The sequence below is a fragment of the Alnus glutinosa genome, chromosome 3 (genome assembly GCF_958979055.1).
Source record: "Alnus glutinosa chromosome 3, dhAlnGlut1.1, whole genome shotgun sequence".
Taxonomy (NCBI): domain Eukaryota; kingdom Viridiplantae; phylum Streptophyta; class Magnoliopsida; order Fagales; family Betulaceae; genus Alnus; species Alnus glutinosa.
Genome location: NC_084888.1, coordinates 22,222,749 through 22,366,927, shown reverse-complemented (window position 1 = coordinate 22,366,927; position 144,179 = coordinate 22,222,749). Strand labels below are relative to the sequence as shown.

The following is a 144,179-nucleotide window of genomic DNA, read 5'->3' as shown; positions in this document are numbered from 1 at the left end:
ACTTTTTTGCCGTGCTAATCTACGAGAATGGGAACATATTCACATGTTACTTTGTACTTATGAAGTAGCATCGGGATTGTAGCTGCACCACGAAAAGACAGCACTATTTTTTAGTCGAAATACCTCTCCACAAGACAAAGCAATTCTTGTACAAGGTACGGGTGTTAGTTCTGCCTTTCATTATGAAAAGTATTTGGGTCTCCCTGCTCTAATAGGGAGATCCCGAGTTTCAACTTTTAATGGTATTAAGGGTCGTATATGGAATCGGATTAATGGATGGAAGGAGAAATTTCTTTCTCATGCCAGGAAGGAAATTCTTCTAAAATCTGTCATTCAGGCAATACCAACTTATACTATGAGTGTCTTTCGTCTTCCAAAGACTCTTTCCTGAGAGATAAACTCAATGATGGGAAAATTTTGGTGGGGTTTTAAGGATAATCATTCTAAGATTCCTTGGATGTCTTGGAGTGGATTAGGAAGGAAGAAATCGGTTGGTGGTTTGGGGTATTGAGACTTGGAAAGTTTTAATACAGCTCTTCTTGCAAAACAAGGTTGTAGACTAACAAAGTTTCCAACAACCCTAGCAACCAAAGTATTTAAGGAAAAGTACTTTTCGAAGGGGGATTTTTTTGAGTTCTAATTTGGGTTCTAGACCTTCTTATGCATGGAGAAGTATGTGGGGCTCTAAACCTTTGCTTAAGGAAGGGCTTTTATGGAGAATTGGAGATGGTTCAAACATCAATATTTTGGGGGATAAATGGATTCCTACTACCCATTCACATGAAATTCAGGTTCATTCACAGGAGATACAACCAACAGCAACAGTAAGTGAATTGATTAACATGGATAGTAATTGGTGGAACATACCTCTCATTAAGCAACTGTTTCCACTTGATATTGTTGAACATATATGCAATATTGCTATCAGTCCAAGAACCATGCATGATAGGTTGATTTGGGGAGGTACTACTAATGGGCAGTTTGCAGTCAGAAGTGATTACGACATGGAGATTGAGCTCCGAGAGAGTCTCACTGGTAGCAGTTCAGATTCAGGTGTCCATTCACCTCTGTGGAATTCCCTTTGGCAGCTTTAAATCCCACTGACAACCATCATTTTCTATGGAGAGCATGCAACAAGATACTGCCAACTAAGGTTAATCTTTGTCGGCGTCATGTAGTTGAAGATCCTTTTTGTTCGATGTGTGGATTGGAGGCTGAAACAACAGTTCTCACTATCTGGAATTGCACAGCTGCACATGCGGTTTGGATTGAATGTCCTGCTCGGGTATACAAATGTAGTGTAAGGGAGGGGGTTTTCTTGTATTATTTGGGTTTTTGAGTTCCAGGTTGATAAAGGAAGAACTTGAGTTGCTAGTAATGGTGGCTTAGAGAGTATGGTTCAGTTGGAACAAGAAGGTTTTTGAAGGTGAGCTAGTACCCCCCAGCTGTTCGGTGAAATGTGCAAAAGAATGTCTTGATGATTTCTGAAAGTTTAATTCCCCTTCAGTACCAATTTCACGTCCTATCTCATCTCCTGCCCAGTGGATACGTCCGCCTTTGGGAGTTATTAAATTAAATTGGGATTCGGCTTTAGACCATGGAAAGCATTTGATGGGAGTGGGAGTAATAGCTCTAGATTCAGAAGGTCAAGTAGTGGCGTCTATATGCTCAGTTCAACACCATGTTTTTGATTCAGCAATTGCGGAAGCTTATGGGGCATGTCAAGCACTTGAGTTTGGTAGGTTTCTGGATTTACAATCAGTTTTTTCTGGAAGGAGACGCGCTTGAGATTAGTACTGCCTTGGGACGTATGGACGATGAATCTGGTAAATATGGTTATTTAATTATGGATGCTAGAAGTTTGTTTAGAGGTTTCCATTTTTGGAATATTACTCATGTTAGGCGAGAAGGCAATATGGTTGCACACTCTCTTGCAAAGTTTGCTGTCTCTTTTGAGCAAACTAGAGTGTGGTTTGATTCTTATCCGACTGTTTGTCAGGTGTTGTAATTTTTTATCGTTCATTGTCAACATTTCAATGATATTACAAGAACTCTTCCCAAAAAAAAAAACTATAACTAGGAGGAGAAACAGGCTTATTTATTATTTCATTACAGGAGGTAGAAGCTCTTGAGCATGATCTTCTATAAGACTGAAAATTTAATCCTATAGTACCATCTTTTCTTTGGGTAACATAATCCAAATCTGTTGCATTATTCTCTACTTTTGGTAATTGAGCTAAATTTTCTAAAGTCCACTTATTTGGTAAGACTATATCATCCCAACAAATATTTTTTGGTGTACATATTGTAGAATTTTGTGTGTTACATTGTAATAATAAAGTTTGTCATTTTGGGCTTTCTAATATGCATGAGGTTCTAATGTTATTTTCATAAGTTTATAATAAATTCTATAAACAATAGTTAAAGGTTGTGATCCTTTCATCATATTATAACCATGCATTTTAATATTTAATTCTAAAGCATGTAGAAGAGCAGGGTCAAGTAGGGATAATGAAAAATTCAATTAAAATATACATGGCCTTCATATAAAAATGATTCTATTGATCCTAATAACGAATTTCTAAAATTTAAATGTCTACCATTTCTTAAACATAATAAGAAGCTATTATTTAATTATAATCGTGTTAAAGGTTTAACGGTCACTTGGACAAGTCCTATATGTATAAAAAACTATTTTTGCTTATGCTTTTCAATATTATCTTTTGAAAATAATTTAATAGTTTCATATTCTTTATTTAAAGAAAATGTTCTTTCAACTGTTTTGATGGTATAATCTGAAAGAAAAGATAAATTTGAAAAAGTTGATTGTTTATAAATATTTCTTGTAGTGACCAAAGGTAAATTCCATTCTTGAATATTTCGTTCTTGATTCATAATACTAATTTCTTTATTATTTATGACATTGTCACTATTATCAGAAGAAGAAGGCATATGAGATCTAGAGGAAGAGTTCCTAGAGGTTGAACTCATTGTTTGATTTAAAAATTTAGAATAATTATTAATGCAATAAAACATATAGGATTAAATCTATGTAATGATTTAAGACTAACACACCAACTGAAAAAGGATATGAAATATGCTAAGAAAGAATTAGGATCTTTTTGTGAACAATATGGTTTTCCCCCTTTAATAGCACCATCCACTAAGTATAAACGTAAAAAATATCGTAACAAGAAAATAAAATCATATAAACCATATAAGAAATATTATAGATAAAAAAATTCAAAAAAATTTCGGCCAAATAAATTTAAGCATAATAAGAAACAACCTGTGTGTTATAAATATGGTCAAACTGGTCATTATAAAAATAATTGCAAAGTAAAAGACAAAATTAAAGAACTTAATATTGATGATAAATTAAAATCTCAACTTTTAAATATATTATCTGAATCTGATACAGAATCTGAAGAATTATTACAAATTGATGATAATGATACTACATCCTAAGAAGAAAATTCTGATTCGAGTGAAAAAAACGAAATATGATTTTGTTTCTGGAAAGATAAGGATATGTGCACTTGTAGAAAAGAAATAAATACTTTTGTTTGCAAGGGGTATGAGATAGAAGGACTAATCCATAGTCAACAAGAATAAATTCATAAAATTTTTTATTTTTATTTTAACCTTCTGGCATAAAATCCCATCCAGGTGGGAAAACTTTTGTTACTAATTCCCTAGCATTTTTCATATGTTGATATTCAGGTTCGATAGGAAACAATTTTGGCCGAAATGATTTATACTTATGTAAAATTTGTGAAGGTAAGGAAAAAATAGATATAGTTGGACTAGGAGAAATAGAACTCATACTTTCTGATGTTGGAGAAGAATGTTCTTTTGAATGATCCTTTGAGGAGGAGGATGCAGCTTGGGCAAATGTGGGTAATTTAGAAGGTAAGGGAGAAAAACTTCATAGAACAATAAACTTATTCTGAGTAAGAACATTGCTTAAGAGCTTCTACTTCATATAATGAAATAATAAATAAGCATGTTTCCCCTCCTAGATATAGTTTATGTCAATTATAAACTAATTTACAAGGAATTAATAAGGAAAAATTTATAGATACTCATTTTTATTTTGTAGTCTCAGCAGCCAATGTTAGTGGAATGAATAATCTTTTTAATAATTATAATGAGATAAACAATCCAAATTCTCCAACTCAATCTCAGATGGAAGATCCACAAATCATGATGACAACTCGAGAATATAAAATAAATAAAGAAAAATTACAAAAAGATTTTATGTCTCCTGAATATGAACATAAGAGAACATGGTTTTTTAATACATTTTCACAAATAGAACAAAATCATATAAGAATTAAATGGTATAATCAAATGAATGAAATGAGAATAGATATATATTTATTCCCTTGGTCTGAACATAATTATAAACAAATAAACACTAGAGAAATTAATACTATCAGTAGAGCTAAAAATAGTTAGATAAAATTACAAACTAATGAAATTACTCATGAAGAATATCCTCCTTATGAATCTATAACCCTTACACACAGAGGATCGCAATTAGTTGCTTCTCCTCTTAAAAAAGCAAGTCTTAGTGATTATAATAAAAATATGAATAATATTATACAACAGAATAATTTTACAAATACATATATAAAAGTTCTTGGTGAAAAACTAGAAAGAATTGAAAACCAGATAAATCCATTAACGATTAAAAATCAAGAAAAAGAAATTGAAAAAATTTTATTTATACCATATGAAACCCCTCCAAATTTACAGTTTTCTTTAAAAAATGACAATACAAAATTATTAGAAGAAATTTTTAAAAGATTAGATACTTTAAAAATTAAAAATCATGAAATACTAAATAATATTATGCATCAATCATAATATTTATACACAATAAATATCATACAATAATATTATACCAATAATATTATTACACAAATAATATCATACCAATTAATCTGTTGAAATTAAGCCTGAGGTGCGTTAAAGAAAACTGAAGAGTGTTGAGTAGATCGAGCACCATATCTGTAGATTGATCGCCAACTTAGATCGCGCGCAAGAATTAGTGGATTTATCGCCATCTTGGATTGATCGCTAGAGATAGTGGATTGAGCGCCAACTCTAGACTAGGCGTTTAATTAGTCTTAAATTCTAATTTAAGGTGCTCTATTTTAAAGTTTAAAATCTAAAGCGCTACATTGCAAGTATTGGAAGAAACTCAAAATCTATCAAGTTCCAAGCTTAGAACAAAGTTTGCAAGAAGCTAAAGTTGGTAGAATCATTATTAGAAAGATCTGGATTTGTTTGCTACAGAAAAGGGAAATTGGCAAAATCTGTTATTTTTTTGAAAGATTCCTAAATGAGTACGTCTCTATATTTTAACCTTAACTTTCGGCTCAAGTATTGGATTACGATGAAATTAGCTGAGTTGGATAGCTAATACAAAAGAAAACAAATATGTCTGAAATAGGTTTTTTCTAATTCAGACGTTTATTATGCCAAAATCGTCTTGCAATATAGGACCAAAAATTTGGACAAATTTGGAAAGATTCTAATCATTTTCCTTCTTGGATTGGGTTTCTAGTCTCCTACTTGGACTAGGAAACTAACTCCTGATTTTTCTAGGATTTCTAGAGCTTCTAGGACTCTCCTAATTCCTACAAATAGGCCTCTAAACATTGAAGAAAATACGCAATGCTACCAAGAACTTAAATTTAGTAAAATACTTATTAAAGGCTTGAAGAGTTGAAGAGTTGAAGAGAAGTAATCATAACAGGAGGCCATCTTAGCAGCATCAAGAGCAGATAAAACCCTTTGTTGGGTATTGATGTAGCCCTATCCAAGCACAATGGTTTGATTGTATTTTAATTTAGAGAATTTCATTTTATGCATATTGGTTGTATAATAGTGAGAATTGCTACAATTTGATATTGTTCTTAATATTTTAATGCAATTGTTCTTAAATTCAAAATCAATATTGGTGAAATTCTTCTATTGTCATAAAAAGCTTTTTACCTTTATTAAACTCAAATCATTCTTATTTTCTGTGATTATGAGAATGATGATTATACAATGGGTTTAATTGATATATGATCAAGAGGGTTAGATAGGCCATGCCTAGAGAAGGCGGATTGTACTGCACCTTAGTTTAGTGTAATTTAAGTAGACGGTCCGTGCCAACCAAAAATGGGTTATACTATTCTATTGATTGTATGTATCTTATTAAAGAATTCGATAATCGATACATAAGAAAGACGGGTCGTACCGCATCTTAGTGGTTAGGTGGATGATCCGTGCCAACCGAATATGGATTATACTTATTCTTTAATAAGGTAGTTTCTTGTTTATCTATAACATGCATAGAATGAATTTCTTTGATTAAATATGATTGATCATTGATGTGTGAATAGAGGTGAAGTTAATACTCTACTATCTCTCCCTTTCTCTCTCTTTTATTTCAATTCTCTTTTGCATTTATATTATGCACTTTAGCCAACAACAAAATCAACAATCTTTACTTAAGTTATTTTTAAACTTCATAAACTTGATAACAATACCCATGTAGTCCTTGAGGTTCGACACTCTCTCTATAGCCTTATCCTACAAGGATTTGTCTATTACGAGTGGTAATTTATTATTGATATATTTTTGCTTTAAAAAGACCACATCAATTTTTGGTTCTATCTTTTGGTCTTTCCATCTTATACCCTAAAACCACATTTGGCTTAGGCATTGGAGCTGTCCCTCTCCGGCACATCCCAACAAGCTCTTTGGCCTCATTTCCTTCTATTTTGCATGAATCAGCTTGTGTTTGAAACAACCTATGTGATGCTCCATATAAAAATCAATATTTTTATAAAAGATTAATCCAATCACACAACCATCAAAAATATTCTTACAAAATTGAATGTTTTAAAATTCATTTATTTCCGCCTAAAACACGATCTCCATTATTCTTAAAATGTTTGATGCACTTTCGATGAACGTTTGTCATTCATTCATGAACGATTGAAGAAACCCTAACTGACGTAGCCAGTCATCCTTATCCCTTTTGCGAACATTTGTGGTCCCCACCACAAACGATTGTTGGCGTGTTGTACAATGTGTCATAAGGTACATCCCACGCCTTCAGCATGTGTGTCAGATTGTACCACAAACGATCTCAACCATATGCCGAACGATCGTCTAACCCTAAAATTTACACGAACATTCGTTATTCACTTGATGAACATTCGTCAAATAACAAAATCAGTTGATCCTTATACTCTGCATTCATTGCCTATAAAAACCCCTTACCCTACATCTCTCAGTACAATTTCTTCTGCATACACCTATTCTATCATACTTCTTGATTAGAGGAAAGTTATAGAGTGAGAAGATGAGTTTTGTTGATAATCCACCTTCATTTAAGGTAACCCTTGTTGCCTAACTCTTCTTTCACGTAGTTAATACTATATCCTTACTGGTTCAATATTCATTTTACAATTTTCATTACATACAAGCTTTATAGATTAATTTTCCTTTTCGAAAATGACATTTTCAAAATATAAGCTTTCAACCACTCTTGATTTTCATAAATGGTCATGGTAACATGTTTTATAATGTCCTTATTATGCTATTAGGAGCTTTGTTTAAGAGCTAGCATGTTAGGTTTAGATTATCTTAAAATTTTCTTGCATTCTGGTAATGCCGAACGTTCTCCAAGCCTTGCACGGACGTTTATCACTCGTGAGATGAACGATCGTCTTTGTTGTCGAACGATCGAGGCATGCCAAAAATGCTAAAAGTAGGGTTTTTATCATAGATTAGGAATGTTATTAATCTTAGGTTATGTTTCGCTGTAGCATAGACTCAAAATGTCCCAATTTATGGATGAGCAGATGATGTAAGTATATACTTATAAAACTGAGTTCATAATAGATGCGATATGTCAGCTGGCTGAGCATGATTTATTTTTCTCAAACGATATGTTATAAGCTTGTTAAATTTCCATAAGTATTTGATGACTATTCCAATATGAGTATTACTATTTTATAAAAACAATAAATGAACCATATTATTTTATTGTAGGACATGATACACTGGTACGTGTGGTAGAACAGTATGAGCTTACTATTATACGGGTTATTCTTTACGGTCAAATGTTTACGATGTATTATGATGGCCTTTTGATCTAAAGGTTGTTTGTGACCGGAACACCATGCTTGAATAAGAGTCAGGGTTACGGCTTTTCTAGTTGCGTGGGCCACCCGAGGTTGGACTCAGTCGGACAGCTAGTATATGACGATATACGTACATATCCGAGGCAACGGTATTGTATTATAGGTCCCTTGGTACAGCGCCAACCTTGCCGGGAATGGAATAATATCCTAAGTAGACCATATGAGATGAAATGTGACATATACATATACATATACATATATATTTTAGCATGATTTTCTTTACATAAAACTATAAGTGCTGTCACCGAAATAATGCCTCTATAAATATTTTCAAAACAACTATGACCTTTTAATGAGAGCAGGGTAACGAGGGGAATACTTACCATTTTTGCAAAATACTCATGTTTATCTCGAACACCTCCTCTGTATGTCAATATATATAACATTGGTTAGAGTTGGAAAGTTCGCAAGGATGAAGACGCCAAGTGAACGATCCCTTAGTATCAGGTTTGTTTAGATTGAAATTAATTTTTGATAACTCTCGGTCTATATTGATGTGGTCTTTTGTTTACCAAAATATATCAATAATAATAATTACCACTCACAATAGGACGAATCCTTGTAAGATAGGGCTATAGAGAGGGTGTCGAACCTCAAGGACTGCAGGGGTATGGTTATCAAGCTTTTCGAGATTAAATATAACTTTATTAAAAGATTGTTGAATTTGTAATTAACTAAAGTGCATAAAATAAACGTAAAAGAGAATTGAAATATAAGGGAGAGAGAAAGAGTAGAGTATTGACTTCACCGCTATCCGCACATCAATGGTTAATTATATTTAATTAGAGAAATTCATTCTATGCATGCTATAAATAAACAAGAAGTTACCATATTAAAGAATAAGTATAATCCATCTTCGGTTGGTACGGACCGTCCACCTAACCACTAAGATGCGGTACGACCTGTCTTCCCTAGGCATGGATTAGCTACGTCTTTAATAGGATACATACAATCAATGAAAAAGTATAACCCATCTTCGGTTGGCACGAATCGTCTACCTAAATTACACTAAACTAGGGTGTAGTACGATTCGTCTTCCCTAGGCATGGCCTATCTAATCCTCTTGATCATATATCAATTAAACCCGTTGTATAATCATCATTCTCATAATCACAGAAAATAAGAATGATTTGAGTTCAATAAAGGTAAAAAGCTTTCTAAGACAAGAGAAGAATTCTACCAATATTGATTATGAATTGAAGAACAATTGCATTAAAAGATGAAGAATAATATCAAATTGTAGCAATTCTCATAATTATACAACCAACATGCATAAACCAAAATTCTCTAAATTAAAATACAATCAAACCATTGTGCTTGGATAGGGCTACATCAATACCCTACAAAGGTTTTTAGCCGCTCATGAAGTTGCTGCAATGGCCTCCTGCCATGATTACTTCTCTTCAACTCTTCAAGCCTTCAAGAAGTTTTTCTCTGAATTTGCTCTAGGTAGCAGTGTGTCTTTCTTCAATGTTTAGAGGCCTATTTATAGAGATTAGGAGAGGCCTAGAAGCTCTTGTAATTCTAGAAAAAATCGTCTCTTGAGTCTTCTTGTCCAAGTAGGAGATTGAAACTTCAATCCAAGTAGGAAAATGATTCCAAATTCGGCCAGAATTGCGGTCCTTTATTGCGAGGCAATTTTGATATAGTAAACGTCCGAATTTGGGAAAAGCTATTTCTGATATATTTGTTGGATTTTTTGTTAGCTTTCCAAAGCCATTAATTTCTTCGCAATCCAATATCTGATGCAAAAGTTATGATTAAAACACTGAGACATGTGCAGAATCCAAATTTGAATCCAATCCGATTTTGACTCTTAGTAGAGAAATTCTGATTTAGTCCTTCCTTTGATTTGATTAAACTTAACCACATCACATAGGTATTCTATTATGATTGGTTAAGTTTAAACATATCTTCAAGGTCTTCTCAAAGTGTGCTTTAAGCCCAAAATTAATGGAATTAATTGCATCTTTATTTAAAACCTGAAAACAATAAAACAACACAAAATCAAACAAATAACAATGCTAAGGAATTAACATATATAAGTTAAGGAGCTTGAATGTGCAACATTCGACGCTTATCATATATTTAATGATAGCATTATTTAAGGTTTAATTACTTTCAGATTCTCAAATTTCATATCCTTCCGTTTTTTGCTTTTCTTTCACTTTGATTAGTTTATAAATGGTGGTTCCACTAGGCAAATTACTAGTTAATTGTTCTAGAGGTACTAATAGTAACTTTGCAAGTTAAGTAAAACCATTACCTAATTTTGGGGACATTGTAGCCTAGTCACCAACCAAATACTACCTTAATAGTTTGGCGCCATATGTGGGAACGACTTTATCGCTTATAAACAAAAATAAAAAATGGTGACTACAATATCAAAAAGCCTCCAAGATTCTGATACGGAGATAGAGCAATAGGGAGATGCCCCCCTCATGATAGGGAATCCTAAAAGAGGTGCGGTTAGGCCACCTGCTATAAAAGAAAGAAGAAAAACAAGAAGGTTGTGGGAACCTCCAAAGGCCCAAAGGAGAAGATGAGTCCTTGGAGGATCAGTTACGATGAATGGCTCAGTAAATGCAGGATGAGGGTCTCATCGACCACGAACCTTAGGGAGGAAGAGTAACCTGAACGCAGAAGTTGATGACCTAATGGTCATGTACACGAAGATGGCCCAAAAGATGAAAGGGAAACAGTTGATGGTGGAAGACTTTTTGCAAAACATCGATCTCCCGTTTACTGATCGGGTGATAGAGTTTCCCCTCCCAGAGATATTTATAGTCCTTCTTATCAAGATGTACGATGGGACTTAGGACCCTGCAGAACACTTAGAGACTTATCGAATGGTCATAGGCTATAGAAATTGAAATTCTTCTCAATTACATCTTGCCGATGAGTAACAGATACATGGCTTGAAGATGTGGGCAAAGGTTGCCCAAATTTTAAACAGTTTTGTCTTCATAAGGTGCATGTTTATCTGTTAGTGGGCAGGTCTCTTTTGCTAAAGCTGCAAGGTCACTTAAGAGCCTACAATTGGAGGAGTGCCACATGATTACCCAAGTTGGGTTTTTTGGTGCACTAAACTGTGGTGCAAAATTGAAGGCTTTTGCTATGGTGAAATGCATGGGTATTAAGGATCTCAATATGGGATTGCATATGTCATCTCCTTGCAAACCCTGGGATCATTGTCCATCCATAACTACCCTAGGTTGGTAATGCTAGCCTGGTAGTGTTGGGAAAGTTGTGTCTTTAACTGCAACATTTATACTTGAGTGGGCTTCAAGGAATAATAGATGATGGGTTTCTCCCTTTGCTTGAGAACTTTGAGGTTGGTAACGGCTCCCAATGTACTAGGGAGTTATGGCTACTAGTATGAAACAACTTATAAAAAATGGTGAAGGAGGAATGGCTCTGAGGATAACCGATAACCGAGTAATGGCTTTAAATGAGTGAAGTGAAAGAAAGAAAATAAATAAGGCTTTTCATATAAAACTATCATTATATCATTACTTTATATATATGTAGACATAAGGTCACATCGTTGCATTATGTACTTCTAAATAAATCAATAATCTTTATGTTATTGAAACTGTTGACTCACACAATTACTGTATGGGATTGTGGTGATGTCCACAATCACATAATTATGGATGCAGGTTCAGAAGATGAATGCTTGGATTTCCTTTTGCTAGCTTTAATGATTTTAAGTTAACATTTGTTTAGCTAGTTATATTTATTTGTAATACTTGTGTGTACAGTCATGATTGTATGTAATATGTTTAGAGCAATGTTTGTATTTGGTAGGCTTTGTCTTGTATGTTTATGTGCCGTTTGTGGCACTTTTTTTGAAGTACCTAGTATACTTATCACATGTAAAGAAAACCTAAATAACTCTTAATTAATGTCTTGAGGTAATTCAGTTAGCTCTGATGTGTTATGTTCATATTTTGTATAGACGTTTGATATATGGCTTGTGCCGTAGCTAATGTGGTAAACACATGCACTTGTATGAAGAGAAACTTTATTATTTTACACACACATTATACATATATCAAGTGGCTAAGCCATACTCGTATATGAGTTGTCCAACGTTCGAGAAATACAAGTATATGAGTACGTCTTAAGCAGAAAATGAGTGGCATCATAACTCAGCTATACAAATATTCGAGCATTTCCAAACCTTCGAGAAATACACATATCTAAGCACAATTAAGCATAGTGCCTTATAAAAAATCATATGCACTCTAGCCATAACTATATACATATGTTCTGTTCTATTCAAACTCACACGCATATTGGTACATCTGGCAAATACCATATAAAAATCTATGCAATCTAAGTGTAGCTGTTTACATATGTTATGTTCCATTCAAACTTATAGGCAATCTAGTCATGAAATCATCTTAAAACATGTCACATATCATCATCATGCTATGCATGCTTATCATCTGTTTTCGTCTCATTCTGGTGCCAAGGGGTATGCAGCCCAACGGTCTTTCGTTTCATGATGTCTAGGGGTACGCAGTAACGCAGCCCAAGGATCTTTCGTTTCATGGTGCCAAGGGGTACGCAGCCCAATGGTTTTGTTGCATGGTGCCTAGGGGTACGCAGCCCAAGGGTCTTTAGTTCAGCATTTTGTTCCATGTACATGCTTGGGCTCTCGTGACTTACATCATACGTGTTCATGCTTTCGCACACTTATGCAATTTTCAACATTTCGTGCTTTTCACATGATTCTCATTGTAACATGAAACCTTAACTCATTTGAAATCATCTTAAAACATAACTTAACATAATTGAAAGTATTAAAATCAAGGGTTAACTTCACGAAACGATATCGAACTATCGACGTTTTTGACGGATGGGTACCAAACTAGCAAAGCTCTTGAGTCGGGGAATCCATCTATCAAAAATCCTCACTTAAGGGCATTCTGTCAGGATTCGGTGTTAACTCCTAACGAAGCCCAACTCATGTGCCTAACACGTGCTTCACTTAGCCGCTTCTACCCGTTTTGCCCCTCAATTAGCTAGTACACTCTTCTAGTCAAGTCATTCTTCACAAAGCCACTTTGTGACATTTTTGAAGTTATTCGTTCAGCTCCATCAACGCTTGAATGGTGGGTTTTTTGTTCAGAGCTACTTTCCTCCCAAAGCTTCACTAATTTCGTTCATCAAAAAGACCCAGGTGAGCGTTCAAGGCTACTGTGGTGAAATGGAGCCTATGTCCGACAGTGAATTGAGCTCGGCAAGATCTACTGATCCATTGTGCAAATGTGGATTGAAAACATCATCGTGGACATCCTTCACACTAGAAAATTTTGGTAGGAGGTTTTTTTCTTGTGTAAATTACAAGGTAAGAAGTATTTGTTAATTTCCCATGATTTTTGTTCTTTAGGGTTCTATCTCTAATTGCCCATTATGTGGTTGATTTTATTTCCGATTATGTAGTAACAAGATGTGAAATGTGATTATTTCTTATGGCGTAATCTTGAAATCTACGTGTACAGTCAAAGAGTTGTGTCGAGGTTGAGGAAGTAGCACAAGAGTTTGAAGGCTGAACAGGAAGTGAGTGGAACAAAGATCTCGGATGAAGTGAATAAATACAAGTGTGAAGCTGAAAGGTGCAAGAATGAAGTTGATAAATGCAAGAATGAAGCTGATAAATGTAGGAATGAAGCAAAGAAATGCAAGTCCAAACTAGGTAGACAGAAGATGAAGTTTCGGTTAGTAGAGAGGAAGTATCAATTTGCCTTAGTTTGTTCCTGGGTGATATTTTTGTTGTTGTTGGTATATCCTTCGTCTCACAGAGTGTGCAATGCATCAAGGATTATGCTCCAATGAAACATTATTGAAATTGTATTGTTGTTGACGGTTTAATACCTTGTAATGATGTGACTGTTGGTTGAATTTTGTAATGGAAGAATTTTGTTCATGGGTGATATTTTGTAATGTTGTTGATGTTATGAAACATTTCCTTGATAACTGGCTTGTAATTGTTGTTAACTTTGGTACAACTTTGTAATGCTCTATTTAGTATAACTTTTTAAACTTGTTGGTACCATTTGGTTCCAAAAAACTTATAAATGACCAATTGTTGTTTAGGTGTTCTTGTAAACTTGTTGGTGCCATTTGGTACCAATTGTTGTCTTGGTTCCTAAAAAATTCTCCAATTTTTGTTTAGGTGTTCCTTTGAACTTGTTGGTACCAAATGTACCAAATGTTGTTTAGTTCCTGTAAACTTGTTGGTACCAAATGGACCAATTGAATGGGCAGTAACATCCTGTGAACTTTGGATTTTGGGACTTGTAAACTTTTAGGTAGCAAATGCCATTCGAAAAACCTACAAAAACTATTGTAACACCTGTATTCCTCTTTTATGTGTACTCCATATAGTTGCGTAAATCCAATTACATAATACAAAAGCTAGACTCATCCAAATGCAGCAACATTATTACATATCCTAAACCCTTCACCCTGTATGCATAAACCAAAAAAATTTATCTAAAAGTTACAAAAGTCAAATGACATCAAAACACATCAACACTATCCTTAACCTTTCATCAAAACACTTCAAATGCAGCAACATCATTTCACATCCTAAACCCTTCACCCTGTATGCATAAACCAAACAAATGTCTCCAAAAGTTACAAAAGTCAAATGACATCAAAATACATCAACACTATCCTTAACCTTCCATCAAAACATTTCAAATGCAGCAACATTATTACACATCCTAAATCCTTCACCTTGTATGCATAAACTAGAAGGGTAACATCACAATGAAATCACAAACTAAACAAATTTCTTCGAAAGTTACAAAAGTCAAATGACATCAAAACACATCAAACAGTTGATAACATTCCATCAAAACACTCATTACACATTAAACCCTTCCAAAAAATAATAACATAAGTTAAGTATCATTACACAATTATTACATATTGTGCATGCCCTTCCATTCCAAAATACACATCAAGGGCATGTTGTCCATGCCCTTCCAAAATATACAACACAAATAAAGATCATGACCATGTTGTCCATGCCCTTCCAAAATATACAACAAAAATCCAAAATACAAATCAAACATGCCAAATCTTCTTATTCCCTTTGTCTTTTTTGCTTCCAATGGTATTCCCCTTAGTTATCCTTGCAACTCCTTCAAAACCAGGTGGAGGAATGTTAGTAGATGTTGCTTTTGACTTGCTTATGTCAAAATCAAGAGGAGCAACTTTGAAAGTTATGCCACCTGCACTTCTGGAAGGACCCCATGAGCATGCTGGTCCACTTCCGGGAATTTTGGGTGGTCCAGCAAGGTTCCTAGTGAGATCAACAACAAGCTTTCCTCGGTCGTTTGGGTTACCAGTTTGTATAGCACCTGATCTCAATCTTGCAAATACTCTGGTCCTAGCTGCCAAACTGAGACTGCCCTTCTTCCTACTATTGGGTGTGGTAGTGGCAGTGCTTGCACCTTTTCCGCTTGTGCTCTTTTCACCCCTACCTTGCTCTCAACCTCAAATAAACAATCACCAGCATATGTACACCAACAATGTCCAGCCTCATCTTCCTCTATCTCTAACTTCTCCTTAATTTTTTGCCCTACATTCCCCTCCATTGCCTTTATATCATCTATTTTTTTCCTTTGGTACCTTCTCATTAAATTGCCTCTGATTCCTTCCAACATTGCCAATATGCTCTTATCTCAGAACTTGGTGATCCAAGCATTGAAGCAATCAGCCAAATTGTTGTGTAGTAGGTCACACTTTGCACTTGTGTTGAACCATCCCCTACACCAAGTTCTAGGGTCAACCTTTTCAAGGTACTCGTATGCTTTATGCTTAAGGCCCTTAAGCTCCTCCATTGCAGCATAGAAGTCAGTCTATGTGTAAGATGAAGCAGCTCTCCACAGCATGGACTTCAGTAACATCCCCCGATGACCATTGTTTTTGAAATTGACATACAAGTGCCACACATATATACGATGCTCAGCATAAGGACACACCTCATGTAGGGTTGGTACAAGGCCCTGCACACATGAAAACTAAATACACAAAGTCATTGCATTTAACCTACCAAATCATCTACAAGACATGAAGAGCATAAATAAAAACAATATGGAAATACTTACCTTTTGTCTATCTAAAATGAAAGTCCACCCATGTGGACCACTACGGCCAAGGTTTGCCAATAATGCTTCGAAAAACCATATCCAGCTATCATTGGTCTCTACTTCTACCACCGTTATAGAAATTGGGTACATATTATTATTGGCATTCATTCCAATAGCTGCCATTAACTATCCCTTGTAAACTCTCTTCAAGAAGCAAGCATCAAGGAGCATCACAGGCCTACACCCATCTCTAAATCCATTTCTCATGGCTGCAAATGATAGTACATCCTTTGGAATCTACAAGGTACTTCGGGCATAGGTCTCTCAACCATTAAAAGTACACAACTCCCAATATTTGTGCTTCTAATTGTTGCACAATAGTCCCATAAACGGTAGTATTGCTCACTCAACTTTTCATAAATGGCATCTTGTGCATTCTTCCTACAAGGAACTAGGGTGGATATCAACATTCCACTTCTTCTTCACCTTTTTCTTCAAGACATCTATAGGCATGTTCGGCTAATCCATAAAACTGTCCATACACCACTCGGCTATCCAGTTCAAAGTGATCAAGTGATTCTTGTATTTCCTGGCGCATGTATGTCTAGGCCTAATTGAAATCAGCATAAATGTTGACTCATCTTTCAACTGCCTTCCATAAACTCTGTAATTACAATTCTTGTCTGCATACACTGCAATAAATTTCGTCATTGAATTCTTTTTGTAAGTCAAGCCCTTCCCTTTCAATATATTGGCCAACTTAACGACTTTTCTGAACTAATACACATCGTCAAAAGTGTTATCGGGCTCCAAAATCGGATTTCCCATATCTTCTTTACTAAATGGCACCCTCTTGGTGACGCATGGCCATTCTAAAGACTCAACCTCAACCTCAACCGTAGCCTCTTCATCACTACCACGAGGTGATATCAGTACATTACTTCGTGAAATTTCTGAATCATCCCCATCCCCCTTACCCTCTTCATCTTCATCTTCACCAACTACTGCTTCTACTCCAACCCCTTTATCTACACCATCTTCTGGTTCTACTCCATCTCCTTGATCTACTCCTACTTCTTCTACACCAACATCATCATTATCTAATCTTACTTCTGCATCTCCATACTGTGTGTGATCATCACTATCTAATTCGAAGGCATCAGAGCCATCACTTAGCACCTAATCCTAGAATGAGTCACTTCTATATACAATTTGTCTCTTGTATTCTTCTTCCTCTTTCTCATCAACATTATCCTCTTCTCCTCCTTCTACATCTACATCTACTACACCAAAGACAACCAAATATAACTCTACAAGTCTATGCTCATCATGGTGCTCCTCCATTTCAATGACGTCATGTTCAGAAGACAGAAGTCGTAGCCCTTCATCTAGACTCTTGGTAGGTATATTGTAGTAAATTAGGTTACCAGGATTATACCCATAAGTCTTAACTACTCTCTCTATCTCAATAAATGACAGTTCATCACTGTCATATGGGTCAGGGTAATGTGATACATCCCACCACCTATGTTCCCTATTAAACCGACCACCATGGTGCACCTCAAACATTAGCATTTCTGGATACATTATGTGTCCTACAAATTGACAAAACAATGACAATTCTTAGTGAGCAAACAACTATAAACAAAGTAAAGGCATTGGGTCCACAAACAGAGTAAAGACAATAGCTTTATGTTGTGCAAATATCTACCTAAATAAATAGATAAATATTTGTATGTTTTACTTGCAAGTGCACAAGATCAAAACGATAGTATAGTAGGCAAATACGAGATCATTCCCAGGAGAATTGGTAAATTATGCTTAAAAAGATTTCCTAAATAATTAAGATGAGTGAAAAGAAATAAAAATATTAATAAGATCTAATAAGAGAAGAGACAAAATATTAAGGAAATATAATAGGAGATAAGATATGGCTTCGATATCCACCGTAAATCATATTCAATTAAGATTCACAATGCCAATGCTATAATTATAACTTGATACTTAATGTTTACCAGCTATAAGGGAATGATAACTTCTCCTAAAGCTATTGACTTCCCTAAGCAACGAATTAGGCATGGTATCTACTCTAACTCTTTTCTTCTTTGAAGGATTTAGTATGATATCTACTAAGTTGTTCTTTAAGAAAACATAAATCTATGGAAAGCGATAAACACACTCATATTGGAACATGGTATCTATTCCAGTTGTCTTTATGTTAATTAATCTAAGAACCTGTGATGGGGTTCTTTTGTTACTTTATTATGTCAGGACTCGGTCATCCAAATTGACATAAATAACAAATCTATACCGCATGCATATGATGATCAAGCATAAATATTAGAGGAATTCAAGAAAATAGGAAATAATAAAGTTAAGCATCAATATATGTATTGTAGCAAAGACGCCAATTGAAAACCATAACAAGACATAATTAGGGCTTCAATCGAACCATAACTAAAGTATTAGTTACAACTAATATAGACTAAAATTATATACATACGGAAAATAAATAAAGGAAGAAAAAAAAAAAACCAAAATCCTTCTTGAAGTAGCCTCCAATTCTTCTTCCCAAGCTTGTGTGTTTTTGCTTCAAAGGTTAGAGGCCTATTTATATGGATTAGAGAAGCTCTAGAAGCTCTAGAAATCCTAGAAAAATTGTAAATAGGTCTCCTAGTCCAAATAGAATAAGTACAAGTCTTTACTTTTTCTGAAATTCCAATTCAAGTAAGAAAATGATTCCAAATTCGTACAAATTTGTGGTCCTTTATTGCGGGGAAATTTTAGCATAGTAAAATTCTGAATTAGAAAAAACCTATTTCTGACATATTTATTTCATTTTTTAGTAGCTTTCTAACACCACCAATTTCATTACAATCCAATACTCAAGTCAAAAGTTATGATTAAAATACAGAGACGTGCTCATTTTGGATTCTTTCCAAAAATAACGAATTTTTGCCGACTTCTCTTTCCTTAAATTCAAAATTGATTTGGAGTTGAATCTTTGCAAAAGTGAGTTTGCCGAATTCGTTATAATCTTGGAATTTGATGGATTTTCTTCCAAAACCTGAAAAATACAAGAAAACCAAAAAACAATACAAAACATCAAACTATAATAAAATTAAGAGCTTAACATATGTAAATTAAGGGCTTGAATGTGTAGCATTTAGTACTTATCACTTTACTGCAAGTCAGCAAACAAGTCTAAAATATTCAATAAGGACATTGAGTCCACTTTATTACATTTACAACATGCATAAAGACATCAGACAAAAACAATTACAAAAGACACCCAACACTGGCAAGCTCATCAGGACCCACTAACCACAGCAAATAGTGTTTAAAAAAAAAAAAAAAAAAAAAAGCAAACTTTTCTGCAACCCTAAACAACAAACCTGAAACTGGATAATAACAACAAAATGGGACCACAAACCAAACAAAATGGGGCCACAAACCACACAAAATGGGATAACAAATCATATATAATATACACCCTTTCAGCAACATCAGTAAAACCCAGATATTGTCGAAGATGAAACACACAGTCCCGTAACAACCTAAATCTTAAACAACGGGAAAAGTATGAGAAAACCCAAATAACATCCAGCATTTCGATAAAAACTAAGAATCCATAAAAAAAAAAAAACAAAATAACGGCATACAACACAGATTAGGGTTAAATAACTAAACTTTTACACTGAAAAGAGCAAAATAGTTTGTTACCTTTAGTGAAAATCAGCCTTTGAGTCTTGATTCTTATGTATATTGCCGAAACAAGCAATGGGGAAACAGCACGGTTATGGTTCTTTGCACAACCAAACTAGGTGGACAACTCGGGTTTCCGAAGACTTTGAAAAAAATTTGGGGGAAAATAAATTTCAAATGGGAAACGGCCGAATGTATGTGGAAACCTATTCATTGAAAGTGAGGGGCAAAATGGGTAGAAGCGACTAGGTGAAGCAAGTGTTAGGCACGTGAGTTGGGCTCTGTCAGGAGTTAACATCGAATCCTGACGGAATGCCCTTAAGTGAGGATTTTTGAGAGATGGATACCCTTATTCTAGAGCTTTGCTAGTTTGGTACCCTTCCATAAAAAACGTCGATAGTTCGATAACCTTTCGTGAAGTTAACCCTAAAATCAATCACAAGCATATATCATCTCAAATTATCATTGGCTCGGGTTTAAGCAAATTTAGCATTTTGCATATTATAAAACTACAAAACTTAGTATTTTTTTTCTTAGTGAGTTGAATACTCACATAGGTTGCTTGATAATTGGCTATGAATAAATGCTCATTGTAAGCCACACAATGTATTACTATAACAATACATTGTGATGACAATTAAAACTAGCTCATAATATTTTCTAACTCTAAATTCTCACTTAACTCTTGAATTGTTCATGAACTATGACCCATGGAAAACCTATAAATTTATAGGGCTCTATTTGACAACCCATTAACTAATAACAATAACCCATAAGATTATCTTCAGTTTAGACACACAAATTGCTACTTTTACAACACTTAGAAAAATCTCGGGTTTTTGGTCTTACCTTGATTTCTCACCAAAAGTGAAACCCAATACCATTTGACAACCCATTAACTAAAAATAATAACCTATAAGATTATCTTAGGTTTAGACACACAAATTACTACTTTTACTTACAACACTTAAAAAAAAATCTAAGGTTTTGGGTCTTACCTTGATTTCTTACCAAAAGTGAAATCTCCAATACTTGGAGATTGTGTAGAACACTTCAAAATACAAAATAACTAAAGAAAATTGAGAGATCAAAATCAAACTCTAAAAAATCTACACAAAATCCAGAGGAACTAGGATTTTCGGAGTTACCTCAAAACGATCGGTGAAAACGTAGATCTTGTAGCAATGATCACGTTTTCAGTGTCGAATTTGAGTTTGGAAGCTTCAATCTACCGAAATCTAGGGTTTATTATCAAACCATAGGATAGAGGATGGAGATAACTTGTTTGGGAGGAGAGAAATGAGGAAGAAATGAGCTGAAAATTCACTTTTAACAATTTCTACTGAGGCCTGTCTGGACACATTAGTGGGCTGTACGGACACACGCTGAAAATGCAACTTTTTGCCAAGCCTATCCGAACATGTGCCGAGAAATAAACTTACTGACTAACCCGTCCAGACACACAACCCAGAAACTTAATTCTAAGTGTTTTCTAAGTGTTTTTCTTCATCATTTTACCTAATTAATCACTTAGTTACTCTAATTCATGTTTTTAACACTTAATTAACATCTTGGACATTACATGGGGGATAGCTAGCTAATCATTAAAGCCATGGGAAGACTTCAATTCTTCATGCAAGACAACGATGTGTGAAGTTAGACGATCAGATCAAAGTCTGGCCATTCGATCTTTAAAAAAAAAACAGATTTGACGACAATTGAAAATTTGATAGTCAGATTAAAATTTGTCTGTATATTTTTTAAAAGAATAGTTCAAATGATTGTATTGAAATCCTTTCGTTCGATCTTTAAAATATATATATATATATATATTATGATAATTTGATCTAACAATTGATATAATCTTAAATCATGTAATTTAGTAATTTAGTGATTTATAAGTATTTAATTATAATATTTTGGGGTAATTACCTTTTTCCCCCATGAACTACCAAAAAATGCGCAATGCCCCCATGAACTACCAACTCGACCGAAATAGAGCATTCAACTACTAAAGACAACCATTTTCCCCCCTTCCATCAGTCAAAGGGGTTAAAACAAACGGTCAACGGGTCATGTGCCGTTTTATATGGGGGCATGTTGGAAGATGATGGTAGTTTATGGGGGGAAAAGAGGAAGATTGTGGTAGTTCATAGGGGGAAAAGAGGAAGAAAATGAGGGTAAAACGGCGTGTGACTGACGGAAGGGGGGAAAATAGTTATCTTTGGTAGTTGAATGCTCTATTTTGGTCGAGTTGGTAGTTCATGGGGGTATCGCGCATTTTTTGGTAGTTCATGGGGGGAAAAGGTAATTACCCCTAATATTTAAATCATATGATTATACTCATATGACATAATGATTAAATGATACAATATTATATGGCACAGGGAAAAGATTTTTGCACAATAAAATTGCACAACACTAGACGCATGGGTCACCCATGCGTCTAGTGTTGTGCATGTATTGTGAAATTTTGTTGTGCACCAAGCACAACTCTATGGCACAATGTTAGATCATATAATCACGTGATCTAAATTGAATGACAATTTACGTTATCATATAATCATATGATTTTAATTCCAATGATAATACTTAATTTATAATTGTAACAAACACATTATTGATTCCAATACTGATCGCTTAATTTAGGATTATATGATCATGTGATCTTAAAGAGCTTAGATAATGTGATATAACGATTCATAAGTATCTAATGATAATACTTAGATCATATTATCATACTCATATGATATAATGATTAAATGACCCAATGTTATATCATATGATCATATGATCTAATAATTATATGATCATTTGACACAATGTTAGATCATGTGATCTAAATTCGGATGATAATTCATGGGATTATATAATCTTATTATCTAAATTATTTAAATTCATATTATTATTATTTTTTCTTTTAGTTATGATAATACTTAGATTATATAATCGTATGATTTAAGTATTATCATTAAATACTTATGAATTATTATATCGCATTTCATATGATCTAAGATTTAAGATAATATGAAATGTGAGATCATATAATCATATGATAATACTTACATCATATAATGATTAAATATTAAGTAACCTCTATAAATATAATACATATTACTTAGTTATTAAAATACATACTTTGATACTTAAATTTGGGGTAATTATCTTTTCCCCCTATGAACTACCAAAAAATTAGGGGTGTAAATCCGGAGCGTGTTCCGGGTATTGGGTGAAACCCGGGAACCGGCTCCGGGTCCCCGGGTTTTAGGATTTAAACACCCTGGCCCGGACCCGGGTATCCCAGGTATCCGGGGTGTCCGAGTACCCGGTTTTACCCGGGTATCCGGTCCGGGTTGTATATTAAAAAAAAAAAAAAAAAATTTGCCCAATTGGGTCCGGTTTGATGACCACGGCCTTGCTATCACTGACTGTGGCGGTGCTGGTGATGGTAGTGCGGGCAAAGGGGTACTATCAATTGGGTCCGGTTTGATGACCACGACTTTCTGGTCGGTGATGACTTCGTCGGCGGATTCAAGGACATAAAAGCCATCGGAGTCCTCGACTACTTCGATGTCGGCGAAGAACTCGAAGGTCTTGGACTTGAAAGCCAGGGCGAATTTCTGGAACATTTCAGAGATTTGTGGGGGTTTTGAGGACCCATCTGTGTCCGTCATTTTACCCAATCCTCATACAGAAAACAAATATAGACGGACAGAAGAACCAGCAAACAACCTGTGGTATATATCAAGAACCAAAATCCTCTCAGCAAAACTGGAAAAACAGAGCTACTCACAGTAGCTACAAACTACAGCAAAGACAGAAAGGTAGGATTTGATGAGGAAAAATTCTTAAAACAAGCAAAAGAGAGTAAACAAGCACAGATCGAACAAAACCCATGAGTTCCCTTTCTTTTTGAACTAAACGTAACCGAGAAAGCTTCAGAATTAAGGCTCACCTACCTGAGATCGGTTGGTGGATCGAGCGGACCCAGTCGAAGCCCTAAAGACAAAAATGGATTTGATGAGGAAAAACTTTCTAATAAGCATGTCGTGACCGTGTCGACTATCGAGTGAGAAGTGAGATTGTGAGGAGAACGACGGCTTGGGGGGAAACCAGAAAACGTAGGGCAACAAAAATTTTAAGTAAAAAGACGAAAAAGCCGGATCCTATTTAAGTTCCTAAGCATGTAGTTCAGGGGTAAGTGGGTAAATTTATTTTTTTAATTGCTGAAACTACCCGGATCCGGGTACCCGGGTATACCCGGGGTTTTTGTAAATAAATACCCGGCTCCGGCTCCGGGTACCGGGTTTCCCGGCTCCGGCTCCGGGTACCGGGTTTCCCGGATCCGGGTTCCAACCTGATTTCCCGGTTTCCTGGAGCCGGTTAATGCCCGGAGCCGGTTTCCCGGCCGGATATATCCGGTCCGGATTTACACCCCTACAAAAAATGCGTGATGCCCCCATGAACTACCAACTCGACCAAAATAGAGCATTCAACTACCAAAGATAACCATTTTCCTCCCTTCCGTCAGTTAGAGGGGTTAAAAGAAACAGTCAATGGGTCATTTGCCGTTTTACATGGGGGTATGTTGGACGATAGTGGTAGTTCATGGGGGGGGAAAGAGGAAAATGGTGGTAGTTCATGGGGGAAAAGAGGAAGAAAATGAGGGTAAAACGGCGTGTGACGGTCATGTGACCCATTGACCGTTTGTTTTAACCCCTTTAACTGACGGAAGAGGGGAAAATAGTTGTCTTTGGTAGTTGAATGCTCTATTTTGGTCGAGTTGGTAGTTCATTGGGGCATCGTGCATTTTTTGGTAGTTCATGGGGAGAAAAGGTAACTACCCCTATATTTATATATCCCACTTTTTTATTTATTTATTTATTTTTATTTTTATCAAAGTAATCTATAGTTAATTATGCTTAGTTAGAGTAACTTAATATATATTAACTTAGTTAATATGTTAGTTTATCTACTAACTAGTTACTAGTTAGTATAATAATGCTATTGTATTACACACACACACACACGCATAATATATATATATATATATATAGAGAGAGAGAGAGAGAGAGAAACATCCTTATAGTTAATTATAGTTGCTTAGTATATGTTAATTAACTATATAATATGTTAGTTTATGAACTAAATAGTTAATATGTTAATTAATGCACACACATATAAAAATTAAGTAACATATATAACGTATGTTACTTAATTACTAATATACATACTTAAATTTATATAGTATACCAATATCAATATATCATCATTATCATCTGATCAAGTTGCCGTCTGCTCAATATCTTTATCTTTACTTCATTACTTGTATTTGCTCAAAAAGAGAGGAAAAAAAAAGAAGAAAAGATTTGAAGTCTTTGGAATATTGTGTGTTCATCCAAAAGCATGCAAAAATGTAGAGCATTTAAGACTTGGTTGACTACACTTTGCAGCAGCGTGCCAAACAGCTAGTGTGCCAGAACCAGTACAACAAATCAATTGTACAAATGGCAGTCAACAGAAAAGTACATCACCGGCCGGCACGAGGGAATATTATACAACAGAATAATTTTACTAATACATATATAAAAGTTCTTGGTGAAAAATTAAAAAGAATTGAAAATCAGATAAATCCATTAACGTTAAAAATCAAGAAAAAGAAATTGAAAGATTTTTATTTATACCATATGAAACCTTCCAAATTTACATTTTTCTTTAAAAAAAAGACAACACAGAATTATTAGAAGAAATTTCTAAAAGATTAGATTCTTTAAAAATAAAGAATCATGAAATAAAAAACTATGCATCCACCTTAAATCATAATAAAGAAATTCTGACCATAAAAAAATCACATGAAAAAAAAAAAAAAAAAAAACAGAAGTAGATACAGAATCTTACATGGATAAGTTACAGTCTCAATTTAAAAATTTAGATCTGAATAGAATGACTTCAGGAAATCATAATGATCAAGGAAGAACGCCTAGGATAATTACAAAGGAAAATATACAACGCATACTTCTATAACTCGAAATTGGTATCCTAAACCCACACCTCTAGATATACAATTTGAAGAAAGAGAACTAGGAGTAAGAGCTGCTTACACAGCTAATGCTTTATATGAGTGAAATATAGATGGTTTAACAGAATATGAAATTTTGAATGTCTTATATGAAATCATGATCGTAGCAAATGTTTATAAAGGTGCGAAAAGATCAGATCATCAAGTAGCAAGTAGTTTAATAATAGGTTTTACGGGACAATTAAAAGGATGGTGGGATAATACTTTAACAGAAGAATAAAGATCATATTTAAGAACAGCTTATAAAACTGATATTGCCACGTGTGACTTGCCAAATGACCCTGCTTACAGAACCAATTTTTACTCCCTTGCATATTTAATCAAAGTTCTTTTAACCTTGATAACATGTCAAGGGAGATTTATTATTTAAGATTTGTCTAGACAGACTATACATACCAATTAAGAGTTAAGACATACCTCATGACTCATGACATGAGTCATACCAACTTCTCCAACAAAAAGGGACAAAGGGTATATTAGCTCAGGTTAAACAGATTGTCCAGCAATAGATTGTCCAGCAGGAAGCAGTTCAAGTTTCAAACAATTCAAGTTTAAACAGATTGTCCAGTAGTTCATATTACATACTAAACAAAAAAATAAACATATATAAAGTTAATAATGTCTGAATATCTGAATCAAATCTCAGAAGAATCAAGATGATGGCAATTCAACTTCAATCAGTTTCTACAAAAACAAGCACAAAGTCAGTTAATAAAGTAAGTTTATACCTAAACAAAAATCAGTGATATACACATGTAATTTCATGCAAATTATGTGCTTAAAATGCCACTTATAGTTTAAGAGGTTTTTTTCTTGAGACCATGGATTGCTCTCACCCAATCAAAGCCACACAAAAGCATTTGAACGGTTTCAATTTTTAAGGATGCTCGGTGTGGATCAATTACCCTACCACCTGCACTGAATGAAGATTCAGAAGCAACTGTCGTGATTGGTACGGCTAGAATGCCCTTTGCCATCTTAGACAAAATTCGGTACTTCAAGGCATTCAACTTCCACCATGCCAAAGCCTCGAATTAGTTATCAATATCTTCACCACTGTCATCCTTCTCGCCTATGTACGCATCCTCTTCAAGATAGATATCCAAATCTGATTTAATGGACTGAATGACATCAGTAATTCTAACATGATCCCAATACCTTGATCGAGCTGTGGACACTGTAGGAACATGTGGGGTAGAAACACTTTGTGAAACTACTGCAGCCTGCTCACCAGCACTTAGTTTCAAAACAGAAGAATTATGGGTAGTGAACATACACTTCAAACAACTCATGCAGAATGGCTAGCACATTCTGTATGTGCTGTGGATACTCAGAATCAGGGCAAATAAGAGGAAAACAGAAATTGATCAACTTCATCTTGTACCTCGGATCCAAGACAGCAACTATGGACATCAACCAATTGCATTCCCCTCAATACTTATCAAATTTCTGAGCCATTTTTCCTGCCATTGATGTAATGTAGTCATGCCTATCAATACATTTCAACTGCAGAATTTCCCTCATTCTCCATACCTCAAGTAGAAACAGAATTGAGGTAGGATAATCACTTCTCGATACCATGTTTGTAACTTCATTAAAAACCGACAAAACCTGGTTTACATTCTCAACCTTCTCCCACTGTTTCGAACTCACAACCCACTGAAATGCTTGATCAACTTGGTGATATCTTGGGAACAATTCTTTGAACCCTATTGCAGTGGCCAGCATCAAGTATATATTGTTCCAACGTGTGGAGATATCTAGACCAGTTTCTTAAATGGCAAAGGCAAACGTTTAGCTATTTCGCTAAACTCTTTCAACGTTTTCTCTGAAGCAACCACATACTTTATTCCCTGCTTAATAGAATCAACAATGTCTCCAATTTTAGCAAGCTCTGCTTGCACCAACAAATTTGTCACATGCGTACAACATCGCACATAGAATAACCGACCCCCCAACATCCAGCTCATTCCTCAACTTAAAATCATCTTTAATGATTCTAATGGCATAATCATTTGCTCTTGCATTATCAACTGTTATTGTTAATACCTTATCCTTAATGCCCCATTCTATGAAACACTTCCTAAGGGCATCAGCAATAACAACACCACTATGAGGAGGAGGTACATTAAAAAAGTTCAAAATTCTCTTTTGGAGGAACCAATCTGAATCTACATAATGGCAAGTAATAACCATATATGACACCCTCTGTGAAGATGTCCACATATCAGTTGTTATGTTTACCTTCTCAACCCCACCAAGCATTGCTTTAATCTTCTTCTTCTCACTAAGGTATGTAACCATGCAATCACCTTTCAAAGTTGCAGGACTGATCTTTTTCCAATGGGGTGTGCATGCCTTCATAAACTTGTTAAAAAGTTTATGTTCCATCATGTTAGAAGGGTACTCGTGGAAGAGCACCATGTGGGCAGCAAGTTCACTAACCCTCTTCTCACTATAAGAAAAATTTGTCAAACTAGCCCCCCCACCTAGCTGACCATGATCATAGGTCAGAACCTTTTGTTTCTTAATGTTGGACTCCACATACTTCACACAAACTACCAAATGCCTACCGAGTTTTGAGGTAGAACTAGATTTGGAAACAGCAAACAGCCTTTTACACCAATTACACTAAGATTTTTTTACACCTAAAACTTCAATTTGAGAGAAGTCATCCCAAACTTTAGAAGTCTTTTGCCTCTGTTTCTTCTCATATGCACTAGTATTAGTACTAACATCACCAGGAGTAAGAGCATTACCCACAGTGTGAGAATCAGTAGGACCAAGAGTGCTTACAGTTTGGGGATCCAAAGGACGAGTATCAATAGTTACTAGTTGGTCTGGTGCATTTCCACTGCCAACAACTCCAGCGGTAATGGAATGAGTAGTTGTATCATCACCTAGGTCTACTTCATTGACTAATACAACTTCATTTACATCCATAGGCTGACTTCTATCCTCCATGTGCTGTTTTAAGTTGTAAACAATTATTAAGCTTTTATCTTTATAACAAAACTAGGGCTATTAACTAAAGATTATGTCAGATTTCTAATATAGATTACAGATTTAGGGTTTTAGAGTTTTAGAGATTAGGAATTTAGGGTTTCTCACATTTCAGTCTTATCATTAATGCCTAGCTTAGGACTCGGGTATTTGGTAATGGGACTTGCATGTAAGAAATTCTCATTTGCGTCCTATGCTTTTGAGCTTAAGTCTTGCCAGGCAAAGTGTGTTATCTATATAACACACTTCAGCTGGCAAGGCCAAAGTTCCAAGGCATAGGAGGCAAATGAGAATCTCTTGAAATACAAGTCCCATCACCAAAGGTCTAAGTTAGGCACGATTGACAGATTGAAATGTGAGAGTTCTAAGTTTTAAGTATTTAGGTTTTTAAGGTTATAAGGTTTTAGAGCTTTTTAGGGATTATGGTTTTTGAGTTTTAGAGTTATAGGGCTTTGGGATTTAGGGCTTTAAAGTTTATACTTTTAGAGTTTATGAGGGACTAGGGTTTTAGGGTTTTAGAGTTATAGGGCTTTGGGATTTAGGGTTTTAAGGTTTATAGTTTTAGAGTTTATGAGGGATTAGGCTTTTAGGGTTTTAGACTTATAGGGCTTCGGGATTTAGGGTTTTAAGGTTTAGAGTTTTAGAGTTTTAGAGTTTTTTAGGGATTAGGGTTTTAGAGTTATAGGGCTTTGGGATTTAGGGTTTTAAGGTTTAGAGTTTTAGAGTTTTTTAGAGATTAGGGTTTTAGAGTTTGTTAGAGTTTTAGAGTTATAGAATGTGGACTATCAAAGAGAATTGCATATTTCTATGTTCTAACAAACCAAAGCATAATAGATTGTGGCAGGATATATACTCAAACAGGTAGGGCTGAGCATGGGGCCGGGGGGGGGCAGGGATGGGGTTTTTTTGCCCCCGCACCCCATAGATTACCCCATGCACCCGCACGGGGCGGGTGGGGATGGGGCAGGGACTCCGTGGGTTATGATGGGTTATGATTCATAAAAAATTGGGAAAAAAAATAGAACCAAATGTGCACCGGAAATAATAGAACCAAATGCATTGAATTTTATATTGAGTGTCAAAAGAGTTAAAAGGCCATATTCATATTCTCTTATGCTCCGTTTGTTTCGGTGTAAAATGGTTTCCGTCGTAAAATAGTTTCAGGGAAGTCATTTTTCACAAAAATATTTTCCGTCGAAATCATTTTTCGGTGTTTGGCGCATACGGAAAATTACAAATATTTATTATATTTTAATTTAATCATATTAATTTTAAAAAAAATTAAATTTTATTTACAAAATAAAAAATATTAATAAAAAATAATATAAAAATATTTTTTTAAAATTTGGCATATACAAATTCCAGCAAAAGTTGCCAGATCCCGGCCAGTTGACCAGAAACCTGCCGTCCTGGCCAGTTTTCGGCCAGAACAGCCAGATCCGGCCAGATGCCGGGGGGTCCGGCTGTTCTGGCCAGATCCGTCCAGGATCCCGGCCAGATGGCCGGTGATCCGGCGTTCTAGCCGGATCCGGCCTCTCCGGACAGTATCCCGGCCAGACGGCCGGATCCGTCCAGGATTCCGGCCAGATGGCCGGATCTCTGGCGTTCTGGCCTGATCCGGGCCGGGATCTGGCGAGATAGCCGGAGATCTGGCCACTCCGGCCATTCTAGCCGGAATCTGGCATGGTATCCCCGAAATCTGGCGACATCTGCCGGACGTCACCTGATTCCGGCTTAATTTGTCGAATTCCGGCACCGACCGGAGTCGGAATCTGACTTGTCGAAATTCGGCAATAGTCAACTGTTTGAACGTAAAGGTCGACTGTATTGTTTAAAAAAGAATTGACTGCATCTACCATTTACGGAAAATGATTTACGCTTTTAAAAAGTGTTAATCATTTTTGGTCAAAAGGAAATCATTTTCCGGTTGACCATTATTTTCGCCCCTACCAAACACCAGAAAATACCGAAACTATTTTCCAGAAATCATTTGACGCCGAAACAAACGGGGCATTAGTCTATATCAACTAATATAATGAATCCATAAAAATCTTTTAACAATTCACCATATCAACTAATATCAACTAATAGTAATATCCATAAAAAATTTAAAAAGAAGAAAGAAAGCATTTTTGCTTGCAATGTTTTCAATCACTTAGTGCAGAAAAAATTGAAAAAAAAAAAAAAAAACAAATTACGAAGCAAAAACATAATAGTCGTAGATTAGTAGGGTTTAACTGCTAATTACGAATAGAAATTCAATCCCATAAATGAACAAATTATTGACAACGCAAAGAACATATTACAAGATGAAGAAAACCGAAATGTTAAATGTTCCAAAACATCAAGCACCTCTCAATTCCCAATCGGTCACCACAAGCATCAAGCACCTCCCAATCGATCACCACAAGCATGAAGCATCAAACACCCAAGTTTCAACCAAAATTTTGAGTCTTCACTTCACTAATCCTCCTCAAGCAAAATATTGATGTTCTTCAAATTTATTTCTACAAAGATTGGAACCGATAATTAGAAATTTAGAATATTTAAATAGAAAAATAAATTAAGAAGTGAATAATAGAAAGCTAAAAGCTTACCTGACTCGAGCTTATAACTTTCAGGATCTTCAACCATCTCAGTGTCATAACCATTGATGGGTTTTGATCTTAACCAGTTTTGTGTACACACCAATGCTTCAACCGTTATTGGGGCCAATGAACTTCGAAAAGGATCCAACACACGCCCTCCAGTGCTAAATGCCGACTCTGAAGCAACTGTAGTAATGGGAATGGCCAACACAATACGTGCTATGTAGGCTAGTACTGGGAATTTGGTTGAATTCACCTTCCACCAATTTAAAATATCAAAGTTCTCATTCGGTTTTTCAATCTCCTCCATCAAATACCGATCTAACTCCGATTTGTGTTGAACATCACTATTACAAGTCATGAGCTTTGAGTACCTATTCATCAATTTATATGGACGTTTCCCAGTTTCTCTCGAGGAACCTTGAGGAAGTGCACCACTATGTTCACCTTGAGAGTTTTCTCCAGTGTTGAAATGATCAAACAATTTTTGAAGGCAGTTCTTCAATTTTAATATCATATCATTGCATTGCTCAACACCAAGAATATCACTGAACCAATATTCCAATGATCCCAACTTGGTCCGTGGATTGAGTATAATAGCAACAAACAACAACACATGAACCTTATCAAGATCCCCCCAATACTTTTTATACTTCAACATCATTTTCTCCGCCATAGAACTCAATATATAATCATCACTGTTACAATATTCTTGTAAATGCAGTTGAATGGCAGAAACTTCTTCAATGTACATATTACATGTCACATACAAAGACCTTAAAAGTCGCATTGTGGCTTCATAAAAAATTTTGAGGAACTTGAGAAAAACCCTAATACGAGCCCAATCATCACAAGTAGGAGGTCCTAAACCATTTTTACTATCCCACAACGTAGGACCATAATATCCATCCAACTCTTCCATAAGTTCAAAAGCACTTTGACATTTTTCTTCACCTTCTAACATCTTAAATGTAGAGTTCCATCTAGTTGAAACATCCAAACACAACAACCCCTTGAAATTAATGTTTTCTCTTTCCAGACAAGTCTTAAAACTCTCAAATCTTGCAGGAGAAGACTTTACATATTTAACCGCACTTCTAACCCTCATAATGGATTCATCAACCTCTTTCAACCCCTCAGTCACAATAAGATTTAAGATGTGTGCACAACACCTCACATGCATAAGCCGATTTTCTAATATGGCACTAGGCTTATGAGCACTTCTCTTCCTCAAGTACTCCAAAGTAGCATCATTGGAAGAAGCATTATCAACCGTGATAGTGAAAATGCTACCAATGCCCCATTCATGCATACACGACTCAATCTTTCCCCCAATGGTCTCACCTTTGTGATTAGGAATTAAACAAAAGTTTAAAATTCTTGTGTAAGTTCCATTCATTATCAATAAAATGAGCAGTAATACACATGTAATTAAGGTTCTGTATTGAAGTCCAACAATCAGTGGTAAGGCAAACCCGAACACCAGATGTCAAGAACATTCCCCTCAACTTTTCTTTCTCAGACATAAAGAACTTAAAACAATCCCTCATCATAGTAAAACGGGAAGGAATTGAAAACCTAGGTTCAACTGTTTTCATAAAGTCCTTGAACCCTTCACCTTCCACAAACCTAAATGGCAACTCATCCACTATGATCATCCTAGAAAGTGCTGCCCTTATTTTTAAAGCATTAAACTTCGCAATCACAAGGTTACCACTAGATCCTTCACCCACTGCCGCTTGTCCTTCCCTCTTAGCCTCAAAGCTCAACTTCGATTGTGTCTCATCAAACCTACCAGGATATTTTCTACAACTTTTCCTGATATGTTGTAGCATAGATGAGTACCATGGCTTCTAGGGTGACAATTAAACTCCTTACAATAATTGCACTGTGATTTATGATCATCGGGGTCACTCGATACTAACTTGGTAAAATGTTCCCAAACCGTTGATGTTTGCTCACTTTTTTTAGGTTTTGGTGGGAGAGCTACACTAGGATTTTGAGGGTCCATAGTTGAAGAACTAGAACCCATATTAGTATCCAAAAAACTAGGCCTAGATGAAGTAGAACTAGAACCAATAGGTCCAATAGTAGCACTAGTTGAATCGTCCATGACTTGATTCTACAATTTAAGTGGAAAAAAAAAAAAAAAAAAAAAAAAAAAAAAACATAATCAACAGCAGATAGAGGCCTAACATAATCATACATTGATAATCCTAACATATTCTATTAAGACCAATTAACTTAATACATACATATAAATAATTATCCAACAAAACTCAAATTTCCAGAACTTAATTAATCACCAATTCTCATAACCGGCTAAAACCCAGTAACAATTCCACAATTAGTATAAGGCTAAAATCAATTCACATGAAATGCACAATACTAATTTCCAAATTCAGAACTGGCTAAAAAGACTACAAAACTGAATTACACCACAACACACACACATACACCGGCGAGTTGAAACAGGGGAGGCACCAAACACGGTTCAGCCGCGAATCAACAACAACAAAATACCCATCACCAAAACCTTACCCAAATCAGCCAATAATCATCAACAACCCAACCATAATCACTACATCAAATAAATCAAAATTTGATCCAAATTAATTAAGCCAAATCACAAGAAATTACCTAGGGATTTTCTGTTGAAACATAGAGAAATCCACCGTGTAAGACCCACTGAAATCGCCAAAAAACCGACTCGGGTCGCCAAAAAATAGCCACTGGAAGTCGCCGGATTTCCCGCCAGAAATCGCTACATATTTACAAAAGATCAATCATTCTAATAATAATTCATAACAGAAAATTAGAAAAAGAAAAAGAAAATTAGAAATCAAAAATCGGTAAAGCATCATCGATCCAAATCATGACCAAAAGCAGAAATCAGAAACGAACTGACCTGCAGGGGCCTTCCCTTTCCTCTTCTGCTGCCTGCTGGTGTGTGAGTCTGTGACATGTGTCCGTACGACCGTGCGTGCGGGGAGGTGAGGGCGTGAGGCGACGACTAGCGACTAGCGACTAGCGAGTGACAGAGTGAGGGCGTGAGCCGTGAGGGCGTGATTGCGTGAGGGCCAGTGACTGGTGAGGGCCGTGAGGCGAGTGGCGGTCCTGGCGGAGTGAATGTGATGCGGCGTTGGGAGTAAGAAACTTAAGAGTTAGAGAAGTTAAGTTAAGGTTAGGGACTAGGGAGTGAATGTGTTGCGTGACTCCACTGACTCGTGAGGGCTGCCTCTTTTTTCTTTTTCCTTTTTTTTTTTCAAAATCTGCGGGGCAGGGCGGGGACCCGTGAAATTTTAAGCCCCCCCCCCCCCCCCCGCAACCCGCCCTGCACCGCACGGGGGGCCCAAAAACGCCCCTAAACCTGCACCATGGGTGCGGGTTTTAGGCTTCACGGGGCGGGGCAGGTTCTGCTGGTATTTGCTTAGCCCTACAAACAGGCAGTATAATTTTTAAAACAATTTAGTTACTCAAACAAAGGCCAGCATAACAGATTACAGATTATAGAATGTGGACTATCAAAGAGAATTGTAGATTCTCGGGCTGTTAACTAACTAGTCTAACCTCAAACAGCAGGGAAGATTATATAATACAACAAAACAAAGCATAATAGATAAAAGAAGGAACATAGCAGATTATGTTTTGTTAACTAACAACTAAACATGACACGACTATAACAAGCTTACAAAAACAAACCCTAACACGACGACAAAAGACAACAATAAACAAGCCAAAGCAAATGGCATTAACTAATGTGAAATGTGAAATAAAGCAGAGCATATGTCAAAGTCAGTCAAACAAACCTCTGACTGGATATTGTTCTAATTTCTAATAGGGTTTGTATTTTGCAGATTTGAAAACTAATCCGTGATTCTGTCACCTGAAATATGAAATAAATCCAAACATTAACTAATGTTTTGATAAGTAAATAAAACTAAATAATAAAATGTAAAAGAGAAACTCCATTGACACCAGGATTACATACCCAAGAGGGCCAAGATCTATACTTGTAGACGTAGATGCAGTTGGATTCAGCCTTCTAGCACTTTTTAGAGTCAAAACTCAAAACACAAACCCAGGGTGCAAGAATGAACAACCAATGAAAACATAAAAAGCAGATATATCAAATGGGTGGATTAGAGAAAGAAAAAACAACAAAAAAATAATATAAAACACACAAAGGCAGAGAGTCTAGTAGTGGTAGCACATCCATCAGATCAATTAGGGATTCTGGCTGCGAGAGGTGAGGCTTGGTAGCCTTTGGTATGATCAGGATCGAGAGGATGGGATGGGATGGCAGATGGATCATCGCCTTGTGCCCTTTTCTGGTTTGAACTCGACGATATTGAAGAACAAAAATGAAATGGAAAACTGGAACGGCATATTTGCCCTTGGATTTTCTCCTTGATCGTTCATTAACTGCAGATGGAGAAAGTACTGGAACGGGTCGTTGAGAAAATTGAATGAGAGCATTCAATTTTCGCCTTATTTTTGCCATTAATGATCCTCGACTGAATCGAGTGACGGCAGGGTTTTTTTATACGCATTTAAGAGCATTTTCCTCTTTCTCATCGTTCGATTGCTTATTTGATAAAATCAACGGCTTAGATCAAGCTTTGGTGATGGTGAATGAACGGTAAAAATTTATGGGTTGTCAGTGTGCAACTGTTTCGAGGAAATGCGTAGGTTCAAAAACAAATGATCCCCTGTGTGTGTGATGGTGTGTCTTTGGCTAAAACCAGTGTCATCTCTACAGAAGCATGACCGTTTATTAGGATTACTATTTTTTTAAACTCAAATCTAGTCATTTAAGTGTTGAGCTCATGTGGACATGCGCAACACCAGATTAATACCACTTCAGTTATGCGCTATAGCTGTCATCCACGTTCAAATCCAACGGTCCGAATTTATTCCACTTTTAATCAGACGGCTACGGTGGTTGCATTTTGAAATTTCGGGAATCGTGCTGGCCGCTTCAAATTTTGGGGGAAAATTTGTTTTCCCTCTTCCGAGTTCTTCCTTCTTTTTTTTTAGGGTTTATTATTTTTTATATGAAAAAAAAAAAAAAAAACAGAGACTAGTCTAATTTCAGTAATTTGTCTAAATGTTACTTAAAATAAAAATTGTCTAAATGTTTAATAAATTATTTATTATTAGAATTAATAAAACAAACAACTTAACAAAGGTTAGTCTAATGAATTAATAATATTATGTAATATGTAGTGTGTACATATGAATCTAAATTATCTAATAAATCTATGATGTCGTTTTTTTTTTAAAGGACATGAACATGATATAGTTATTACTTAATAGTTATTAGTTATTAGTTAAAGACTAAAGTATAAACTATAAAGGATTAGGGTTTTAATGTAGATGGAGCTATTACCTAATGTTAGTAACTTAGTAAGTTAGTATAATAGTATTAATGTATTAGTATATAAGTTAATTTAATTATGAATCTATGATATTATTTAATTTGTAATTATAAATAAACACATTACACATTGTTAATTATAATACTATTAAGTCTATTATACATTTATACTATTAACTTAAATTGAAATTACATAAATCATATTGTTACGTATCTAGTAATAATGTGTATATAATTATATAATTTATATTAGTATTATAAAATTTATAGACTTATAGTATATGATACGTTGATAATGATATGAATATATGATATAATCATCTCTCCTATCCGAAGTTCTAGTGCTAAGGTCCTAAGGATAGACTATTGACTAATCTATAACTTATTAATGCTTTAATATATCGAAAAGATTTAAAGCATTAATAAGTTATAGATTAGTCAATAGTCATTAGTGTATATATAATATACTAACTAATAGTTAATGTAAAATTATATAGTTTGTATATAATATCACGCAACTCACACTCACACACTAACAAGTAACAAATAACATAGTTACATATTAACTAACTCTCTTATAATTACTTATATTATTATATTTTCTAATATAGTATATATTTAGTAAGTTATTAACTTCCTAAATTTTATATTATAATATATGAACTGAGTGATTATGTAATACTAATTTATAATGTAACTAATGTTAAATAACTTAAATCCCAACATATTTGATTGCTTATGAGTTATGAGTTATGATAATATTAAATTTATTATGTTATGATAATATTATGCTAACAACGTAATTTAATAAATTTATGATTCAATGAATCACATTGTTACGTTTGTAGGTTATGTAATTTATATAGTTATAGTTGTATTCATATGATAATGATAAAATAATATGATCTATATATGATATATCATATAATTAATAAATTATTATATCCAAATTGTTGATTCAAATTTTCAAAATTTCGAGTCGAGTTAGGCGAGAGGGTCAGGTCGAATCAAGCGTTATTCGAGCCAAAAATTTCGAGCCTTAAATAAGCCAGTCAGGCCTTAAACAAGCTGGGCTCCAGAGGCCTCAAACGAGCCAAGCAGGCCGAGCCCCTTAACGGGTCGAGCTTGCGAGCCCCAATTGAGTTATATCGGGCGTGTCGAGTATGTATCACTAACTAATCGAACGGGTTTCAATAGTGCCGAGCTTGAGTTTGGATCATGCTAAACTGGGTGGGTACCGAGCGGGACCTCAAGCCCGGCCAGCTCGCTTACAACCCTATTATGGCATATCCAAGCAACGCATGAATGGAGACTGGGAACATTATGAAATAGGAAGCCTTGAATTAGGAGCACAACTTTTTGAAGAAGAATTCTTATCTTATTATCCTGTTAAGTATATTGAAGAATTACATGACTTTCCTCCCATAGTCCGTAATACTGTTAAAAATGTACAAAATAATTTACAGAAAAGACATTTGGGTAATCAGTCTACTGTCATGAGAATTTGGAGTACAGTTCTAGAATTTGATCCAGAAAATTATATGGAAGTCAAACCGGCTCAACACTGCATCCTAATTAACCCATCTGATAGTGATCAAGTTGCAGAATTAAGAATGGGAAGGATTCCTCTTAAATTGGATGATCCATTAGGAATTATGAATTTATGGCGAACTTTTAAAAAACAATTCATGATAAATGTTGTTCAGGAATTATCTCCAAGAAGACAAGTCTTACCTAAAAGTGATAAAATTATCATTTTTGGAGAAGATGTTTCTGCTCTAGGAATTTGAGAACAACTTCTTTGGCAAAGCAAATATATTTACCAAAACGAGAAGTGGTGGAGCCAAACAAACATAAATCTCAGGGATGTTATAGATGATAGCATTGTATTAGATTCCGATGGCACGAAATGTTTGGAATATTGTACATACTGTAATGAATGGGGACATGATACATTCACATGCGAATTTATAGAAGACGAATGGAGACCTACATTCACTGACAATGATTATGATTTGTATGATGGTTATTACAATGATGATTAAAATGAAGCATATTCAATATTACTTGATGAAAGTGAAAAATAAAATATGGAGCAGGAGCATGAAGGAGTATGATGAAGTGGAAAAATATGGAGCAGGAGCATGAAAGAATATGATGAAGTGAAGTAAGAGCATAAAGTAGTATGATACAGTGGAGTAAGAGCATGGAGGAGCATAAGTATGAAAGAGCATGTTGGGAGAAAGTGGAGAATCGCGGCAAGGTGCACTAGTGGAGAAACATGGCAAGATGCACTATCACAAGCAATTTGATAAATTATTCATGCACAAAATGACAAAATGGAGAAACATGGCAAGATACACTATCACAAAGAATCTAATGAATTATTCATGCCAACACAGAAGACAAAAATAATAGACTAACACAATTGTATCGGTTTTCAAGAATTATTGCTGCATTTACTGTTCAAGTTTCAGAATCAGTCAGAAAATCATGCCAACTTTTACTGTTCAGAAGACATGCGAAATCTTTGCTATTGATATTTGTAATTTTTCTCTTCCCTTAGCCTATAAAATGCATGTATGATGTATTAGAATGTAGGGTAAATTTGAGAGCAATCAATATTAGCCTTTCAAACCTTGTAAAATCCATGCAATTTCCTTTCCTTGTAATCTTCAGTTCTCTTGCATCCAGTCCTTTGAATCTTGTAACTATTTCTGCTTTGCTTCAATGAATTCAAGTAATAATGTTTATCTGTTCATCTTGATTTCCATTATATGATTCTTCTTTATTATATATTGAATTAGAAGCATATTTATTTATTTATCCTTCAAGAATTTCTACTCATGTTTCTGAATTATTTTATTATTGATTTAATTTCAGTATTATTATTTTTTGCACTATATTCCCGCAAGGCAGATTACCGCCTAATTAGCTTATCCCCTCATTTCATTATTATTTTGCACTGCATTAATTCTCTTCATTATTTATCTGTCATTCTCTTTATTATCACCTGGTTTTATTGTGTATATATATGAGCAAGCGAGCAAATGACTCGGGCTAACGAGCCGAGCGAGCGATCCGATCCAGCTTTAAGTAAGCTAAGCTTGCGAGCTCTTATCAAGTTTCGTCGAGCGAGTCGATATGTATCACTTACTAATCGAGTGAGTTTCTACAGTATCGAGTTCGAGTTCAGATCGGACTTAACCAAGCGGGTATTGAGTGAGTTGTCGAACAGACTAGGTATTTACAACCCTGTCTCTACGGGTGGCCTGGGCCACCCCTAAGGGGGCACACCCACTCCTGGTGGTGGCCAGTGGTAGGGTGACTTATTTTTTAGATTTTTGAAAAGTTTTTTTTAGATTGTACTTTTTAATAAAGTGAAAAATAATAATTATTATTTTAAGTTGATTTGGCAAAACAGCTTATGTGGCAGTAACGGTATACATAAAACTTGGACAGAAAACTCACAAATGAACCTAATGAACCTATTTCAAATTCGCTAAAACTCATGCATCAAAAATTGAAAATTAAAAAAATAAAGGAGTGATTTCAAATCGCGCATTTATACAGGGATTTATTATACATTTACCATTTCATTTAAGGCTAAAACAAACGAGCAGACCTTAGTTGTGCTAAACATGTTAAAAAGTACACTTTTATTAGATTTTGTTGAGGTGTCACTCCTTATTAAATCATTCGATCAGTCATTGTTAAAAAATAAAAAATAAAAAATAAAAACTAATGACAAATTCTCAGTGCATGAGCAAAGTAATATAAAAATGTAACATATAACCTTACATTTTCTTAATGTAGAGCATTTGGAGAGAAACAAATCATCGGCTCTTTGAGAATATAGCAAGACCAATGTGCTTATTCCTAAATTCGCATTTATGAGATCTCTTCTGAATTGGGCTATTGTTTATATTCCTAATTTTTCCTCAGGGAATTTGGTAGATTTGATTTGTTTTATAGATTGTAGTAGCAGTTTGACCCTTGGTTCTCTTGTATACTCTTTATGTACGAGGATTTTGCTTTTTTTTTTTTTTTGGGTAAATGTATGATAAATTCATCAGTCAACGCCCGATTTGAAATCACTCCATCACTTTTTAAAATTCAATTTTCACTTCTTAAGTTTTTCGAGGATTTGAAAATGGTCCTTCCGTGAGTTTTTGGTCCAATTTTTTGACATCTGTTAGTGCCAACTTAGCCTTTTTGCCACATCATCTTAAAATAATATATTTTTAGTGTTTTATAAATTAAAATCTAAAACATAAATTTTAAAAATAAAATCTAAATAATAACAACTACCCAAATGGCATCCCCACCACTTTTCAACCCTGGGGGTGGTGGTGCCCCTTGGGGGTGGCCTGTGCCAAAGTTGGTTGGTTGGGGGTGGCTATTGGCCACCCCATGGACAGCTAAGCCGCCCTTTGCATTTCTCTCTATGGAACCTAGATCGGTTGGAGCGAAGGTTGATTGATCGACCCTCATCATCAACAGCAGATATGGGTGGACCATGGGAGCCACAGAGCTCAGATCGGTGGAGATTTGATTGTTATGGTTCTTGTGCATGGAGAATGAGCGGCCTACGATTGTGCTCGATCCATAATCATTTGGGGAGCAGATTGGGTCAATGGGTCAACCGAGTAAACCGGTTCTTTAGGGAAGGGGTGCTGCTGTCATCCATGTCTTTGGATTATTTTTGATGTTCATTGCTTAACTACGGGGGATGATAGCAATTGCTTATCAATGTGGATTTGCTTAATGTCAAAAGATTATGGTTCTTGGTACTTAGCCAGAAAAACATAGAACTTGGAGAAAAGAATGGCAAAGAAAGGCATCATTTCCATGACATACATCTACATGGTGCTTACTCTCATTTCATTGGCCGCAAGGAGCCATTTTTTTGGGAGGGGGGGGGGGGGGGGGTGGTGTGACAGGAGAGAAAAGTTTGAGTCAATGGAGGGGGTCTGGGTTCCCGAGAGTCATGCTCAAAGAGAGGGAGAAAAATGCAGAAATGAAATAGAGGGGTGGCTCGGCTGTCCATGGGGTGGCCACCAGCCACCTTCAACCAGCTTTGGGGGTGATTCGCATGCCACGTTTAAAGGGACACTACTGATGAGTGCCAAATATTGTATATTTGGACCCCTTAATTTGCATTAGTTAGACCTTTAGTTTTGTTATTTTCTAATATTTTTGGTTAGTTTTTGTATTTTGGTATTTTGCAGATCCTGGAGAGAAAACAGTAGTTTTAAAGTGAAAAAAACTGCAAATTTTGGAAGTCAAAATTGGATTGGATTAAATTTCAAGTTTTGCACAAGTCATAGTATTTTGATCATAACTTTCAGCTCAAGTATCAGATTGAAGTGAAATCAGCGGCGTTGGAAAAATAATTCAAAATGCTACAAATCATTGTGAAATAGAATTTTCCTAATTCGAATGTTTTCCCCATCATAAATGCCCCGCAATGTAAGAGTGCGAATTTCTTTGATCCTGGCGACTGCAGATACTCCAAACCCTAGCATTCTTTTATCTTATTAGGGTTTTTGAGGGGTAGAGGTGCCATTTTAGAAATATGGCCCTAAACCCTAGCGTTCTTTTCTCTTATTAGGGTTTAGAGGGGCAGATGTACCATTTTGTAAAAGATTGGTTTAACCTAATCTTCTGCTATAAATACCCCCTGCTAGGTACCACTTAGGGCATCAATTTTTCTTCAGAGCACTTGTCTTAGCTCTTGTCTTTTCTTTTGTAAGTCATTACTTTGTCATATTTCTTTTAATTTAAAGTTATTAACTTTTCAAGTCTTTTGTTTATTTTAGTTTCTTGCTATTTAATTTTCAATTGATTCTTCTTTCTTTTAGTTGTTTTGTTGCTTACTTTTTTTTTGTTTATTATTATTTAATTTTCATTCTTCTTTCTTTTCCATTGTTTTAATTTATTATTTCCTTTTATTAAAGTTTTGTTCTTCCTTTTCTTCTTCACTTTTATTGTCTTATGATTTTCATTCCAAGAGTTTTGGTATTTTTGGTCATGAAAGGCTAAAATCCTCAACTAAGGTTGATGATGAAACTTCATCAATGATAACACCTATGCTCTTGTCATGATATTCATAGATTCATTGTTCTTCTATATATTCAAATTCCACGTCAATTTATTTTAGATTGATGATCTTTATTTAATGTTTGTTGTAATTCAATCGATGGATACATCGATTGATTTCTTTGAGATTGGGATATCTATTGTGATTTCCGGATACAATAGATGATTTCAATTAAAAATGGATAATCCTTGTGATTTGTTTGAATTAATTTCTTCAAATGTTTTCATGTTTTGAATTTGAATATTGAGCCCATTGAATTGAATTTATGAATAAAATGCAAGAGTATGGTGTTTGATTTGGTTTGGTGAATTTCGATACCGTAGTGTCTTTCTTTATAAATTGTTCTTATTAAGTTTATTTTTTGTTTATTATTTAGTTTACAAAAATTCCAAAATCTTTGGGTCTAGGTTAAAACAAGATTTATTTAAATAGAAAGTGATTTTCTTTTCTTCACACACACTTCCCTGTGGATTCGACCTCGCACTTGCACACACTATGTTACATACGATTCGTGCGCTTGCGAGTTAAACAAATTTGCACATCAACTACCATTGTTGGAGGTGGCTAGCGGTAGGGATGCCTTTTGGGTGGTTGTTATTTTTTTAGACTTTAATTTATAAAATTATAAAAATATATTATTTTAAAATAATATGACAAAAATGCTGACGTAACATTAATGAATGTCAAAAAATTAGACGAAAAATTCACGGAGTGACCATTTTCAAATCCGCAAAAAAAAAAAATTAAAGAGTGAAAATTGATTTTTAAAAAGTGAGAGAGTGATTTCAAAGTGTGCGTTCACTCGGGAATTAATTGTACATCTATTTTATTTTAATTTATTTAATAAAATTATTATTATTCATAAAAAATAAAAAGATAAAAAAAACAAATAAAAGGAAAAAAGAAAAAACAGGAGAGAGAAAGCGGGCACCTCCTATAGGGTTTTGGATACACAGAAATTGTCATCTCCTCGATAGTTGTTGACTAGCAAATCTACAACCTGATGGCAGGAGCTGGCATCCACCCTTACCACCAGCAGTGGCCCCCAGCAGCCGCCGCCCCTCCCCCAGCAGCAGCAGCAGCCGCGGCCACCGCTCCTCCTCCTACCCACCCTTCCTCCATCCTCGTCGACAACACCGATGAGGTTCACTTTGTTTCTTTATTATAATTGGAACAGAAATTGTGCGAGTCTGTGTTCTATGGAAAATCGATCTAATTTTTGTGTGTGTGGGTGTTGTGCCATAATAGGTGCGTACGATCTTCATAACGGGGCTTCCCGAGGACGTGAAAGAGAGAGAGCTACAGAATCTGCTGAGATGGCTTCCGGGATATGAGGCTTCGCAAGTGAACTTCAAAGTCGAGAAGCCCATGGGTTTCGCTCTCTTCTCTACTGCTCAGCTTGCCGTTGCCGCCAAAGATGCCCTTCAGGTTTTTCTTTTTCTTTCATTAATTTCTAATTATTTTTATTTTTAGTTTCAAATTCAAGTTTTTTTTTTTTTTTAGGACATGGTTTTTGATGCGGAGTCAAAGTCGGTGTTGCACACAGAAATGGCGAAGAAAAACCTTTTTGTCAAAAGAGGTGGGATTGCGTATCATTACTGCATATTTTTTTTCGGGGTTTCCGAGGAAGTATTGAAGAGAGAGTATTATGAGAATGTTAGGATCTTAAATATATGTGTGGGAATTTGATTGCAAACTGATACAACATAGAATCTACAATCAAAAGGCATAAGCAGAGAAAGCCTTGTTTGCAATAACTGGTTTGGGCCTCTTCCAGTGTGTCACATATGCCAACTTTTGAGGACATTACCTTGTTTTGTAATATCTATGAGAAAATTTGAGTTGAATCGCCAGTATTCCCATGTCAATTAAGAGAAAAATAAAAAGAAAATGATAAATGGAAACAAGACAATAAAAGAAAGAGCTAGCATTACTTGTGACCACCCTACATCTTACAAAGCTTGCAAATGTTGTGACTGTCAATGATTTTCAATGGTTCTGATTTAGGACTCGCTGCCAAGAGATTGCTATTCTGATGTTCTGTGTTACAGCATGCTAATCTCAGTTGATCTGTAGGAATAATAGCGGATTCAAGTCCCTATGATCAAAGTAAACGCTTGCGCACTGGCGGTGACTATACACACACTGGTTATACAAGTCCATCACCTTTCCATCCTCCTCCAGCACATGTTTGGGGACCACATGGGTAGAAAATTTTACTTATCTGTTCCTATTCTATATATATTTTCCTTGTATCAATAGAATTAACCATAAAGGGTAGTTACAAACTCCAGAAAATAATTTAGTTGTGGATATTGTTTCAGCTACTATAGGAATTTTATATTACTTCTGTTAATCTCATTTTGACGTTGGTCTTGTGGCCTAGGTATATGGCTCCGCCTCCCCCTCCTCCTCCTCCATATGATCCATATGCAGGCTACTCTGTTCCTCCAGTACCAATGCCTGCTCCTGCTCCTGTGCCAGCACCTAGCAGTTATGTACCCGTTCAGGTAATGCCTGTGTGCTGTGTTTTTTTTTTTTAAAAGTATGTCTTGTTAGCTGAGGCTGATTATTGTGCTTATACTCTCTTTAAGGATGACCTATATTCTGACTGCTTGTATCTCACGATGTAATCATTCTCCGCTGTGTAGATGAGTTTTTCCATGATAGATACTTATTTGCTTTGAATGAGTTCTCTTGCATGCTTAGTGACATATTCTTAATCTGGTCTTGGTAGTCATAGGAGAAATATGTTGAAAATAGTTTGATTGTTTCATGATTTGAATGTTCTGTGCATGACATATGTGAGTAGTTTAAACTATGGACTTGCGCAAGACATTTTGAAATCATTTCTTAAAAGAGAGGAGAGTTTTTACTTAGGATGAAGTTGGCTAGGATGTAGAAAGACCTTTAAAGGTAGTGACTAATTTTGATGGATTGCCAAAAAACCAAATGTTATTCAAGTGAGGGCCTGAATCTTATGCAAAAAAAAAAAAGTGAACTGAATTTTTTGGGGAGGAAAAGGTGACTTGTCGCCATTAGTTTCAGTAGCTTATCTTTGATGAAGGTTGATTGAACTGCTACTTTTGCCGTTATTTATTTATTTTTTTCAGTCCTGCTATCTTATTAGCTGCTTAATTTGTGCATTATATGTGAGGATTAATTACCATTACTCTGGAATTTATGGTTCTATTAATGAATTTTCAGTTTTTCTCAACTTGAGGCCGGCTGTTAGTCCCTTCCACCTCTCTCCTTGCCCTCTAAGTTGGCACCGTCTTCAACTTCGGAGGACAAGGAAAGTCGGTATTGTGAGGGACAATGGCATTACCCAGTCTCAATAATGACTTGTTGGGTTCAATCCTTCTGGGGAGGTCGTGGTGTGGGAGCAGGATGAGTTTTGGGATGGGGTGCCTTTGGATTGAGAGATGGATGATGGTCTTGAGGTGGAGTCGTTAGCTATTCTCGATGCTATTACAGAGGATTTTTATCGAGTTCAATTGGTAGCTTGCAAAAAGACTAAAGGCAAGATGGAGCTTTTGAATTTGAAAAGCTCCGTTAACTATGGAGATGTGAGCGCTCCCTCAAGATGTCGAAAAGGAAGGATCCCATGACGTAGGGTTGTGTTCTCTTTGGTGGGTTTTGTGGTCTTGGGTTGTTTGGTTTGTAGGGTTTGTTTGGGCTCCTTTGGGTTTGTTTGGGCTCTTCTTTTGGTTGCTTCTCTGTATACTGCTGGTGTACTTAGGGGTGCCTTACGCTTTTTAATAAAACTTTTCTTACATATAAAAAAAAATAAATTCTAAATTTTCTCATAGTTGATGTTTGCTTCTAGAGCGGTTTACTGGTTTTTAAGGTGCCTACAGGCTCACCTCTGGGCGAGGCTTATTTAGTTTTTTTCTTTGGTTTTGTTTTGGCTGTGAGGCCTAAAGAAATTAGATGGCAAACTACTCTCCAGAGAGTATTTTTTTTCCTCTTAAGATTACTGTCTTAGGTACTGGGAATATCACTCAGTACTGGGAATATCACTCGATCTTGTGACTGTGTGGCTCCTTTCCGTCGAAAATGTGATAATTCTTTGGGTCGGCCGCTTGAGTTATGGGTGTTTTTTGAGATGGAGTTAAGTTTTATCGTGGAGTCGAAGACTTTTGTCTTCTTGGTTCTGGATGGGGCGTCGACGCTGAGGGTGGGGGAGAAGAGAAAAAGCTTCTCCAGTGAAATTTTCATTAGTTCTTCGTGCTCTGAGTGGTTGGCTTCGACGTTGGAGTTTCTTGTGGATTATCCGGAAGATCAAGTTTTCATCAAATCTTTCAGGGAAGGATCGAGAGTCTTGATTGCTCGAAGAGGGTGTAACAAAGCCGGCCGTTTCTTAGAGGCAGCTTCTTTCGGGATGGGTGGCCGGAAAGGGTTTATTCTGATCCCTGAGGGACGTGGAAGGTGGGGTTGGATCATATTCTCCGATGAGCTGAGAAAGGCCGCTGTTTCCTTCTTTGCTTCAGTGGTTTGGGGGTCTGGGTTCTTGCATGAATCGGTGGAGAATAAGGGGAAGAAAGTAGAGACTTGGCCGGGTTTGGTTCCTTTCTCGAAGGGGCCCTCCTTTGTGGAGGTGTTGAAGGCAGGCTCAGTCGCTGCCGTGAAGAAGGCGCCTATTGTGGGGGGTCGTTTGTCCGGGAGAATGGTTACGCAAGTGGATCCGTGTGAGCTTGACCTTCTTTCGCCGGTGAGGGTGATAGATGTAGATCTGAGGTCGGCGTTGGATTGTTCTACCTTGGAGTCTTCTTTGTTTGATCTGTTGGGTAAGGACCAGCCTCTCCGTTCGATGGGTAAGACTTATCTTCCACATGCGAGTTTGAAATTTGAAATTTCAAAGTTGCACATGTGGAGTAAGCGGGTCATAGGTTTCAACTTGGCTTTGGGCTGGGCTGTTAAGAAGCTTCTGGGCTGGCTTGTAAGGAATGGACTAAGACGAAAGGGATTGCGTTTGGGTCGCTTCTTGCGAAAACCTAATTCCTTCCGGTCATCGAGTTTCTCGCCAGAGACGACGCTGGTGGCTTCTTCTGAGCCGTGCCATCTCAATCTGTCGGAGTTTCCCGTTGGGGATCCTTTGTGCGAAGATCGATTTGGGGGTGGGTCGTCTCTGGTTAAGTCGGTTCCTCCGTTCGTCTTCCCACCTCTGCCGAATGCGGAGATGTCATCACCGGCGACATTGGCTGCTCCTTCGGCGTTGACTGGGCTTCTGTGTGGTGCAGAACGCTCAGTCTCTTTTGTTCCTTATCTCTTAGGGGCCTCTGAGTTGGGGAAGAAGATTCGTTCTTCCCCCTCCCCCTTGCTGCAAAGTCGCCCGTTTCAGCAATATTTCAGGAGGGCTAGGGAGCTCAGGGCAGGGCATTCTGTGTTATGGAACGATGGGTTTCTTTCTGACTCTTTGGAAGCCGTGAAGCTGTCTGTAGAACCTATTCTTTTTAATCTTCCCCCGATTGTTTCTGTCCCTCATGTTTTGCCGCGGGAGGTCAAGGACGTCGGGGTGGCACGACCTTCCTCTCCTCCGAGTGGCTGCATCTCTCCTTGTTCCGTTGAGGGAAATGGATTCTCCCAATCTCGAAATTGGCCTGTCGGTTTTGATCACAACGGGGAGATTGTAGTTTGGGAGGAGGAGGAAGATGATTATTGGGATGGATTGCCCTTGGATTGGGCATTGGAAGGGGCTTTTGGGGAGGAGGCCTTGGCAATTAGGGATGTCATGGAAGAAGATTTTCAGCGGGAGAAGATGATTGCGCGCCAAAAGTCTAAAGGAAAAAGGGAGCTACTAAATCTGCATAGGTCCATCAATTATGGTGATGCTAAAGTTCCCTCTAGGAGTAGGAAAGGCAAGGCACACATGATGTAGGTTTGTGTGCTTCGGTGCTTGGGTGGTGGGTTGTTTTGTTCTTAGTTGGGTGCTATTGTAGTTTGTTTTGGGGTTTTTCTTCGATTTGGGGGGTTTGGGTTTTGTTGGTTTTGTTGGGTTTTTGCGGGTTAGCTTTGGTTGTTCCTGTGTATAATTCTTGTGTACTTAGGGGCGCCTTACGCTTTCATTAATAAAATCTTCTTACTTATAAAAAAAAAAGAAGATTACTGTCTTAGGTGGCAACTATTTCTGCTTTTCCTTTGACTTGGACTGTAATTTCTTCATTTTTGTTTCATCATCTTCTTTTGGCTGTGCCTTTATATTCGACCAAGTTTTTAGTTTTTTCCCTCCCTTTCTTTTTTGGCTGACCTAAAATGTTTAGCATAAGTTATGTTTTGAAGTTCTTGTGCTTTATTTTCTTGCTTGCTTGCTAGCTAATAATTTAATTTGATTAATTAAATGCAAAACTTAGTATTAATCCTCTGTCGCTTAATGCGTTAAGACTCAGATTGTGTTGCTCTTCCCTCATAGACGAGGTAGAGTGTGAGTGAAAAAACAGGTTCCATCCCATGCTGGTGTACCAGTCAATTTACATATTAAAAAAAAGGCCCCTTGAGTCTTACATGCTCTAATTAAGGTATGGAAACACCAAGACCTTGAAAAAGTGACCATGATTGAAGCAAGCTGTAGCAACATTTAATTTTGATAAGAGGACATAGCTTAAATGAGATTGGAAGGACATAAACATGAATATAATAGAATCATTTTTTTTTATAGGTAAGAAAAGAAATAGCATTAAAAAAGCAAGAGAGGACATGCTGGTTGCAGATTCTTGTGTGTAGTGTGGTTTTCAATCTTAATTTTTTTTTTTTTTTTTTTTTTTTTTTTTTTTTTTAAATTTTTAATTTTTATATATATAAGTAATTCAATCTTCTTAAAGTGCAAAGGGGCTTTTACATCGGAGATCGAATGTTGGCGAAGGTGCTCAGACGGATGCTTCTTTGTTTGATGAGGCTGTGATGGTGATTAGAGTTTCGACGACGCCGTCTTTGGGTGCTTTTTCTTAGGCTTTGGTCAGGACCGTGGTTCAGTCCTTGCTGAAGTCAGGTGGGGGAGTGGTTGAAAAGTCTCCTCCGACTAGCCTTCTTCGGCAAGGCTTTCTTCTCGCGAGCGTTCCTAGGGTAGCTCCTCATTTCTCGCCTAAAGATGGGGTGAAAGGGGTTCCCTCCCTTTTGGGTTTTTGCGTTACTCCAATCGTTGAAAAGGGTGTGGATTTCAGGTTGGATGGGTTGATTAAATCTCAAAAGCGGCCGGTAGGTTTTGGCCTTGTTGAGGAGATTGTTGTATGGGATTAGGGCGTTGAGGTTTGGGTTGGGGAGGATGGAGACTCTTCTCACCCTTTGGGTGTTTGTCCTCTTGACATGCCCTTGGATTGGTGTTGGATAGTGATGAGGATGATGATTCGTCCTTTGCGATTTTGGATGCCATTTAAGAGGATTTTCATCTGGCAGCAAAGGTTGCGCGTCTAAAGACCAAAGGTAGGAGTGAGATGTTGAATCTGAAAAGCTCCATTAACTATGGTGATGCTAGTGCGTCCTCTCGGCGAAGGAAAGGCAAGGCTCATGTGCTGTAGCGTCGATTGCTCATTGTGGGTTTCAGTTTTGAGGGCTTTAGGTCCGTGTGGGTTTGTTGGGTTTCTTTTTGTGGGCTAGTTTGGTTGTTTCTGTATATACTTCTTGTATACTTAGGGGCGCTTTATGCTTTTTTAATAAAACATTTTTTACTTATCGAAAAAAAAAACTAAGAGAATAAATATAAATATACCCAAAAGAACTCTCCTAACATGGTCAATTTATACTTTTTTTTTTTTTGATAAGTAATTGCAATTATATTAAAAAGCGCAAAGGGGCGCAACCCTTATACACGGGAAGTATACAAGAGAACCCCTAACAGGGATGAGCAGGGAATAAATTTAAAAATTCTACATAAGTAAAAGAACTCAAACTATGATGGGGCGCTATCCAAGAATATAAAGTATTGAGCAACCGCTTCCGAAGCTCCACCATAGATGTCTCTACATCTTCAAATAGCCTAGCATTCCGCTCCCTCCAAATACACCACAGCAAGCATAAAGGAGCTAACCGCCAAGCTTCAATAGCTAGAGCACCCCCAAACGCCGCCCCCCAACAACTCAGCAACTCCAACACCGTACGTGGCATAACCCACTCGACCCCAAATAAGGTAAGGACAAAGCTCCAAAGAGCCTGGGCTACCTCACAGTGAAGCAACAAATGATCAATAGACTCCCCACTCTTTTTACATAAACAACACCACTCAATTACTATCACCTTCCTCTTACGCAAGTTATCATGTGTCAAAATTTTGCCCAAAGCAGCTGACCAAACGAAGAAGGCCACCCTAGTTGGAGCCTTAACACGCCAAATATTCTTCCAAGGGAAACACGGGACAACAGGGCCACCTTTCCTAATAAGCTCTTTGTAGAAGGATCTCACCTCAAATAGACCTTTTCTAGAGGGATTCCACACTATCCTGTCACCCTCCCCATGCCGAGCCGAACTGGAGTATAGACGATCGAAGAAAGAAATGACCATATCCACCTCCCAATCCTGAATATGTCTCGTGAAGAGAACATTCCACTGAATAGCCCCATTATGAACCACCAAATTATCTTCTACCGTCGCATCTTTATTCCTTGCTATACTAAAAAGAGCTGGAAAGCATTGCTCCAAGGATCTATCCCCACACCACCTATCTTGCCAAAAGTTAATATTTGATCCATTCCCCAGTTCGAACCGAACAAAGTTACGAAATTCCTCCCACCCCCTCCTAATATGCTTCCATACACCTACTCCAAATGAACCCGAAGCCTCTTTCGAACACCACCCCCCCTTTAAACTCTCAAACTTGGCATCAATCACCAATCGCCATAAAGCCTCTCTCTCCCTACCATATCTCCACAACCACTTACCCAAGAGAGCTCGATTGAATTGGATGAAATTGTGAACTCCCAACCCACCTGTAGGCAAAGGTGTGCAAATCTTGTTCCAATTAACTAGATGAAATTTGGTCTCGTCACCAATGCCACCCCACAGAAAATCCTTACGAATTTTATCAAGACGATTAGCCACCCTCACTGGGATAGGAAACAATGATAAATAATAAATGGGGATGTTGGAGAGCGTACTATTAATAAGAGTCAACCGAGCACCCTTTGACAAGTACATCCGCTTCCACCCCGCCAACCTCCTTTCCATTTTTTCAATAACACCATTCCAAATAGAGGTGGACTTGTAAGGAGCACCCAACGGCAAACCCAAATAAGTCATAGGCAGAGAAGCAACCCGACAACCAAGAAGATTAGCCAGCCTTTCGACATCCTCTACTCCACCAATAGGGACGATTTCTGATTTCTCTAAATTAATTCTCAAGCCAGAAACTGCCTCAAAACATAAGAAAATACATCTCAGATGTCGAATCTGTTCTTCTTGAGCGCCACAAAAGATCAAAGTGTCATCCGCAAACAGCAGGTGATTCACAACTACGGCCTCGGAATCCCAGGAGCCCACTGAGAACCCAGTCAAATTACCCTGATCCAAAGCGGCAGTCAACATCCGACTCAAAGCCTCCATAACCACCACAAACAACAAAGGAGAAAGAGGATCTCCTTGTCGCAACCCACGAGAGCTACTAAAAAAACCGGCTGGGGTTCCATTTACAAGAATAGAAAATCTCACCGTAGATATACAAAAACGTATCCACTTCCTCCATCTTTCCCCCAAACCACATCTCTGCAACAAATAAAGCAAGAAATCCCAGTTCACATGGTCATAAGCCTTCTCCAAATCCAGCTTACACAGAAGTCCAGGTTCCCCCGAACGAATATGACTATCCACACATTCATTTGCAATAAGCACAGAGTCTAATATTTGCCTACCACCAATAAAAGCATTCTGAGTGTTGGAGATAATCTTGGCCACAACGGACTTAAATCTGTTTGCAAGAACCTTTGAAATAATCTTGTAGATCCCCCCAACCAAGCTAATAGGGCGAAAATCTCTCACATCCATGGCAGCAGTCTTCTTGGGAATCAAAGTGACAAAGGTAGCATTCAGACTCTTTTCAAACTTGCCTCGATCATGAAATTCTGCAAAAACATTCATAATGTCAGTTTTTAAAAATCCCCAACACTTTTGAAAGAAAGCCGCAGTGAATCCGTCAGGGCCCGGAGCCTTATCTCCATTCAAGTCCCTGATAACATCCCACACCTCCTTCTCCTCAAAAGCTCTTTCTAGCCAGGTGCTCTCCTCCTCATCAATGGATAAAAAAGAAAGGCCCTCCACCCTAGGCCGCCAGGAACAGTTCTCTGAGTACAGCTTACTGTAGAAGTTAACTAAATGCTCCTTAATCTCCGTAGGATTTCTTGAAATTATACCGTTAATATTCAAGGAATCCATATGATTGAATTTACGATGTGAGTTGGCCACCCTGTTAAAAAATTTTGTATTCTTATCCCCCTCCTTTAACCACAAAGCTCTAGACTTTTGCCTCTAGCTCATTTCCTCAAAAAGAAGGGTCTTCTCCATCTCTCTCGCCATATCCACCCTACGAATTTTTTCGTCCTCCTCAAGACAGCGACATTCTTCGATTAAATCCAGCTCTCGAATTTCCTCCAATAATTCTTTCTTCTTTTTCCCTAGATCACCAAACACTTCTTCATTCCATTTCCTCAAGTCAGCTTTCAAAGCCTTCAATTTATTGGCCAAAACGAAGCTTGGCAAACCAGAAAAATCATAGGACATCCACCATTTTTGAACCTGCTCAACAAAACCCTCGTGTTTCAGCCACATGTTTTCAAACTTAAAATACCTGTTCCCTCCTCTATTTGTCCCACACTCCAATAACAAGGGAAAGTGATCAGAGAAAAGCCTTGTCAATCTCTTCTGAGACACATCAGGAAATCGTTCCTCCCACTCCGAAGAAATTAAAAATCTATCAATTCTAGACCAAATCAGATCTTCCTGACCATTAGACCAAGTAAACTGGCCATCCTCCAGGGGTAAGTCCACCAGACTATGTAAGGAAATGAAGTCTGAGAACTCTTCCATAGCTGCCGAGAAGCTAGCACCATTAGATCTCTCACTGGGAAAGCGAACCACATTAAAATCCCCCCCAATACACCAAGGCATCTCCCACCAACTCATCAATCCAGCTAACTCATCCCACAACACCCTCCTCTCCCTGTCATCATTCGGACCATAAACACCCCCAAACGCCCAAATTACATTATCACCAGTGTTGCGCAAGGAACAAGCAACAGAGTATCTACCTATACACTCCTCCACTTTCTCCACCACCCTTCTATCCCACATTAGCAAAATCCCACCCGATGCTCCGCTGGCACCTAAATAACACCAATCAACGTGAATACAGCCCCAAAGACTTTGCACCACCTCTCTAGAAATAACTGCCATCTTCGTCTCCACCAAGCAAACAATATCCGCCTTCCAAACCTTAAGAAGCCCTCTAATCTCCAATCTTTTCTCGATCGCATTAAGCCCTCTAACATTCCACGACAAAATTTTAGGCATCATAATAACGAGATGTGCCCCTACCCTTCTGTCTACCTCTCTCAGACTGAGCCCCTTTCTTCTCATAATTAACAGACCAAGTCAGCCTATTTAATTCTCTCTTCCCTTTCACCCCTTTAGTAGGCGTACACTTCGACTTGGAATCTGCCAAAAAGAGGTCTCTAGCCACTTCAATTTCCTCAAACAAAGCCAACAATCTGTCCTCAAAGTGACCACAAGAAAGCCCAATGGTTGGATAGTACCTCTTAATTCTTTCCAACACCCACCTAGGTGATACTCTCTGTCTGTCTGCATCTTCCACTGCCAGTGGAGCAATAACTAAGGGCTCAAAGCTCTGTAATTCCCCCTCATCGACTCTGATTTTTTCTTGCATCAGCAGTCCTTCATGAAAATGCTCAAGCAACATCGAAGAACAATCAAATTGAGCACACTTCTCATCCTCCACACATTCAACAGAAACCCCACTCTCCATAATGTCTCCTAATCCTTTCCAGAGGTCAATATCCATCGAAGGACCCCCTAAAGAAGCTTCTGAAACGATACCCTCTTCTCCTTCTACTTCGGAAAGCATCACCAACTCAAGACCACCTACTCCCTGCCTCTGAGACACTGGGTCCACACCAAACCCAGAGAAACCTATTCCAGCACTCGGCTGTGAAGTTCTCACCTGAGGAGTCACCAGCAAACCTCCACCTACTGCCGACACAGCCAAGCTGAAATCATTGCCAACGACAGTACCCTCCTCTTCTGGATCGGAATTCTCTGACACTGTCGTTGGGTCGAACCCAGACTGCCGAGAGCCGTCTGTAACCAGCCCAGGTAAAGAAACGACAGCCTCCTCCGACTGACTAGCTGCTAGCTGCAAGGCTGTCGTCACTCCCGCCCCACCACCCAGCACCATCTCGGATGCCTGGGACGCTTCCTGCTCCCCAAGCTTCGAAGAAATCGCCTCCTTCTCCCTGTCCTTATAAGTTCCTGCATCCTGGATGGGCTGCCCTGTCTTAACTCTCCAGACTGCAGAAGGACGCTGGATCGGTCGCTTCCGACGCTGATAGACCCGGCCAGAGAATCGAGGTCTGCACGCAGACCGCGAGACCGCCAACCCCAAACCCAACGACTTCAACTGCACCGCAGAAGTGGAAGCACCGGCGTCCAACGAGAACTTACGAGCTGGGATGGGGCGCAGAACCGACCCTGCCTTGGGCTTAAACAAAAGTTTGGGCCTTTTGATTGGAAACTGCATAGGTGCTGTCCCTTTAGAATGTTGGGCAGGCTTTGAAGGACCATGGGTCGAGGAGGGTCTATCGGGTATGGAGAAATTGGGCCGAGAGAAGCTAGAGCCCAAAGAAATGGACCGACCCAACAACTCTTCTTCCCACAAATGCATACGATCCAGGCACTGCCCGACTTCCACGTACACCATCTCTAACGTCTTCCTGATACTGCGCAGCTCGAGGCACTCTTCGACGTGAGAATTGCGTGCTGCAGTGGCCAACATAGAGGGACTAGAGCCCGCCCCCCTACCCTCTAGGTCTGACGCAATCTCACTGCTCGACGAAGTGGACAGTGAATTTTGAATCTTCATCCCGGCGGGAACCGCCGGAAAAACCTTCTTCATCTCAACTATCTTCGGCCCAGCAGGTTCCGCCGGAAGTTCCTTCTCCAACTTATCCATCTTCATCCCAGCCTGATTCACCGAATCCAACTTAGCCGTTAAAACCTCCTGATCACGACCACCCTTCACCGGAACCGTAGCCCTGAGCCGGGAATCTTCCTTCGTAGCATATAAAGAAGTCTTATCTTTCGGCATGGAAGCTCTGAGCACATCAGCGTAGCTCCTCCTCCTCTCAGCATGATACTGTGGCTCTTCCTTACCTTTGGCATGCTTCGGGAAACTGCCAGCGAGCAGACAATTAAGGGCTAACCGAATCTCCTCCCCAAAGCGCTTCCACCCTTCTCCAAATCTTCCTTTTGGCACCAAGACAGATCCTTTCCTTCTTCTTCCCTCATATTCTTCTAAGGTGATAAAGTAACCATGCCTATTTGCACGTTGTTGCGCAAGAAGCCGCGGAAAACCCGAGACGGATTGATTCCAGAACACTCTACAGTCCTGAGCCGTAACCAGATCATGATACGACTTAAGCAACCATGCAGCCTCATCTTTGTCTATAAGAATGGACCTCGACACTCCTTTTCTACGTTCATGAATCCTAATGCCTGTGAAACCACCCACTATCGCCACAGCGAACTCCTTGGACTCTACTGCCCACCGACGGGACTCTACACACAAATTCATTGTTACTTGTGGGTTCCTTGTGGTTTTATTGACTGCTTGGTCAATTTATACCAAAAGAACTCTACTAACGTGGTCAATCTAATTTAAATTGCCTTGAAACATTTAGTTCAGAGTTTAGACCTTTTCATATGACTTCTCTACTTTGCTTATTTTTCGTTTCAAAGTGACTATTGTTAACTTATGCACTCAGTGGATCTCATATAGAACTTCACTCTCCACTCCATTCTCTATATGCGTCACTTTGTTACAAAGTTATGCACCCAGTAGTTATTGATGGATATTGTGTACTAAATTATGTATAATATATCTTAATTATTTTGTGGATTTGTATAGTTTATAATTAGAATATATTTTTTTATAAGTAAGAAAGATTTATTATTAAAAAGTGTAAGGTACCCCTAAGTACACAGAAAGTATACATAGGAGCAGCCAAAGCAGCCTACAAAATGAAAAAAAAAAAAAAAAAACCCAAAAAAAACCCTCAAAAAACCGAAAACCCTCAAACCTGAACCCTAAAGAAGCGATCCCCGCTACCGCATGTGAGCCTTCCCTTTCCTACACCGAGAGGATGCACTTGCATCGCCGTAGTTGATGAGCTTACCAAATTCATGATCTCCCTCTGCCTTTGGACTTTGAGCGTGCAATCTTAGCAACCGGGAAAAAATCCTCTTCATTGGCATCCATAAATGCCAAGGACAGATCCTCACCCTCAAAGCTATAGTTCGCATATGCGAGTTGCTCAAACAATCTCAAGCAACCCCTTTCACTGTGGCAATTAGTTTTTAGAATCAATAGGTCTTCAAATTGTTGATTTGATTTTTTTTTTAAAATATAAGTGGTCAAGATATCATTAAAAAATGTAAGACGCTCCCAGGTACACATGAAGTATACAAGAGAAGCCACCTAGCTAGTAGGGGTAAAAATAACAAGAAAATCATGATACTAATCACCAAAGGATAAACAAAAGTGGCTGTCCAAAGATACAATGTGTTAAAAAATAAGGACTTAATCTCCTTCAAAGTTCTCTCATGTCAAAACTTCTATAATTCATTTCCCTCCACAGACACCACAAAAGGCACAAAGGCACCATGTTCGACACAATAACACTCCAAGTGTTGCCGGTAGTTCACCAACAAGCATACAAATCGACTACTCATCTAGTCATAAAATCCAAGACATCCCCAATCGACTGAAGAAAACATTCCAAATGGCACAAGCAATCTCATAATGAAGTAGAAGATGATCCACAAACTCCTTATTCATTTTACACATAAAACACCAATCAACTACAATGATGCGCCGCTTTTGGAGATTGTCTATGGTAAGGATATTCTCTAGGGTTGCCGAACAACCTAAAAAGGCCACCCTCAACGTAACCTTAGTCCGCCAAACACTTTCTTCAAGGGAAACGGAAATCGTATGGCAACCCGTGACACTGTAGAAAGATTTACACCAAACGACCCTCTTTTGGAAGGGACCCACCCCAACTTGTCTTCCCCTTCCTGTCTCATTTTCACTAAATACAAACACCTTGAATAACAAGGCAAAGGCTTCCATCTCATAATTATGACTCGCTTTATCATAGCTCACGTTCCACAGAATGATACCTTCAAAAAATTTTCACGTGAGCCACAACAAAAGTATTCTTTGCGCAGTCAATACCAAATAAAATTGGAAAGGCTTCCTTAAGAGCCATATTTCCACTAGGGGTGTACATGTGGATGCGTATTTTTACAATATTTGTAATTGTATCCGCAAAATGCGGATATCACTTTTACATATTCACATCCGCATTAGGTTTTTACTAATTGCATTCACGTAGTTATTCTGGTCATTAAATGCGGTTATTATCCACTATTCGCATATTAGGTATTGGGCCTTTTGGGCATATTTTAGTCTTTTAGGCATTCTTTGGGTCTCTATTAGAGCCTAAATGATTTTGAAAATAATTTAGGCCTATTTTTATTGTTTTGGGCTTGTTTTAATTTTATTTAAGCCTTAATCTTTTGAAAATATATTGATTTTATTTTACTTATAAAAAAAAAAAAAAATATTGATTTTATATTAGTTTTGCCATTTTGTCGAAGTTTTATACGAGGAAGCAACACAACCAACCAAACCAATGTAAACATAACTTATATCTAATCCAAGATGACGCTAGTAACCACATTTGCATACCCTAAAACCGGTATCTGTACCCGCATATGTGGATATTGATTTTTGCTAACTGCATTCGCACCTGCATTTGCGGATAACGAATGCAGACGGTTAATATCTGCCCACATGTTCACTCCTAATTGCCACACCAAAGATCTTACCAGAATCTAACATTGGAGCCATCTCCCACCTCAAATTTGTTATTGATTAAAGAACTTCTCCCAAACCCTCCCAATATTCTTCCACAAACCCACCCCATACGCCTCGATAGGCTAACTAGAACACCACCCTTCCCATTCACTTCCATATTTAGAGTCTACCACCACTCTCCAACCAAGCCTTTCTCTCTAGCCCATAGCGCAAAAGCCATTATTTACCTAAGAGAGCATGATTGAACCTCAACAAGTTCCTAATCTCCAACCCTCACTTAGAGGTTGGCGTTCTTGAATTTGGAATGAAAAGAGTAATGCGGACACAAAATAAGACCACTTAGTTTAGAATAGCATTCTCTGAAATGTTTTAACAAAGTGTAGAAACAAACATAGAAAAGATGGGCGCCTAATTCCAATACAATAAGGGTCTATTAGTGCAAGTTAGCTGAACATTGTGATTGTTGAGTGGGTAGGTGGGTTAGGTGCACCTCTCGCCCAGTGGGAAGTAATGAGGCTAGTCCCCTCCTGGATGAAGTAGTGGGGCCCCCTTCCTGCGTATGCACCTTTATTTAGATTCTTTCTATGTTTAATTATTTATGGAGAATTTTTCTAAAAAATCTTGGACTATCTCACCAGGTGATCTTTGAATTCTTCACCTAGCCCCTCATAAGAAATCACATTAGAGCTTCTCAATGCTTCTCAATACGGTTTGCAACACTTGCAGGGAGAGGAAATAGGGACATGACTTAGGTAAATTGGATAGAGTGCTCTTGATAAGGTTTATCCTACAACCCTTAGACAAATACAACATTTTTTAACTAGCCAACCGACGTTCTATCTTCTCAATAACACCATTTCATATATGCTTAGTCTTATAGGATGCCCCTAATGGAAGATCAAGATACTTCAAGGGTAGAGACACAACCTCACAAGCCATAATTCCAGCCAACCCAGCTACATCATCAACATCTCCCACAGGAACCAATTCTGACTTGGCTAAGTTCATCTTCAAACCCGACACAACTCCAAAAAGTTAAAATAAGCTCCGTAAATTGCGAAGATGGTTTAGGTCAGGCCCACAAAAATTTAAGGTATCATTAGCAAACAGAAGATGAGAAATATCAGTCATTGTCCCCATAGAGAAGCTAGGCAATAAACCTCTACTCATTGTAGCCGAAAAAATATCATATCCAATGCCTCCATTATGACAAACAACAAAGGAGAGAAATGGTCCTTTTGCTTCAAGCCACGAGCGCTGCTAAAAAAGTCTGTGGGAGAGCTGTTCACCAAAATTGAGAACCGCATTGAGGAAATACAATGAGCTATCTATGAGCATCTTTTTGATAAAGTCCATTAAGCCTTACTCTTCCAGAAAAGGCACCTTAAGGGAAGAGGTTTGCTCAATGCTTATAAAGCCCACAAGTATACCTTGGTAATGTGGGACTCTTAACATGCCCCCTCACGTGTGGCACTATTGTCTAAACACGTGTACAACGGGAGGGAAGGCCCAATATTGTTCAAGGCCTTGAAGCTCTAATACCATGATAAAGTCCATTGAGTCTTACTCTTCCACAAAAGGCACTTTATGGGAAGAGGTTTGCTCAAGACTTATAAAGCCCATAACCCAAGTATACCTTGATAATGTGGGACTCTTAACACGCCCCCTCACTTATGACACTATTGTCCAAATACGTGTATAATGGGAAGGAATGCCCAACATTGTCCAAGGCCCTGAAGCTTTGATACTATGATAAAGTCCATTGAGCCTTATTCTTCTACAAAAGGCATCTTAAGAGAAGATGTTTGCTCAAGGCTTATAAAGCTCACAAGTATACCTTAGCAATGTGGGACTCTCAACACGCCCCTTCACGCGTGGCACTATTGTTCAAACATGTGTACAACGGGAAGAAAGGCCCAACATTGTCTAAGGCCCTGAAACTCTGATACCATGAAAGAAATAATAAAGATATAAAAATATAAAAGTAATAGCGGAATAATAGAAAATAGACGAGATTTTACGTGGTTTGGTCTATGACCTACATCCACAGGATAAAGCTTAAATGGCTACATTATGCTTTTATTCCTTGATTTTTCACAATACAATAGATTCCTATTTATAGGAGGATTTGGGTGGATAAGTATGGTAATCAATCAATGTGATTTGATTATCATCAAATCTGATTATAAACAAATCAATCAGATTTGATTGATTATAATTATAATAAATTGCTCAAATCAAATCTCCTAATATATGGGGAGTATTGCAAACTCAAGTTTCCATATTATAATTAGGGGATTTGATTTGAGCAATTTATTATAATTATAATCAATCGAAATTGATTGATTTGTTTATAATCAGATTTGATGGTAATCAAATCACATTGATTGATTACCATACTTATCTACCCAAATCCTCCTATAACTAGGAGTTTATTGTATTGTGAAAAATCAAGGAATAAAAGCATAATTTAACCCTTTAGGCTTTATCCTATGGATGTATATCATAGACCGAACCACTTAAAATCGCTTGTCTATTATTCTGTTGTTGCTTTTATATTTTTATATCTTTATTATTTCTTTCACTTTTCTCCCCAACTTGCACCTTTCTCAGCATGTACTACAAGAAATCCCAATTAACATGATCATAAGCTTTTTCTAAGTTTATTTTACAAATTACCCCCAGTTCTCTAGATCTCAATCTGCTATCAAGGCAATCATTGGCAATAAAAATATGATCTAGAATTTGCATACCTCAGATGAATGCATTTTTGTGATTTAGAAATAATCTTCTTGAACAGCATCTTAAGCTTGTTCGCTTGAGTCTTGGCAATAATCTTGTAGATGCTACCTACTAGACTGATTGAGCGAAAATCCATGGGGTTGACAGCCCGTGGAATCTTCGGAATGGGGGCGAGGAACGTAACATTCAGGCCTCTCTTGAACTTACCACTAGCATGGAAATCACAAAAGACCTTCATGATGTCTTCTTTTAAAACAACTAGAAGAACACCATAGAGTAAACCATCAATGCCCGACGCCTTATCACCATTCATTGCTTTCACAACCTCCCACATTTCCCTTTCCTCAAAATCACTCTCCAACCAACTAGCCGCAACCTTGTCAATAGAATCAAAGGAAAGATCGTCCACCATTCATTGCTTTCACAACCTCCCACACCTCCCTTTCCTCGAAATGACTCTCCAACCAACTAACCGCAACCTCATCAATAGAATCAAAGGAAAGATCATCCACCACAGGCCTCCAACTAAACTGCTCTGTAAACAACCTTTTATAAAACTAGACAATGTGCTCGTCAATCTCCGATCGGTTGGTAGAAATAGTGCCATCAATCAACAAGGAGTCAATGGAGTTCTTTCTTTTGTTGGAGTTAGCAAATTGCGTGAAAAAACTTCGTGCACTTGTCACCTTCCCTGAGCCATAAGATCCTAGATTTTGGCCTCCAACTCCTTCCTCCATTAGAGTGGATCTTTCTAATTCGCTAACAATTTTTGCCTTCTTCATACTCTCTTCAACACCTAATGCCCTACCCTCTTCAATGATACCGAGGACACGTAGCTCCTCCAAAAGAACTTTCTTATTCCTTTATGCATTGCCAAACATCTCATTCTATCTCTTTAGGTCAACTTTCAAAGCCTTGAGCTTGCTAGCTAAATTGAAGCTAGGATTGCCTTGGAAATGATAAGAGTCCTGTCACTGTTTCACCATGTCCACAAAACTTTCAAACTTGAGCCGCATATTTTCGAATTTGAAGGACCTACTATACTACTATGAAATTTACCACAGTCGAGGAGGATCAGGAAATAATTTGAGCAAAGTCTAGGAAGCCTCCTCTGTGACATGCTAGGAAATTGAGCTTACCACTTTGGAGAGACCAGGAGCCTTTCAATTCTGGACCAAGAGGAAAATTCTCGATTATTAAACTAGGTAAAAGTTCTGCCCACAAGACTCCATGGGGCCTTGATAAAAAATGTAATCAGGAAACTCCACCATAGTTGGGCGTAAATGAGCTTTGCCCGATCTCTTACTAGGGAATATGGTAACATTGAAAACACCCCCAATGCACTGAGGCAAATTCCACCAACTGAGTAAACCAGCCAACTCATCCCAAATGAGTCCTCTATCCCTATCGGAATTAGGGCCCTAGACGCCCACAAAAGCCCAAGTGAAATGATCCTCAACATTTCTGAAGGCCACAACGAAGGAGAATTCTCCCATACACTCGTCAGTCTTTTCCATCACCCTCCTATCTCACATAATCAAAACTTCACCTGAGGCCCCTTTGGAGTCCAAACAACATCTATCCACATGATGGCAACCCTACAAATTACGCACAACACTACAAGATGACTTCAAGCTTGGTTTCTTGGAAACAATGTCAACCTTCCACTCTCTGAGTAAGTTCCTCACCCTCAAACATTTTCCCTCATTCAATCCTCTCACATTGCAAGATAAGGGCTCGTTTGGTATGGGGAATGACTATTCTATTAGGACAAGAAATAGCTATTATTGGGAATGGAAGATGGTGAAATGAAGTAGGTATTCATATTACTCAGTTTGGCAACAAAACATGCTTTCATTGGAATTGAACCAAAATTACTAAAAAAACTCACATGATTTCTTATTTTTTTAAATCTCTCAAATTAAAAAACAAAAAACATAAATGGTAGAATTTCTGTGGGTGGGTGGTTAGTCACCCACAATAGAACCCAAGGGTGGTTGTACCACCCCCAGTGCCACCCACCCCCGATTTTTGCTCTGGGTGGCTGATCACCCACATAATTCCAATGTTTAAGGTTTTATTTTTTTATTTTTTTTTAACCGATCGCCCGGCTGAAGGTGGAGAGTTAGAAGCAGCGCCTAAAATAAAGAAAGTGCTGTTTGTTTATTCAAAAATAACCTTTTTTTTTTTCAATATTATTTTGAAGTTTGAAAGAAAATAAAAACTAAAGTGAGTATGTTTTGGAAAATGTTGTCTATTCCTCTTCGTAAGGGAATAGTTATTCCCATGGGAATATAATAGCTATTCCTAAGAATAGGCTCCTACTAAATAAAAGAATAGCTATTCATAGGAATAACCATTCCATTCCACGGACCTTTCTGCGAACCAAACGGGCCCTAATAGTGTAAGCTTCATAAAAAAACTGATAACCCCCTTTCCTTCCTTTACCATGGTTGGACATGCCTTTTGAATCATAATTAATGTAACACTCCAGCCTTTTCAACTCTATTGCCTTTGTTTCCTTGTTTAGAACTAGAGGCTAAGCCCCGTTTCCTACGGCGTTCTTCAGCTTCAATAGCTATTAGAATAGCCAAAAATTGCCCCTCAAAACCCTCACACGAGACCCCCACAAGTCGATGGATTTCCGTAGCTAATTGCACCACCCTTTTTGGGCACTTGAAACTTGAGCTGCCCAAATTCCCCATCACAAAAGGGGATAAGAGCTTAGAGGGGGTGCACAAAGAGGCTTCCACACCATTGAAAAGTTCCACATCTCCATTACATCCATCACACCTCAAATCCATCCTAGCCAATGCAGTCAATGCAAAACCATAACCCCTAGAAACATCCCCTATACCCGAAGAATAGCAAGGGGTAGAGGGACAAATTTGTGGGGAAGTGAAGCCATCCTGTGGGGAAGAGAATCCAAGCTTACAAACCCCAGCCGGCCCTAGGAAAAAGGCACCAGCTGTTGGGAGTGGTGGAGAGACTTGGTTGGTGGTCTTTGAAGTGAGTTGAAGGTCACATGGTGTCGGTGGCCTAGCTTCTCTAAGACCCACTACTACCCTTGCCAGCAGATGTTAAGATTGGGGGATAAAAGGTTTTGACAGGCTTTGAAACAAGTTGAAGTTCGTGAATCGTCCCTGTTACTGCCCCACAACTAGAACCACCGACATTCGCTCTTCCCTCCACTGTCGGTACAGGTTGACGCTCGACGCTGGAGGCCGGAATGTCAAACCAAAGTTTTGAAGAGGCGGATGAGCCACCAACAGAGGTCGATGCTGTTGGGTCACCAAGTTGACTAGCACCCGTGACCATCTTTGGGCCCAAACCCTTATTCGGGTGGGAGCCTTGCCCCTTACACTGGCCTCCCCTTTGACCCAACCAAAACTTAGGTTTGAAAAGAAATTTGGGACGAGTTCCCTCAACGCCCATTGGGGCAATGGGCGTTGAGGGACCTTAAGCCTCGCACTACCCTTTGGATCAGCTGAACTAGGCTTTGCCACACATGGGCCTCTAGTATATTTTGACTTAGGCGTAGGACCTAGTAGGTCACATGCATTAAGGCTCATGCCCACCATTTTAAACACCTCACTACATCCCTTTTGATTCTAACTAACGAATTCCTGAAGGACTCTACTTCGAACCTTTCACCAAAAATAGTTGACCTTTCTCGAGGTTTATACAACATCTTTTCCATCCTCGGACGCAAAGTCATAGCCACCAGGTCCTGTCAACGTCAGCTGCTCCTTAGGCACATAGAGTTTAGGGAACATGGCACTGCCCTTCAACGTTAGCAATGACTTCGTCTGCTTCATTAGAAGCTTCAATTCCATCACCAGAGATGACAGTGGATTGCCAGTGCCACCCATCATTTGAGGAGCCTTAGCCATAGACGACAACACCTCTGCAAAACTTCTCTTTCCGCTGTTGAAAAGTTGTTGCCTCCACCGTGAACCAACTGAGAGAATTTCACAACCACTCTCAGCTCTGAAGCAAAAGGCCTCCTGCCCTTGCCATTTCTCTCTTCCGGCACTATGATAAAACCCCTCTTACCTTTGCGCGATAATCCTCCACAACCAAGAAGCAACCATGCTTGTTGGAACACCGCTGGGGGATGAAGCCAGGGAAACCATCCTGAGATCGTTTCCAGAAGATTGATGAGCCCTTCACTGTCATCATCTTTTCAACAATTTCTAGCAACCAGCAACTTTCAGTTCTTTGCAGAAAAATGGACCGAATGTAACTCTACATTCCTCATGAATCCTCAAACCAGTGGAACCTCCCTCCATTGCCATCTCAAACACTTTGGATTCCACAGAACACCACCGTAACAGCCCAGTCGAAATCGGAAACCAAAACGGACAAGTGAATGGTGGCGAAACGTGCCCTCACGTGCTGCCCAGAGAGAGAGAGAGAGAGAGAGCAAAGCATAACACATTTTGAAACCCTCTTTCCTTGGGTTATTGGTGATCCGCTAGGAGTTTCGGATTTAATGTAAATATAGTTCGCATTTATTTGCTTAAATAAATTATTTTTTGCCCAATCTACCATGTATGTTATTTGTAGTCAAATATTATTCTCTTGTATTAATATTTTTCAGCTTATTGATAATTTTTTTTTTATTATTTATTTATTTATTTTGTGTGTTATTAATAATCGCCAGTAAATTTGTAGTTCTTTTATCACTTCTTCTCACGGTCACATACCTTTTTTTTTTTTTTTTTTTTTTTTAAATTAGTATTTGAAATTTTTATAAAAAAACGTAAGACGCCCCTACATTTTTTTTGATAAGTAAGAAAACTTTATTAAAAAAGCGAAAAGTGCCCCTAAGTACACATGAAACCCAGCTAGCCCACAAAAGAAAACCCACAAGAACCTACGCATACACAATACCCAATTCCCTCAGATACCCAATATCCAGAAGATACTCCCATAAAGCCCAAACTACAAAAAAAACCCCACCCAAGATACATGAAAACACCCCCAAAACCTTAAACCCGAAATACAAGCAAACCCAAAATACAGAGGGAAAACCCAAGACCAACAACCCTCAAAAGATCCCAAGCAAAAACCGAAAGCCTGAGGAACGACCCACAAACCAACCCAAGCATATAACTCTACAACATAAGGTTCTTTCCTTTCCTACTCCTAGCGGAAGGCATAGAGTCGCCATAGCTGATAGAGCTATGTAGATTTAGAAGCTCCCTCTTGCCTTTGGACTTTGGCGCTATATCATCTTGTCACGCTGAAATTCTTCTTCCATGGCATCTCGAATTGCGAACGCCGCCTCCCTAAAAGCACCCTTTGACGCCCAATCCAAAGGCAAAACATCCCAAAAATCAACGTTCTCCTCCCAAACCACAATCTCCCCGTTATGATCAAAACCGATCGGCCAATTCCGAGGAAGAACTGGAGCAGCCTCTAGGAGGGGGGGAAGGCCCGACTATCCCTCCATCAAAGACCTTCCGGGGCGAAGAGGAAGTGGTTGGCACAATCGGGCGAGGGTTGAGAAACCCCTTTCTAAGAAAGTCCTTCACTAGAGGCTCAGCAACCTTTTTCGCTGGAGGCTCTGCAACCGAAGCCTTATTAACAGCCAAGTCGGCGACCATCTTCGAGGCTTTCAGGGAATCTGAAACTAGCACATCATTCCACTTCCACGAAACCCCTTCCCTAAGAACCCTCTCCTTCCTAATATACCTCTGAAAAGGCTTAGAAACCATGGGGGGAGAAGAGCGCAGCTTCTCCCCCAGCTCAGTCGCTCCAGTGGAAGGAGAGGCCGTGAGTTGGGAGGTTGCCAGAGAAGCACCGAAAGGCTTAGATGCAGTGACCCGGCTGGGATCCCCCTTCAAGCTGCTAGACCCTCCCCCTGAAGAGGAAGACCAAACTGGAAAAGCCCTTGGAACTGTCGGCGACGAAGACGCCCCTACATATACATGCAATATACAACATGAACACCTAACAAGAATGAGCAAAAAAAAAAAGACCCAAACAACCCAAAACCAGACAAAACCCACCAAGACAACCCCACAAAACACCAAAAGCCCTAAAACCTGAAACCCATAGAATGCTTGCTGCTAAAATACTCAAGCCTTGCCTTTCCCGTGTCTATAGAATGCGCTTGTAGTATCATAATTTGTTGAGCATTCTAACCCGAAACCCACATGCCATTAAAAAAAATGAAATCTTCATTAATTGTAGACTCATAACATTTTAGGTACACACTTTGCCCCAAGTTCTAATCTTCCTTCATGTGGTTTTCATTCAAACAAGATCAGAAGGAAAAGAAAGGAATCCATATTCATTTGATTACATATGCTCATTGCTTTTCTAGCCCATTAAATAGGCATGGTCTGATAATCTATCTACATCTATTTTTGTAAATTATACTTTCCATTAAAATGGAGATAATTAAAATCTAGAATAATTTTACTGTCATGTTAAGAAGGTTAGGTTAGTTTCAATTACAGTAAATTAGTAGATGGAATAAACTTTACAATTGAGTAGGAAGCTGTGAACCCATGTAATTATGAACATCATAAGTGTTGGATAAAATTATAATGATAGGTTTATAGGTGGAGTTGGTAAAACCGTAAGAGGTTTGCTCTGCCAGGCTCACAATATCACCATAAAATCATGTCTAGGGCAAACATCGCTAATGTTGTAATGCGTGTGTGTATACGTGTTTACTTTTCAAGATATCTTCTATACCTGGATCTTCTTGTTAAGTATATTGGAGGAGGCCTAAAATTTCTTTATTTTTGGGATTTTCGTTTTTCCCCGCAGAATGCAAAAGATAACCCTCCTTGCAATACGCTATTCATTGGCAATTTGGGAGAGAATATAAATGAGGACGAACTGAGGGGCATTTTTAGCTCGTATGTCTTGCTTATCCCTGCTAATTCTGTTAGCTGTTGAAAAATCTATGTATTACTTTACAGATGCCAACCTAATTATTGGAATCTTCTGCGTAATTTCATAAATTTGGGTCATGTAGACAACATGGTTTTAAGCAAATGAAGATCTTGCGACAGGAAAGGCACATTGTTTGCTTTATTGAGTTTGAAGTAAGTAATTTAATTCAGTGCATTGATCCTCTGGTTATTTTCTTGCTTCAGTTTCATATTTCTAACATTTTATTGTTTGCATCATATTTGCTAATGCAGGATGTAAATAGTGCCACCAATGTACACCATAGTTTGCAGGGTGCTGTTATCCCCAGTTCTGGTTCAGTTGGCATGAGGATACAATATCCTTTTAACCTTTTGTTATGTCATTGAATGTATTCTTTCTTCTATTTATAACGATCCTCGTTTATTTATTTATTTTTTAAATAAGTAATATATTCTATTAGTAGAAACACAAAAAGGGTGTGACCCTAGGGCACAAGTACACAAAATAATCTGTTTGTAAAAGCAAAGAAGCTAAAGTTTGTGGTTTCAAAGGTTCAAGAACCCCATGAAAGAGGTAGAAAAGAATCTGGTAGCTGCCTTCATCCAATCAGAGTCTTAGGAACTACTTCATGAAGATAACTACTTATGTGTCTCAATAAATTTTATAGGTAATGTGCCTAATGTGAGTGGACTGGCTCGTATTCTGGGTCGTAGGGTCGTGTGTTTGCCTAAGAAATATGTGGGCCTCCCATTGGGTGCTGCGTTTAAGGCTAAATTTATGCCATTATTGAGAAAATGTAGAGAAGATTAGCTGAACAAGAAAATACTTGCGTAAGCGTGGTCGAGTAATGTTGATTAAGAGCATGCTTTCCAACCTTCCTATTTCCTCCCTCGTTTTTGTCCTGGTTGGTGTTGCTAATTGGTTAGAAAAATTGTTGAGGGATTTTTTGTGGGGTGGTTTGGATAATGAATTTAAATTCCATTTTGTTAATAGGAAGAAGGTTTGTACTCCTATTTTGGTTGGAGGGTTGGGGATCAAGAATTTTATTACTCTAAATAGGTTCTATTAAGAAAGTGGTTATGGAGGATTGTGGTGGAGAGAGATGTTTTTTGGCCTCAGATAATGGATACTAAGTATGGGAGTTTGATGGGTGGATGGTGCACTAACGATGTCATTGAACCTTACGAGGTGAGTCTTTGGAAACACATTAGGAGGGTGTGAGATGCCTCCTCTCTAGTTTTGCTAGTATTGACGTGGGTGATGGCTTTCGTACGAGGTTTTGGCATGATATGTGGTGCGGAGATTTTCCTTTGAAGGATTCTTTTTAGGAGTTATTTTGCCTTGAAAGGAATAGGGATGTTCTGGTTGTAATGCCCCAAACAAACACGTGGCAAACTTAAAAATTTAATAACAATTATAATCACAAGCCAAAGAAGATTTTAGGTTCATAGAAATAATAATTATAGAAAAAATAACTCAATTATGGGAATTAGTAATTATAATAGAAACAAATCATAGAGGCTTTAAAATAAGAATTGAGGGAGCTCGGATCTTCGATGATTTTTTTTTCTTTTTCAAAAATCCCTATTTGAGTGGATCTCCATCTTCATGTCTTTGGCTTTGCAAACTTTTGTATTCTTTTTTCTTGTTCTTGATTTGTTGGGTGTTTTTCTCCTGTATACTTGGATTATGCCTTTGCGCTTTTAATGAACTTCTTTTACTTCTATGAAAAAAAATATTATGTGCATAGTACATATTTGGGTTGCTTGCTGGGTACAAAATTTGATGGAGTTAATGTGGTTAAAAGATAATAAAATTTAATATTAGTAGTGTAAATGCTGTTGAAACGTTTTGTATATATTAAGTAAAGAATACAGGTTATAAAATTAAATTGGCCTAGTGAATGAATAAAGGAAGTAAGACTTTCAATAAGGAGTCAAGCACATTTTCCTGTGTTCAGTAAAGAATATATTGTTGCCTTTATTTCTATGGTGTATATGTTATTCTGAGAATATACTGTTCCTTTTATTATTATGGAGTATATGATTTTCTTGACTTCTATGTACATATTCAAAGAACCCATTTGGGAAAAGGAAGGATGCCAGCCACCATGTTGCTGCCCCTGGCACTAATGGAGCTCTACCAGCTTTGACTTACCAGTAGCTTGATGGGGATGTTCTCTGATCTTTATGCTCCGACAAATACAACTACTACATGATAGGATGCATCTTGCAGCTATTGCATGCATCCATTTCATCATCAAGTCATCAACATTAGCATATCTCTTCATGTGAATGAACGCACGTAGTGGCATCATGAACATACCATTTGGCCATGATATAACTTATCCGAGACATGCATTTCTCAGCAGCATGTTTAAATGCCTGGATTACGTAATAGGGGCTCAGATATTGTTACCAGTTGTAGTAGTGGTGCATTGATCTGTGGTTTTGTGGGGTTTGTGTGCTGTTCCACCTCATATTGACTTTTCTGTACATCAACTATAGGAAATGCAAATAGACATCTGGCTATGTTATCTATTTCTGGTTTAGGTTCACTTATTTTCATTTAACCTGCCATCAAAAGGTGACCTGAGAACCATTTTATGGCGCATGACATCTGGCTATGTTATCTATTTCTGGTTTAGGTTCATTTATTTTCATTTAACCTGCCATCAAAAGGTGACCTGAGAACCATTTTATGGCTCATGTGGGATATCTAGAAAATTCACTCCACTAATCATGTTTCCCCTTTCATCACCATTATTACCATTGCCATCACCACCACATTTTTAGCCTTTTTCTTCATATTCAAAAAGTCCTTAGTTCATTGATTAAGTGAAGATCTGCTTATGATGCTTAAACATTCAAGCTACTCAAAGCATAACACTATTCAAAGAATGTTGTGGAATTATGTGCTGTGATTTATATACAGGATTTGCTTACAAAATGACAAAGCTTCCAAACATTTGAGGAGGTCAAGTGTTGCGGCTGCTTTAATTCAGGTAATTTTACTTTCCTAGGCAGGACTACTGACAAACACGATTGGTGGACATTAAGTGGACAGCTGTTTAGCGTCAAACCTTTTTCTTTTTTGGAAGCTTTCTTAATATTAATACCAGCACTGAGATTCATTGTTGGAAGGTAGCTTATTCTGCGTGTTTCTTTGCGGTTGCCGGTATTTCATTGTCTACAAGTTTAAGCTTTGTTTCGGGAAGATTCAATGTGGGCCTTGGGTTTATTAAGCACTTGTAATGAACGAATATATGGTGGGAACAAGTAAGGGGTTCAGGAGTAAGGTATAGTTTAGTTGTAGTATTTCACTTTTTAAAGATTAAAACAGGGGTGTTCTGTTTTTGGATATCTTCATGTTTGATTTGTGGTGTTCTTTATCTGTTAGACATATCATTTATACTTGTGTGTGCGCGCATGTGTGCACATCTGAGTGATAGAAAGAAGAGAGAAGGGAAGGGGGATTCCTATGGGTGGGTTTTGACCTTTTTTTCTTTTTCTTTTTTGGGGAGTGGGGAGGAGGGCGTTCCTAGGGGTTGGATATTGACATGATGGGGTTAACTTTTCAGCCTTGGGATTACCAACTCGACCAAGGTCAAAAGTGATGTTTTGTTATAAACCTCGGCTGATGACTCAAGGGGTTTCGGGGTCGACATTGTTAACTGTTGATTGGATATCGAGTCAACAGTGTAGTGGTTGGGTGGTGGTGGAGGTGCAAGCTCTCGCACCTACTGCTGCTAAATCGGGCAGCAGTCTAGCAGATCAAGTAGAGAGAGAAAATGGGGGGGGGGGGGGGGGGGGGTGGGGTGGTTGTTAGGTGCCTCCTTTCCTTGTCAGATTGTTGTTGGAGAGTCCTATAGGGCCGGGGGTTTGTTTGTTGGAAAGTCAATCTCCTATTTCTGATTTTCGACGTACCTCGATTGGTAACCGAAAAAACCTTACCAATCACCTATTGGAGCAAAAATTTGGGTCAGTTTGGGTCGAAAAGGCAAGCTGGGTCAGGTGGGCAGGTAATTTGCCCTTCTATCGGCCATTATGAAAAGCCCAGCTGCCCGTGTGGTCAATTTATTTGATGTGGAGATTGAGGCTTTTCAATATTTGGCCAATTTATCCCACTTATAAATCTTGTAAGAATGAGGGCTATGAAGAAAAGCATTTTGAAGAGTTGACGAGTTCTCTCCCCTATAGCAAAATTGGATCGAAAATGACTAGTTTTGGCGAGCTGAAAAATGAGCCCAGCACCATGTTGGACTGCGACGGTATGGTAGAATTTGGACTGTAAGCTTTCTAATTAATGTAAATATTGTTTGCAAGGTCCAGAACTCCAGATAAAAAAATAAAAAAATAAAAAATGGCGTTTGCAAAGTCTGAATGGGGAATATCCTTTAAAAGATGAATTTGATATGCGAAGTACTCCAAAAAGAGTTGCCTTTCTCGTTTTAAACGTTTGCCCCATATCTAATCATGGCTAGGAGTTATAACTTCGTCCTCTCTCAGTACCATATCCCATCCCTTGCCCACTTTCTCTTCAAAAACAAATAACCGCGTCAAGGGATGATACGATTATGAACAATTTTTATCCAATTCTAACTTTTTTTCATTTTTTTCATTTTTTAATTTTTTTTTAATTTTATAGAAAATTTAACTATTGGATATGTAGGACTCATATAGGAAAAAAGATCTTATGGTTAGTTTGAAAAAAAATTGTTAGAATTGTAAATGAGTTGTATAGAATTAAATGTATCATTTTTTAATTTTATGTCACATTTTTATTTTATAAATATTTCAGATTTTGACGTGATAGGTATAACCAACTCTTAAGATATTTATTTTTTATTTTTAACATGAACTGATTCAAGGGTTGGTTGAAACCGTTACATAGCATTATGAGAAAAAAAAAATATGTAATTTTTAGTATTTTCTCTTATTATTTATGCCTTTTTAGCCCAATAATGTCATTTAGATCGGGGGATTTGTATATTTTGCAAGCACATGTATATTGTGTACACGGCGGCATGCAAACACGCATATGCATGCTAAATCACGGAAGGGTGTTCCTATTGTGCCATGCTAGCAAATGGAATCGTAATATAATCACGCCAAAAATAACGTTTCAGTGGTCATGTTATGGTATTTCTGAAGTATAAGGAGGTCTATTAGAGTATTAGTAGCAGCTTTTTTAAATCCCATTTTCTTCCCCAAATATTGGAAAAATTCTTAAAAAACTTCTTGCAACAAACTCTCTTGGTGTTCTCCTAAACCAAGGAAACCAAAAGTGCTACCTTAAATCTAGGGTAGCACTTTTGCTTTCCTAACATTTTTTAATATAAAAAGGCTTTATTTTTTTCTCTATCATTTATTTGATAGAATGTTTAAATGGTGTAGGGAAGTGATAATGGAAGCTATTGTAGAGTTTATTTGAATAAGGAAGTAAAAAATAGTTTGATTTCTTAAATTTAATTTTAATTTTAATTTTAAATTTTATTTTATTTTTTTTAATTTTTAATTTTTTTATTAAGAGAAGCTGTTGTTAGTGCTCTTATGAAGTAGCTTGGGTGATGGAATGTACTTACTTGAAAAATAAAGCGGGATGTTCTCCCTTATCATGGTTCACCCATTTGGGAGACAACAATAAATGGGACGTGCCCATAGAAGGCCGCTAAGGCGAGTATTTGCTTTGATCTCAAAAAGATGTTTTTTATTTATTTTTAATAAAATAAGGAAAAAAGTTACTGGAAAGGATCCTTACCACTTTAGATCAGTATGCAAAAGAGAATGAGAAATCTTATCGGAATGCTTCCAAAACGTGATTGGAAGCGACCCGTTTAACTAAAGCATGTGCCCTTAAAATTGGTACTACGAGATACTTTCGAAACATTCCAGCTTTGAAAGGAAGATAAAACTAAATTAATATCCGATATAACATTAGAAAAACTCCAAAAGGAGAAAAAAGAAAGGCTATTAATAGCAAGAACTACTAAAAGAGCATTTTCTTCAACAGAAAGATTATCAAAACCCGAAAGAACAGCAAGCCTAGAAGCAAGTAAAGCAGTCGAAGCCTCTCCTTGAAGAACATCAGGGGACATAAATTCTTTGGTTGCAGCCATGATGATATTGCTGGAAGAATCACTGATAATAGCTGTTGCAAATGCTGAAGTTCCCCTCATTGCAACATCAAAATTAGCTTTAATAATAACTTAGGGAGGAGGATCCCAAAGAGAAGAGGTAAAGCCTTATCATTCCAAGTTGAAATGTGCATATCCACAGAGAATAATAGCTGTTTCAAAACCTTTGCGAGAATTGGAATCACAACATCATGGATCAATTTATTCCTAGCAAACCAAATATGATCCATAGTAAGAGTAGCAAATAATTGAAATCTTCTAATTTCTCATTTAGGAATATTCAATCTTTCCAAAGGATAAAGGATTGCAAGGATCCAATCCGAAATAGGTCTAGCAGAAAAACCCATATAACAAAGAGACCAAGAAGAAGAATTCCAAAGGAAACTAGCCAAATCACATTCCAAAAAATATATGGCTTAAAGTTTCTAAATGACCTTTACAAAAGGGACACAACCAAGCACCTTCATCTTTTGAAACCACAAAACGCCCAATGTTGGCACGAGTAGGAAGGATATTCTATACAATCTTCCAAAGAAGATGTTTAAGCCTTGCTTGAAGTTTTAAACCCCAAAGTTTATGCCAAGCTTCTAAAGATAAAGGAGAAACACGACCATTTAAAGAATGAATCACTTCCGTAGTCAAAATTCCTAGAATGATTTAACGAAAAAAAAAAAAAAAAAAACCTAGTAGAAGAGGGTACCCACAACCAGTAGTCAAAATTCCTAGAATGGGACAAATGTATACTTAGAATGCTTTGAACTAAAAAAGGATCAAACAAATCCTGCAACAACATCTTATTCTAAGATCTTTCACATGGAATCATTAAATCATTAACACAAAAAGCAGGGAGTTCTATAAGATTGACATTCGGCTTAGGTTTGAAATCTAGCATTAAAGGAATCCAAGGAGAGTCCCACACATCAACTTGAACACCATTAGAAATAGAGATGCAAACACCTTTATTAATAACCACCTTATTTTTCAGCAAACCCTTCCAAAGCCATGAGGAAGTAGGATTAGGAGAAGCTTTCAAAAAAGGAATGCCTTCCTTAAGATATTTACCTTTAAGAACATCAATCCAAAGAGAAGGTGAATTGATAGTTAACTTCCACCTCAACTTAGCCAGCAAATAATGATTGTTAACTTCCAAAGGTCAAATCCCTAAACCACCCAGAGCTTTTCGGTTGACAAATATTCTCCTAAGAGAAGAGAGAAAGGGAGTGTTTCTTATCCTGAGGAAAGCCCTACCATAATTTACACATACCTGAATTTGTCTCAGAACAAAGAGATTTCGGCAGCAGAAAAAGAGACATCAAATACATGGGAATAACATTAGTCACTGACTTCAACAAAGTAGTACGAGTAGCTTGTGAAAGAAGCTTAGCTTTCCAGCCAGAGATCTTCGCACATATACGATCTTTAATATCAATCAAGGCATCTTTCTTATTACGGTTCAAAAATAGAGGAATTCTAAGATATTTAGCCCTAGCAGAGGTCGGAGGAAGATTAAGAATTCCATTGATTGCTAGAATAAAAGCTGTCTGACAATTTTTGCTAAAGAAAAATGAAGATTTAGCCAAATTAATACACTGACCAGACCACTTAGAGTAAGTGGAGAGACAATTGAGTGTTGAAGTAGCTTCTTGAACATTGGCTCGGGAAAATAGCATAACATCATCAGCAAATAAGAGATGGGATATAGGAGGACATAAGCTTGCCATCTTTATACCATGTAAAGAACCAAGATTCTCTTCTCTCAAAATTAACCTAGATAGAATCTCATAACCCAAAATAAAGAGAAACAAAGAAAGCGGATCTCCTTGCCTTAACCCACGAGAAGGCCAAAAATTACCAAATGGTGCTCCATCCAAAAGAATTGAGAATGAAGTAGTAATACATTGGCCAATCCATTGAATCCAAGTAGGATGGAAACCTAATAAGGAGAGAATTTTCAACAAGAATCCTCATTCCATAGAATCTAATGCTTTTTCCATATCTAACTTCAAAGCCATCAGACCACCTCTTCCTCTATTATACTTCATCGAATGAAAAAGTTCATAAGCAAGAACCGTATTGTCATGAATAGATCTACCTTTAAGAAAAGCAGACTGCATAGGAGAAACAATTTTGTGCAGAAGTGATTTGAACTGATTCAACAAAATCTTAGAAATAATCTTGTAATTGAAGTTTGTTAGATTAATAGGTCTAAATGGTTCACCGATGAAGGATTATCAATCTTAGGAATAAGAGCTATATTGGTATGATTAAATTCCTTGAGCATAAATCCCCCACGGAAGAAAGATTGAACCGAGGATACCACACTTGATTTCACAATCTGCCAATAAGTTTTTTTGAAAAGCCTTGTCATGCCATCAAGACCAAAGCTTTTATTAAGGCCAAGTTCAGAGATAGCCAAGAAAATTTCATGCTCATCAGGGATTAATCATAAAGCAGAATTCTCATCAGCATAAATAATAGGATCCACCAAAACAGAAAGATTATCATCTAGAACAGGATTTGTAGAAGAAAATAAAGAGCTAAAATGATTCACCAAATAAGAACCAATATTATCTCTACTCGCAATTCTAGAGCCATCAGTAGCTCTCAAACTAGAAACAAAGTTATACCTACGACGTCAAGTTTTGGAAGCATGAAAAAATTTGGTGTTGAAATCAATGCAAGTAAGCCATAATTCTCTAGATTTTTGCTTGCACAAAATTTCCTCATGCAAAAGTTTCTCGTGCAAAACCTCTTGAAGAATCACCTCTCTAGCAGCATTATCATTAGAGTAAGGGCTAGATTGAATTAAACCAATATCAGACATAAGAGATTTAATACGAGTTTGAATATGCCCAAAATGGTGTTGATTCCAAAATTTTAATGCCCGTTTTGTGTACTTTCAACTTCCACTTTCTACTTAAAGAGAAATCTGTAGAACCTTCAACCAGACCCAACCAAGCATCAGCAATGACCGAAAAACTATTCGAATCCCTCGTCCAGAAAGCTTCAAACCGAAAAGGCTTTGGCAAATTCTGATATGTTCCAACCGTTGATAGTAAAATGGGACAATGATCGGATTGAAAGGCAAAGAAATTGTTAATTAGGGAGTTGGGAAAAAGCTGAATCCAACTTTGATTAGCCAAACCTCTATCAAGCCTTTCCCTGATATTAGCCCTACCTGATTGGTGATTACTCCAGGTGAATCTATTTCCAACAAAACCAAGATCCACCAGGGCATTCGAATGAACAAAGTTGAAATCACCCATAAGAAGCCAAGCTTCTCCAAAAGAGTTACCCAATTCTATCATCCTTGACCAAAAAACAGAACGATCCTGAATCTTATGAGGAGCATAGATACAGGAATAAAACCACGAAGATGAAGAATGCTCCGAATAAACCAAGCAAGAAATAGAATGACAACCAAAACCAAGCGGCAAAACCCAAACCAATTAGTGAAGAATTAAATCTTGAAGAAATCACTTTTGTTTCAGACAAGAAGAGGAGATCAAGTCTATGAGGCTTGATTAAAGCCCGGAGAACACGAATTGTCGGGGCACATGCAAGCCCACGACAATTCCAAGCCAGTATTTTCATGGAGGTAGTGGGGGTAGGATAACACCTACCACCCCAATTGAAGAATCACCCATTGAAGACGAAACAATACCGTCATCATCAACCATTGAGAAAACCTTGAAACCACTATCTTCATCCTTATCCGAAGCAAGTTTGGTTTTCTTAGAGGAGGCGACGTCTGAAAGAAAAGCAGGGGCAGAGGATTTTTGGTAGGGATGAAAACTTTTTTTGGAGTTACTTCGAGAAGGATATTTTGACGGATTGGTTAGAAAAAGGGAAGTAGTGGGCGAGATGGGACACTTGGAAATAGAGGAACTAGGATTGGTAATATTTGGACCAGAATAGTTAGTGAGAGCTGGTTCCTTTGGAGGAAGAGTGTATAAGGAAGTGTAAATAATCTTGGAATTAGGTAGCAAAGGGAGAGGTGAGACAAAAGGCCACTTATTAGTAGGGAAAGTCTGTAAGAGCATTAATGCCAGTCGGACTCACAAACGGTTGTTTAACAAAAGTAGGCTTTCTCATAATTGCATCCAGAGAGAAAGGTTTGGACGTGGCAGTCGAAGTAGGCACAATAATCAACGTGGACGGTATGGTGAGTATGGGAACATGAGAAATATTTGGACAAGGTGAAGAACGTCCAAGAAAAGAAGTGATGTGGTCTTTTGTTTACCAAAATATATCAATAATAAATAACCACTCGCAATAGAACGAATCATTGTAGGATAAGGCTATAGAGAGGGTGTCGAATTTCAAGGATTGTAGGGGTATTGCTATCAAGTTTATGAAGATTAAAAATAATTAAAGAAAATATTTTTGAATATGTGAATAACTATAGTGCATAAAATAAACTTAAAAGAGAATTGAAATATAAGAGAGAGAAATAGTAGAGTATTGACTTCACCGCTATCTGCACATCAATGGTTAATCATATTTAATTAGAAAAATCTATTCTATGAATGTTATAAATAAACAAGAAATTACCTTATTAAAGCATAAGTATAATCCATCTTCCGTTGGCATGGATCGTCCACCTAACCACTAAGATGCGATTCGGCCCGTCTTCCCTAGGCATGGATTAGCTACGTCTTTAATCGGATATATACAATCAATGGAATAGTATAACCCATCTTCGGTTGGTATGAATTGTCTACCTAAATTACACTAAACTATGGTGTAGGACGATTTGTCTTCCCTAGACTTGGGCTATCTAATCCTCTTGATCATATGTCAATTAAACCTATTGCATAATCATCATTCTCATAATCGCAAAAAAAAAAAGAATGATTTGAGTTCAATAAAGGTAAAAAGCTTTATAAGACAAGAGAAGAATTCTACCAATATTGATTATGAACTGAAGAACAATTGCATTAAAAGATGAAGAACAATATCAAATTGTAACAATTCTCATAATTATACAACCAACATGCATAAACTAAAATTCTCTAAATTAAAATACAATCAAACCATTGTGCTTGGATAGAGCTACATTAATACCCTGCAAAGGTTTTTAGCCGCTCATGACACTGCTGCAATGGCCTCCTGCCATGATTACTTCTCTTCAACTCTTCAAGAAGTTTTTCTCTGAATTTGCTCTAGGTAGCAGTGTGTCTTTCTTAAATGTTTAGAGGACTATTTATAGAGATTAGGAGAGGCCTAAAATCCCTAAGAATCCAAGAAAAATCGGAACTTAGTCTCTTAGTCCAAGTAAGAGATTGAAAATTCAATCCAAGTAGGAAAAGGATTCCAAATTCGTCTAGATTTGTAGTCTTTTATTGTGAGGCTATTTTAGCATAGTAAACGTCTGAAATAAGAAAATATATATTTGACATATTTTTTTTTCATTTTTTATTAGCTTTCCAATGCCACCGATTTCATTGCAATCAAACACTTGAGCAGAAAGTTATGATCAAAATGCTGAGACATATGCAGAATCCAAATTTGAATTCAATCCGATTTTGACTCTTATCGGAGAAATTCCGATTTATTCCTTTACATGATTTGAGTAAACTTAGCCACATCATATAGGTCCTTTATTATGATAGGCTAAGCTTAAGCATATCTTTTAGGTCTTCTCAAAGTGTGCTTTAAGCCTAAAATCAATGGAATTAATTGCAAGTTTATTTAAAACCTGAAAACAATAAAACAACACAAAATCATACAAATAATAATGCTAAGGAATTAACATATATAAGTTAAGGAGATTGAATATGCAACATTCAACACTTATCACACCCCCAAATTTGCATATTGCTAGTCCTTTAGTAATACAAAACAAGAAATAAAACTGAAAAATAACAAGATAAATCATTCTTTCGTGGAATGTATGATTGCATTTGGCGTATGCAACAAGCCTTTTAAACCCCTTGGACTCCCTAGAGGACTAGTGAAGTCTTGTGAGGGTTTGACATAGATGATACCCACAAACATTATGCAAGATCATGTTATCCATAAGATTGAAGTGGCACAAAAACAATAATTCTCATTCATTAGCAAGCTTAACAAAACTAACTCCATCTTCACAATTTCAGGGAATTAAAAATTACGCTACTAACATGGCATTATGAGATATCACAAGATTCAACTGGTATAAAGTGAATTTAACACTTAGTCATGAGGTTTCAAAAACTAATCTCAATCATGAATAGTTCAATAATCAAAATTTGCTTGATTCCCCATTAGATAATACAACTTATATATATATATATATATATATATATATATATATATATATATATATTATTATTATTATTATTCTTTTTTTATATATGTAGGTTGTGCAATGATTAGCTCCCTTAAGCTTTCTACTTGACCCATGTATCAAGCGCTAAGCCAATGACTCCCAAATCAGATGGTTTCAGGGCACTAAGTGTAAAACGCCCTAAAGACTTACTAACTCGAATAAAAAAGGCTACGAAGCTAAACTTAGCCATTTTACCAATCAAAGCAAACTTCCACCTTTTGACGCGAATACTCAATGCTTAATGAGGCAAGATATTCGGTTACTCAGTGAAAAGCTCAAAGTGATCAATATTATTCTCTCATTTTTTTTTTCTTTTTTTTTTTTTTAAAAAAAATGCAAAGGTTATTCCTCCAATAAGTTATCCAGTTGCATCCAAGATATTGATAATAGACATAATTGATTTCAAATTTCATACCCCACAGGCTACCTGCTAATGTGCTTGTGAGAAACAAATTAAAACATGTAATATCTCATGTTGCCAAAGAAGATAACAAAACTCTAAATTTCCTAGTCAAAGTGATCATGTGTTCATCATGTTAAGCTCACCAATGAAATACAAATCAGAATTAAAGTTCAACCAAATTCTTAGAAATACATGATCATGCAGTCACAATATCTCCAACAAGACAACAAAATATTTTTCCCACCCCCAAACTTAAACGATACATTGTCCCCAATGTGTAGATAGAGATACAATATCAGGTGGAAGGAAAAAAAAATGAGGCTGGTTGTACTCCCCCAAACTTCAACGCAAGAATGCCTGTCCTGAAAAACAAAGCACTATTCCAGCTATATAATAAGCATATATAAATTCCACAGGAGAAGTGTTGGTAAAGTAGGTTGCCTCCCATTAGTGCTAAGTTTAACGTCTTCAGCCAGACTAACTAGATCCACAAAGAAATAAAAAATAAAAACGAGGAAGGGTAAGAAAAACTCCTAGGATCCGTCAAGTAGATGGAAGCAGCATCTCTATTCTGTTCAATTCCCTTTATGTAGGGCTGTAATCATTTCCCTTGGTAACACTGTTATTTACCTTCTTGGACGACCAGGAAAGAATGTTACCTGGAAGCAGTAATCAAGATGTTCTGGGTATGGCCAATGGAGGAACGTCGAGTTTGGCAGTAGTGGAAAGCCAGTAATTTGCTTGGCCTATGGATTGCCCTGTATCACAATTATCCACCTTGATGTACGTCATTCCAGCCTCAAAGGGATCTTTAGTAAGAATGCAAAGAGGGGGCTCTCCAACCAAGTTCTCTACGGAGTCTAAAAAGAAGCACTCATGGATATGTTGCTGGAATGTATAGAATATGTTGAATTTTACCTTTAGATTCCCAAACCTAATCTTCATAATTCCAATCCTACAGTTTATGTTCGCATTAGCCGTAGTTAAGAAAGGGAGACTGAGGATTACATGGATCATCTTTGTGGGATTACCCACTAGTTCAGTCTCAAAAACAATGAAGTCCACGGGGAAATAGAAATTGTCGACTTGGATAATAACATCCTCGATGATTCCCCGTGGTTTCTTGATGGATCGATTAGTCAATTGCAAGATAATTGGTGTGGGCTTTAATTCCCCTAAACCGAGCTGTAAATAGACTGAGTACGGCAATAGATTCACTCCAACTCCCAAATCAAGGAGGGCTTTATCAATCTTGTGGTCTCCAATAATACAGGAGATGGTGGGAGCATCAGGGTCCTTGAACTTGGGAGAGAGACTGTGCTGAAGGATAGAATTGACCTGCTCAGTGAGAAACACCTTCTTTGGAGTGTTAGCCTTTGTTAGTTGCTTTTGAGTACACAGATCTTTGAGGAATTTGGCATAAGCAAGTACTTGCTTGATGGCATCAAGGAATGGGAGGTTGATTTTTACCTGTTTGAAAACCTCCATCATATCTTGTATTTTCTTTACTTGTTTCCTTAAGTGAGAAGGTGCCTTGAGACGTTCTGAGAATGGGACCCGGGGCTCATATGGTATCTCAAGAGTGGGAGCTGATGAAGAAGAAGACTCAGTGTTTACTTGTTTACCCTTGTCCTTCTTAAGATTCTGTGGGATCTTAGTTTGCTCATCCACCTTTTCTTACACATGATTGTCGACCCTTCTTCCACTTCGCAATGTGGTGATGGCTTGAACTTGCTGGTGTTGTGAAGTATCGTCTCTACTATGTAGTGTCCCTTCGGGTTGGCCACCAGCTGACTTGGAAGTTTCCTCTCTTCCCTCCCGTTGAGGGCATTAGCCACCTGTCCCATCTGAGCCTCGAACTTGGCAATGGCTTGGGAGTGAGAGTTCACTGTCTGATTGAGAGAGGTCACTGTCTAATCCATCTTACTCATGAATTTCAACATCTGATCTTGAAAGTTAGAATCCAACCAAGGAGATGGTGTGGCCTGAGACTGCTGTTGTGGAGGTCTGTATGTGGAAGAAGGTTGATAGGGCTGCCTATTAGATTGAGCTTGATTGTACACCTTTGGGACCGAGTTACTTGCAACTTGAGCCTTCCATGAGAAGTTGGAATGATTTTCCCACCCCGGGTTATAAGTATTGGAGTAAGGATCATTACCCGGATGTGAAAATGTTGCATTAACGTACTCAGTTGAAACATCAGAAAAATTTGCAGCCGTAGGACAATCATTGACTTGATGCATAGGACTTGAACAGAATGAACATGGTGAGTGCTGGGTGTTCGTGTGAGCAGAATGAGAAGCAAAACTAGCCACCATCAATTGATCAAACTTCCTATTGATAGCATCAACTACTTGAGTGGCTATACCCGAAGAGTGTCCTACTTTAAAAAGACCTTCGGTCTTTGGTGCTTTAGGTGCAGGTGCTCTACTTCTAGTGGATGCATGTTGAATGGAATTATTACTCAAATTTTCAAACCATGTCCATGCTTCATCCTCACTTTTCATCATGAATGTTCCCCCACAAGATGTATCTACCATTTGTCTATTAGGCTCAGTCAAGCCTTCATAGAAGCTTTGTACTAGTTGCCACTTTGGGACAGTGTGGTGTGGACATGATCTAAGTAGGTCCTTGAGTCTTTCCCAGGTCTCATACAGTTGTTCTCCCTCGTATTAGGAGATGCTAGTGATAGCTCTCCTAAAATCATTGGTCTTTCCTATGGGAAACTACTTATTTAGAAATTCTTGTTGCAATTGAGTCCAAGAAGTAATGGAGTATGGTGCTAAGGAATGAAACCAATGTTTGGCTCTTTCCTTGAGGGAGAAGGGAAAGAGACGCATCCTTAGAGTGTCCTTGGTGAACCCGCCCAATTTAATGGTAGAACAAATTGCTAGGAATTCATCGAGAAAGTTGTAAGGATTTTCAGTACTAAGTCCTAGAGAAGATGGTAAACTCTGTATAGTGTTAGGCTTAATTGTATAGTAAGTTGCCGTAACATCTGGCAGCCTGAGACATGTGGGAGAAGTGTACGTGGTAGGGAGATAATGATCTCTCAAAGCCATAGGGTTATTGTCACCCATAGTCTTAGTGGCGCGCTCTCCTAGCAAATTAGAGTTCCTTTCGGATCTACGTTGTCTAAGAGTATGTTCAATGTCAGGGTCGCAAGAAATTAAAGGCAATGATAGAGAACGACGACCCAGCATACAACAAGAGAAAATAAAGATAAGAACAGAATAAAAAACTCACAAACAACTAATAGGAATGTTGGAATTTCGTTGTTGCAGATGATGATGGCGCTCAGCGAGGAAGAAAATGAAAAAGAAAAAGAAAAAGCAAAAGCAAAATTAGAAACAAAAATCAAGAGTAAAAATAAAAATAAAAAGAAATAGAAAATAATGAAGCTAGATTTAATCTTTAAAACTTAATAACGCAACCGTTAAGCAGTCCCCGGCAACGGCGCCAAAAATTGATGTGGTCTTTTGTTTACCAAAATATATAAATAATAATTAACCACTAGCAATAGAATGAATCCTTGTAGGATAAGGCTATAGAGAGGATGTCGAACCTCAAGTACTGCATGGGTATTGTTATCAAGTTTATGAAGATTAAAAATAATTAAAGATTTTTTTTTTTTTGAATTTATGATTAACTAAAGTGCATAAAATAAACGTAAAAGAGAATTGAAATATAAGAGAGAGAAAGAGTAGAGTATTGACTTCACCGTTATCCGCACATCAATGGTTAATCATATTTAATTAGAGAAATTCATTCTATGCATGTTATAAATAAACAAGAAATTACCTTATTAAAGTATAAGTATAATCCATTTTCGGTTGGCATGGATCGTCCACCTAACCACAAAGATGCGGTACGACTCGTCTTCTCTAAGCATGGATTAGCTACGTCTTTAGTAGGATACATACAATCAATGGAATATTATAACCCATCTTCAGTTGATACGAATTGTCTACCTAAATTATACTAAACTATGGTGTAGTACGATTTGTCTTCCCTAGGCATGGCCTATTTAATCATTTTGATCATATGCCAATTAAACCCGTTGTATAATCATCATTCTCATAATCACAAAATAAGAATGATATGAGTTTAATAAATGTAAAAGGCTTTCTAAGACAAGAGAAGAATTCTACCAATATTGATTATGAACTGAAGAATAATTGCATTAAAAGATAAAAAACAATATCAAATTGTACCAATTCTAATAATTATACAACCAACATGCATAAAATAAAATTATTTAAATTAAAATATAATCAAACCATTGTGCTTGGATAGGGCTACATCAATACCCTACTGTAAAGACCAAGAAATTAAATAAGGAATTTAGCAATTAATGAATCATATTTATTAAATAAGATGGATTAATGTTGGGTTCTAAGTGATAATATGTATATTATCCAAATATAGTAAGTCCAAGATAAAATAATGGAGATTGAAATAATAAATAATAATAATAATCAATCCTAATTGAATAAATAATTAATTGTATGGGTATAATGTAGTTAAAATAAATGTGGGGTCAAATGTTAATTATTAAATGATAAGATTTTAATAAAGTGGGGTCATGCAGTAATTTAACAAAAGTTAGGGCTTAAAATAAAAGACAATCTCACATTACCACGTATCGTTACCCGGTTGGCTGGAGAAGATATCCTTATCTCCTCCTAGCCACTTACAATGCATCAAGTGTCCCTCTTCCTATCTCTTTTTCCTATTTCTTTTCTTTTCTTCTTTATTTTCTTTCTCCCTCATTCTCATGCATGCACGCCCCTCTCCCCTTCTTCTCTTCTTTCTTCTTTCTCTTCTCTTCCTTCTCCTCCATCCCACACAATAGCCCATCTCTCCCTCGTTTCTCCTTCAACCCATCACACACGCACACCCATCCTGCCGTGAGAGAACGAGACACTAAGGTAGAGAGACATATAGATCCGACCGTTAAAAGAAGAAGAAAAATGGGGGTTTTCAGCCATGGACGCTCGAAGAGGTATAATCTCTAACCTTTCCTTGTATTTTCAGATTACCCATTGCCTAAATAGCACGAAAGTCGTATTATATTGTTAGGGCTTTGATTTGGGTTTTGTTTAAGAAGAAAATCTAGGGTTTCATGGAGATGGATTTTTGGGGTTGGCCGAATGAGTTTTCTTCTTTGGGGTTTTTGTAACAACCGGTTGGGTTTGAGTTTTGATGGATTTGTGGAACAATTCCTAAGTGAATGGCCGTATCAGTAGGGGTGTAAACGAGCTGAGCTACTCGTGAGCCTACTCGAGATCGGCTCGAATAAACTCGACTCGTGCTCGAATCGATTATTAAATGAGCTACTCGTGAACACGAAAATCAAACTTGATCATTAAATGATGCAAACTAGTATAGACTCGATTCGACTCGACTAAAGCTTGTGAACCCGCTCGTATAAGGATCGACTCGTATATATATATATATATATTAATGAATAATATACTATGTATATTATGTAAGCATAAATTAAGTAACAAATAACAATAGTTATTAGTCAATATATATTAATTGGTCATATGTATATAAAATAGTAAAAATGAATAATATCAATAATTAATTGTTACTCATCTGATATAATGACAATCCAGATACTTAATCAAATTATTCATGGAATATAATAAGATTATAATTTATAGGACTATATGATCATATAATAATATAACATTGTACCATACTACCATATGACATGTAAATATAAAATATGCAATCACTTTATTATATGTTATGACTTATGAGTATTATCATTAAATATTTAATAATCATTTCATATGGATTGTTAGATCATGTTAATATGTTAAATATACTATCATATGATAATACTTAGATCATATGATCATATAATATTAGTATTATTAGTAGGTAATTATGAATTGTGATAAATTTGATAATTATGATTTATGACTCATAAATTTATAATAATCATACTTAATTACTTATTATAGATTCATAGATAATCTCATAAATCAAGTGATATGATATGATTCATAATTCGTAATCATAAATATATATACATATTAGTAACATATATAATTATAGCTACGTAGTGTCATATATGACATAGACTATAGTATACAAATTCATACTAATATAATGGTTTAGTATTTAGATACTTAATTAGATACACTCATACACTTAATAAGTATGATTTATGATTTTAAGTATTTAATAATTATTAGTAATATTTAGATGCAATGACTATATATATAGATTACATACGTAAGTTACAGTAAGTATGAATTCACATTATTCATATGATATAATGACACTTATGAAACTTAATCATATTATTCATATATAATAATAATGTGATTCATACAATCCCAAATTAAGTTATTAGGATTAGAATTTCTTATATATTAATTATAATGATAATTCATAACTTATAATTCACAATTCACAAGTTATGAATTATCATTATAATTTAGATCATATGATTTAACATTGTGCTATATAACCGTTAGTCGTTAGATATGATCTAATTAATATTATCAATCGACTTAAAAAAAAAGTATTATCATTATATATATATATATAGGACCATATGATAATATAATAATTATCATTGTAAGACATTGTTAATGTTTTAACTTAATATAAGTTAGTTAGTTTTTATATTGACTATTAATTTATTTTTTTAATGCCAAAAATCAAATGATAATACTTTTTTATTCGAGATCATATGATAGTGCTTAGATTATATGAAAACATTATTATAATTTATATGATTTATATCTATCTATATTAACTTATTAAGTATGTAAGTATTGACTAAATCCACATCACATGAAAGTATTGTAATCTTATAATTATAATTTATAAAAGATCTTGAAAAATTCATGTTTCATTTCAACCTCCTCAAGCATGAATTTCCGGTTCCGCCACTATGGGCGTTACCAACATACCATGGTAGCACCTACCCTCAAGAGTCAAGACTAATTGAACTTGTTATTTTTATTGCTTCACAAGCTTTTGCCATCCGTGCCAAATGCATACTTTTACAACATATTAGATAATATATATATATATATATATATATTCATAATTCATTAGTGGTATTGTCTAGTTTGAATTTTTCATATATATTAATTGTCTTCTTTTATAATTCGTCAATATTTTCAGAATAATAGAATTTTTATTTTATGAATTTCTGTTTTCCTATTCTCCATTCGATGTCATTTTTATAAAATTGTTATCAATCACTAATATATAAATAAAAATTAAATTATAGACAAAAGTTGTTTTTCCTTAATTTTTTTTTTATTTTTTATGCTAACTTTATATGGAAAAGCTTTTATTGTCATTTCATCTATTTTATTTGAAGAATAAACCATACAATTAAATTAATATATTGTGGAATTCTTGAGTAGTACTTTATATTATATACGATTTTTTAAATTATAACCATTAATACTTTACGAAGAAGTATTGAGATATGTTTCCTTTTTATTAATTAGTAATTAATTTTGAATTTTGTCTCAAAATTTTTGCCAAGCATATGAAGCCAAGTAAATCGCCTAGCTACACCAACTTGTCACCTTCCCTGAACTTTTTTTTTTTTTTTTTTTTAAAATCACTTTCTCTTATTAACGGACATGCCATTAACAATAATAATAAAAAAAATTGACATGCCATTAACAGACACACTGCCCAATGCCCCAAAACACACTTCTTCTAGAATATTTTCCCTTCTCTAAAATGCGTTGATAGCTATCCTCCAAAATTGGTCCTCAAAAGTTAGAACACGTCTGAAAGTGAAACACACAACTTCAACGCTTCACAACAATGAATCGTGGCTGAGTCGTGTCTTGCAGCATTGAGCACTGCGCATGTCAGTGATTAAATGTTTTGCCGCTCAACCCAACGACTCCAAAGCCACAGAAAATTGAGTCAAAATTTTGTTTCCCATTTTGCCCATATTCTGTCTAGTGATGGCAAGTGACGGAGAGAAGGGCATTTTTGGGATAAAATTTTGGGCTTGCGATTTTTGAGTTTCAAGTCAAAGCTGAGTGGGGTGGGGTCCTATCACTGACTCTACAGTGCACAATAATGTCAAGTCACAGAGGATACTCATGTGACTCAAAATCTGCATCACCACCTCCTATTATCCACCGTCATTCCCCTAACACTAGACACTATCAACACTTCTTCTGTAACAACCTGCTTCCTCTTCTCATATATGGACTTTACCCATTTAATTTTCAGTTACTTGCACGACCTTCTCTCCACGCTTCACCACTTTTGCTAAGAGCTGTCAAAACCGGGAGACACAACGATCCACAACTCTGAAAAAGGACTTGATCCAAAATCGTTTCTTTCCCGGCTTTCGAGATTGAGAATGGCGCTTCTGGTTCGATTCCATCAGGTTTACGTTCTATTTTCTTGTCCTTTGCTTTTCCATATTTTTTGTATGGGATTTGTTGGTTGATTATTATAGGGTTTTGATTTTAGGAATTTCGATCTTGTTTGTACTAGGAATTTTTTTTTTTTTTTTTTTTTTTCAACTCGGGCCGAGCTCGAGCCGAGTACTCGAGCTTGGGATCGACCAAAATGATTGAGCTCGAGTTCGAGCTCGATCAGTAATTCTTCCTTAGCGAGCCGATCTCGCACACCAAATTTAGGCTCGTGTCGAGCTCGAGCTCGAGCTTCACTGTTACATAAACGAGCCGATCCCGAACAACCAATACCCGCTCAGGATTGGCTTGTTTACACCTCTAGCCGTATGGTATTGTGTTTGAATGGTGGATTTATGGTGTTGTTATAGTTTTGGTTAAGTTTCATGGTGGTTGGATTGATTGGTTGTTATGGGTTTGTTGGCTTTGCTTTATGGTTTGATGTGAAGGAAGTCTTGGCAGATTTGATGGGGGTATTTTGGGGGCTTTGCTTGATGGGAATTTATGGAAATTGTGTTTATCGGTTGTAGTTCTTCGGGTATTTAATTTGCTATGGTGGAGGAGTTTTCGGAGAATATAGTTTTGGTTATGTGATGAGGCTTTAGATTATGCCTTTAAAGGAGTTGAGTTGGCTATAAATTAGTAAGAGGTTAAACGAACAAGGTAATGACTAATATAAATAAATGAGTAATAACAACAAAGAGTAAATGAGCAAATAAAATACGTTAGCATAATGAAAGAATAAATCCATGAATAGGTAAAGTGATTATATAGATAGTTTTAGTCTAATATAATTAAAGTATAAGGTTCTAGGTTGGTAAGACTTAATGGATAAGTGTACCAATAATAAGGTAGAAGCATTAATATAGAGTTGTGGTTGACTAATAGTAAATTGAGCCTAAGTATAATGCTTGGCTTTGAGGTTTATGTATAAATAAATAACTATATTGCAATATGTTATTGTAACATAATCTAATATGAGTTGTTAAATTAATGTGTTAAATGAGATTAAAGTTCTATAATCTAAACTACCTAGATGGTTAATAGCTAAAAAAAGATAAAGTATTGAATATAATAACAATTGTATTTAAAGGTTAAGAAACGAAATAATGTTACAAACCTAAAGTCTAAGGTTAATATTATAGGGGACAACTATTATGATGTAAATTACTCAAATAACCCTAAGTTTGTAAATATGAGTTAGTAAGCTTATAGAAACACATAAATGTAGTATGAATCCATTAGGTGAAAACTTAGTACCTAATTCACCTATCTATGTACATTAAGTATTTTAGTGTATCATCGGATTATGTTTGAGCGTTGAATGTGTGTGTGTGTGTATATATATATATATATATATATATATATATATATATATATATATATATTGTTAACTTAGTTAGTAAACAACAAGCTATAAAAGGGTTAACAATAATAATGTGATACAATAATAATGTATAAGCTAATGAAAGTAATAAATACATTATTGTATTAATAAACAAGATAAAATATGAACCTAAACCTAAATGTTAACCTAATAATAGTTTAGTATACTTAGCTAGCCTTAGAAACGGGTTATACGCCGTGTGAGCATGCAAGTAGTTTATGTATCATAGAGTATAGCGTTCAATAGCATAGTCTAACGTCATAAATGTTTGCAGGCTCATGTCATGATTGGAGACCTCAACTTGTTCTCCAATATAGAGTTCAAGTAACTAGAACACAGGGGAATATTCGAGTCATGAGTCCTATGTAGCCAAGGTGAGTATTTTACTCATTGAGAAACTATTAGTTTCATATATTAATGAATTGCAAAATATATATGTTGTTTTATAAATCCGAACCAATTGTATGTTGAATATATCTGTTTTTGATGATTTGAGTACTTTCGAGTATGCTAAACTTATCAATGATATTTTGGAGAATTGAATATTGTATGTGGAGTGTGAAATGAATTATGTGACTGTGTGCTGCGGTTGGGAGTTTTGAATATTGTAATTGGTGTTGTGGTATGTTTGTGGATTTGGGAGTGTTATCATAAACTGTTTTGGAGCATATTGCATTGGTGCATGGTTACACAATCTTGAGACTTGGATTAGTATGCATATGAGTCTTATTGGACAAGAACATATGTATATTTCTATCGACTGGTTGCATGATTTAAATGCATTAAGTTTGAGAGTACGTAGATGATTGCATTGTCTAGAATTAGAGATGCTATGTCTATGTAATACCACACGAATTGCTGATCAAAGGCAATAAGATTGAAGGTGGTAGACATGGTGTTATTGGATGCTAATGCCTATGTAATACCACACGAGTTGTCATTGTTCTTAAGCTAAGACGTGTTTGTATAGTAGAGTCTCACTCTAGTACTCGCATGATCACACTGACGTTCAAAGGCAATAAGCTTGATGGGAGTAGGCTTAGTGTTGCCTAATTCAGGAAATGTGGATGTCTTAGTACAGCTAAACTAAATGTCATGTTTTCTTGCTTAAGACATGTAGGTGTGAATCCTATAATGGGGTGATTGCGTGCACATACGTCTAAGCCACTGATCAAAAGTAATATATTGTAGATGAGTTTATATGTAGAAGCTTTTAAGGTGAGATGATTGGAACTTCTATATATGTTCACAGCTACATAGTATGCTTTAGATGTTTTCTATTAGTCGGTGTTTGCTGTATTAGCTATGGGGGTTTCTCAAACAAAAGTTTATAAAATTAGTAGCTGTTATAGTATACGCAAGACTAGAAAGGAAAGTTGGTTCTTTGCAAAAACTCAATCAGTTTAACATCACTAAGGTCTCAGTATTATGTACTGAGACGGTGAACTCATTCTTTCACTTATACGGATGTGGCTACCCTTATAACCGTATAGATGATATTCCTTTGGTTGCAGGTATTCCAGACGTAGTTGATGGTCTTGTAGCAGTGTACTTGGGATATTTTAACTGAAGCTTACTACGATAGTCGTAATTGTTGGACCGCGGGTTGTCACACCTACAAAGGTTTTTAGCCGCTCATGACGCTGTTGCAATGGCCTCCTGCCATGATTACTTCTCTTCAACTATTCAAGAAGTTTTTCTCTGAATTTGTTCTAGGTAGCAATGTGTCTTTTGAAAAATCTTGGACTTCTAATTAACTGTGTGTGTGAACAGTGTGCAACAAAATATTAAATGCGGAATTAAAGGAGACAATTATTTTGTTGACGAAGTGGAAACTCAATTAAGAGAAAAATCACTCCGGGGCATTCAAACCCAGGATATCTACTATTCAGAAGACAAAGCTAGTTACAAAGTAGTAGCACTCACATACACCTGATGCAGTGGTCGTACCATGAACTCTAACGTGTAACCCAACACAAACGCCTCCCAACCAGGTCTCCTACCTGAAGGGGTCTTCAATGGAATCCTTTACGTTAGGGCCGACCCCTAAGATAGACTTCACAGCTGATTAAATCACACACTGGCAAAAGTTAGAAAGCTAGCAGATCTTCAATATCACACTAAACACCCTCTCTAAGCTATAAGGAATTCACCACCGAATTCTGTGTAAAGTGCATGCCTAGAGCCTCTTATTTATAGGCTTTAGAAGTCCTAAATCAGGTCAGAATCAGTGGCACGTGCGTCCGGACAGTAGCCTTGGTCATCCGGACGGGCAACTGTTTCCGTGTCCGAAAAGCAATTCTGAAAAATTCTAGAATTTTGGCATGGTCATCCGGACGCTTGATTTTTCTGTCTGGACAAATCTATTGGCTGTCCAGACCATCAAATTGCATCATTTTTTGTTAGCTTTCCAATGACACTGATTTTGTCCCAATCCGATATTTGACCAAAAAGTTAAGATCAAAATACTCGAGGGTGTCCGGACGGCTTGACGGAGCGTCCGAACGGTCAACTGCAACCACCTTTCCAAAATAGCATTGAAAACTTCCATAACAAGGCCGCGTCCAAACGGTGTTGCCCTAGCATTCGGACGGTTGCACTTTGGCTCCATGTAATTACCATAATATGGCTTTGAGCGTCTGGACCCTAAATTTTGATGTCCGGACGGTTGAACTGGTGCATGCAATTTCCATAAACGATGCTTAATTGTTCGGACCATGAAAACTAACGTCTGGACGATTGAACTTTGTATGCATGACTTGCCTTATGGAGGACATCGTCCGGACGGATGCAGTCGTCTTCCCATAGCTGTGTTTTGAGGCAAAAACCCTAATGCTTGTCAAACACTGAATGGCGTCCGGATGGATTCACTGGAACACTGGGATCTTCTCGAACTCTGAGAGCGTTCGGACGGATGCAATCTTGAATAGTTCGAAGTTTCTAGACACTGATAGGCGTCCGGACGAAAAGTTCTCGTCGTTCGGACGGATGTTGCTGATTGAAGAGCGTCCGAACGGAATACCACGTCGTCTGGACGGATGAAAGGGAACTGAACTGACTAATTTGAATTCTGCACAAAGTCTTCTTGAAGCTCATAACTGAAGTGTAGACTCTGAATAAAACAACATCCTTGTGAAAGCAGCAACATTGCATAGAAGTGATTTTGTCCAACAGAATGTAGCCTACACAAAAACTAACAAACTCCCCCTTTGGCCATTATGGGACAAAAATCACTTGACTGGTTAAAAATACAATCCCGGTCCAAATCAAAAATTACTCCCCCTTTTTTGTCACAAAAGGACAAAGGGTAAAACAAAGTAGGAAGAAAAACCATACAAAAATTACTCCCCCTAAGTGTCTCAGAAGGACAAGGGTAAACAGGGTAATAATATCCACATACAAAATCGTTCTAAAATCCAAAACAATAGGAAAATAGAGAAGAGTCTGCAAGTGGCCCAAAAGAGAGGAATAAAAATCCTCCAAGTACCAAATCCTGCTGATCCACTAAAATCAAGTAACAGAGAGAAATCTGTATAAAAAGTTGGATTTGTACTACTTCGGCTTCTAGCTCAGGAAGCCGGGAACCATGTATTGAAAATCTTCAATCTCTTGATTTTGCAAAGCCTAAAACTGGTTATCCACAAATTGACATCCTCTAAGCAACTAGTTTGCAAGATAAATGAGGAGATTCACCACTGAACCTTTAACTGATAAAGATCTGAGGGAATGCTACGAAAAGCTCTACATGAGCTAGGGGAAAAAGCTCATCTTAATCCTGAGACCTTTGGAATTTGAACATCCGACTTCAACAAAGGTCAGTTTTTCAAAGGATCCATCTGTCAGATATTGTGCTGGGAGCTGTTGGACGACATATTCCTAAAAAGATTTAAACAAAAATATTTCCAAAAATAACACCACAAAGAAATATTCGATCCTGTTCGTCCCAAAAAGAAAGTGGTATTATGACAGCTGTCAATTGGATGCCTAAGTATTACAAAAGCAAAGATCGCAATCCAAATGACCCAGATATATCAATATCAACCCAACATACAGACAGAATAGGATTTTCATGCACACTATCTTAAGAAAATATCCCAACAAATATTCCAATATTCTAAAGGCACAAAAACTTAAAAGAATAACTGAAGACACAATGAAGATCATGGGATGAGAAGAGATGTGCAAAGAATGTCAAAATTTTGGGAGAAATCCACGAGAAAACACACAACATGACATGATAAATCAATAAAAATGCACAGATGTGTGTAAGGCAGAGAAAGAGACGCAAGTCTTAAACTTGTAGAGATCCTGTCTGGGCACGTCACTTAACCATCCGAACGGCTACTGCTAGGACAGTGTACAGCAAGACTGCGCTCATCCAAACCTAAGAATAGGTCCGTCCAGACGCTTCACACTGAAAATCTGAAACTGGAGAAAAATTTGCAAAAAAATATTTTTCCTAAAGTTAGCTTCAGAACACACATGTATAATCAACTAATAAAACAGTCAAATAGCATTGCAAAAATATGCAAAGATATAAATGAGAGTTAAGTATTCAATAAGCACAAATTTTCCTGCAGATAGAAATTTTAAATAGATTACTCAACTTATGCAATGCGTGTGTATGTGTGTGAAAACTTTTCCCAAAAGGTATGAATTTAACTGATATGAAAAAAAGCAACTAGATTTTCTAGACAAGAGAGAAAATTAATGAAAGATCATGCAAAAGTCAAACCTTATTAATTACTAGGGCCTAGCTACCCTCATCTGATACACTCCCCCTACGATGCAGCACCCAATTGTTTTACTTGTACCATGAAGGACAAGGTAAAATTTTACTTGCACCATGAAGGACAAGGTATATTGCTAATTCAACACATAAGCAGTGAATATAAGCACATAATTCATAATAGTAATTGCTTCATTCTTTTGATGCTGCAACCTAGAGAGTGGCAGATTTTTTAGGTTCTAGGTTCAACTAGCATTTTGGTTAATTTGACCATCTAATCAAAAACATCTCTCTCATTAGAATTTCTAGAAGCAAGAAGTCAGAGAGGAAAATGATGTACCTTAGGGAAGCCTTGGATAGTGCACATTTTCATCGCATGAGGAAAGTAACTATCTATCGTTAAGATGTAACAGGAAAACTTAGCAGATATCATGCATAAACTCTCAATCATATATAAGCATATTTAATCATTGCACAATGAACTGAGATATCAGGCAAAAACACATGCAATATCTGAAAAGCTATCAAAAGAAAAAATAAAATTCCGCATCTTCTCCCCCAATTTTTTTTTTTGTTAAAAAATCAATAAATAGAAAAACAACAAAGACATGCTTATGGAAAATGAAATGACATCTAGTCCCAGCATGTAAGGTAAAATCAAACTTGTCCTCAAGGATAGAGGTGAGAGAGGTTTAGAAATACCAAGACAGAAAAGCAGCCGCCCGATGTGCTTTAACTGTCATCCCAAAAAAAAAATATCTGCAGATGTTTCTCAAGAGAACAAGAGAAGAAATGGGGGACAAAATAAACGGTTCCTCAAACAGAATGCAAGGCATGAATAAGATATGACATGATAAACAATGCAATGCAAACATACCTAACATGCATTAGGATTTAGGAACCAAAATCCTAGGCATGAGAGACCTCACCTACTAGGTGAGTCCACTCCCCCTCAAGGGGTGAATGGTCTCATCATTCTTGACCCATACTTGCTTGACCCGTGGAGATGGTTTGCGGGTCATGGCCATGTTGGCCATTCTTCTTAGCATACCTTGCACTAGGCTTAGCAACCCTTCATAGCCATGGTTGCTAGTGGGCTTCTGCAGCTTTCTCTTGTAGCGCTACTCTAATAGGCAGAAACAAACTGCTACTGATGCCATGAAGCCTAAAATGCCGTAGGACGTAGAGTGCTTGATGTAGCTCTTGTTGGCAACTTCCTCTGAACCTTCGACTTCTGAGCCTGGAGCTGTGGACATTTGGGTCGGATGTGACCGCTGATGTCGCAGTGATGACAGGTGGGCAAGCTTCTTTTGTTTGAATGCTTCTTGATATTCTCTACAGAATTATGGTTAGCATTCTTACAAATAACATTGTCCTTACCTTTTATATGTCTCCTATGCAGATGGACATATTTTGATGAGGAAGAATCTTCAACTTCACTTTTCCTCAGGGCATCCTGCTTAATCCAAGGCCTGTGGGATCTCAACAAATAACAATTTGGCCTAATATGACCAATCTTCCCACAATTATGACAAGTAGGGACAAACTTACCATGAGCTTGTGTACCTGTATCTTTGGATTTTGGCTTCACACAGTTATTTAAGCAAGAATTTTCAGAACAAGCTGCATCTACTATCATAGGCTTAATATCAACAAAATCTAATTCAGAATCAGAAGCATGTGAAATACAAGTACTTAAATCAGCAATCAAACCAGGCTTGTTCGAAATATCTGAATGAATACACAACATGCATTTCAAATTATCACTTGAGATTTTTTCAAGAGATTTTCAGATTCCTTTAATTAATTCTCAAGTGTATCAATAATGTCAAATAGCATGGTATTCTCAAATTTCAAAGAGTCAATCAAAGCATGTGATTTAGATAATTGAACAATCAAAGACTCTTTTTCTTGCTTCACCTTTTTGAGTTCCTTTGGAGAAACAATTTTATCCAATTTAGCAAAAGTTTTAGAGAGCTCAATATCATAATTTTCTTCAGATAACTGAGAGAAATCCATGATAAAAGGTGTAATCTAAAAAATAGAAGTCACAAGAGATGATGATGACACTCAGGAAATAAATCCTTAACAGAGTGTACCCGCTTTGATACTAATTGAAAATTATTGGACTTCTAATTAATTGTGTATGTGAACATTGTGCAACAAAATATTAAATGCGGAATTAAAGGAAACAAATATTTTGTTGATGAAGTGGAAATTCAATTAAGAGAAAAACCACTCCGGGGCAGCCAAACCCAATATATCCACTATTCAGAAGACAAAGCTAGTTACAAAGTAGTAGCACTCACATACACCTGATGCAGTGGTCGTACCATGAACTCTAACGTGTAACCCAACACAAACGCCTTCCAACCAGGTCTCCTACCTGAAGGGGTCTTCAATGGAATCCTTTACCTTAGGGCCAACCCCTAAGATAGACTTCACAGCTGATTAAATCACACACTGGCAAAAGTTAGAAAGCTAGCAGATCTTCAATATCACACTAAACACTCTCTCTAAGCTATAAGGAATTCACCACCGAATTCTGTGTAAAGTGCATGCCTAGAGCCTTTTATTTATAGGCCTTAGAAGTCCTCAATCAGGTCAGAATCAGAGTCTCTGGCACGTGCATCCAGACGGTAGCCTTGGGCATCCGGACGGGCAACTGTTTCAGTGTCCGAAAAGCAATTCTGAAAAATTCTAGAATTTTGGCATGGTCGTCCGGACGCTTGATTTTTCTGTCTGGACGGGGACCGTCCGGACAATTCTATTGGTCATCCAGATCATCAAATTGAATAATTTTTTGTTAGCTTTCCAATGACGCTAATTTCGTTCCAATCTGATATTTGACTAAAAAGTTATGATCAAAATACTCGAGGGTGTCCGGACGGCTTGATAGAGCGTCCGGACGGTCAACTGCAATCGCCTTTCCAAAATAGCACTGAACACTTCCATAACAAGGCCGCGTCCAGACGGTGTTGCCCTAGTGTCCGGACAGTTGCACTTCGGCTGCACGTAATTACCATAATAAGGCTTTGAGCGTTCGGACCCCGAAGGCTGATGTCCGGACGGTTGAACTGGTGCACGCAATTTCCATATATGATGCTTGATCGTCTGGACCATGAAGATTGACATCCGAATGGTTGAACTTTGTATGCGCAACTTGGCTTATGGAGGACATCGTCCGGACAAGATCACACATCGTCCTGGCTGTTGCAGCTGTTTGCCCATAACTGTGTCTTGAGGCAGAAACCCTAATGCTTGTCAAACACTGAATGACTTCCGGACGGTATAGCCACGTCGTCCGGACGGATTCACTGGAACACTGGGATCTTCTCGAACTCTGAAGAGCGTCCAGGCGATTTTCCATTATGTTCGGATGGATGCAATCTTGAATAGTTTGAAGTTTCTAGACATTGATGGGCGTCTGGACGGAAAGTTCTCATCGTCCGGACAGATGTTGCTGACTAAAGAGCGTCCAGACAGAATACCACGTCATCTGGACGGACGCAACGGAACGAAACTGACTGATTTGAATTCTGCATAGAGTCTTCTGGAAGCTCATAACTGAAGTGTAGACTCTGAATAAAACAACATCCCTGTGAAAGCAGCAACATTACATAGAAGTGATTTTGTTCAATAGAATGCAGCCAACACAAAAACTAGCATCTTTCTTCAATGTTTAGAGGCCTATTTATAGAGATTAGGAGAGGTCTAAAAGCCCTAGGAATCCAAGAAAAATCGTAACTTAGTCTCTTAGTCCAAGTAGGAGATTGGAAATTTAATCCAAGTAGGAAAAGGATTCCAAATTCGTCCAGATTTGTTGTCTTTTATTTCGGGGCAATTTTTGAATAGTAAACATCCGAATTAGGAAAAAGCTATTTGTAACATATTTGTATCATTTTTTATTAGCTTTCCAACGCCACCAATTTAATTACAATCAGAGACTTGAGAAGAAAGTTATGATCAAAACACTGAGACATGTGCATAATCCAAATTTGAATCCAATTTGATTTTGATTCTTATTGGAGAAATTCTGATTTAATCCTTTACATGATTTGAGTAAACTTAACCACATCATATAGGTCCTCTATTATGATTGGCTAAGCTTAACCATATCTTTTAGTTCTTTTCAAAGTGTGCTTTAAGCCCAAAATCAATGGAATTAATTGCAAGTTTATTTAAAACCTGAAAACAATAAAACAACAGAAAATCAAACAAATAACAATGCTAATGAATTAACATATATAAGTTAAGAAGGTTGGAATGTGTAACATTCAGCGCTTATCAAGAAGTCAAAGATTTTTTGATGAAAGTGGAGGCTTTATTTCTAATAGATTCATGCACTGCTAAAGATGAAACCTTGGTTAAGAGCGAACGAGATGGAAGTAGAAAATCCACCCTATTATCTTTAGGAGGACATGCTTTAAGGATAACTCCATATCTACCAGTATCAGGAGGCTTTGGATTAACAGGACAAGAAAAAGAGAGGTGATCCAATCTCCCACAAACATAACAATAATCCAAAAAACGTTCGTATTTGTACTAAATCCAAGTTGGATCCTTAGGAGGATGCTGATAAATAAAACCTGGAAGTAAAGGTTTAAGATGTTTAATCTGAACTCTCAACTGTAAATAACTCTTTTTGCAAGGCTTGCTACTATCAACATTATCAACTTCCAATAAATCACCCAAACTGTTACCAATACTCAAAGCATTAGCCTCTGACATCATTTCCAGTGGAAGTCCATGAACTTGTATCCAAAAAGCTATAGAGGAAAAATCTAAATCTTCAAAGGTAGAAGCAGTATCCTAGTATTTGAGAAAGAGAGGAGTGCCATTAATATTCCATGGAGAATTATCAACTACTTCTCGAAAAAGATTTTGATTTGCTTGACCCTCGGTCACTTAACTATTGTCCACATATGAGTTTTTTTTTTTTTTTTTTTCCCAAAGCATATTGACTGTACCAGTTAATTTTATACGATCTATATGCAATAGCGTACCCATAAATTTTTAAAAACAATGTTAGGTTTTTAGTATTGACAAAATTAGTGTCAAAACATATTTGGTTATAAGTTTTAAGTCTAGGGTTAAGTCGGTGCAAAAGTTGATCCAAGACATGAGTATTCATGCTGTCCAATATTGACCTAGTCAGATTAAAATGATCATCATACCTTTTGATTCTGAGATGAGATGAAGACAAACTTAGTGGTGTTGGAAAGCTGACTCAAAATAATACAACTTGTATTTCATGAAAATTTTATAATTCCAATTTTTACAAGGTCAAAAGGGGATGTAAAGAAAAGACTGAAAAGCTGGACAAAATAGCTCTTTTGAAATTGTGTTTGAACTAGTTTTTGGCAATGATACTCATTTGCAAGTAGATTCGAATGAGTTTTTGGCAAGTTCAAATGAGTTCTTTACAGAAGCACTCATTTGAAGTCTCGTTCTAAGTCAGGCTCGAACGATCCATCTAAAAGTTGTGAAGCGCATTGAAAGATTGTGTAACTCTAGTCAGGTTTGATCGAGCATTGAAAATATGAAATATTTTAGAAACCGACTTTCAGAATTGAGGGCTACTTTCCCAAGTATATTTAAAGGCTTTTAGAGCATGATTTTTCAAGTGACTTGCCTTTCTCTTCATGTGCTAAGAGAGAAAGTTTAGGTTTTGTGCTTTCAATTGCATCTCTTCTAGAATGTTTGTTTAAACCACACAAAGATCATAAATAACCTTCAGCTACCAAATTTCTAGAATTGCAAGAGAAGATCAAGTAGAAGAATTGTTCAGAGGTTTTGAAATAGCTACTGCGGTTGAGGGCAAGTAACTTGTCTAGTATAAGGTTGTATCAATTACAAAGGTTTTGTAAGTATGAACAACTTATAATCTCTTATTCTTCTATAGTGGATTGATTTCCTAGGTTTGGCTGCCCCGAAGTGGTTTTACTTTTGAAGAGTTATTTAACAGTTTTTCAATTCATCACCAAAATCTTTGTGTTGATTATTTTAATGGTTGGTTTTATTTTGGTATTCATATATGGTATTTGGACTGAAAGTTGGTAATTTTTATTAATCTTTATTGTTGTTAAGATTGAGATATTCATTGTTTAGCAACTTGGGGTCCAAACTATCATTTTTGCAATTGGTATTAGAGCTTTGTTTCGCTCTTTTTAGATTATGTTCCTCGATGTTATCCTTGACCCCTTTCATAAATGTCTCAATATCAATCTCAATATCTTAACGTCCCTCCGTATTTTAATGGAAACAATTGTGTCCATTGGAAGGTTCGTATGAGAGCCTTTCTTTAAGTCCTTGGATGAACAGGTGTGGACTACATTCAAGATTGAATGGAAACATCCAGAAAATGTGGTAGCCGTATGGTCCACAACAGTGAAAAGTTCTTGTAATTGGAATAACAAGGGACTCAATGCCATCTTCATGGTTGTTTCACCAAAATAATACAAAAGAATATCTTTGTGTGAGATTACCAAGGAAGCATGGAAAATTTTAGAAGTCACACATGAAGGTACCAAAAGTATAAAAAAATTAAAACTTTTCAGATGTTGACTTCTAAATTTGTAGATATTAGGATGAAAGATGATGGGATGCTTGATGAATTTTATTCTAAATTGAATGATCTTGTGAATTCTAGTTGTTTGTTTTATTGGCTACATTCTATTGACAAAATTACTGCCATATTAGTGTACAGCTGAAACAGGGACGCCGTAATTATCCAGAGTTTTCCAGAATATTCAGAGCATATTTCTTCAACTATTGAAAGGCCTTAATATGACAAGTATCAGTGTCACAAGCATCAAGAAGGCAATTTCTAGATTCCAAGAAGATTCTGCATAGTTTACTCAGCAAAAGTGGGTTCCCTAGTTGCCGTCCAGACTACCCAGAGAAACGTTTGGATGCCCATCAGTGTTTGAGAAGATTCTGAACAGCTTAGCAAACATGGTTGATGAAGACAGCATGCAACCATCCAGACACTAGGGTAACACCGTCCGGACGCGGAGACTGAAGTTTAATGAAGAAACGCATGAAGCATGTAAAAGAAGTCGATTGCTGCTTGTCGTTCGGACGCCCACTATCTAAGTCAGAACGCTGCCTAGAGAACTCCGAATCAGACTTGTATTAGGTCTTCTAAAGCCTATAAATAGAGGTCTCTAGGCTTGTATTATTTGCATAATTCGGTACTAAATTCCTTTGTACTAAGAGAGGGTGTTTAGGCAGAGATTGTGATATGTGCTAGCTCTCTTAAGGTGTTTAATGTGTGATTTGATCAACTCTTTGAAGTCTAGCTTAGGGAGGAGCCCTAAGCTAAAGGAGTCCATTAAAGACCCCTTCAGGTAGGAGACCTGGTTGGGATGTGTTCACGTATAGGTATGTGTCAGAGTTAGAGGTATGACTACTACATCGGGTTATGTGAGTATTACTGCCTTGTAACTAGCTTTGTCTTTTGAATAGTGGATTTCCTAGGTTTGGCTGCCTCGAAGTGATTTTTCTCTTGATAAGAGTTTCTATTTCGTTAACAAAATATTTGTCTCTTTTAAATTCCGCATTTAATATTTTGTTGCACAATTGATCACATACACATGTTAAATTAGGAGTCTATTTATTTTCAATTGGTATCAGAGCGGGTAAACTCGTGTTTGGATTAATTTCCTGAGTGTGATCCATATTTTTGTTGACTCCTTTTATCATGAATTCTTCTCAGCTATCTGAAGAGAATTCTGATAATGAGGTCTTTGAGGATTTTATTAATTTGAGTGAAAATTCTAAAAATTTCAATAAAGAACTCAAAAAGGTTAAGCAAGAAAAATAATCTTTAATTATTCAATTGTTTGAATCACATGCTTTGATTGACTTTTTGAAATTCGAGAATACCATGCTGTTTAACACTATTGATACACTTGAGAATAAATTAAAAGAATCTGAAGATCTCTTGAACAAATTCTCTAGTGATAATTTAAAAAGCATGATTTGTATTCATACAGATAATTCTAACAAGCCTGGCATAATTGTTGATGATTTGGGTGCTTCTACTTCACATGCTTCTAATTCTGAAATAAATTCTCTTGATTTTAAGCCTATGATAGTAGATACAGCTTGTTTGGATAACTCTGAAAATTCTTGCTTAATTAATTGTGTGAAGCCTAAGTCCAAAGATTCAGGAACACAAGCTCATACTAAATTTGTTTCTACTTGTCATAACTGTGGGAAGGTTGGTCATATTAGACCAAATTTGTTTTCTATTAAAAAGCCACCGATCTTGGATTAAGTAGGATGCTCCGAGGAAAGGTAAAGTTGAAAAACCTTTCTCATCTAAATATGTCCGTTCGCATAAGAGACATATAAAAGGTAAGGACAATGTTATTTGTAAGAATGCTAACCATAATTCTGCAGAGACTATCAAGAAGCATTCAAACACAAGAAGTCTGTCCACCTGTTATCACAGTGGCATCACCGGTCACATCCGACCCAAATGTCCACAGCTCCAGGCTCAAAAGTTGAAGGTTCAGAGGGAGTTGCCAACAAAACCTACATTAGACACTCTACCTCCAACGGCACATCAGGCTCCATGGCATTGGTGGCGACCACAGAAGTTTGTTCCTGCCAATCAGATTGGCAAACCAAAGAAGAGCAAATCAAGAATCTTCAAGAGAAAGCCGCAGAAGCCCAATAGCAACCATGGCTATGAGAGGTTGTTGAGCCTGATGCAAGGTATGCTAAGGAGGATGGACAACATGGATAAGACCCACAAAGCACCTCCACGGGTCAACCAAGTATGAGTCAGGAATGATGAGACCATTCATTTCTTGAGGGGGAGTGGACTCAGCTAGTAAAGGTGAAGTCACATTATGCCTAGGATTTTGGTTCCTAAATCCTTGTATATATCAGGTATGTTTGTATTGCATTTTTATCATGTTATATCTTATTCATACCTCGCATTCTGTTTGAAGAATCATATTTTCTATCCCTATATTTTTTCTTGTTGTCTAAAGAAAATTTCTACTAGTATTTTATGAGGATGACAGAAATATCTTTTTCGTAATTCAGACGTTTACTATGCCAAAATCATCCCGCAATAAAAGACCGCAAATTTGGATTGAAGTTTGCGGTGAGTGATGAAATCAATCCCCTATTATTTCACTCATTTCTACTCTATTTACATTTATGTCTTTTACTTTTACGTATTTATATTTAGAAAACAAAACTCAAACATCTTTTAAATTAAGTCATATTTAATCTTGAAAAACTTGATAGCAATATCTTCAATCCTTGAGGTTCGACACCCTCAATATAGCTCTATCCTACAAGGATTCGTAATATTGCGAGCGGTAATTTTATTATTGATATTTTTGAAACACAAAATGACCACATCATCTCTCTCCCTAAGGACAGGTTTGATCTTACCTCACATGCTATGACTAGATATTGTTTATTTTCCTCATAGCATGTCTTTGTTGTTTTCCTGTCTTCTTCTTTTCTTTTTTTTTCTTTTTTTTTCTTTTCTTTTTCAACATTAAAAAAAAAAATGGGGGAGAAGATGTAGAATTTTTGTTTTATTTTGTTTTATTTTGTTTTTTTTTTTTTTTTTTTTTTAATTTTTTTTTTCTTTTCTTTTCATTTCCTTTGATAACTTTTTAGATATCACATGTATTTTTGCATGATATCTCAGTTCATTGTGCATTAATTGAATATGCTTATATATGATTGAGAGTTTATGCCTGATATCTGCTAAGTTTTCCTGTTGCATTTTAATTCTAGATAGTTGTTTTTCTCATGTTATGAAAAATTGTGCACTCCAAAGCTCCCCTAAGGTACATTTCTTTTCTCTCTCTGATTTTTAACTTTTGGAAATTCTAATGAGAGATTTTTTTATTTTATTTTTTATTTTTTGGCTAAGATGGTCAAATTGACCAACTCGCTAGTTGAACATAGAGCCCATAAACTTTGGCATTCTCTTTAGGTTGCAGCACAAGTAATAAATAAAGTATTAAAAAAAATCAAAAAATCTGGATTCAAAAGATCCACTGCTGAACGCACTTAAAAAATATTCTTGAACTTGTCCTTATAGAAACAGTCAGTGACCAATTCATTGCGGAAACAGACAGTCATTGATGGACTAAGTGAAAGAAAAGAAAAGTGCGGCTTCTTAAGGGGAATGTACCATATGAGGGTGACTAGGCCCTAGTAAGATAAGGTTTGACTTTTGACTGATCTAACATTGAATATTTCTCTCTTGTTTAGAAAATTCAATTGTTCAAAATCATATCAGCAAACATCATACATTATTGAGAATGCTTTCACACACATGTGCATAACATGAGTTAAGTCATTTATTTAAAATTTCTATCTGCAGGGAAATTTGTGCTTATTACTTAACTCTTAATTATATCTTTGCATATTTTTGAATTGTTATTTGATTGTCTTATTAGTTTTTTATACATGCGTGTTTTGAAGCTAACTTCAGGAAAAATTATTTTTCTGCAAATTTTCCTTTGATTTCAGCTTCTAGTGTGAAACGTCTAGATAAACTTGTTCTTTGGTCCGAACGTGCGTGGCTCTGTCAATCAATGATTTGGTAGTGTGCCGTCTGGACAAGTGAGTAACACGTCCGGACACAAGCCCATTACTTTCTCGGCTAGCCATACATTACTGCATTTTTTTCTTGATTTATCATGTCATGTTGTATGCATTTTCTCGGGGATTTCTTCCGAGATTTTGGCATTCTCTGCCCATCTCTTCTCATTCCCTTGTACTTTCTTTCGAGATTTTGGCATTCTATACTTTTTAGAATAATGAAATATTTATTGACTGAAATATTTTCTTGAGATATTATGCATGAAAATCCTATTCTGTCTATGTGTTGGGTTGATATTGATATATCTATGTCATTTGGATTGCTATGTTTACTTTTGTAATTTGTTTTTACATCCAATTGACAGTCGTCATAATACCATAATTATTTTAGAACTAATAGGATTTAATCTTTCTTTATAGTGGTATTTTTGGAAATATTTCTGTTTAAATTTTTTCAGGAATATGTCATCCAGCGACTCCAAGCACAGTATCCGACAGATGGATCCTTTGGAAAACAGACTGTTGTTGAAGTCATATGCTCAAATTTCAAAGGTCTCAGGATTTAGACGAGCTTATTCCCCCTACTCATGCAGAGTCTTCCGTAGCATCTTTCTTCAGATCTGCACCAATTAGAGGTTCATTGGTGAATCTTCTCATTCGTCTTTCAGACCAATTGACTAGAGGATTTCAATCTACTGATAATCAGTTTTGGGCTTTGCAGACTTAAGTGACTGAAGGTTTTCAATCTATGGATTCCCGGCTTTAGGAGCTAGAACCCGAAGTGGCTCAAATTCAGATCAATTTGCGAAACACTCTCCATCACTTGATGCCAGAGGACCAGTGAGATTTGGTGCCTTGAGGATTTTCTTTCCTCTTTTCAGTGGTTTTAAATTGCAACTTGATTATTTGGGCTATTTTCCGATAGTTTACTTTTATTCCTATTTTGTTGAATATTAGTACTGTTTATGTGTGGTTTTTAATACTTTGTTTACCCTTTGTCTTTCTGAGACAAAAAGGGAGAGTATTTTTAATTTTTAGACTGGGATTGTATTTTTAACCGGTCAAGTGAATTTTGTCCTAAAATGGCCAAATGGGGAGTTTGTTAGTTTTATTGGCTACATTCTGCTGACAAAATCACTACCATATTAGTGTACTACTGAAACAGGGATGTCATAATTATCCAAAGTTTTTTAGAATATTCAGAGTATATTTTCTCACCTATGGAAAGGCCTTAATATGACAAGTATCAGTGTCACAAGCATGAAGAAGGCAATTTTTGGATTCCAGGAAGATTCTGCGCAGTTTACAACTCAGCAAAAGTTGGTTCCTTAGTTGCCTTATGAATGGCCCAGAGAAACATCCGGACGCCCATCAGTGCTTGAGAAGATTTTGAACAGTTTAGCAGACTCGGTTGATGAAGACAATATGAAAATGTCCGGACACTAGGGCAAAACCGTCCGGACATGGAGACTGAAGTTTAATGAAGAAACGCATGAAACGCGTAAAAGAAGTCGGTTGCTGCTTGTCGTCCGGACGCCCACTGTCTAAGGTCGTATGCCGCCCAGAGAACTCCAAATCAAACTTGTATTAGGTCTTCTAAAGCCTATAAATAAAGGTCTCTAAGCTTGTATTATTTATAGAATTCGGTACTGAATTCCTTTGTACTAAGAGAGGGTGTTTAGGCAGAGATTGTGATATGTGCTAGCTCTCTTAGGGTGTTTATTGTGTGATTTGATCAACCCTTTGAAGTCTAGCTTAGGGAGGAGCCCTAAGCTAAAGGAGTCCATTGAAGACCCTTTCAGGTAGGAGACCTGGTTGGAAGGCGTTCACATATAGGTACGTGTCAGAGTATATGAGTATTACTGCATTGTAACTAACTTTGTCTTCTGAATAGTAGATTTCCTGGGTTTGGCTGCTCTAGAGTGGTTTTTCTCTTGATAAGAGTTTCCAGTTCGTCAACAAAATATCTGTCTCTTTTAAATTCTATATTTAATATTTTGTTGCATAATTGATCACATACACGTTAATATTTATTTTCACTTGTTTCAACCTTGGTGAAAAAGGTCCTGACTCTAAGATTGCGAGGAAAATCTTAAGGTATTTGCTTGAAAGATTTTAACTGAAAGTGATTGTAATGTCCAAGAAGATAATTAGAAGGTTTACTATCGTTGATATGAATTAAACAACAATTAGAAGCAATAACATAGGAGTTTTGCTTAAAAAGTTTGTAGAGAAACCAAAATTTTCAGTGTTTCATTCTAACTAGGAGGATTCACATTCAAATGGGACTCTAAATGAGCAATAAAGTGCATTTCAACTAGTCTTGTTCCAAATACAATACATTTTCGTCCGAATGGTGACATACAGGATGTCTTGTTCCCTTTTCGTTCGAACAGGCATCGGACATGTTAGTTTGTGATTGGCCTTATTCTGTTTGGACAAAATCACCTGTATGTAAAGATGCTGTTTAACAGGGATTCCGCTATTCAGAAGTGTTTCAGAAGATTCTACAAGTCAGAAAAGTCGGTTCCCTACCAGCCATCCAGACGACGTGTCATCCCATCCGAACACTCATCTGTCCACTGTTCCATCCGTCCGGACAACGTGCCATACCGTCTGGACGCCAGACAGATCAAGCATCATCCGTCCGAACGACGTATATTTCCGTCCGGACCCTTCACTGTATTGAGAAGCTTCTGTGCCAGCTTGCATCCGTCCGGACGACTCAGCAGCCTGTCCGGACGACTTCCAGTGATCGATCAGCTTCAGATATTCTTTCTAAATTCAAATAAGGGAAGATTGATGCAACCGTCCGGACGACGTGGTTTCCCATCTGGACGCGCTCATACATAAGGCAAGAATCGCAATTCAAATTAAAACCGTCCGGATGCTCGTTCAACAGATATGGAAATTGCGCATTCAACTTCAACAGTCCGGACGCCAGCCTATCATGGTACGGACGTGCGCTCATCTGATATGGAAATTGAGTGTTGGAGATTAACCATCCGGACGGCCATCCCCGTTGGACCGAACGCGCGAAAGCCTTATATGGAAATTACTTGCAGCGGACGTGCGACCGTCCGGACGATAGTGCCTCACCGTCCGGATGCATTTCTCAAACAAGAAAGATTTTCAGCGAAAATCTCAGAAATTCTGGTCTCACAGTTGTCCGTCCGGATGATCCTTATCCACCGTCCGGACGGCACCCGTATATTTCACTGCAGTCGCCCATTTAAACCTCAGCCTATAAATAGAGGCCCCTGGGCATTGAGAACTAAGAGAATTCGGTATTGAATTCCGCTAGAGCTTAGAGAGTATTTTGTGAGATTATTGGAACTGATCTGTTCTCTCTATAGCCGTTGCTGTGTGCTGTTGCTGCGCTTAACTGAAGTCTATCTTAGGGGTTGGCCCTAAGGTAAAGGATTCCATTGAAGACCCCTTCAGGTAGGAGACCTGGTTGGGAAGCGTTTGTGTTGAGTTACACGTTAGAGAGCAAGGTACGACCACTGCATCAAGGGTATGTGAGTGTTACTGCTTTGTATCTAGCTTTGTCTTTTGAATAGTGGATATCTTGGGTTTAGCTGCCCCAGAGTGGTTTTTCTCTTAATTGAGTTTCCACTTTGTCAACAAAATATTTGCCTCCTTTAATTCTGCATTGTGATATTTTGTTGCACACTATTGGACACACTGGTTATTTATTTTTAGAAGTCAATTTTATTTTTCATGACAAAATGTCTCATTCCATTCCTGTTCCAATTTCCGTTCGAACGAGCATTAGACAGAAGGTATTTATTCCATTCCCGTCCGATAGGGCAGCAAACATATGTCACATTTCAAGCTTGTTTTGAGGCCATTGGAACATAAAATAAGTTTGTTCGAATGGGGATCACGCGAAATGACTATATATCACGAATTTTCAGCCCTCCCCACCCCCATTTTTCTCTATCTCTCTCTCTCTCTCTCTCTCTCTCTCTCTCTCTCTCTCTCTCTCTCTCTCTCTCTCTCTCTCTCTCTCTCTCTTCATGTTTTCTCTCATCTCTCTCTAGAGCTTGAACCCAAATGCTTGGTTATTGAACCATAGGGTGTTCTTGAGCTAAATCCAACCTCAAGAATGTGATCCTCGGTGTTAGAACTCTGTTTTTATTGATCGATTTAAGGTACAATTATAAACCCTAGTTTTTTTTTTTCTCAAGCTGAGCTACATTGCTAAATGTGATGCTTAATCCTTCAATTTCTTTGGGATTATTGTCTATTGGGAAGTTCTAAGCTACATGTAGGAGTTTCGTGAGCTGAAACTTCGATTATTCAAGGTAAGAGCTAAACCCTACTAAGTTATGCAAAGTCAAGGGTTTTGAGTGTTAACCTTAAAGCTTTGTTGTGGATTAAAATTTGTTAGCTAACATGTGTCAAATGAAACTCTAGATTTCCATGGATTGCCATGAGAAGTTGACACTTGGAATAATTAAGTACCTAACCATTCCCACTTATTTAGGAAAGACGTGGGCTATGGACTCTCAAAGGGAAAATCTTGAATTGAAAACCATCGGAGCGGGCGGAGCATTTGGGGTTAGGGGGGGAGGTAGGAACAATACGGGGTGAATGTGGGGGTTGGGAGGCTAGTGGAGGGGTGCGTCTGCCACGGGGGTAGAAGAACAACAATAGATCTAGCTTCCAACTGTCCAAAAATAAGGTAAAAAATAAAGATATCCCTAAGGCAAAGAAAGGAAGGGGAGAGTAGGTAGCAGAGGAGGGAGGATGAGGATGATAGCAGCCAACATTCAAGAAGTATCTCAACGGATTAGGATATTCTCCATTTCAAGTATTTTATTGTCAAGATTTTGTTTTATTGTATCCAACAGTTATATGGTGTCATGTGTCATTAAAATTTAAATGATGGGACAACATATTTATTATGTAATAACATCACCATTAAATATATAAAATCTAATCTTAATCATAAAATGATTCATCTCTATTTCACTTAAGATGGAGAAAATCATATTCCCATATGATATTCAATCTTGGATATATATATATATATATATATATATACAAAAAGCGGTGGCCGAACTTGGCCTTATGGGCACCAAACCCTAATTTGCGCTTCTATGCCTAAATATGTACTAATCCTCCAGTCATGCACGAATGTGGGATGATACATATAAATTGTAAAGTAAGCTAGTTTGAGTACATAGAGATTATTTGTGGTTTCATATTAGGTAGACTAGATGGCTTAGCCCATCCCATGTAAATGTAAATGTTAAGCATTTTATGAGGTTGGAAATTAGTGCTCATATGTATATTGCCATGTTGCAAAAAATAAAAAAGGTTTTAAACTTTCTACTGCCTTTTGCTATATCTACTTTCCTCGAGTTTCCCCCTTTATTACGTGACAACTTTAGCCTCTGCATCCTTCTTCTCAATCGACTCATTTTAGTAGCTAAAACAATTCTGTCTTCCTTGGCAAACAATATTTTCGGTCTATTTGTTAATGCCAAGACCAGTTTGTTTTATAGCATTTGGATTCTGGAAGCAAGCTCCTTATTTGTCATCTTCAAAGATTTTCGCCTCAACTTCATCCTCCCAAGTTTATATGGGCACATACTAAAGCAAGAAAAGAATTTAGAGAGAGGAAATATGAAGAACTCAGAGAAATAACTTGGCAAGAAACATACATCTTAATTTGTTCATAATTGAGGTCTTTTTGTAACAACAATAGTTCTTTCCCAACTATTTGTAATCTAATAACGATCGACGGATTGAGTATCCTATTTGATATCAACTAACTAACAACAATCCTAATCGAATAATATTTGTCAAACATATTAACAAGATGATAATTATTATGGTTTGTTTTATCTAAACAACTCCTTCCATAACGTGGTAAAAAGTTATAACACAAGATCTCTTCCTTGGCACTTGCTTGCATAGATTGGAGGAGAGGAGAGAATTCATTTACAGAATCTCTCAATGAAATATACCACGACTTTGACCCATTCTTAATGCAAAAGAATGAGGTTGTTACTGCCCTCAGCTTGAGAAAGAGCTTTGGCATAGCTACCCACACCCACCTTGCAAAGAAGCTTTCACAAATTTTCTAACGCTCCCATAACCATAATTTCTGTTATTGCTCTGTACAAAAGAAAAATTAATTAGTAGTCAATTTTTTACATGACTCGACTCGCGTAAATCCAACACGAATTACCACCCTTAGATCAACTGCAGTCGCTGATTGCAGCCAGAATAAAACTTCCTAAAGTATTATTAAGGGTTAATTGCCACCCATTTCTTTCTCTTTTTTTCTTGTATTTTTTCTATTTATTGATCTTGGCTCCTGTTTCGTTGTCGCTTCTACACAAGCAAAAGAGATTTTGAAGCTTAACATTTTGTAAATTAGTTTAGTTAGTTTGTCCCGAATCACAAAAAAAGGAAAAGTTAACATTCATTTAGAATAATCCAATCTATAAAACAAATATTCTACATACATCAGCCATCACTCATCTCTTGATCAAATGCATAAACATGCTAAACAGAACAGGAATCCATGATTCAGCCATCTTGTATGTGAGAATCCCTTTCATGTCATGCCATTTGTTTCTTTTCAGTTAATGTTTCGACTTCTCTTCCTGTGTTTCCTTTGCTTTCTCTATCCAGCAAGCCAAAAAGCATATAATCTTTGCCATCATTTCATTCATGCTCTTATTCTACCATCTCTTGCCTTAACTAACATACTCTTGTCACACAATGCAACATTGTAAGCTTATCCCAAAAAAAAAAAATTTCTGCTCAATGGGCCAAGTTTGAAGAATCTGATATGCCAGCATTGTAAGCTATGGTATCAGATGAACAGCGCAGAGCAGCGTGCATGCAGGGTTGCCTTTAACAAGTAGGGCAATGCGTTAATGATTTTGAGCAAAAGCTAGCCGATCTCAGTAAGTAGAATGGAGTAGAGGAGAAATGAATCGGTTTTCAAGGCAAATTGCAACATAATTCAAGCTTGAGTGCTTGGAATGTGGATGAAAAAAAACAATCCACCCCATAACTTTGCAAAAGAATAATAGAGATTTTTGATGCAATGAACATTTACAAACCCCAATGCTCGCTCAATTAGAGAGCATAAAACAATAATGTCCTACACTCTTGACCATGCAGGGAGAGGAAGATGAAAAAAAATTAGGGGAAAAAAGTAAATGAACAGAGCTTACAATGCATACAAGTACCCGCCAGCATATCCACAACGGATTCTCTTGCTGTCTAATTTACATGGATAAAACTATGCATTAGGAACTGCCATGAGATCTCACAGATGAAATTGATTGTGCTGAAACAGATGCAGTTGGACTGTTAGGATCCCGATCTACGTTGATGGCTTTTGGTTTTCCACTCAATCTTTCAATTGCTTCTTGACAGATGTCAATAAACCAGTCATCATCCGGTAGTGCACTGACAACAAAATTAATCTCAGCCTCAGGAAACCAAAATGCTCTGGAACACACTCACACCCACACAAATAAACGCATTGGAGTTTTCTTTGTTTTTTTCAAGACAAGTAAATGTTCAAGATTTCTTTCCTCTTCCCCTTTCTTTTCCTACTTGCCTCATCTCGCTGGAGAAGTCAAGACATGACAAATACAACAAATTCTTTTGGAACAAATAAGCACAACAATCTCAGATTTTACTGGTACAAAAAGACTCCATGAGCCTTTCTTTAACCTTAATCAGATTAGTGCATGACTGGAAGGTGGATTCGATTACCTTGTCTTTAACTTTTTGTATTCCCTCAAGTTGAGGCCAGGTGGCAAGGATAATATTTGTTGGATTTCTTCCAAAAGGCGGTTTTTTAGGTCATATCTTCTTACAATACGCTAATCCCCAAGTTGGCTCTCCCTATCATTGGAAGAGGATTTGGAGGAATAAGGCTTCCTCAGCTTCAGGGAAGATCCTATGGATAACTTCAGAAAGAGACCCAATATAGTTGTGGATTGGTGTTTTATGTGTAAGAAAAGTGTTGAAACTATTGATCATCTTTTGCTCTATTGTAAAGTAGCCAAAGATTAGTGGGGGCCGATCTTACGTCTTTACGGGATACAGTGGGTCATGCCCCAATGGATCGTGGAGTTGTTGGCTTGTTGGAGAGGATAGTTTGGAAGACATTGCAATTTAAAGTCTAGAAGATGATTCCTCTGTAATTAATGTGGTGTATTTGGAGAGAACGTAACACTTGAAACTTTAAAAATTGTGAGAGGATGAAACTTCTCATTTTAAAATGATATTGACACTGTTCATGAGCATTGAATTTTTTTTTTTTTTTTAATAGTAATTTCAATTTCTTATGATTTTATCCATTCTGCACTGAATCTCCAAATGCCTGCAATTTTAAGTTACATCTTAATTGTTAGAAATTTCCTTAATCCTAGTCATGCTTAAAACTGATTTTTATTTTTACAAGGCATCTATTCGGAAAGCAATTAGTCCACCTACCTTAATAGCATGGCACATAAGCTAGGCCTAGACCCCTTCATAACTACCTGGGACATGATGCGTCCCTATTTCATGATTCAAACCATTGTGCTTGATGACAAATGAAGAATTGACATTTCAAAGAAAATGAAGAATTACATTGACTCGTATTTGATTGATGGTACTATTTCTATCAACCAGGTGGAGATCAGCTTAAGATCAAGTTAATTGAGACTTCTTGTTGTATATGCTGAGGTGGTGTGGCTCTAGAGGGAAATGGCGCGTTTGAATAGCTTATTGCATTCCTTTGGTGCATTTCTTGATTTGATGATCGACACCCCAACAAGTTTTTTCAGTACTTCAGTGGCTTGAGACAAGGGGACCCTTTGTCATCTTTGTTGTTTGTCCTTATAATGGATGCCTTGAGTAGAATGATTTCAGCTGCTGCGAGTGGGCAGCTATTGTCTGGCTTCTCTGTTGGGTAATGTTGGGGGGTTTGATTTCTCTCACCTTCTCTTTGCTGATGATTCTCTGATCTTCTGTGGTTCTAATCCAGATCATCTCTGTCATCTACATGGCTTATTCCTATGCTTTGAAGCTACATCGGGCTTGAAGATAACTTGGCTACATCAGAAATGGTTTATATGGGAAATGTTTATAATGTGGAAGGGTTGGCTGGTACTCTAGGTTGTGGGGTCTCCTCCTTGCCCGTGAAGTATCTTAGCCTACCGTTGGAGGCCTCCTACAAGGCTAAACATATTTGGGACGGTGTTATTGAAAGATAGAGCGACGGTTGGCTAGTTGGAAAATGATGTACTTGTCCAAGAGTGGTAGGGTTACCCTTATTAAGAGCACACTTTCTAATTTGCCTACGTATTTCATGTATCTTTTTCCTCTACCTACGATTGTTGCAAACTGTATTGAGAAGCTCTAATGTGATTTCTTATGGGGTGGGCTAGGAGAACTGTTCAAATATCACCTAGTTAGTTGGTCCAAGGTTTTTTCGCCACTCTTTGAGGGTGGCTTGGGAATTCGGAACTTGCGGATATTCAATCGTGCTCTCTTAGGTAAATGGCTTTGGTGCTATGTGCATGAGAGAGGCTTGGTGGAGAGTGGTAGTAGACTCTAAATTTGGCAGTTCGTGGGGTGGGTAGTGTTCTATTGAGCCTTCTGGTGCGTTAGAGTTGGGGTTATGGAAAAATACTAGGGGGATTGAGAGAAATTTTCGTGTCAAACAAAATTTGAGGTGGAAGATGGCTCCAAGATTAGGTTCTAGCATGATCAGTGAGATGTGGCCATTAAAGAAGCCTTTCCAGATTTATTTGGTATATTGCTTGCACAAACGATGACTCTGTTGTAGCTTACTTAGAGTTTTATGGTGGTTCCAATTAGTAGAACATGAGCTTTACTAGAGCGGCTCATGATTGTGAGGTGGATGTCTTTGCCTCATTCTTCAGAGTGTTGTATTTAGCTAGAGTGAGACGAGGAAGTGAAGTTGAGGTGGGTCCCCTCCAAAAGAGGGTTGTTTAAGGTTAGATCCTTCTACTGTTCCTTGGTTGAAGTGAAGGCCACCGCTTCCGTTGGAATATTGTTTGGCAGACTAAGGCTCCTTTGAGAGCGGCTTTTTTCGTTTGGTTGGCGATTTTAGGTAAGATCTTTACCATAAATAACCTCAGGAAGCGGCACATCATTGTGGCGGACAAATGTTGCATGTGTAAGAGAAATAGAGTCTGTGGACCATATTTTTCTTCTTTGTGGCGTGGCTTATGTCATTTGAATTGCATTTTTCAGTCACTTTGGATTGTCTTGGGTTATGCCTAGATGTGTAATTGACATGTATGCTTGTTGGTGGACTACAGATAATATGCAAAGTGCTGCTGTGTGGAAGATGGTGCATATGTGCCTTTTATGGTGTTTAGGAAAGAAAATGAATAATAGAAGTTTTGAGGACTGTGAGAGGACTTTTGGGAAGATTATGTCTTTTTTATTCAAAACTTTGTATCTTGGGACAATTGCTTATGTTTCTCCTTTTACTATTAGTTATAGTGATTTCCTTGTTCTTTTTGCTCATTCTAGCTAGGTACTTGCTCTTGTATACTTCTCGTGTACTTAGGGAGCCTTCTTGCATATAATTTGATGATTATTACAATGATAGTAAAACATAAGCTAATTTATAGCCCAAGAATAGAAAAGGGAGGGGTGGAAAAGCCTACCTATCGGGATCCATCCCTGTTGCAGCAAATGCTGCCATGGCTTTTGATATGATCTCTTTGACAACTCGATGCAAATTCCGAGATAAGTAACGACCTTGGGAAGCGAAACATATCACGAACTTCATGTCCAAATAGAACTGCACATGTTAAAACAAGTAAACAGGAGGCTAATGTTTGTAAACATGGATCGCAAAAATAAACTCTCCAAAATCAAGACAAGAGGAGATGGCTAATTCAAAATAAAACCACAAAAGTGTGGTTTATGATGACTACTCTAAATCTTAAGTGACCATTTTATGCATTTACACATTTTTCTTATAAGACATAATTCTTAAATAATACTGAGGTTGACTTTATTAATTAAGTACATTAGTCTGACGAATTTTTTTTTTTTCTTAGTAAAAAAAATAGTCAGAATTTGTCAAAAAGACTGTAAGTAATATTAGGCTAAATTTTGAAAAGAGCAAATGAAAACAGTTCACAAAATAGTTGGTTTCATGTTCAGGACAACAAGGGACGAAGCTGCAAGGGAGTGGCATTTAACACATTCTCTCTCTGCCACTTACCCCCCAATTCTCTTTCTTTTTTTATTTTTTATTTTTTTATTTACACAGTAGTTCCTCATTTCTTACAATGATTCCTCGTATGAGATAGTTCTTGCATCACTAAATAAACAGGAAGCGACTAGAAGATATGACATTTACACAGTATACACTTCTCATCGAGTAATGACACCTAGGTCCTTAGTGGTCAGGCTGTAATCAAATGTTAGCTTTTTAAATAGTAAGTTACAGATGAACCGCATGGGTCTTGAATCCAAGACCTCACCCACCATATTGTTCTTATAGGAGGGAAGATACCATTTGCACTAGAGCACATTGATCACTAATCAAATGTAGAAGGCCATTTTAACAATGCAATTGAGTGAAGGGACATGACATTTCCACACCTGTCGTAGACCAAGAGGACCTAAAGGCTTTGACCCTTCCTCAATATCATCCCAAAAGCTTTGGTCTTCCGAAAGCCACAAGATAACAGTTTCAGTAAGTCTCATTAATAGCAAAATAGCAAATCTTTCCCTGCCAACAAACATATCTGCTGCTATGCTAGCCATTCTGTACAGTTTCAGAAAAAGTTCCTGGTCACAACAAAGTAACAACATCAGAAATTTCAGACTCAGAAAATCCTTATCTAAAAAAAACAGTAGAAGACTTCCCAATTTACAATAGACCCTCAAAGCATAAACTTAGGTATATCAAAATGTTGGTTTTTCCTTCAGCACAGGTAATAATTATTACTCAGAAGCCTAACACTTCATTACAACCCAAGGCAGTAGAGTAAATAGTTCGGTTATAAAGCAGATGAACTTAGAAACCAAAAACTATAATGGCAATCAAATTCCCCATGTGTGGACAAACAAAAGGATGCAAATGACAAGAATTAAGACTGATGATAAAGTAATGGTAACAGAACAACAATGAGATACCAACAATGTCATCACATCATATTTATTAAATTAATAACATATTCCACATGGTTTATCATGTAAAATATCAGAATTATATCAATAAACTATGCTTCAAGTGCAACAAAAACATCAATATATTTAGTATGTGTGTCTGAAATAAATCGGAGAAAACAGTTAATTTTCATTATTATGTATATTAATCGTGAAGTACACATTCACATGTCAGGAAATGACAGTAACACCTATGCATTTGATATTTATAGATGAAGCTCAGTCAAAAATCAGACATTTTTTAAGTATTTTGGGCAGTTAAAAAGTAATTAAAATATTGATAACAATCTCCAGCAATTTAAATTTAAATGACAATGCAGCATAACTAAGAGTTGAGTGGCAAAAGGATTCATGTATCAGACCCCAAACATTTGGGTCGAAGGAGCTGTAGGTTCAGCACAAATATTTATACATATATACATTTTTTTTATAAGTAATTCAATCTTATTAGAAACCGCAACCCAAATAATGTGTGTGTGTGTGTGTGTGTATATATAATAATTTGGTGCAGATATGAATGAAGAACTAGGTTCTTCAATTATGGATAATGTCATTTTGAATGTAATCAGAGCCCAATAGAATGTGTAATTACTGTTGCAAAAGGCATGCCATGTGCTTGTTTGTCACACTACATGCTATCCTACCAAGTCCGGATTTATGGTCTTTATTTTGGTTTCATGTGTGGTACAATATTCCTTAGATCCCATCGGAATGTGCAGCAGACCTTCAAAACACCATAAACCCAAATGACAGACCTGGAACCGAACTTTTACCAAATGAGAATCAACTTGAGCAGAGAAGCATAGGCGAGAGGGAGAGAGAGAAACCTCAATTATTTGAAGGATTAACCTTGAATAGAAGATAAAACCTCCTCTATGAGGAAATACTATCACTCTGAAACTGCAATTCAGCTCTTCTGTTGATGTAGCTACTGATGCATTTTTTTATTATTATTATTTATTTATGAATAACTGATATTTGCATTTTACTAGCAGTACGATCATAATTCATAATGAAAGAACCTAAAAACTAACCTATAGTGATTCAAGTTTTAAAGTCTGTGAATAAACTTTTTTCCAGTAAGATATTATGTACTACTTGTTCATAAAGAAGTAATTTACAAGTGATTACCTATCGTTGTTAAACAAAAAAATAAAAAGTACCTGGAATATAAGAGATGGAGACAACTCGAATTCATCCACATTCCCATCCATATTTATGTACATGTCTGCAGTAAGATGGCTGTCACCTTCCTCTGTAAAAATGAGATCTAAAGCATGCTGACGACAAAAAGTATCTTTTAATCTGTCAACTGAGTTCGCAAGCCGCCTCTTCCATTCTCTTTGCTCAGGATGACGATTTTGCCTATCTAAAGGTCTTCTATGAGTTTCATCCTTGTAAGTAGCCTGATTAAGAGGGGAAAGTTTCATGGCTGCACGCGGAAGTAGTTCATCAGCTAGTAATGATGCATTTGCTAGCAATGCGATCTGTTGAGCATCCGTATCAGCCATTCGGACAATTTTATTTCCAGAAGCTTCAAAGTTTGCTTCTTCCTCCATTGAACCTGGTAATGCTTTTATGAGCATGTTCACATATGAGTTAAATACTTGAAACAACCCTTCAAGCGTTTGACCTCCTAACTGCATACTCAGAAGTGGTCCCACATCTTCGAAGAAATCCTGTAAGAGCAAGTGAAAAATTCAGCCAAAAAATAATAATTGAGGAATTAAATCACCAAAATGGAACCCTAACCCCCTTTCACTTAAAAAAATGAATGAAAAGAAAAGGCATCAAGCATAAGATCAATCAGAATTCCCCACTTTCAAGACTTAAAGGAGCAAGTGCTCAGATAAATGGAAGGCGCATTAGAAATCCAAAGCACTACTAAGATCATTGGAAGAGAAGCAACACTCAAATGAAAAAGTAATTTCACACTTTTTTTGTACACCCAGGTCAGTGAGAAACGTTATTCTACCAAGTCCCATAAAGAGAAGAAAATCGTTTGGCATATTGCTTAAAACCAAACATAATAATAGAAGGCAGAGGAAAAGTAAACTGAGTAAATTTAGAGCCCTAGACCATCTAAAAGAGCATATAAATGCCATAGTATTGGCATTTATCTTGCAACAACAAGAAAACTAGATTAAGTGACAAGGCACTCAGATTGCAGTATAGTATGTATTATAAGAAACCAATTATTAACTTGAAGAGTGTTTCAGCCAGAGAGTAAAATCCACGTTCCCTATTCCAACAAGAAATTAATTTCGCTTAAAGTTATTCAAGACCGAAGAGGCGAGGGAGAAACACAATCTCCTATCACATCTCAAGACCAACTATCTCGTCCTCAACTCAGAAGGAAACCATAATCGACTACATGGAGGCAGACAGACATGCATAAGCGAGCACATAGGCGTGTGCGCACACACAGATATATACTTTTCTATATATTTTTCTATATATGTGTGTGTGTGTGTGTGTGTGTGTGAGATGGATGTAAGATATCAGTTGTATGAAATTTAGGTGGGAAACATATAGTTCACCTGAACCATCAAATTGAACCGATGAGCACTACTTGTAAGTTTGTGTTGAAACACTGTTGTGTTACCAAGGGATGTGCTTGAAGGCCTGCCAGATTGACGTGTAGCTGTTGGAGGGTACGTGAGCATCCAATCATCAGCAGCAGCTAGAGCAGCAGTGCTCTCTTCAATTCTTTTTAAATTAGCATCTAGTGCTTGTTCAACACTGGGCCTGAAGAGCTTCAAGAGCACAGGACAAAGTGTTAAGCCACGTGTTTCTAATAATGAACAATGACCTAATGCTATTTGAACACATTCTGCAGCAGCTCTTAAACCTCCGGCCGCTGCTGAAGAAGCTAATGCATGTCTTTTAACAAGAAGAGCAAAAGCCTCTGTTTTCTTTGTAGCCCACATCACGAGCTCAGAAGTATAAGCTGGTTCCTTACCAAAAATGGCAAATGAATCACTTGCAGCCTGAGCAATAGCAGAGAACACCAGCTGTGAGAGAGCAGCAGTATATGCTCCACCATATGAGGTGCTTGATGGGCGAAGGCTTTGCATATTATACTGGTATCTTTGTAGATGAGCATTAAGTAGCAAACTGTGAGCACGAGGGCCATCCCCAAGCCTTTTAAGAGCTGATATAGCTGCACGAAGTTCACCACCATGCGTGGAAGGCTGGCAAGCAGCTTCAGCGAGCTGATCAGCTAACTTTTGCCTGCATTCAATAATAGAAGTCTGTAGAGACATGAGTACAGCTGGGGTCAACGTTTTCAATTCTTTTGCTTCGGAAGCTACACGCTCTCCTTCATCAAGTGCAGCCAAGGCTTCATCCACTCTCCTCTCAGCTAATAGAACGTCCAAGAGATCAGGGAATTCTAACAACCATTTCTCCAGTTCTGAGGGTTCTCTATCTTCAGAAATCAATAACTTGTTAACCTTATTACCTTCTGAAACAGAGATTGACAAGGAATCAACGTGGACACCATCAGCTAAACCATGAATTAAAGCAGCCTGAGTAGATAGCAGGTTTCTGATGGAAGAAAGCTCCCCCTCTAAATCTGATATCTCTTTTGATGTGCTGTAAGATGTACACATTAGTCAAAAGACAAAAATACACTCAACCAATAATGTATCAGTTAACCCCAGAAACCTACTTTTGATTTCTATTAAGGTCTTAAGATTCAGGTCTTGACTGACAATAAGACAGGCAAATATATCGAGTTAAGCCCATAAACATTTTTTTTTTTATAAGTAATCAAATATCATTAAAAGCGCAACCCAGATACACAGAAAGTATACAAGAGAAACACCTATCTAGAAGGAGAAAAAAGAACAGGAAACATTTGAACATACTATAAGGAAAGATAGTTAGAATCTTTGTAATGCCAAAACTGATTTGTTTTTTTTTCGGTAGGGGGAGGTTACAACCACCATGACTGGGATCATATTGTTAATTTCTATTTATGATAGAATTTAAAGAAACTAGAAAGAGAACACAATGTTTAAAACATTGAATACTTTTGACTGCCACGTTATGATAAACAAATATCAATCTGAATACTCCAATTGGAACCACCTCACTTCCTCACGCTACTTCTTTCGAGGCTCCACATTTCTCATGGTGCACTGCACTTTCTAAAAGATTTTAGCTTCTTTTTTTTTAATAATCTTATTTATTATTGATATAATCTTTAGCATTGGAAGAATGTAAGAATTGAGAATTCAAAGATGTTAAATGACCACTACAGATATGAAGTGAATAACGCAATATGTTTACATTAGGGCTAGCACCACATAAGTAACGAGTTTACTCCAATTCTTGAATTCCTATGGCATGATGGCATTTACCATGAAAAAGGTCTTCAACCGGAAAGAGAAATACTTTTTTTTTTATAAGTAAGAAGATTTTATTAAAAAAAGCGTAAAGCGCCCTAAGTACACAGGAAGTATACAGAGGAACAACCCAGCTAGCCCACAAAAACAAAGGAAAGCCAAAAGACAAAGAAAAGCCCCAAAAACCCAAATAAACAAAGATAAGCCCCCAACAAACACCCAAGAAGCAAAAGAAGCACCCCAAAACCACAAGAAACCCAAAAGAACCCACAAAGAAGGTAAGGCCCCAACAAACACCCAAGAAACATAAGAAGCTCGCCAAATACAATAACAACCCCTACCAAGCACCCAAACCTGCCCCGAAAGCCCCCAAACTAAAACCCCCTACAACATGAGAGCTTTTCCTTTCCAACTCTTGGAGGAAGTGCTAGCATCGCCATAATTGATGGAGCTCTTCAAATTCAAGAGCTCCCTATTGCCTTTTGTCTTCTGGCGAGCAATCATCTTGTCCCGATGGATATCTTCTTCCAAGGCATCCAAGATAGCCAAAGACTCCTCATCTTGAAAACCATCCATCTCCCAGTCCAAGGGCAACCCCTCCCAAAAATCATTGTCCTTCTCCCAAACAACAATCTCCCCATTTTGATCAAACCCAACAGGCCAATTCCGAGATTGGGAAAAGCCATTGCCCTCTACGGGTGGAGGACAACTTGGGGGGGATGGAAGTCTTTCCACTCCAACATCCTTAACCTCCCGAGGCGGAGGGTTGAGGAACCCCTTCCGAAGGAAGCTTTTCTTCGCCGAACCCGCAGACTTCTTCACTGGAGGCGCTGTAACTGAACCCTTACAGACAGCCGTCTTCGAAGCTACTAGTGAATCAGCTAACAAAACCTCGTTCCATTTCACAGAATGGCCAACCCTGAGTTCTCTAGCCTTTCTGTAGTATCTCTGGAAGGGCTTAGAAGGCTGCAACACAGGAAGAGAACAACAGATCTTCTCTCCCAACATAGCCGCCCCTGATGGAGAAGGAAAAGCGGCCAACCCAGCACCAGCCCCGATTGAAGAGTTTGGTAGAGAGGCGAGCACAGAATCCACTTTAGACCTAACCGGAGCCGGAGCGACGTCCATGGACGCCGGAGGCAGCAAATCCAGAGTCGGCAAAGGGGGGAAAACGAAAGGGGAGGGAGGCATGACGGGTACGACCGCCGGAAACGACTCACCCCCAGAGCTTGACACCTCCTGACCCACCCCATAATCTGCCGCCGACGATATCTCTGGCCGAAGAAGACTCCCACGAACGGCCGTCAGAGTCGCACCCACAAGAACTTTCGGCTGCTGCAAAACTTTAGGTTTAGGTCTCGGAAGAAATCGACCCAAACGAAGGCCTTTGCGAAAAAGGCCCTTCATAGACCCAGAAGACCGCCCCAACCTTTTCCCAAAAACCTGGCCCAAAGCCAAATAAAGGCTAACGAGCAAATTTCTCCACGTGTGCAAGTTCAAATTCAAAAAAGACCCCCTATCTGGAAATGCCCCACATCGTGCAGAGAACCTAGGAGAACGAAGCTGCTTACCCATCGGACAAAGAGGTTTGTCCAAATCCAACGGAACAACCGGAGGGATCACCTTCACTGGGATGGCCGTCTCCTTTGCTGCCGGCACCGGAGCCGAACCCACCACGGTCGCATATGAAGGCCCCGACCTATCGAAAGATAAACCCAGTGTTTCCCCTTCCTTCTTCCCACCCAAATCGACCGTTGCAGCCGAGGACCAACTCCCACAGCCCATCGCAGCAAAAAGAAAGGCAGAAATCTTACTCAACTCGCCAGAAAACTTGCGCCAGCCCCAACCTCCGCGACCCTCCAGGATCAGAACGAACCCTCTCCAACTGCCCAACCCAAACACCGCCGCCTCTAAGAATCGGCCATCTTTGTTGCTACCTCTCCGGGCAATCAACAACTCCAGTCCTTCCCTGTAAGACTTGATAAACTCTTGTTCTCCAGGAAAGCCCAAAAGTGTTTCCATTGTCGAAACAAGCCATGCAGAACAATGGGAGCTCAAGGCGACCTCTCCATGGAAGTCCTGTCTCTTCTCCTCCACCCGAAACACTAACGCCCCCTCCAAGACCGAAAGGACAAAGGATTTTGACTCCACAAGGAATCTCCTTTCCATTACGAGGCACACCCAAGCTCAAATAACCAACCCAGAACGGAAATGCATTCTCGTCGGAGAAAACAAAAGCCCACTAGCTAAGCACCCTACCGAACTAAGAGGAGCGACCCACGAAAGCACTAGAAGCACGATACACAGACCCGAGTGACTAGAACGAGGAACGAAGGAGGGACCTAGCTTGACGCGCTCACACGCGCCGTCGCTAGGTAGAGAGGAGAGAAGCGACCCACGCAAGATCAAGAGACTTCTGTGTAATTGGAAAACATTTACTACTATCACGGAAAGAGAGGAAAGAGAAATACTGAAATAACTAAACTTTTTTTTTTTTTGTGTGGCAATCTTCCAAGTTCCATATACTTCTTAAATAAAGCACAAAAAGGATATTTCCTATTAACGCAACTCATGCACAAGACTCACAGTCCAAACATGAGTCTTGTGCGTTGCAATCTATTCGGGAGTCTAATGATAGGATCCGAAGTTCTGGTGCTGATGAGATAAGATAGTGTTCTTCTAGTGTTTAACTTCTATGTTCATAGTTAGATAGATAAGAGATAAAGCTGGATAGAGATAAAGCTTGATAGAGTTCTATTCAATTGTAAAGAGAAAGAAGTAGTACTTATCTTGAATCCTTGTAATCTGTCTATATACATCAATGAAAGCTCATGTTAATGAGCATGGTTGAAAACCCAATTATTCTATGTTCTATTATGGTATCAGAGCCCTTACATAGACAAACGTCTTGATCAATGGCTAAATCAGAATCTGATTCATCCTCTTCTGTTGCTTCCATAGCCTCTACGGCTACTCACCCTCAACAACAACCCACTTAGCAAGTTGTCTTTACCGTTCCAAATATGAACCCCAATCTCCATATCAAATACCGAACCCTATGTGGTACATGCCATTGGTTGTGCCACATCCTCGGCTTTATGGAAAACTCTACTCACTATGTTTGCTTCTCAGGTTCGAGCCTGAGTTATGCAGATTTATTTTCAACTCGCTACTGTCAAGAAGGGCAGTAACTCAATCATTGAGTATTTCTAGACTATTAAGACCCTCAGTGACACTTTGGCTAGTGCTGGTCAGCCTCTCAACGACTTTGAGAGTGTCTCGTTTCTTCTGAAGGGCCTTGGATCCAAATATGATCCATTTGTTACCTCGGTCACTACCCGTGTTGATCCTCTCTCTATTGACGAATTATATGGCCATCTCCTTGCTCATGAGATATGTTTGGAGCAGCAAATTCCAGCCCTTGATATTCCACAATTTGCTACAAATTTATCCTCTCGGGCTCCCATGGCTAGGGGCCGAGGATACCGTGGTTGTGGTGGTCACCCATACAATCGTGGTTGTGGATCTTTCAACAACAATCGTGGTCGTGGTTCCTATTTCTCTAATGATGTTGCTTCCTCTTCCCGACCTACATGCCAAATTTGTGGAAAGCTTGGACACACAGCTCTTCACTGTTATCAAAGGCAGGAAGCCTCTTCCTTCCTAATTCTCTACAAACGCCTCCATAGGCTTATTATTCTTCTCCAATCCTGGCAGCTGAGGACACTTGGTACCCTGATACCGGGGCAAACCATCATATCACCAACAAGCTTCAGCACCTCAATCTGTCACATGAGGATTACACTTGTCAAGATCAAATCCATGTAGGAGATGGAACAGGTTTGACGATTTCTCATATTGGTTCTGCTTCTTTAACTCTTTCTCATCGAAGATTTATTCTTAATCAACTTCTTCGTGTCCCTTTACCTTTAATTTGCAAAAATCTGATTTCAGTTAGACAATTTGCTCATTGTCTTTTTTTTTTTTTGATAAGTAATTGTAATTTTATAAAAAACAGCGTAAGGCGGCCCTAGTACGCACGGAGTATACAAGAAGCAACAGCCTCACCACCGACCCGACAAGGAACAGCCCACAAAACAACCCAACCCTAAGCCCCTAAAGCTCACAATCTTCAATCATATCCCACCTCCTATGGTCCTCATCAAGGGCAGAGAGGAAAGCCATAGTTCTATCCCCCTTATCCCCAAAAAACATAGAGCACGCCAAGGACAGCTCCAAAGGAGAGGTAGCCTGGAGACCACCCGTAGAATTGAGAGGGCGGGCGCTTGAGAAACTACGATCTGCCTGTGAAAGAGAGGAGGAGCTCGACTCAAGAAACCCCCGCCTGAGAAAACCCACATCTTCATGATTTCCTTGACCCACCACCGGCTTTGGCTTCCTCCCTTTACGTTTGTACTGAATAAGAGGTTTGGACGTGGGTTCTTCCAGGGAAGAGGAAGGGAGAATCCTCCCCTCCGACGAGCCCATCACAATGGAAACTTGAAAACCCAAGGCAGAAGTCTCCGACCCACGCCCTAAGTCCAAAGGATCAAGAACCTGTGGAAAAAGCTTCCGACCAGCCTCAGAGGAAGCCATAGAATCCGTAAAAATAGCCCCAGGATCTGTCGACAGCAAGGTCACCAGCCCAGAAGACACTGGAATAGAAGAGAGAGACGCCGGAACAGAAAATTACGGCGACGCCGAACCCGCTACCTTAGAGGCATCTGACGAGGCAATCTTCATACTCCCAGAAGGAGAACGAACTAGAAACATCTCTGGCGTTGACATCGGCTTGTTACACGACGGACAGGGAACACTAGATTTCGGCAGAAAGCAGGCCATGCGAAAACCAAAACGTTTTCGACCTAGCCCAAACCCGAAAGACCGTTTCATCGGTAACAAGCCTTTGTGTTTAAGACCCAGAATGGACCTAGAACCCCGGCCCAAGAATATCCCAACCACTCGGCCCAAAGCCAAGTAAAACCTATTCCACATGTTTTTCCCCGTATACAAATTTGAATTCAAATTAAACCCCTTTGCTGACGCCACCTTGCCTCGAGCAGAACACCCTAGAGAACTCTGCTTGCCCAGCGGACAAAGGGACTTGCCCAGGTCCGGTGGATCAACCGGAATGGACTCCAGAAGAGAGCAATCCACCGCCGTGCGAGAATCCTCTGGGATATCTCTTCTCAGAATCGAAAAGAGATCAAGATCGCACTGCTCGTCCAGCGGCGCCCTCATCCTGGACTTCCGACCACCCACAACTGGGACCGAACCTGACCTCAGCATTTCCGCATACGAAAGGCCAGTACCCTTAGAAATCAAACCCGCTCTTGACCCATCCTCCTTCCCATCTTTCTTAACCATCGCAGACGATGATCGTATCCCGCATCCCACCATGTCCGAGAAGAAGTCTGAGACCTTTCTCAACTCGCCGGAGAATTTATGCCAACACCATCCTCCACTCCCCTTAGGGATTCGAATGCTCCCTCTCCGACCACCCAACCCGAAAGCTGTCGCCTCTAAGAACCGGCCAGCTTTGTTGCTATCTCTCCGAGCGATCAAGAGTTTCGACCCTTCTCTAAAAGACTTGACAAAATCTTGATCAGCCGGGAAGCCCAAAAGAACTTCCAATATCGACGCAAGCCAGACGGCACAATGGGTGCTCAGAATGACCTCGCCAAGAAAATCTTTTCTTCTCTCCACCACTCGTAGCACCGACGCCCCCTCCACCACCGAGAAAACAAAGGACTTCGACTCAACAATAAAGCTCTTCTCCATCGCAAGAAACCCCCAAAACATAGACGGCCAGCCCACAGGAGATTTACATCTTCGCCGAAGCAGAATACCACCCAAGAATGAAATCCACCGGTTGATGCCCTTACAGTCGAGAACGAGCTTTTGCTGACAATCTCCAACACAGGAAAACAGAATTTCACTCCTTCATTTTGTGATCAAGGATGGGTTGTATCAACTCACTCCTTCGTCCAGTTCTTCCTCAATAAAACAAGCTCTTGTAGGTGAGCGAACGTCCACTGCTCACTGGCACAAGCGTTTAGGTCATCCTGCTTTCCGTACAATCCACCGAGTCCTGTCTCAATTTCAGCTTCCAGTTCTTCCCTAATAAGTCAACATCTCCTTGCACTGCTTGTCCACAAGCCAAGGGTCATCAATTGCCGTTTTCTACTTCAAATTCACGCATTTGTAATCCTTTAGATTTAATTTATTCTGATGTATGGGGACCTTCCCCAACTCTTTCTATTAATGGAAATTGGTATTATGTGTTGATTATTGATGCTTTCAATCGTTATACTTGGGTTTTTGCAATTCAATCCAAATCCGATGTTATGCCAACCTTTCTTAAATTCCAAGTCATGGTTGAACACTTACTAAACTCCAAAATTAAAAGTGTTCAATCCGACTAGGGTGGTGAATATCGCAATCTTCATACATATTTTATGTCCATAGGTATAACTCATCACATCTCTTGCCCTCACACACATCAACAACAAGGATGTGTTGAGAGGAAACATCGTCATCTAATCGACACCACTTTGGCTCTATTAACCGATAGCTATCTTCCTCAAAAGATTTGGGATGCAGCATGTCTTACTTCATGCTATCTCATCAATAGGTTACCAACCCCATTGCTGCATAACAAATCTCCTTTTGAGAAACTCTTTCATAGTGCTCGTGATTATAACTTTCTTAAAGTATTCAGTTGTGCATGCTTTCCTGACCTTCGTCTGTATAATTCACACAAATTCTCCCCTCGTTCCAAAGAATGTGTCTTTCTAGGTTATAGTACACATCACAAAGGCTATAAATGTCTTCATATAGAATCTGGCAAAATGTATATCTCCCGAGATGTCATATTTCATGAAAATAGCTTTCCTTTTGCCGCTGTCAATTCAGTCACCGAGTCTCCTTCACCTATCCAGAATTCTGTTCTTCCTCTTCTTTTTCCATCTACTGTCTCTACTCGGCCTTCACCTCCTTTGACAGCATCTCCTTCCACATCATCTTCCAGTCCATCTCCTCCTCCTCCTGCATAACAAAGCATGCCTAGTTCCACCTCTAGCACTGATGAACCTCCTGCTCAGAATCATCCCATGCGTACAAGAGCCATGGATAACATTATCCAGCAGAGAAAGCTTACGGATGGAACCATCATGTATCCTATTCCTAGGGTAGTACTGGCAGAATCCCCATCTACACTTGGGGAGCTGACATGCTTCTCCAATGTCATCACTGTTCTTGAATGATGGAATGCTATGCAAGTAGAATTTAATGCATTGCTTCAAAATCAGACTTGGGTGCTTGTTCCTCCACAGTCTTCCTAGAATGTTGTCGGATGTAAATGGGTCTTCAAGCTTAAAAGGAAAGCATATGGTTCCGTTGATGCCACAAAGCCAGACTTGTTGCTCAAGGCTTTCATCAACATGCTGGCATTGATTATGGAGAGACCTATAGTCCGGTTGTTAAGCCTTACAACAATTCACACGGTTCTATCTATTGCCTATTCTGTAGGTTGGTCTCTCAAGCAAATTGATATTCAGAATGCATTCCTTCATGGTTTTCTATCTAAAGATGTTTACATGGTGCAACCTCCCGGCTTCACCAACCCAAGCTTTCTTCAGCATGTTTGTAAGCTCAAGAAGGCAATTTATGGCTTAAAACAGGCTCCCCAAGCCTGGTTTTCTCGGCTGAGTACCAAATTACTGCAGCTTGGTTTTGTGGGACCCAAGGCTGATTCTTCTCTTTTTCTCTACCGAACAAGAATGTCACTATGTATCTTCTTATTTATGTTGACAACATCATAATTACAGCCTCAATACCTGCTGCAATTACAGAGTTACTCCAGCTGCAATTGCTGTTAAGGAATTAGGTGATCTTCATTACTTTCTTGGAGTTGAAGTCCTCAAGGCTGAATCCGGACTTCTTCTCTCCCAACGCAGGTACATCCTGAATCTCTTGAAGAAAACCAATATGATTGAGGCCAAACCAATTACTTCTCCCATGGCTTCTTCTTCCAGTCTCTCAGCTTTTACTGGTTATCCTATGGAAGATCCTTCTCTCTACCGAAGTACTGTGGATCCTTGCAATATCTTTCACTCACAAGACCTGATTTGAGTTTTGTTGTCGGTATGTCAGTTCATGCATAGACCACTTAAACCTCACTGACAGGCTGTCAAACACATTCTTCGGTACTTGAAGCATACTCCTTCTCATGGTCTTCTTCTTCATCGCACCTCGAACACCAAATTGCAAGCTTATTCGGATGCTGATTGGGCTGGATGCCCAGATGATCGTCGCTCAACAGGTGCATTTTGCGTGTTTCTTGGCTCAAACTTGATTTCCTGGAGCTCCCGCAAGCAACCGTCCGTCTTTCGATCCTTCACGAAAGCAGAATATAAGGCTGTTGCTAATACCACTGCCGAGCTCCTTTGGATTCGCGCCCTTCTACTAGAACTCGGGATTAATCTCTCTTCTCCACCAACGTTGTGGTGTGATAGCATTGGGGCCACATACATGTCGGTCAGCCCAGTTTTTCATGCACATACCAAGCATGTGGAAATTGATTTCCAGTTTGTTCGTGACCGTGTTGCTGATAAAACTCCGGACATTCGTTTCATTCCTAGTTCCGATCACCTAGCTGATGTACTAACTAAACCGCTTGTCTCCACTCGGTTTCAACTTCTATGTTCCAAGCTCAATGTGCATTTCCCTCCGTTGATCTTGCGGGAGGGTATTAACGCAACTCACGCACAAGACTCACAGTCCAAACATGAGTCTTGTGCGCTGCAATCTGTTCGGGAGTCTAATGATAGGATCTGAAGTTCTAGTGCTGATGAGATAAGATAGTGTTCTTCTAGTGTTTAACTTCTATGTTAATAGTTAGATAGATAAGAGATAAAGCTAGATAGAGATAAAGCTTGATAGAGTTCTATTCAATTGTAAAGAGGAAGAAGTAGTACTTATCTTGAGTCCTTGTAATTAGTCTATATATATATCAATGAAAGCTCATGTTAATGAGCACGGTTGAAAACACAATTATTCTATGTTCTATTATTTCCAGAGAGCTATTAGTCAAAAGAAAGTGGTCAGTAGGCTATGGCTTTGATGTCAGTATAAAGTACTGAAAGTTATAGGAGGAAGAATCATATGACTCAACTTCGTCATCCAAACATACAAACTAACAGTAAGCATCAGTTTAACACCTTTGACCAAAGCATGTCTTTACTTTTGAGTTATTAGCATAACTTGGTAGATTTCTCACACAACTTGGTTAAGAAGTCACTTGGTTAAGAAGTCAAGGCCAAAGCAAAAGGCAGTGCTTAAGCTGGCCACAACATAATGAAAAATATGATACAACAAATAACAAATTTCCTGAGGGTTAATTCAATAAAAGCGTGTCAATTTGGCAAGACTATGTCACTATTGTTAATCAACTAAGCAAACGAGCTCAGACAATGTATTGATTAAACCACTTGATGTCATCTTGACAACTTTTGGAGAACAATTAAACAAAAACTCACCGTATAAAGGCTGCATAATTAGCATAGACACTTCTACGCATTTCCTCGGCAGATGCTTTTTTCAGATCCAATAGGTATGAACATAATTGCTTTATTTCCTATAAACAGCAGCAAAAATTTATCATAAGAGGTTTCAAATATTATTTCAGATGAAAATTCTAGTTTCTTGAAATGTGGCATCAGGTTGATGAGAAGAAAATGTTGGCAATAGAGCGATATTTGCAGTACATGTCGAGTAGTATATCCGCTCAAGTATAACAATCATTTAGACTAATCACCTAGAAACTGCTTTCCTTTTGTGGTCTGGTAGAGACCAAAGTCAAAGCAGTAAACAAGAAGAAAGTTTTCCAGAAATGTTCACTAGCTGATGCAGACTTCAAAAGGCTGAAGAAAGTCAACACAAATAACCACAAAAAAAAAACCCTAAAAAATTGGTCCAAGTATGACAAGGAACTTACAAAATCATTCATGGGTTGCTACGGCTTGAACTTAAGCCTAGTATGTTCTTTTAGTTTTATTTGGGTTTTTCTTAAGTTAAAGAAGTCAGAAACGCTTTAAGGTAATTTCTAGAATTCTCTAGACAAGGGCTATAGTGGCAGCCAATGTGTTATTTCATTATTAGTTCCTAATCTAGCTCTGATTGTGTATAGACACCATGAGAGAGAGAGAGAGAGGGAGAGAGAGAGAGAGAGAGAGAGGAAAAAAAAAAGAAATGAAAAAAAGATCTAATCATAATATTTTGATGCAGGAGCATCTAAAGCCTAAAGCAAAGAAGGGCCCCTAGTCCAGTTCATTAGCTATTTAAAGACTAGTATTTTGTTATTATGTTATGATTTCTATTATTATGTTTATAGTATTTTAAACCAATTTTGACTAGGGTTAACCTTCAAACCAAAAATAGCTTCAAAACATAAAAATAAAGCATGCATATTGAAGGTGATCAGGATTGGCCCCACAAAAAACCAAGGTATCGTTCGCGAACAGCAGATGAGATATACTAACCACACCAAAGTGCCTAGACCCCATAAAGAATCTTGAGAAAAGACCCCCATCAACAGTTGCAGTAAGCATTTTGCTAAAGGCCTCTATAACAATAATGAACAGGAAATGAGACAAAGGGTCTCTCCTTGTCTCAACCCACAGGAGCTACTAAAGAAACTGGATGGATTGCCATTCAAAATGGAGAAGTGTACCGAAGAGATGAAATGCACTATCCAAGAGCACAATTTCTCCCCAAATCCGCACCTTCTCAACAAATACAATAAGAACTCCTAGTTTACATGATCATAGGAATATCCAGCTTCAACAAATACAATAAGAATATCCTAGTTTACATGATCATAGACTTTCTTGCTATAAGCACTAGATCAAGGATTTGCCCATCTTTAACAAGGACATCTCCACTACCCTTCTGAACCTATTGGCAAGGACTTTGGCAATGATCTTATAAGCTTCACTCTCAAGACTAACAAGTCGAAATCCTTAAGATCAATAGCCCCAAATTTCTTCGGGATGAGAGCAATGAGCATGGCATGACTTACTACAACCATGAAAGTCATGCAACACCCTCATAATTTTTTTCTTGATCCCATTCCAGCAAGCTTGAAAAAAAGCCATAGAAAAAACCATTAGTACTTGGAGCCTTATCACTGTTCATATCTTTCACCACATCTAAAATCTCACTATCCTCAAACGGATGCTCTAACAAAGAGGGCTCCTCTGCATCTATAGAGGTGATCGCACCAAGGCCATCCAACCTGGGCCGCTAGCTAAACGGTTCTGAAAATAGGCTCACATAGTACTAACAATATGATCCTTTTTTTATTGATAAGTAAGAGAAATTTCATTAAAAGCGCAAGAATCGATCAAGTACACAGGTAGTATACAAGAACGGCAACTAAGAAGAAGAAGAAAACACAACAAAAAAATCATTAAAACTAATTACTAAAGGGGCAAGGAATGCAGCCGTCCAAGAGTACAAAGAATAAAAGAAAAAAGAAATAAGCTCCTCAATGGTTCTTTCTTTGTCCTCGAACTGTCTATCGTTGCGTTCCCTCCACAGGCACTATATAAGACAACAAGGAACCATCTTCCACACCACCGCACTCTGAGAGCGACCGCCCGTCTACCAGCAAGCGAAAAGATTAACCACCCGACGAGGCATAACCCAAGAAAGACTAAAGCGGCTAAAGATGGCATTCCAAAGAGCACAAGCGACATCACAATGGAGAAGAAGATGATCCACAAACTCTCCATTCACATACAACATCTGTCAATCACAATGACCCGCCTCTTTTTGAGATTGTCCAATGTAAGGATCTTCCCTAGCGCTGCCGCCTAAGCGAAAAATGCCACTTTCAAGGGAACCTTAGTATGCCAAATACTTTTCCAGGGAAAATGACTTGTTTCCTTAAAGGCAAGAGACTTATAGAAATATCTAACATCAAACTTACATTTGCGAGAAGGAGACCACCAAAGCTTATCTTCCCCATCACGATCTAGACTGATGGAGTACAATAAGTTAAAGAAAGAAGTCAAGACGTCCACCTCCCAATCGTGTACCGCTCGAATAAATCTGACATCCCACTGAAAAGATCCGCCCTCCAGAATCATATGAGCTGCCACGCACGAATTCTTATCGCAAGCTATGTCATACAGACCTGGGAAAGCTTCCTTGAGGGGCATCTCTCTGCACTACACATCATCCCATAATTTGATCCTGGATCCATTACCCAGAATAAATCTGGTATGGCTACTAAACAGACTCTATCCCTTTCTAATGTTTTTTCATAGCCCCACTCCATGAGACCCATGGGGGTCTAAGGAACACTAACCAGCCCACGAAGAACCATACTTTGCATCCACAACTGATCTCCACAGAGCCTCTCTCTCATGTGCAAAACGCCACAACCACTTCCCTAACAGAGCCTGATTGAAGATACTCAAATTCCTGATGCCCAAACCACCTTCAGAAATAGGGGAACAAACTGTGGACCAGCTAATCAGGTGATATTTGAATACTTCACCTAGACCTCCCCACAAGAAATCACGATGCAGCTTTTCTATACGACTGGCAACACTGGAAGGAATAGAGAATAAAGAAAGGAAGTACGTAGGTAGGTTAGATAAAGTACTCTTTATGAGGGTAACTCTACCGCCCTTAGACAGATACATCCGCTTCCAATTAACCAGCCGTCTTTCAATCTTACCAACTACATCATCCCAAATGGATTTAGCCTTAAAAGGGGCCCCCAACGGAAGACCAAGATACTTTAAAGGTAGAGAGGAAACACCACAGCCCATGATGTCAGCCAATTCATCCATATTATCCACATCACCCACAGGAACCAATACTGACTTGGCCAAATTGATCTTTAAACCTAAAATAGCTTCAAAAGACAAAAATAAAACCCGAAGAAAGCGGAAATGATCAGGATTAGCCCCGCAAAAGACTAAAGTATCGTCTGCAAACAACATATGATAAATATTAAACACCTCGTTGCTACCAGAACCCACTGAGAACCCTGATAGAAAGCCCTTGCGAATAGAAACAACGAACATCTTACTAAGGGCTTCCATCACAATGACAAACAAGAGAGGCGACAGAGGATCACCCTGTCTAAGACCTCGAGAACTGCTGAAAACACCAAAGGGGTGCCATTCACCAATACAGAGAAATGTGCCGAGGAAATACAATGCGCTATCCACGAACACCATCTCTTTCCGAAACCACATCTTTTTATCATATACAGTAAGAAGTTCTAGTAAACATGATCATAAGCCTTATCAATATCCAGCTTGCAAATCAACTCGGTTCACCTGATTTAATACGACTATCCAAACACTCATTAGCGATAAGAACAAAATCAAGAATTTGCCTACCTTTCACAAAAGCATTTTGAGATTTCGACATTATCTTTTACACAACCTTTCTTAGTCTATTAGCAAGAACTTTTGCAATGATCTTGTAAACCTCACTCACAAGACTAATACGCCGAAAATCTTTAAGATCCACAGCCCCAGACTTCTTCGGTATTAGAGCAAGAAAAGTGGCGCTTATGCTTTTGATAAACTTGCTATGAGTGTAAAAGTCCTGGAAAACTCCCATGAGGTCTGACTTAATCACATCCCAACAATCTTGGAAGAACGCTAAAGTGAATCCATCAGGACCTAGGGCCTTATCACGATTCATGCATTTAACCACTTCTAAGACTTCCTTTTCCTCAAAAGGAAGTTCCAAGGAAGAGGCCTCAACCGCATCCAAAGAGTCGAAATCAAGGTTGTCCAACCTAGGCCTCCAAGTGTAAGGTTCTGAAAAGAGGGACTCGTAAAAATGAGTAACATGATCCCTAATAACTTGCTGAACGGAAGAAATAGAGCCATTGATTGAAAAAGACTCTATGGCATTGGACCTCCTGTTTGAGTTAGCTATTCAATGAAAAAAATTTGTGCATTTATCCCCCTCTTTAAGCCAAAGAACCCTAGACTTCTATCTCCAACTAATCTCCTACAAAATAGAGTTCTCCAAATCTCTGATGACCTCGTATTTCCTTATCTTCTCTTCGGGAGCTAAGCCACGTTGTTCATCCAATCTATCAAGAGCACATAAATCCTCCAAAAGCTTATTTTTGCGAACCTCCACATTGCCAAACTCATGTTCATTCCATCTCTTAAGATCAATCTTTAAAGCCTTAAGCTTTTGAGAGAAGATAAAACTAGGAGAGCCTTGAAAATGGTAAGACGTCCACCAAAGTCGCACCCTTTCCACAAACCCTTCAGTCACTAACAATATGATCCCTAATAACAAGTTGGTCATAAGAAACGAGGCCATTTACAGACAGCAACTCGATGGAGTTGAACTTATTAGCATTTGAATCTTTTTAGTGGTTCCCTCCAGTGGAATGTAAGCTTTCTTAGAGCGGCTCACGATTGGGAGGTTAATTTATTGACTTCTTTCTTCAATTTGTTATATTCCTATAGAATGCAACGTGAAGGGGAATACAAGCTTTGGTGGGCTCCTTCAAACAAAAGGAGGTTCAATGTTAGCTCCTTTTACAGGGTCCTTGCATGTAATGATGGCATTCCTTTTCCTTGGAAGAGTATTTGGCGGACCAAGGTGCCTCCAAGAGTGGCTTTTTTAGCTTGGTCAATGTCACTATGAGAGATTCTTACCATGGATAATCTCAGGAAGCAACATGTCATTGTGGTTGATTGGTATTGCATGTACAAAAGGAATGGGAAGTCTGTGGACCATCTTCTTCTCCATTGTAAGGTTTCTTGTGTCTTAAGGAATGCTTTCTTTAGTCGCTTTGGGCTATCTTGGGTTTTGCTTAGCCGGATGGTTGATTTTTTTGCCTGTTGGTGGATGGGTGGTAGCTCTCAGAATGCTGTAGTGGAAACAGCATGTCATCGTGGTTGATAGATGATGTATGTGTAAACAAAATGGGGAATCCGTGAACCATCTGTTCTTCTCCATTGTGAGATTGTCGGGCCTCATGGGATGCGTTCTTCAATCGATTCAGGTTGTCTTGGGTTATATCTAGACAAGTAGTCGACTTGTATGCATGTTCGTGAACTATTGATAGCGCTCAGAGTATTGTTGTGTAGAAGATGGTGTCTTCATGTTTATAGTGGTGTTTATAGAGGGAAATGAATGACAAAAGTTTTGACTAGGGAAGGATTTTGGAGGAGATTAAGGCTTTACTTTTCTATGCTTTGTATCTTTAGACATCTGGTATTGTTTCTCCTTTGGTGATTAGTTATTATGATTTTCTTGCTATTTTCTTTTTTTTCTTGTATATTTCCTGTGTATTTGAAAGCGTCTTACACTTTTAATGATATTTTGATTACTTATAAAAAAATAAAAATTAAAAAAGTACCGAGATTCGAATCCATTGCGTTTTGTCTTTTACTAGTTAGGTAAATTTAAGCGTCTTCACTTGAATCCCAATGATTATGTACAATACAATTTAAAAATGCTAAAAAGGCCAAAACATTGGCAGGATACTTAAATATAGTTATGTGTTTGTCCATATGATCATATTCAGTTCCACTCTCTAAATTCAAATAGCTTTTTAGAAACGCTGAAAACAAGATTCGGATTATACCTTTAATTGAAACTTTTCAATCCATCTTAGAACCAAGATTGTATATAATGCATTGAAAACTCTCTTAGGTAAATGGTTGTGGCGCTATGGGCTTGAGAAAGAGGCTTGGTGGAGAGTAGCGGTGGACTCTAAATTTGGATGTTTACGGGGAGGGTGGTGCTCTCTTGAGCCTGCAAGAGCCTTTGGGGTGAGGGGGTGGAAGAACATCAGCATATGGTGGGAAAAATATTTCCAGGTTTACAAGATTTGAGGTTGGGGATGGTTCCAGAATTAGCTTTTGGCCTGACCAGTGGAGTGGGGAAGCGGCTCTAAAGGTAGTGCTCCCGATTTTATATGGTCTTGCTTGTGCGAAGGACGCTTCTATTGCAGCTCATTTGGATTTTTTGGGCAGTTCTAGCAAGTAGAACGTGAGCTTCACTAGAACGGCACATGATTGGAAGGTATATGTCTTTGCCTCTTTTTTCCAGGTGTTGCATTCCATTAGATTGAGAAAAGCTTGAGGCCCTATCATACATAACTATCTTAATAAGTGAGATCTTTTTTTTATCTCTCCTCTCTCTCGCTCACTCTCTCCCTTCCTCTGCTGGCGGTGGCGCGTGTAGGCACGTCCTGCTAGAGCTGCGCTTTGGTTTGTTTCTACTGGGTGCGACAGTCGGGTTCTCTTTGTTTGGTTTTTTACCATGCTTGTTTGGTGCTAGGTTTTGGTACGCAGTTCTAAGGGCCCATTTCGTGGGTATGTTTCCTAGGTATTTCCTCTCCTAGCTCTTTAGGCTTGCAAAGGATGGAGCGGTGCTTCTCTATGGAAGCCAAACGCTTTTCCTTTTCGGCGCAATCAGAAGGGTTGGATCTATGCATGGAGAAGAGGAGAAAGGGGTTCTGCAGGTTCATTTTTTTGGGTCTTCAAGGTTCAGCTTGGCTGTTGGCTATTGCCGAGGAAGCTTTGAAGGTTTCAGTGAAGGACTTCGTCAAGTACTTCCAGGAGAATGTGAAAGTTCGATGGTTCGAGGGGGTGAGAACAAGTTTGGCCGCTACCTAGAGGTGATTGTCTTTGCTAAGGGTGGTCGAAAAGGGGTTATTTGGCTCCCTGAAGGTCGTAAAGGTGGGGGCTGGGCTCAGGTTGCGGGTGAGTTGCGGAAGATGATCACTTTCCTAGGACCTAAGAATCGGCTATTGGGATCTGAGGCATCTACAACGGAGGGGATTCAAATAAGGAGTGTCTCACCCAGTCGGGTGGGTGGGGTTTCTCCTTCCTATGCGGCTGTAGTTCGGGGGGAAGTTGTCTCTCACATTAAGCATGCTAAGCTGCGGGATTCAAATGTTGAGTTGTGTGGGTTGGATCTCTTTCCAAAGTCGTGGTGTAGGGTGGTCGAAGATGGGAGATTGGCAGTGAATTGCTTCAATCTGGAGGAGCAACCGCAGGGGTCAACGAAGGAGTCCACGCTTTCAACTTGTTCACGAGGCTCTCCAGTTGATCCGATGGGCAAGGATTTGAATCTTCGTCTGCTAGGTAAGAAGAATATCCATGCCTTTCACTTTGCACGAGGTGTGACAACAGCTCGTTTGACTTTGAATCTGTGCGCATGGATCTGGATGTTCGTCAGCTTCAACTTGTCTATGGGCTGGGCTGTTGGGAAGCTTTTGGACCGGTTTGCTGGGTCTAGTTGGGGCCTCAAGCGTAAAGGGGTCCGTTTGGCCCAGTTCTTGCCAAAACCTAAACTCAAAGCAACGCTAGAGTCGAATGCCTCTGAGGGTGTGGGTCCAGTGTCGATGGTCATCCTTGGGTGCTCTCCTTGGCCAGAGTTCACGTAGTCGGCAGTTTATGGGGTGGTTCCGGGGCTGAAACCCAAACCTAAACCATTGCTCCAGTCGGTTAACGCTGAAGGTGCGGGTCCGGTGTCGTCGGTCATTCTTGGGTGCTCTCCTCGGCCGGAGTTCACGTCGTCGGCAATTTTTGGGTGGTTTCGGCCTTCAAGCAATTTGTCTTCCACCCCTTGCCGGCTCCGAAGTTGCTGCCTCCAGTGACTCGGGCTGCTCCTCCGGCTCCTGCCCCTCTGCCTAGCAGTTCAGGTGTTGCTACTGCTCCAACTCAGCCCTTTTTCGATCCTCCTCTCTCATGGTGGCTGAGTTGGGTGAAAAACTGCGTTCTTCTCTCCCCGTGTTGCAATGTTCCAAGCCTATTTAAAGATACTACCGGAAGGATAGGGAACTAAGGGAAGGCCATTCTGCGCAATGGAATGAGGTGCTTTTGGTTGATTCGCTGGCAACTTTGAGGACACCTGTCTGTTCTAAAACTAAGGAAGCAATTACAGCGCCCCCTTTGAAGTCTTCTACGGGAATGGCAAGTAATGAGAAGAAGGGCTTCCTTCGGAAAGGTTTTCTCAACCCGAGGCCGGCTGTGATAGCTCCCACCACTCCTCTTTCTTTGCCTATTGAGTTGGCCTCGTCTTCGACTCAGGAGGTCAAGGATGATGGTGTTGTGTGGGACAACGGTTTTTCTCAGTCTAATACATGGCATGTTGGGTTTGATCCTTCTAGGGAGGTCGTTGTGTGGGAGCAGGACAACGAGTTTTGGGATGGGATGCCTTTGGATTGGGAGATGGATGGTGTTCGTGACATAGAGCCGTTGGCAATCCTGGATGCTTTTCCAGAGGAATTTTATCGGGATCAAATGTTAGCACACCAAAAGACCAAAGGCAAGAGGGAACTTTTGAATTTGAAAAGCTCCGTCAACTATGGCGATGTGAGCGCTCCCTTCAAGTGTCGGAAAAGAAAGGCGCACATGACGTAGGGTTCTGTTCTTTCTGTGGATTTTGTGGTTTTGGGTTTTTCGGGTTGTAGGGTTTGTTTGGGCTCTTTTGGGTTTGTTTGGGTTTTGTTTCTTGGGCTGGCTTTTGGTTGTTCCTATGTATACTCACAGTGTACTTAGGGGCGTCTTATGCTTTTTAATGAAACTCTTCTTACTTATCAAAAAAAAATTAGAGTGAGAAGAGGATACGTAGATCAACTATGGTGGAATACTTCCACAGATGATTGCTCAAGGTCAAATCCTTCTATTGCTTTCTAACTTCTTTTGAAGGTAGCAACTTCCCCTAGAAGAGTGTTTGGCGGACTTAAGGACCTTCAAGGGAAGCTTTTTTTTTGCTTGGCCGGCGGCTCTAGACAAGATACTCACCTTGGATAATCTTAGGAGGCGCCATCGTGGACAGATGTTGCATGTGCAAAAGGAATGTGGAGTCTGCTGACCATCTTCTTTTTCATTGTGATGTGGCTTATGCTATTTGGAGTGTTTTGTTTAGTCATTTTAGGATGTCTTGGGTTATGTCTAGATGTGTTATTGATCTGTTTGATTGCTTGTGGTCCTCTAGCAAGCCAAAGATTACTGCAGTGTGGAAAATGGTGCTTACATGCCTATTTTGATGTTTATGGAGGGAAAGGAATGATTGAAACTTTGAGGACAAAGAGAGGACTATGGGGAAAATTATTTTTATGTTCTTTGAAACTTTGAGTCTTTGGACGGCGGTGTATGTGTATCCTCAATCGATTAGTTTTAGTGATTTTCTTGTTTGTTTTGCTCTTTCTAGTAAGATGGTTTCTTTAATATACTACATGTGTACTTAGGGGCGCCTTGCGCTCTCAATGAGATTGGTTTATTACTTATCAAATTTAAAAAAAAAAAAAAATTTAGCACATTTTCCTGAAAATGACCAATGCTAGAGAAATTTCCGCAAAGTTTAGAACAAACTTCCTGACTCTACTTCCTTCAATTTTTTGGATATCATGTTCTTCATCTTTAACTAGTTCAACAGAATCTAGGGGCTTTAAAATCAAAACCAAACACGCTAAATTTCTTCCAAAAGAAACTGCTTTCAGAATTTATTGGTATAAAAATCGAACAAATATTCTATTCCAAAGTAACAAACAACGTAAATTCCATTTCCATGGTAGCTCTTATATATTAAAAGTAACAAGAGAAAAAAGAATGAAGAAATTTCATTATTCCAGAAATTCGATTCCTCTTCTTTATATTGCTCCCACGTTTTCTCAAGAATCAAACAGAGAGCAAAGAGCAAGCAATGAGACGAACCTTGTCGTTGAGAGAGCAGCGGGACTGGACGAAGGCATCGGCGTCGAATTTGTCAGACTTGAAGAAACTGAGACCCTCCTCGAGTTTCACCCCGTTTTCCTTCGCCGCCGCCGAGCCTCTAGCCCTAGCCGTCTTTGCCGTAGCCATTAGAAATCCCCTTCGTCTCAGGTCGGATCAGAAGCAAAGCTCGAGGGCCTAGATGCAAGATCCGAGGGTAATATTGATAGGTCGTGTGAGAAGCAAGAACCAGGAGAGAGGGAGAGCCAGCACGGCACGATTCATCTCCGTCTTTACTTCCTCTTTCTCTCTCTTTATTGCCAGCCTAATTTTTTTTCTTTTTTCTTTTTTTTTCCCCACCCCCCTTATGGTGTGTAGTTGTCGAGTCGTTGGCTTGCCTTTGACTGTTACGTACGAGGATTTCGCGGTGATTCTATTCATCTACTTGACTTCCGGTCAGGGTTGACAAAACGGGTTATCGTGTCAAGTTCAGACCGATCCGATTGACCTGCCAATCTGTTTAAGTCAACCCAAACTCGACACAATTAACTAAACGGATTGAAACACAAAATCCGAATACGATACGTTTATAAGTCAGGTTATACAACACGACATGATTAGTCCGTTTAGTTAAATAGGTCATGCCAGGTTGCTACTCTTCAATTCAATCCTACCATCTTTCTTTCATTCACACTGCATCTCCATCTCCAATTCCTCTCTCATCTAACTTTCTATCTCTCTTTTCTCATATTTGTATATAGAAACCCAATCTCTCACACATCGAATTCTCAGATTTTCCATGGCGACCCTACCACAATCCATCACCATCTTTTCTCTTTCCAATTTAGGACCATCCCTCCTGCCGGTGCTGATGTCTTCTCTTGCGCTTTCCCTTTTCTGACGCCGGAAACCTGGCTTTTTCCCAGGATTCTCCGACCTCAGGATCCAATTGCCCTGGAGCCAATCTGTCTCTTCGTTGAGCTCCAGAAAACCTAGAGCTCTTCGCCCAA

The 144,179-nt window shown here is 38.0% G+C and overlaps 3 protein-coding genes across 3 annotated transcripts; 1 reads left to right on the top strand and 2 right to left on the bottom strand.

The window, feature by feature from the left end:
• The first annotated feature begins 44,118 nt into the window (after positions 1-44,118).
• On the top strand, positions 44,119-72,065 carry LOC133864216 (cell wall integrity protein scw1). The gene is made up of 9 exons (XM_062300493.1): positions 44,119-44,329; positions 44,434-44,613; positions 44,689-44,764; positions 45,262-45,391; positions 45,572-45,695; positions 68,807-68,898; positions 69,018-69,087; positions 69,187-69,273; positions 70,985-72,065. The coding sequence occupies exons 1-9, from the start codon at positions 44,189-44,191 to the stop codon at positions 71,075-71,077; spliced, it is 993 nt and encodes a 330-aa protein (XP_062156477.1). The 5' UTR covers positions 44,119-44,188; the 3' UTR covers positions 71,078-72,065.
• A 10,373-nt stretch (positions 72,066-82,438) lies between these two features.
• Positions 82,439-83,613, bottom strand: LOC133863264 (uncharacterized). The gene is made up of 2 exons (XM_062299222.1): positions 83,448-83,613; positions 82,439-83,355 (listed from the first exon to the last, which is right to left on the bottom strand). Exons 1-2 carry the CDS (start codon positions 83,611-83,613, stop codon positions 82,439-82,441), a joined length of 1,083 nt encoding a protein of 360 aa, XP_062155206.1.
• A 30,349-nt stretch (positions 83,614-113,962) lies between these two features.
• On the bottom strand, positions 113,963-143,511 carry LOC133863091 (exocyst complex component EXO84B-like). The gene is made up of 7 exons (XM_062299082.1): positions 143,173-143,511; positions 132,982-133,079; positions 121,631-122,687; positions 120,254-120,769; positions 118,521-118,709; positions 117,572-117,708; positions 113,963-114,341 (listed from the first exon to the last, which is right to left on the bottom strand). The coding sequence occupies exons 1-7, from the start codon at positions 143,317-143,319 to the stop codon at positions 114,179-114,181; spliced, it is 2,307 nt and encodes a 768-aa protein (XP_062155066.1). The 5' UTR covers positions 143,320-143,511; the 3' UTR covers positions 113,963-114,178.
• Between the last annotated feature and the right edge of the window lie 668 nt (positions 143,512-144,179).

Coding starts and splice junctions, on each gene's coding strand:
- LOC133864216 (XM_062300493.1), top strand. CDS start 44,189: ATGGCAGGAGCTGGCATCCACCCTTACCACCAGCAGTGGCCCCCAGCA. Junction 69,088..69,186: donor TTTGCTTTATTGAGTTTGAA/GTAAGTAATTTA, acceptor TTGCTAATGCAG/GATGTAAATAGTGCCACCAA. Junction 69,274..70,984: donor TTGGCATGAGGATACAATAT/CCTTTTAACCTT, acceptor CTATGTACATAT/TCAAAGAACCCATTTGGGAA.
- LOC133863264 (XM_062299222.1), bottom strand. CDS start 83,613: ATGGGACAGGTGGCTAATGCCCTCAACGGGAGGGAAGAGAGGAAACTT. Junction 83,356..83,447: donor AGAAGGGTCGACAATCATGT/GTAAGAAAAGGT, acceptor CTTCTTCATCAG/CTCCCACTCTTGAGATACCA.
- LOC133863091 (XM_062299082.1), bottom strand. CDS start 143,319: ATGGCTACGGCAAAGACGGCTAGGGCTAGAGGCTCGGCGGCGGCGAAG. Junction 122,688..132,981: donor AATTATGCAGCCTTTATACG/GTGAGTTTTTGT, acceptor TACATCTTACAG/CACATCAAAAGAGATATCAG. Junction 118,710..120,253: donor CTCCATCTCTTATATTCCAG/GTACTTTTTATT, acceptor TGTTGTGACCAG/GAACTTTTTCTGAAACTGTA.